We start from the raw sequence: 122,639 nt of genomic DNA, 5'->3' as shown, positions 1-122,639 counted from the left end.
TGGCTTTATTGGGTTCATTTTTTTTATTGCATTAGTAAGAAAGGAATAGCTTCCAGGAAGATTTGAACCTTTGCCAGCAGAGGCACAAAAGTTCATCCAGAATAATTGGATGTTTTGCTTCTGGCTGAGCAATTGCCAGACATTGAAGGAATCATTATATAGTTACACTACTTACACAAGTTATTTACTGTAATGTAAAGTGACTTTTCCAAAGATATCTCACTTATCAGGTTGAAAACTTTACAGTACTCAGGTATAGACATATAGGTATATACACATATAAGTATATACACATGGCACTTGTTTGCATCTGAATAAAATTATATGATAGCTCTATGAATGTATATTTAAGGTAGCATGTTCATAGTCTCTGCACCACCTCAATATAGGCATCTTTATTTTACTTTGAATGAAAAAACGATTTGTATCCATTTGCTTCTGTGTTTTTGCATGTGTCTAAATGAATGGCACGAGGTCACGTGAAACATAACCTCAAGCTGAGAATGTTCCTTTCCCGTTAATCATAATGATTGTGATAACATTGACCCTGAAATACGACAGTAATATGCTACATAGATTCTGATAGCTGAAAATGTACTTTTTCCCTGATACTTCAACTAGATATGGCCTTGTTTTTGCAATATAGAAATGATTGAACTCCTTCATATGTGCCTATTCATTCTACCATCATTTTACAAAATTTCACAAAATTGCTAGCACATTGATAAAAGCTTTCTCCTTAGCATGATTAAACATCAAATGATAAATATTTAATTGAATCTCATCAGAAGTTATATCTTATGAGGTCAAATGACCCGGAGGAGATAAGATAAGATGAAGTGAATAATCCCTGGGGTGAAATTGGGTCACTGCAACAACAAAGAGTAGGACAGTAGATAAGAAGAACACAACCAATAGAACTGAAGATTAAAGATGCAGTGTCTGTCATACTAACACTGAGCTCCTATTGGCTTGGAAGAATTCTCACTACGTTGACTGTTGTCGCTGAACTTCCAGGTTAACAGATGTTTGAAGTTAAACAATTACAGTCCAGTGCAAGAGCATATGTGCAGATATGTATCATGGCTATCCACATTATTACAATCAGAATCAGAATCAGTTTTATTGGCCAGTTAAATTGCTCCTGTGCTCACATTAGACAAAGACATCACAAACCTTTAAGTTGAAACAAATAGTATAAAAAAGTTACATAAGTAGTATAAGTATAGAAAACTAAAAATTACTAAACATTATGCACATGGTTCTGTGTAGGAACCTGACTAATTGCACTGGTGGGATGCTATTGAAGTCGGTGGTAGAGAATAATAATAATAATAATAATAATAGTAAGCAGGAGTGGTCTAGGGAATATTGGGATATACTTATACCTATATATAACTATACAGCCAGAGCAGAGCTGAGTAGTAGAGTGCTATTTTCCCTTTGGTGTTGTTGGTCCATTTCGGTGCCATTGTGGCTGTGGAGTGCAGTTCAGTTGTTGATGAGGGCCACAGAGCAGATGTGCAAATGTTCATCATTAGCTATTCATAATACCAGATTTGATTACTAGATGGTAGTAACATATGTACAGAAATGTGTCCAGAATATCCGCCAGCTCATGTACAATGATCAGATTGTGCCCAGCATGGCAGATGTACAGTGCTGTCCAGAGATTAAGAACAGAGCAGTAGCCAACAACAATGCATAGGGACATAGAGACAGTGCAGGCAACAAGGCTTCAGCACCCGCCTCATTGGCTGAGCCTGCAGCCATTGTAGCATGAAGCATTGTGTAGCCGGACGGCAGTCGCCACAACTGGACACTGAGGGCTCATTGGTACACCTCGAGGGGATGAGCCGGATCCTAAAGGTGTTTTTTAGCTGTATGGTAGTGCAGCAAATTCATCAACAGGAGGAAGCACATTATATACCAAAGCAATTTCTCAAGCTAAGCAGGGAGAAAGGATTACCCAGGAAAGCAAAGAGGAAGAAGTTTAGTTGGAATGTACTTTGGAATATGTTGTCACCAAACTCCACCTACTCCCCCACAGCTATGGTGACGGCAGGTACCTGGATCTGTCAACCACATGCACATGCACAGATGGTTGCATAAACAGTCCCAACTTTATCAGTTGTCTTTGTCTACTCAGGCCACCCAACTAGGTCTGTGTTTCTTCCCGCAAAAGACTATTACTGCTCCTGACGCTATGCCCAACAGGAAGTACAATTTACTGTTATAAAAGTGCTTGAACAACCCCATAAAATAGCAATACAAATAATCCTTGTTCACTCCAAGCTGGTTCATATAATGCAATAATTCAGATACACACACCAGTCTGAAACCTGATTTAGACTTTTGAATTACTGGAATTACTTTGTTACTTCTGAATTAAAATCAGCTTATTCTGTGATATTTTCAAGTCAAGGATCAAGTCTCAATGATACAAATGCATTTAAGGTTTCCATTAATATGGGTAAAATTTTAGTAATATTGCAAATATGGTAAAATGCAAATGTTTTTGTAATGTCCTTGATGATCAAATGTAACGCCAAGATTTTTGATAGCAGCACTCAAAATCACACAATTATTCAAATTTAGAGTTGTGTCCTCAAACAGATATTTTTGTCTAGCTGTTCCAGTAACCATCATCTCTGTTTTGTTGGCATTTAGGAGCAGGAAGTTCAGGGAAATTCAGCTAATGTTTGACTCGGATAAGTGCTACTTTAGGTTTAGGAACTGGGAGCAATCATTTGGTTTACAGAGTTGAGAGTAGCAAGGAAAGTTAATGCCAAATTTATGGATAATTTTGTGTGTGGTTTCAGTAAAATGATAAGATCTAAAACCTTGGTTCAGTGAAATTGTTGTTAGACAGGTAATTAATGAGTTGGTTGACTACAATCCTTTTGAATATTTTGGAAAAAACAAGAGGTTTGAAATCCGTCCATAGTTCTTAAGGATAAGCATCAGGTGCTGTCTAAGGTTCCCCAATGGACGTTTGCCAAGCAATATTCTTTGTTTTCTTGCATGCATACACACACACCTATCACACACATGCTCTCCCTCCCTCACACAGACACACACACACACACACACACACACACACACACACACACACACACACACACACACACACACTCCTCTCTCTCTCTCTCTCTCTCTCTCTCTCTCTCTCTCTCTCTCTCACTCACACACACGCTTTGATTCCATAATTAAAATACACTTCTGCACAGATTGTTGCTGATTGAAGAGTGCTTTGTTAGCTTTGTGCATTATATTGAGTTAATCTCTCTTCTTTCGAGGGGAGAGGCAACAGGGAAGGAGGTTTAGTTCCAGGCCTGGTGTGGTTTGGTAGGGGATCTACGCTACACATTAAGATGATCTCTGAGATTGGCACTTCAAGAGCCTGGCGACTTGTATGTTGTGACAGATGATCAGCACGAACACACTGTCTTGACTTACAAATTAAATGAAACAAAGAATTCCACCAGTTTTCAAAATAATGTAAAATTGTGTGAGGTTCCACCTCCTGCAAAATCCTTCAACAGCCCCTCCCTGGCATTTTTCATCCCAGGACTCACTCATTTTATTGAGTTTGTCAATAGTGTGCTGTGTTGAGATGCAGATTCTGAGCCTGGAAAGGTGATTAAAAAAAAACACGTTATTTTTGCTCTACAGTGATACATAATGAATGCATTGCGGACCAATGGTGCACATATCCTAATTGATCATGCTATGAACAGGATAACACCTGCCATTGCCACTGAGCATTTTGTGATGATGTTGGAGGGTCTATTCCCTATTTACATGGAAGAGTATGTGCTGACATGTTCCAACAATTTAAGTAATATAGGAGCCCTCTTCTTCCAGTTCTTTTAACACCTGGTTAACTAACAGCTGCTTCAATCATGGCACTTTCATGAGTAACTTTGGCAAGAGGTGTGCCCTGCCGTCCTGTAGGCAAAGTCCAATTTTTTCAAAAGGTCCCTTCAGTATCTTGGTCCTTACATATATTGGAGTGCTGACACTACCCTAAAGGCAAATGAAATATAGTATACGCCTGTTTGAACAGTGTCTTTGAATTCACACAACAATACTTAGCTACAGATATGAACTTGAATTCTATCATTCACCTACTGTTCAAGTTGTCCTAATCATCATCTGTGCTACACCAGTGCCTTATATTGGTCACTAGGCCAAAGAAAGCATGATGTGTGACTTGTGAACAACATGCCTACATTATTAAGGAGTTTACATATTATAATAATACCTTGACCAACCTTGACCACCTTGGAAATTGGTTAAGGGATTGTTGATTTTATGCTGTCCTGCTGTTGAGAGACAAGACTTGTGGAACTGGCCACCCTGTCTGCCGCTTTAGATGTATACAATTGCAAAAGGTATTTTTGCAAAGAAAATACGTCTTCATCTTGGGGTCTCACTTCTGATTTCCTTTTTGTCTGCTTTTAAGTAGTTGACAAGGTACATCAAAGATGGGACTTGCCTAATAAGATGCCTTTTTGAACATCCTCTGCACTCGTTTTATATCGCAACAGCAGATACTGATAGCTACCACCCATTCCTTGGGTAAGCCGTCGTCATAAGAGACAGGTCCTGTCAGCTAAGGCATAGTCTGGCCTCAAACATGCCCTACCAATAAGGTCATGTTTATTTTTCTTAGAAGAGTGTCGCTCCTGGCAGCATCGACAAATCTCCAGCTGAACTCCCTCATTCAGGTCCATGCTTCCTCCCGCTCACTATGCTCTGCCAAGGAGCGGCGCCTGGTGCTGCCACCACAACAAGGCCCTAAGTCTCTAGCCAGACTCTTCTCTTCTGTGGTTCCTCGGTGGTGGAACGAGTTACCAAACTCCATTTGATCCGCAGAGTCCCTCTCAATCTTTAAGAAAAGGCTCTTTAGCGATCACCTTCTCACCTGATGGACTGTGTAATTGCTAAAAAAAAATTTATAAAATCTTTATCTGCCTCTATGCACTGCCTCTATGCACTGCCTCGTGGCACCTATGTCCTGTCGGACTAGAACTTAGCTTTATGGCACTTACTATCGTTGTTCTCTCCTGACTAGATCCTTGCTTGTGTACGTCGCTTTGGATAAAAGTGTCTGCCAAATGGGAAATTGTAATTGTAACTTTAGAGGGAGTTTTTTGAGTTGTGAGAGTCGCCATTTTGGCTAACTCATTGCACTATACTCCGGACAATGTTGAGATGCGCATCACCAATGCCCCTCCAACCAAATACCCTACATTGACATGATCCATGCTAGCTGGTGAGAAGTCTCTGCCCCTCTGTAACTGGCAGACGAAACAGAGTGAAAGAAAGACTGGGACGGGGCCTAGGATAGAACAGACAGGCGATTTGCGTTCCAATGGACTGTTTTCTCACATAACATAACCAACTAGGGCAGACTCATTCCACAAAACACAACAATTCCACAAATAAAAAAAAGTATAAACGAGGCAGCTGTGTTTCTGTGTGTGTCTGTTTCCATCAAAAGCACAGACTGGTTGGCTCTGTTCACTGCTTTCCTCCCCATTCAAGTGAATGAGGGAAAAAATTTGCAATAAAACTTAAATATCTCAAAACAATGCTACGGACCACTTAGAAGAGAAATGGCAACCTGCTCCACCATGAGCTGGATTTTTTGACGTATAATATGTCTATGTAGAGTCAAAACTGTAGGGTTAAAATATGTGTGGAATAAATATGAGTAACAATAGTAGTGTTAGTAGTGTCCCTTCTGTACCCCCACTCTCTGTCGGCAGCCGGTGTTCTACCGTATTTGGTGACCCATCAGATTCTGTGACCTGCAGTGTTGGTTAGGTTGGTTAGGTTTAGGCATGAGGAGTGAGATGGTTGGGGTTAGGGTAAGAATATCAGGGCAGGTCACAGAATCTGATGGGTCACCAAATTCAGTGTAACACCGGTCGAGCCGCGGGGCTACCGGGAGCTCTGGGTCTCGCCCTGCCCTCCCTCTCCCTCTTAGCTCTTTTAGCCTCTTCTGTTATAGGCTTCTTGTTTTGTTTTGTTGCAGAGGGTCCAGCAGTTACCCTCCTGTCTTCCATGTTACCACTATCTGCCATATTGATTAGCTTCATGCTGTTCAATCTAAACAACTAGTCTGCATTCAAACTGCATCCGTTTTCTTCCTGGTTTGGTTTGACTTTCTGCCGTAAGTCAGTGCGGCACTTCGTGCCAGTTCGTACCCCCGGACACAGACTGAAAGCAACACATAAACCAATTTTCTCTGCGATGGTCTAATTTTTCTACTGACAAACTTTTATGGTATCAAAATGAATTGGAGGATGATATAATCAGATACAAATTCTACACATAGGGGCTTTAACCATGACCAAAGCCTTTCCCCAACCTTAACCAGGTTGTTTTAGTTGCCTAACCTTAACCTCAATCCAAACCTTAACCAAAGTTGTTTTAGTTGCCTAAACGTAACTATAACCTTAACCACAGTTGTTTTAGTTGCCTAAACTGTCTGATTACCATTCAGTGGTGCATCAGAAGCTCTGGCAGGGAACTCTAAGGTCTAATTTATTAAGGTTCTTTTCTAGACCGGACCTCGCGGACCCGGAATCGCGACCCGCCCACTCTTCAGATTTAGTCCAGCGATTCAGAGTCTGGTAATGCTCTATTCAAAGGCGATTTCTCGATTGGAAAAACGATCGGGCCAATCAGTGCCTTTGTGCTGACTCGCTGATTAGGTGTAGGCCTCTAGACTGCCCGGAGTTTTGGTTATATAGTCTTGGCAACCACACAATGGTCACTCTCCTGATAATTTGGACTTTCTATATTGCCTCTCATGAATGGACCTCCTCTGCCTCACGAGACTAGTAGTACGTTTGATGCCTTGATCACCATGGTCATCATCAAGGTTTTTAAGGACTGTCCTCTAGACACTGGATTTGGTGACACCGTCCTAGGACTGTCCTCTAGACACTGGATTTGGTGACACCGTCCTTTAGTCTAATCTTGGCCCACTGCTGCACCACCTTCTTTAATCCTTTACACTCATTTGCTGCCATTTCATGTTTAGATGGAGGTTTTACTCTCCATTGGTGCACTGATAATCAGGTTTCCAGCGCGTAAAGCCTTCAGATCGCCTTTATGCCATAATAGCATTGTGGGCTAGTGGGCATGTGTTTCCTGTTTGCTCATGAATTTTTTTAGAAGGGAATTTCCTCGCAGTTCCTGTTCATATGAAAGATTAGGTCAAGATTGACTGGAAATATATATGGGAGTGTCACTGCATGCTATCACCTCTTGTATCTGATGGTGCTGAAGGCAGTGGTGCTATAACATACAGTTCACTTAGGCTTCAGCCACACATCGTCAGAGCCTACATTTGCCACAGGGATTTCAACAATACTCTGGTGAACAGAAAGCAGAGCCTTAGACACAAAAACACCTACGGGAAGAGGACTCCCAGTTGTACGGGGTTCAAGTAGTACTGAGGGGAGGGTGGCTCTGGCGGTGCAGGGACAGGAAGTGCGAATCCGCTTCAAGGAACCGGCACGGACACTGAGCTGATTCATGGAGGAGGCCGACCTCTCCAGACCGGGTGTGGATGGCGTACAAGGGAATGAGTAATTAGTGATTTCTGGTGATGAGTCTATATGAGCCTATATGATTTGAAATAAAACTGATCATTGAAATAGTCTGTCTAGTTATCTTTGAGCACAAGGTACTAAAATAGGCTGCAAAAAGGGGCTTGGAAGGCAAAATGTGATTGTTCAGCATTTAGCTTACACAGAATTCATTAGTAGCTTTTAGTAATTGGTTTTAGAATTTTTTTTTTAATATCACAAAAGAGGTGAAATTTCCCCCTCTGGCTAACAAATCTTATTTTAGATGTTTTATGCAGGCTACATCTCAGGTTCAATCACAAGTTCAATGAAACAGTTGTTGATCCTCCAATGCACGTCTTTATTTTTGCATACGTAATTAGCCTATACTCATCATTTTCAGTGATTCAGTGATTGTTGAGGGACCAGGACACAGGACAGAGATGTGAGATGTCCCATACCCTGCATCAGAGCATGGTTAGCCTCCCTCTGTGATTCAACAAGAGCAGAAAAGGACCTAGTCATGGTGGCAAGGTCTCCTGCAAGTTGCTACCTTTACAGTCCTTGCTTTTGGAGGTGAAGACATAGGTCTGTTTGGAGATGAAGGTGATGATCTCTGTTGTTGAGGACTGGAATCTTGAGCTGACTCAAGAATCACTGTAAAGATAACAAAGACCAAGATAGAGAGTGTATGCTGAGACCATGCCCAAAATTAGGTTAGGTAATGACGTGCTGCTAAGACTGAAACAAAAATTCAGCCTTTAATGGCTACATGTTACAGACTGGCAGTGAGGTGAGCACAGACCTTTCAAAATGCATGAAGAGGCATTGAGAAGACACTGAGAAGCGATGTGTGTGTTCATGTATACACAATGCATTAGGCCAAATTGAAAAGAGAGTGGCGTTGAGGCTGGTCTATTAGCTGAAAACACACACACACATACACACACACACACACACACACACACACACACACACAGACACACGCACACACACCATTGTTGATTGTGAATGACCAGTGTTAAGTGACAGACAATTGATAGTTATGTGGGCTTAAATGGTGTTGACTACCCAGGCTAGGTCTCTGACTTTTGGGATTACTATCTGAACACATTGCTGGGAGTTAATTAGCCGTAGAGGGTTGCTCTACCTCCATTTGGTAATAATTGACTTGATCGGCATCTGTTGAGAGAAGGAACAGATAAGCCTGTCAAGAGCAGCCTGATGTTGTAACACACAATCTAAACCACCTGAAGCTCATACCTTTAGAAGACTCATCCAAAATGTTAAGTCTGTTGATCTCCTACACTGCGTCTGGGGAGCCACCACCAGGAATTGGTGATAGCTTGTTATTAAAAGCCACTTTGTGTTTTCCTTGGCTTTTTTAAATCTTGCCATCTGTTTTACCTCATCCACTATGCTTTTGTTGCCTTTCATTGCATTTATTTTTGGTGTTTTTGTCAGACCACATCCCTTTATGAAATGGAGACATTGCGAGCTTGTAGAAACTTGTCAACCTTTTTTGCCTCATCCACAAGCACTTCTAATTAATTTTGTGAGAACTTTCTTCCTCACAGGTGATGCCATTTTTCTGAAAGTGGCTAGGCGCAATCCCAAGATTTAAAGTCACTCAACTGCATTTTGAGAGCATCTTGCTTCCTTGATGTATTTCCTGTTGAGCGAGGATACTGGGGCAGGACATAACACGGGGAGGGATCATGGTGAAATCTGTGATGGTTTTGCTGGTTGAAATGTTTATGTATGCCTCCCGGTACACCATTAAGTAACCACTAAAGATTTTCTGTTTTCCAGTAAGTAAAAGTAATAAGATTTTGATATAAAAATTTTGTCATCCAGTTGATAGTAAATCACTTGCTACACTGGAAACTGTTGCGCTGGTTATTTTTTTTCCAGGCACTACTGATTTGCATGTGTCTGTAAATTTAAGTGTTAGTGTTAATTTATGCGTTTTGCAAAATGTGCAGCATTAGCGGCATCAACAGCAATATGATGCAATTGCAGCCTCTGCGACCATGTGTGTGGGGTCCATTCAGTGTCTGAGCAGAGTCACACACCTCCAAAATCACATTGTGATGATTGGCTGGCTAGCACTATCTGGAATTGCATAGTTGTTCATCGCTATGGTTACAGTATACACACTGAGTTCTTTGAGACGATTGGATTGCATTAATTGCCTTAAATAAAGTATGATCCAGCTATATAGTGCACTAGCTGGAATAGCATCCGCTGAATGCTACACTCTGTTGGCTATGTTTACATTTTGGTGGAGCCTAAGATAAGATAAGATAAGATAACATTTTATTAATCCCCGTGGGGAAATTCAGGTGCCACAGCAGAAACTGGCAGAACAGTGCCTGTTGACAGAAGAAATAACTGGTCAACAGGATTTGTCTCCAATTCCCATGACTTCTTCCTCATTGCTTTATAGTGACATCGCCAAACTACAGAAACAGACAGAGAAACAGGAATGTCATCAAGACAAGTTAACTTTGCTATTTTTTCATTCTCAAATGTCAAAATAGCTATCTTATTAAAATTAGAAACATGTTGCTAGCACTGAAAATGAATGTTGCATGGAACAAAGCAAAATCATTACAAAAGAGGAAGCTAGTGCTGCACCAAAGACGTCACCAGGAAGAGGCAGCAAGACATGCCAAAGCAGTCTCTCAAGCTGGGCAGGGACAATGAACCAAATGGTAGATGAGTCATATGAGAGGAAGAAGCTTAGATACACTGAGCTGGGGCTGGAAAGTCAGAGTTTGCTCTGTGGAAGTTTGGTGCCACAAATTTTCAGCCACATCCACTACTGGTTTACTCAGGGAGGTAGGGATTCATGATCAGGAAATACCAGGCACAACTCAAAAATGTTCAAATGTCAAATGAATATATACAGTATATATAGCAATATACAGTAATAATAATAATATATCTAGTCAAATATGATTGCAAGGTCCAACAGATACTGAAAGCATCCTAACCATAATTCTTCATTTAAACCCTATAGGGTGTTCAGTTTGCAGGTTGTGTATCCGGAAGGCCTCTTTGCAGAAGCACTCTATCTCGACCACCTCCCTGTTTCAAAGGCTTCATCAATTCTGTACCTTGAAACCTTAAGGAACAAATCTCATGTCCTCCAGATTTAAAATGTCTTGCCGCTGATTTCACATATTTACTTTTATCATAGCATTACAATTCATACAGTTATTGTATGGGAGACTAGACAAGAAATATTGATGATCCACTTGACAATCTGTTCTTACCAAACTGTCCCTCAGATTTCGGGCACATTTACATTTACATTACTGGAGGATTTGAGATTTTTAGAGAAAAGGGATCAAAGTCATCAATCATCTCTTAAACAGGAAAAAGGCTTCCTCAGCTGTTCCTTTCCAATTTGTTGATGAAGGTAGAATGTACACAGATCCATTTTATATCTCTTGCGCTTTTAATAGATATTTTGTTAATATTGGTTCAGTCCTGTCAGAGATCAATCATGTTGATGGCTCTCCATCTCACTGTCTGAAAGATGGCTATCCTGATCAGAGTTTGATTCTCCAACAGAGAAGGAAGTCACATCACATCTAAATTGAGGAATTCAGCAGCACCAGGTCATGATGAGGTCAGATCATCTTTGGTAATAGAAATCAGTTCCTCAATTGTCAGGCCCCTAACCCTCAAATTTGTCAGGTCTCTTGAAACAGGAATAATCCGTACTGACCTTAAAATTTCTAAAGTAGTTCCCCTTTAAATCTGGGGATCCAAGATCATTCAATAATTATCGCCCCATCTCTGTCCTTCCATGTCAAGATCTTTGAAAGATTAGTGAACAATAGAATGCTGAAGGATCTGCAGGAGCAAAACCAAATCCTGTATGAACATCAGTATGGATTCAGAAAAAAATCATTCCCACAGATATGACCTTATGTCCTTGAACTGGTTGATAATGAATGAATATGCTTCAGGAATATTTCTAGATTTATAAAAAGCTTTATATACTGTTGATTGTAATATTTTACACTTTAAAAGATCTCATTATGGATTCAATGGACCCATTTACAAATCCCTGTGCAATTATATTCATGATCGTCAAAAACGTATGAACATAAATGGATGGACTTCAGATAGGGCACAGTAACATGTGGTGTCCTGCATGGGTCTGTTGTAGGGCCCCTTCTATTCCTCATATAATTTATATCAATGACCTGGCTGCTGCATCCTCATTCATGTTCCCTGTACTTTTCGCCGACAATACCAACTTGTTTCTTTCAAATAAAAATTTCTCTACACTCATAGCTGACGCAAACAGTGGTGTAAAATAAATTTCCAAATGGTTCAAAATGGTTCTAAGTAAGCTAATATTCACAACAAAAAACAAAAGATATTGTAAATTCAGTCTTTTCATTGGAAATAATTCAATCACCCAGGTTTCATCTATAGGATTCCTCGGGGTCTTCATTGACGAAACCATGAGCTGGAACAACCATATTCACCTTGCAATAAAATTACAAAATCTCTTGGTATTATCAGCAAAAGAAGTGGTTTGGTTTACTAACTCTGTTACAGCGTGGTTAACCCATATTGCACATATTGTAATATTGCTTGGGCTTCCACTTATTCTACTAACCTTATTAAGATCCGTACCTTGCAAAAAAATTACTTGCCACCTTCAGCAACCAGACTGAACACACAGCCCCTCTTTTCAGTAAATGAAATATCCTTTCCATCTTTGACTTAAATCTAATGCGTATTTTTTATCTACAATTGTATGTATCAGCCTGCTTCCCATGCCTACAAAATGTTCTTCTGTGAAATTCTATGGGACGTAATTACAACACAAGATGGTCATCATTTGCACATTCCACATTTTTGAACTACTTGCTATCAATTCTCTATTAGGTACAGGAGATGTTGATTGTGGAACACATGCTACAATATTGTTTTAATTAATTAATTCACTCTACTTCCCTCAACAACTTCAAATATAGGCTTAGGATCTGTCTGATGAACCATACTGTTACTTGAATTGTGCACTTTTGTCTACTATCTCGCTCTCTCTCTCTCTCTCTCTCTCTCTGTTGTTTCACACTCCTTGCTGATATACGCGCGCGCACACACACACACACACACACACACACACACACACACACACACACACACACACACACACACACACATCACTAATGAGTTATTATGTAGTCAACACACTGATTAATTTAATTTATTTAATTCATTTTATAATTTGATTTTGTTTTACTTTGTTTATTTTATTGATGTGAAGTGCTTTATTATTGCTTTCTTTTGTCTGTCTTGTTTAGGTGAGACGCCCTCACAAGCCACTAGTGTTTTTTTGTTTTATCTCTTATTTTTTCACTTGTGTGTTCTGTTTTGTAGAACGAACATTTTTTTTTTGTTGTTGAATAAAGTTAAAAAATATAACACAAAGCCTCTAATCCCTCATGATGAGGCATGGTAGTGTACAAGCTTGCAGCATCCAGAGTATATAAGAAGTCTTTATCCTGAATATCTTTGATAGCACTGATTTTAATTAAGGAATCAATGATGTCTCTTAAATAAGAAGGCAACCCAAACTTTTTAATATGGCTATCAATCTACCGGGAAATTGGCTTCGTAACACACTGAATACCAGCCACTAGCCTATTTTGCGCCTGGGGACAGGTTCAATGTGTCACTTAGGAATTTTTGGCAATGTATGAAAAAATCAGACATACAAGATGTTCTTGGACCATGTACCTAGATTGCTTTGTGTGACCTACCAACTTTGTGCTTTTGTATCTGTGTATTCCGATTGGAGGTTTAGGTGGACCTGTGAATATTGTATGGCAAATATATATTCTCGGGTTCATATATTGTGTGGTAACTGAGAAGGTTGGATATTCAATGCAAGACAGACAATATGTAGATCTGGGTAAATTGCCATATTCACATTGCAGAGATGTCATATGTCTATAGGCTGAGGGCTGAAATGCTTTCTTCTGTTGCTACTGCTGTGTTTTATAAGCCTCTGTGTAGGTGTAGGGCAGTGTAGGTGAGAATAGTTTTAAATAGTGTTGAGAGAGGGTGTGGAGGCGTGTGGTTTCTTCTGGAGGAAACACCAACTCAGTGTCCTGGGATATAATCCAGTGGATGCTGTTGGTGGAGAGGGTGATATTGTACAGAAAAAAATACTACAGGTATGGATTGAGTTGGGAAGGGAATGAGTCCTTAATGTGGACATCCTGGGCAACCAAGGCTCTCAGCGGACAATCCCTGCCATATAAAAAGAACCTCAAAATATGACTCATTGTTTTGCAGATGTAAACAGACAAACTTCAAAGCCCCCAAAGCTTTTTGCGAAGTGTGTAAAACTATATTTTGTTGACATGAACCATAATATAGGAAAGTGTATGTGCAGGATATACACTTATTGCATTTTATAATATTGAACTACATCTCAACACACAACTGAGTCTAGCAAATACCCAAAAAGGAATGTGTATTCTTTACACTTTGGAGGAATGAGGAACTAAACACGAAACCTGATAAATGACTAATATTAGCATCCATTTGATAAAAGAAATGGTTCTGCTATGCTGAAAACAAATAGCTTATCATACTAGCCTGTGGTTTTCTCTTAAAATCTGATTGGTGTGGGCTATAGGAGGCAGGTGGTCCCTGTCAAATACATGCTGTACTCTTTGCTTGTCCCACAGTCCTGAGCAGAGAAGTAAAAGGTCTGATGAGAAAACAGCTGATGATGGACCCACTCAAGTTTGCATTGCTTCTCTTCATTGGTCTCCAGAGCTCAGGTAAGACATGGAAATTGTTTAATGACACATCTTTATGTTGCTCGTTTAGTTGCTATTATTCACTTTGCTGTAATGAGAGGATGAAACTTACTGTGCAGCTATTTTCTCTTGTGCACAGTGACATAATCATATAATGGGATAAGTTACAATGATGATTATCCATATTAATTTTCCTCCGCAGCTTCGACAACGGTTTTTAATGTTGAGGGTTTGCAAAAGGTTCCGGATGCTCTGAGTGCAGTAAGTGATTCATTTTTTTTAATTTTTTTTTTGAAACCAAACTGTGTTTTCCCTACAAAACATAAACAGAAAAAAGGATTACAATGGATATTTACACTGCAACATACTGTATGTTGTATACCCATCAAGAACTCAAGAAGAGAGGTATACAGTAAGACAGAAACGATAGTGTTACAGTTATTATCATGATTATTATCAAGATAGCCATCATGACAAACCATAACAACAAATGTTATTACAAGAAACAAATTCATATAAAGCAACTATAGAAACTGTAAACAATATTAGCACCTGAAAGCAAACTAAAGATTAAGTCTAAGCTATCTGACAAATGTAAAGAAAAAGGTGTAAAAAAGTGTTAACATATTAATTACAGAGGGAACTGAGGGCTGATTTGAATTTCTTCAAAATCAGGAAGAAACCTCACCACGCGTGACACCCTAATAAAGTTTAAAATAAAAACTACCCCAAGATTTCACTTCTGTTTTTCTGATGTTTCAGTTTTGACTCTAGTAGAACTGATACAGTCATAAATAAGAGTTTATTCATTATGAAATAAACTCTGGATGTACATTAAACAAATTTTTTTCCCACACAAATGATTCAGGTGACCTACATACATGCACATCATGCGTGTATAACATCAGCTTAGAGTAGACATCTGGTATATGTATGTGTTAATTTTTTATCTTAAATCAGTTTAAGCCAATATATTAATTTTAATTTCAGCATGTTGCTTGAACCTTATTCTCTCTTCTATCCAGACTGGGGATATCTGCCAGGACTGCACCAAAATATTTGAACTCCTCGCTGACCTGCTTTCCAATGCAGACCTCCAGGTGAGCACAACAGTCAACTGAGCAGCAAACAAAACATTAATTACTGTTTGCCTCTTGATATTATTTGTGCATGACCACATTTGCTCTTCAAGATTACCATTCACACTGCTTTATATGAAGATCTTGTTAAGATCTGTGCTTCACTTTCAATTCCTGAAAATATTCTCAGCTGCACTTCTGTCAGTTGAAACACATGCTTATAGAGATGCAGATGCATGGGTGTAATCACAGACTTGCACACACACACCCACACACACCCACACACACACACACACACACACACGAGGGTTATGTCTGTTTTTGGTTGTGTGCTAAACCACTTCCTACTTTCTCTCTTGTACAAAAGCTGAAATGAAATTTCACAGGCTGTTTCTGGCCTCAAAGATCCTCTTTCCTCTGAGCCTGAGTTAACACCTGAGATATTAAAAAAATACTTGAATTTCTCCATTTCTATAACCTTAATTGGTTACTTTCAAAAATACATCATTCATTTCACCACTCAGCTGGAGGACTGTTTCGGTGAAGACTGGGTAACTGGGACCAGCGATGTAGCGTATAATAACAAAAGCGGGAAAACTATGACCTCCAGTTGGTGATTATCATAAGGAGAATATCCAACAGCACAAACAAATATCAATTAAACTTTCACAAAAGCATTAATTTATGCTTTTTTTCCCCATGAAAAGACAATGTGTACTATGAATTTAGGTAATGAAGATTTATATCAGCCTAAATAAACTCTATTCTGCAAATAAAAAGATAAGTAATTTGTATCTGGTTGGAACTCCCTGGAATAATTGTTGTGCCTGCAGCATGACAAGAAAACTAGTCTGCTTTAATGAGCCTCGGTCTGAGGTTAACGCTAAATATCTAAAATTGATCCCCAAGCTGAAAAGGTTTAAGAACCCCTGCTCTAGATGACAAAACCCAAAACCTGCACCCCTCTATTCCAGAGAAAGATGATGGATGGCCTTGAGAGTCTGTGCAGCCACCTGCCTGGGCCGACCGCCAAAATGTGCAAAGACGAGGTGGAGAAGATGTTTCCGCTGGCCATCACCTTCCTGACTTCAGCTCTTGTAAGTTGGAGTGATTTTCTTCTGGGCTGGGATTCCCAAAACAATATAAGGAGTAAAATAATCTGTGTTCCTTGTTCTCTGCACTTCCTGTGTGTTTACAACCCTTCTGAGAAGTCTGTCATAAAAAAAAGATAAATGGCCCTGTTGGTTCAATCTCCTTCTCTATAGAAACCAGGCCAGGTCTGCACCATCCTCGGGCTTTGTGGCTCCCACTCATTTGACAAGCAGGAGGAACAGATGATCCGATACGTCCAGGAGCAACTTAAGGCCGCTATGGTAGTTCAAGAGGTCAGTTAAGTAGCAGCTGTAAAGAAGAAATAAAACAGAAAAGGACAATATCATATGTGGCATGGCCCCAACTTTCTCCTGCTTTTTTATCTATGTTTTGAATTCAGATAAAATCTTCTGCTGTTGTCTGTCTCTGATCTGTATTTTGTTTCACAATACGTCTATCTCTTCGCCTCTGCCCCCGACTCCCACTGCTGCTCGTCCCTGTCAAGCAGGTGCAACCCACATCACAATGTACCTTCTGCATATTTCTCATCAAGACACTGGAGAGCATGCTCCCAAAAGAGAGGACAGAAGTGAGTCATACTTGTACAATGAAGACACACGCAAACAAACAGTGTCTCTTTGTCCCTTTGCACACCCACACAGACACAAACACATAATTGCCACCAGACGGTATTGCCTGTTTGTCACAGACTTGCACGCTCACTGTCACTTTACATCCTGCTGTTTTGCAGAGTGCTGTGATTGGGCTGCTGGAGGAGATCTGTGCCATTTTGCCCTCCTCCTACCGACAGGAGTGTGAGACCCTGATTGACAAGTTTGGTAAGACGCTGCTGGACCAGCTCCTGAGCTACGCCACCCCCAAGACCATCTGTACCCTCATCCACATGTGTAAGGGGCAGGAAGCGGCAATCATGGGTGAGTCAGCTCGGCTGCTTCCCCCCGCTTTCAGATTCTATCAGTCAAAAGTTTAAACACACCACATTTTACGTTATTTTTACTATTTTCCACATTTTAGAATAATAGTGCAGACATCAAAACTATGAAATACCACAAATGGAATTATGCAGTGGCCAAAAAAGTGTTAAACAAATCAAAACTATCTTGTATTTTAGATTCTTTAAAGTAGCTGCCTTGATGGAAAGGCAAAGGCTTTGGAAAGAAATTCATATATCAACTTTACTATTTATATTATATTATGTCTTAAAAAAAACTAATTTCAAGCATTTAAGCATAAGCCTTTAGATCAAAATGGCTTTAAGAAAATGAAAAACAAAGTACATTCAATCAGGTGCATTTAAGAGTCTGTTACAAATAAGCATGAAAGGAACCCCACACATAGTATTGGCACTGTTTCATTCAAACAGCTTTCTCTTTATTTCTTTCTCAGACAAAGCTCTGCAGGACCCTTGCACTTTGACAAACTACAGGTGCAGAGACTTCAAGACGGCCCTCAGGTGCAGGGTAAGCAACAGCAATTTGGTTGTGAAATTGCGTTAAGCTTTAAGAAGTAGCTCAGTAGCAATGGAATTTTTTTACCTATGCTGACTATGTTCTATGCAGACTGTGTCCTACTGTCAGAGATTTGCCTGGAAGGCGCTGCCTGCTTTGAAACTTTAAGGTAGGTGGAATTTGTATGATAGGATTGTGACAAATTAAATCACTGAAATAAATAAAAATGTATATAAAATCATTTGTTTCCTGAAACTCCTCTTTTTAAGGTGGGAATGGAAAGCCTCAGTGCCCCCGGGGATGACCCAGGACTTTCAACATCCGACTGCAAATATTATTCGAGCTGCTCAACATCAGCGGCATTCTGTCCGATAGCATTTCTTTCACGCTTGAGTTGGTGCTGATTTGATATCAACCTGTCTTTTGTGATTTTGCTTTTGTATACACAGTCTGCCAAGACTGAAGAAAACCAAGAGTTACCTTGAATATATATAATGGGCAAGCATATAATCTTAAATTCAGCTGCAAAAGGAATGCTAAAAAATATATATATATATATGAAATCTTTGCCTGTAGGCCTAAAACAATGTCTTGGTGAACATATCTCTGACAAAACAAGTTGTGTTTAAATGATTCTTTTGTACTCTTGGTCAGATGTAAATGTTTTACTTATTGTGATTATGTAACCTAATTTCATTTCCTTGCTTAAATGTGTAGCCATTGCAGAATTATTAAATTGCATCACAATAAGGTTTATATTTCATGTAGAAATAGTTTCCTGACATCATCAGATTTAAGGACATCAGCTGTAACATAACCCTTCATGCGTGCACACCCACCTTGAGTATTTTGACGCCAAAATCTCATAACTATTGAAGAGGTCATATGACAAGTACATCTCTAGTAGGAGACAGTATCAAATGACAGAAGCTTGTGTCTGGCAAATGTACTGAGTCAGTGGAGGACTTATCCTTTATTTGACCAGGAAAGTCAATTAAGAACAAATTCTTGTTTACAGTGTCAGCCTGGAAAGAGACAAAATGTCTCTTAGGTACGATGGGCCATACTTTATTTTAAAAGACCAAAATAAAGTAATAATAATAACTAGAAAATTGAGCCGTCCGAGCACACCTTGAAAAGAGAAAAATAATTCACAGAATACATTTTGTGAATATTTAAATAAAAATGTATCAAGTAGCCAAAGTCTAATAACATACAATCTGATTACAGATTCAGGAAATGATTTCCCATGACAACCTACTTTATTCCAAACAAGTTGCTGTTGGACAAACTGAATACATTTAACTTATGCATGAAATTGGGAGGAAAAACCATATTAACTGTGTTTTGAACCACTGACATTGTTATTGTTACGCAATGTGTCTAACCATTATAGGCTACTGGACAGAAAAAAATAAGGAAAGAGATTTTTGAAAGCGTGACTTTGGTGTGGAAATTCTGGCCTTTGAAAGAAGGGTGATGTAAATAATTTTCTAGTCATTCACAATGGATTAACCTTCTATTGTTCTTGGCATGGTTGACGTGGTTGACATGGTTAACATGGATGACTTCAGAAAAGACGGGCTGGGCTGATGCTTGAGAGGCAGATGCTTTCCTTGTTGAGTCAGACATGCTCGACAGCTTCCGCGAGAACAAAAAAATTAAAGGAAGAAACATTGTGATTCTGCAGCCTATGGGTGAAAGGTCTTAAAACTCTAATCGGGTTCCCCATCAATCAATTTCATCGTGGCTTTATAAACATCATCTTGAGAGTATTGACACAGTTATTGATTAGTTTAATGAAGACTGGTCAATCTATATTGAACATTTGACAGTGTGAAATCATCAGGTCAATTGCAGCTGTACATTTTGATCTACCATGCGCTCAATTTTTAAGATATAACAATTTTTTTGTCTGTTTAGTAATGAAGGTATGACGGTTTCAAAAATGGACTTCAGAATCAGCGTTGGTACCAGTGCTTTTAGATTTATTTTATCTCACTTCAGCTGACATGTCCTGAAAATTGCAGGTCTCTAAGCCGAAGTGTTGAGATTTTCTACTGTATTTTCCATTTTGAGTTTGAAAGGCAATTATAGCGCCACCTTTTGACCAATCACACTCATATTCAATTAATTTGTGTTGAGTTGCATCTGTTGGATGCATGATGATTTTCAGAGCACTAGCTTTAACAAGCTCAGAGGAAACTACTGTGGCGCCCCCTTTTGACCGTTTTTAATGAAACTTTATATGGGTTAAACCACTTAGGTTAACATGTCTACCGAGTTGCCATAGAGTTCTGGCCAATTTTGTTGTTGGTCACAAATATTTGCAAATTAATCTGTTAATAGCAGCCAAACGGTTCATGTGATTGGGCTGGTTTATAGTAGTTTGTGTATCTCAGTCCCCTGAAGCTGTCTACTGATTTTGGCACAAATAGGACAAAAACTGAAAAAGCTTTGTGGAAAAACTGTTTTACATAAAATACAAAATCATGGAAAATCAAGATGGCTGACATGGGTTGTCCCAATGGCAAAGTTTTAGATCAATTGGACATTGGGCATCAATTGAACTTGTGGTATGAGAGTTACAAACCAACAGACAAATATATGTGCGTTATAGTGCCAACATGGGCTACCTTGCCTGAGTAGTGGGAGGCCTTAGGAGCCCACCTGCTAAACAGAAACAGAGAGAGAGAGACTTCTTGAATTCTGCCTCTGTCTACAATGTATTGAGTTCTAGATTATAGATGAAATCAGCTACTTCTGGCTTCATGGTCATTTCTGCTATGCAATTCTTTTTCATCTGTGCATTGCCACATTGGTTGTTTCAAGAGCCCAAGTATAAAAATGATCACTTAAACAGTTGTACTAATTAGTTATTGAGGCCTATACCATGATGTGGGGGGAAAAAAACAGGTCAAATCCAGAATGTGACCTGAAAAATAGAATTACTTCGCTCTAACACTCCTTTATGCAGCTACAACCCTAACTCTGACATAAAGTACATGTATGGGCAAATAAAAACAAGAAATCCGAACTTGATGAGGCTTGAATACCAAGCACAAAGCATTGTTGAAGAGCTCTATGACAATTTAACTACTGTGTACGCTTCATCATGAAGGGTTTAAAAAGAAAAGACGAACAAATCTATAGACAACGCATGTGATGTAATTATTCAATAGGACACATTTAAAACTTTGGGGTAGAATCTTTATTCAAATACTGACCATGTAGGACAGTAATTCAACTTCTGAGTTGTGGCCGGGGGAGTTCAGGAGTTTGAAGGAAGTCATACAGCTACTGTAGTTCACAGGTGAGGTAAGTAGGGAAGGAGGCAGGTGAAGGCAGGGGATACGGGAAGGGCAGAAAATTAGAAAAGGCACTTTTACACTTTCAGTAACTGGACTGACAGACCCACTTGTCATGTTTTCTAAATTATTGAGCATAGAGAAAATAAATTGAACTACTCCTCAAAGGCCCACAAGAGAGCATGTAAACAGGCTGGTTTCTCTGTACAACACCAGCCAAACATTTGCCCCCATCTGTGGGCAAGCTGGAAGATTCAAACTTATTTTAAAAAATATCTTTTGGGAGGCCCAGTCATGTCACCAGATCATCACCCAAACATGAATACATCTAGGATGCTCTCAGCACCACTCTGTGGCTGCAACCTGAAGTTTTTCTGTATTACACTCTAAGAGCCACAAGGCAATGCCAAGAGAGGCAAACTATAAAAAGGAGGGTTATCACTGTTATCCGAGTAAAAAAAACATTTCTCTCCATTCAGTTAAATATTGTATGGGGATTTGGCGCCACCTGGCTACGTGATGTGGACAATTCGTTAAGACACACCAGCTGTGCACAGTCCATATAAGGGCCAAACTTGCGTAGAAAACCTTGACTGTAACGAGTCTCAGAGCAACCTCAAACTGGAGAGATAGTCTCTTCTGGCAGCAAGCAATGGCTACTTCGTAATCTTCTCCACCGCATCAAGACCATCTCTCCACCCAGTTACATAATCCATGTATGCAGGACTCTAAGGCACTGAGCAAAGAGACTGTGCAGGTCCAGAAGCAAGACAACCATGCATGCCGGTAAACTATAGACAATGACGGCAGGGCACTAGAGCCCATGGCAAATGAGCTGTATAAAATATGCACTGTTTACACACCCATTGGCTGACAGACACCGTGTCTCGTTTGCCCAAGCCTGGGGCCGGACGCTTCAGGCCCCGACGGCTCAGCCAGACACTCAGACAAGCTTGGAAGGAGTGGAAAGGTTGCTCAAATCAGCCCAAAGATGCTAGGCTGATAGGCAACATTGTCTAGATGTTCCAACTGAGGCTTCTGCGCGCACAGCTACAGACCCAGGAGAGGCCTCTAGGCTTCATGTACATGAGGGACAACAGATCTACATATATTGCTGCCACCATTAGGCTAAGGAGGCAGAAACACAGAGAACCTCCTCCTGAGTCCCTCAGATGGCAACGGGAGAGGGAAGACAGAAGGGATTTCTGACAAGAACTCATGTATGCTGGTGTATATTATTTACACTGCCACTAATGCTAGACTAAATGGTAAATGTCCTTTCTTTTGGTGAGCAGTTTGTCAGGCTTATTTCTCACCAAAGCAGCCACCACACACTGGTAGCACATCTCAGCATCACCCTACAGCAAAAAAAGATATATTCCTCTTCTTAAGCTACAAACCCAGCAGTCATAGGAAACTATCTATAGCACTGCAAGACTAAGAGTCTAACAGCCATCATCCATAGAAAACTACTAACTCCACTGAGAAGACAAATGCAACAATCCAGGGAAGCGCAAGCCATGATTTACACTCACTAAGTTGACTGTTCCCTGCCCATTCTCTCAATTTGTGTTGCTCCAATAGCTCTGCTCTTCATTCTCGGCAGGAACATAAAAATGATCGATAATTCCGTACAAGCCCGCCGCTTATATGGGGTGTATGTGAGTCGGTGCACAGCTGGTGTATCTTCTGCAAAAGCTATCCATGTCAAATACACAGGAGAGGTCAGGTCCCTATACATGTGCAACTTGAGTGGAAAGACAGATTTTCAGACACAAAAAGTGACTCATGACTCACATTTTCTCACAGTCGTCCTTCCTTGCTTGTCAAACTTTGTAAGGTCCCAAAAGACAGCTGAACATAACACATCAATTTCAAGTAAGGTGTTTTCGTGGGATAAAGGCAGCCCCTGCCCAGGGGCAACAGAGCCCGGGTTTCTCTGTAGCTACACCCAGTGTTACCGCCTGAGGAGGGGGAGTGCCTTGCCTTTATCTTGGTCAGTAGAACAAGACAAACTGAACATCATCTGGAACATTCACACGGTGTCTTATCCAACAAAATAAATACTACAGTAACGGAGGTGTCACTTCATTGTGCAGCCCAACATAACCACAAGGTCATTAGCAGCTTCTGACTTCTCTGTAACACGTCAGAAAACCGTGGTCTGGAGGGACGGCACAGATAAGAAAACGACTTAAATGTATCTTACTTGTCAAGTGTTTGCCTAGTTGGACAATTGGCGTATATCATACTCTGATATAAATCAAAAAGTTTTAAGGGGAATAGGTTTACATCCTGTTATGTGCAGCGACTTAAAGCAATCTTCAACCCTATTTGTGCCATTAAATTCTGAAAACAGAAAGATAGGGTGAGGTTTGTGGAGAGAATAGAGCTGACATTTCTGTGATGGTAAACCACCATTAACACAAGAAAGTCAGGTAGTGAAAGACTGCAGTTTATATTTAAAGGAGAGTGCAAGCCATCAAAGAGAAAGCAACAGAAAATACCAACCACTGAAGACTTCTAAAGCCAATTTCTGTATAGTGATTCTGAATTTTAAAGCTGGAAAGTATTGGAAATATATAGAAATGTTATAAAATGAAGATATAGTCATTTAACTCCAATGTCATTTTGGAAATCTGAGTAATAAATATGGTCTGCAAACATATTGCTTATTATCATGTAGTTACCAATGTTGTCAGGAATTTGGAATTACATTAATGAAAAATGAGACAAGCCGCCTGAATGAAGATCAGTAAAAGCTGGCACATTCTTTTTGGTTTATGATGCATTACATAAGAAAGGAACCATTCCTTCATCTCATTCGTTATCTTGGCATCTAAGTTTCTGTTGTTTTCTCTTTAAGGATGAGTACAGTACAGGTAGGGAAGGGGCAGGGGAGGACATCTTTCCATTTAGGAGAGGCTGTGGCGGTGTGGGGTGGTTGGAGGGGGGGGGGGGTTGGGCACGCAGGTTTCTCTGTAATACACCTATGGCCCACTGGGAGATTAGATGGGGGGTTCAGTATTTGAGCTTCTTGGGCGCCTCCCATGGAAAGACCTCACGGCCAAAGTGGCCATAAGCTGCGGTGCGCTGGTAGATGGGCTTCTTCAGGTCAAGCTCCCTGGGGGAGAGAAACAATGACTCAGTGGTAAAATTGGAAAATCGAAACACAAGTTTGTTACTAAAACTGTGAAATTTGATACCGCACGATACCTGACGATGACCCCTGGACGGAGGTCGAAGTTCTTCTTCACAATGTCCAGCAGCTCCCTCTCACTCCTCTGGGACGTCCCATAGTGGAAGATGGAGATAGAGAGGGGATGGGCAACTCCAATGGCATATGACACCTAAAACAATTTTCAAAGTTTATCCACAAACATAATAAAAAGGGAAAAATAAATAAAAATCAATACACCAACAATTATATCTCCCCGCCCCAAACAGAGGAAACATAACCAAGTTCCAAGCCAGCACAATTTGTGACATGATCTTTAATCCTCACCTGGACCAGAACCCGCTTGCAGAGCCCAGCTTTCACCAGAGACTTGGCCACCCAGCGGGCAGCATAGGCAGCGGAGCGGTCTACCTTTGTGTAGTCCTTCCCAGAAAACGCTCCCCCACCATGGGCCCCCCACCCCCCGTAAGTATCCACAATGATCTTACGACCCGTCAAACCGGCATCACCCTGTGGGAAGGGAGAGACATATTAAGCAAAGGAGCCAAATATATTTTGCAGAATTTTGTTCCTTTTTCATGGTTCAGTGTAAGCATTTTTCCACAGCTCCCTGAACTTTTTTCATGGGAATATAACTTGGTTACAAAAAACTCAAAACTCTCAAGTGCTAAGTCCAGTGATCTTTAGGTAAGGCCCTTAACGACATGTGTTCACTGGAATTCCAATCCAAATCCCCAAGACTTGTCCGTTATGAAATGTGACCTGTTGAAACTGTAAATCCTCTTGTTGCGACTGCATGGTGTGCAGGGCAACTAAAGTGGAACAGATCTTTTCCTTTTCAAGGGGCTCGGGTCTCACCTGCGGTCCTCCAATGACAAAGCGGCCGCTGGGCTGCAGGTGGTATATGGTGTCATCATCCAGGTAGGCACTGGGAACCACAGCTTTCACCACTTGTTCCTTCAGAGAGTCACGCATCTCGTCCAAACGAACAACCTCATCATGCTGCACAGAGACCACAATGGTGTGCACACGCAACGGGAGCATGGCGCCGCGATCCTGTCTGTACTGAACAGTCACCTGAAAAAATAAGAAGAAACAGGGAAGAGGAGATTTACTATAATGTCACATTAAGTAATGTAGACAGACTGGGGTGAGGTGCGGGTGCCATTTCACTGCCTAACCTGAGTTTTGGAGTCTGGTCGGAGCCATGGCAGCGTTCCATTACGCCGCAATTCGGCCATCTTGGCATTGAGCTTGTGAGCCAAGACAATTGTGAGTGGCATACACTCCTCAGTCTCATCAGTGGCATATCCAAACATCAGACCCTGTCGCAGAGATGCAAAATGGCCAGTCACAAACCATGTCATGAATAAAGCTCAAACGAAATCACAAACTACGTTACCACCACATTTCTGGCTCCATCACCCAGCGGTGGACCATACACAAATGCAAAATATTCACGACTAAGAACCCTCCGACCTGGTCACCAGCCCCCACGTCCTCCTCCTTGCGGTCCAGGTGAACGCCCTGAGCAATGTCAGGGGACTGCTGCTCCAAAGCCACCAGCACATTGCAAGTCTTATAGTCAAAGCCTGTGAATGAGAAGAATTGAGCCTCAGTTAATCTTTTTATAAATCCACACCTCGCCATGGCAATTTAGAGCCTTGCACAGGTAAAACCTGTAAGACTGCCGTGTTAAGTTTGCCAGCAGCACTATCTGTTCACACGATCTATAAAATTTCTGTGTAGAATGCGTTCACACATGACACGACAGTCGCGGATAGGTCAGGAGAGGCCAGATGTTGCATTTAAGGTGCACCAGAGAAAACATAACTTTTTGAAAAATGGCAAATGAGCAGCTCCTGTGGCCAGGTGCCAGGTTTCACCTAGTATTATTAATGTGCACAGTAATCTTGTCCTCCACTCAGATGGCTAGTAGTTTCCTTGTCTCTCAGAGCCTGTCCAATTTCCATACATTTTGGAGAAAAAAATAAATAATATAAAAATCGCTCACTTTACCAGTTTTGGTTCACTCGCTCTACCTGAAAGCGCATTATGTAAGACTGTGCTTGCTTAACCCACGCTTGCTTTTTTTCACAAGAATCCTGGGAATTTCCCTAGGTCTTGATGGGGGAAATTGCCAAATCAACATTTCTGCAACATTGCCTCGGGCTTCCGTTCACACATCGCCCTGAAACAGACACTTTCCGCAAGATTTCTGGGTGAAGCTGCATTTGTGAAAGGGGCTTTAGATGCACATACACAACCAGCTTTACTTGACACCGCCATTGCACAAAGCTTGCGCCCACTCACTGTCATTGCCATACCTTTGGAGGAGTCGTCATAGCCGATGTGCTTGATCGTCTCCCTCACAATCTTCTGGTAGTCGACGTTGGCCCTGGAGGTGACCTCCCCTGCCAGCAGGATCATCCCCGTCTTAGCAACAGTCTCTGAGGACACAGAGACATACAGTGTGACAGGAGTTACAGCTACATGAGAGTAAGGCTGGAGTAGAATTAAACTGAGAATTAAGCACAAGTAGGTGAAAGGGGATTGAGCACACTGGGTGGTACACTGAAAACAACACATTGTAGGTTTTATGTTTTGAATAATAGGATTGAAGACTTTTAAACATTGAAATCGATTAACTGAGCTTTTGATACAGAGGTTGACAGCATGTGAATTTAAATGTATTTTGAGCCTGTAAGAGATTGACATTGATAAAGTTTGCAAACATTTACAGCTACAATATGCAATTTTTCGCCTTGAGGCAGGAAGTGTATTAGTCCCACCTTCCTCCACCCCAACACCTGTCACTCATCTTGGTAAGCCATCTACTTTGAAACAGCATCTAGCCTGAGGCTGAGGTAACCATCTTCTGTAAAGCCCACAACAGGTGTTGAAGAAGCAAAAAGCAAACACAGGCAATCTGCAATTAAAAAGAATGTCCATGTTCACCCGTGTTTTCGAACAGGTCTTGTCTGCAGCAAGTTTAGCTTCGCTGTTCTTTAGTTTCTTACTGCTTTCCACCATCGTTGTTGCTATGATTTCCCTGTTCTTCTACTAACTAACACAACCCAGCTCACCGCTGCCCAGACTCATATGACACACACTCGCAGAAAATAGTATGGCCGAAAAAATCCTGAACATTGCTGAAATGCCAATTTCAGGCAAATGAAACTTGCCAGAAAAACAGGCAAATGAAATTTGCCTGAAAAAATCCTTAGGGTAGTTTCTCATCTTAAAAATCCACATACGTACCACATGCTACTTTGGCATCAGGGTCCTGCTTGAGGTGGGCATCCAGCACCGCATCACTGATCTGGTCACAAATCTTATCTGTGGAGTAAAAGAAAAGCAAGTTTAATATGTTTTATTTTTCAGAACTCCTACTGTGTTAAAGGCATCGTTTCCACATTTGTAATCCAAGTCAAGAGGGCTTGGAAGATAGTATGAGCATCAGCTGCAAAATACTCGACTGGCAAAATTCCATTTTCACTGTGACACTCACAGCCCCGGGAGTAGTGGTGCCAGTGGCCTTACTAGACGCCTCAAACCATGTTACCTTCTACTGTTGCTAATGGACAAACCACAGATTGTAGAATATAATGGATAAAGTGACCGCGACTTCACCCACTGACTTTCGAGTGAACTGTTTGACACCCAGGAAGTTTGGTTTCTGGGTGCCGTAATGTTTTATTTATGGAACCAGAGTTTGCGCAGTGGAGTAAAAGGGTCGAACAGGTGAAGCAGACAACTGCAGACAAGTCAGCCCAATTGGTCCCACAAGACAGGCCCATATAAGTGCCATTCCATCTTCTGTTGAGAGAACATCACACCAAACTTCATTCAAAAATCTGGCTATTTAATGTGTTGATTATCTGCAAAGGTACATAGCCCTTAGCATATGACAAGACCTTTTCTGACGCATAGGGCTTCACTCTTCAATTCGGCATATAGACACCATGCAGAACTTTATTTCAATCAAATCTCAACTTTTCTAACTGGTTCTCATTGCTTGCTAGTGCCCAAGCTATGATTTATTTTGATGGTTACCTAAGCAGAGTAGCACCAAAATCTGTATTTCTACCTTGATACTGAATTCACTCTAGTTTATGGCTCTTTATCACAGAGTTGGTTAGCGTTAACTTGCTCAATGCATTCAATGCCAACAATGCGGACATGCCGCCTTGCATGAACTGAAATTCACAATATCTTCCTAATGGCATAATTATTAAAATAAAAAAATAAAAAATCATGCAAAACAAAAAAACACACCATAAGCAGGGACATTAGAACAAAATGAAATAACCTATTCTGAGTATAACTTCTAGTAGAAAAGAAAAATACTGACTGTATTTCTACACAGAAAGTGGGCCTCGGCCCCACTGACTTGTGTTGAGGTGGGTGGAGTTTCAGTTTGTAGGCTACTGCAGCCAGACAGTAGGGGGAAAAGCGGGATTGTCTCTCCCTGGACGCATTGGCTTCAAAAAACATAAGAGGGCTTGTTTTGGACCCTTGAGATAAAAAATATTCTGAAGTGCCAAGTGTAAATGAACACTTTAAAGCATACCATTAATAGCCAACACTCAGTAACTGTACTGGTTTTTAATTTTAGGGCTTGAGGCTAACCAGGGACCGGAATGATTCAAGTGTCCTGAATGTGACTACCTACACTCACAGTTGAAACGCAGCCCCTGCTGTACCTATATTTAGGATGGTGGTAAGCCTATAATCTGTTGCATTGGAGCTGCCCCCACTCGCTACGATGAATAAGACTGAAAACTGCATTGTATTGTACTACAATGTTCCTCAATATTTTCTGTAATCAAATTTGATGCCGTTATTGACCTTTACATGGCGAGGTGCAATTTGTAAGCCCGATTTAACTTTTGTTAAATAGCTTATTTTGAATATGGCAGTTCTACTTTGGCTCAGTGTCGCTTATTAGGACAATCAATAAACTGGAATATTAATCGCAACTACATCAACTACCAACCAAGCTTACTGGTGGTTAGCACTTAAAATTCCCATAAGTTTTCCAAACCGGCAAAAGATTATTTTGAAATTCCATGCCATTTCCATTTTCACCACAACAATTTTGCTTCATTGTCAAACCACCGAGTAGGCTAATGTAATACAGACGACGTTACATTAGTTTGATGTCTTCCCGGGAAACTGGGTCATTCAATACATTACTGGAGATGATGTAACCGAGCGACCAGATAACAACAAACCTAGTGAGACGCTCCTGCAGCTGCCGAGCACATGTTACAGTAACGCAAACTGTAATGATGCAACGCCGCTAACGGTTTGCTAGCTCACCAACTTGTCTGTGTAGGCAACAAAAACAGAACGAAAACAATCAATGCGTTAGCCGTGTTTGTGACTATCTTGTTAGCTACCTAGATATGTAATGTTGATCAGCTTTACATGGACGAAACATTCCTCTGTTTTAAAATATAAAAGTGAACAGCTTTCCGTTGGGCTACATTATGTGACTGACAGGCACAACCATGCGTGGCCTGACTCGTTTAGCAAGCCCGTAATACCATACGGCCGCTCAGACTAGTTTGACCACAAAACCGATTTGAAGGGTCTGTTGATGTTAGCATATAAATTAGTTATGAATCACAAAGGGAAGTGAAGCAGCTAACGTTAAGTTATTCTTTAAGCGGAGTTAACAGAGGAACAGGAGGGGAGTGAGGAGGACGGAGACCAGCTGACAGACAGCAACACGCCGATGCTCTGGTACTAGCTAGCTAGTGAGCTAACCTCGCAGAGTAACAAGCCATGACCTTGTATTCGAGGCTAACGTGTGCTGTAAAGCTAATTGTTATGATCGGGGAAAACAATCTGGCCAAACAGGCACAAAGTAAACTCACCTGGATGTCCCTCTCCGACAGATTCAGAAGTAAAGAGGAAACAGTCTTCATCAATGAGCGAGTTATGGAACCCGTTCAACTGGCCGTTCATCTTAACGAATAAAACCGCTGGAGAAGACACTAGCTAGCAAACTAGCAGTTTAGTTATGCGATCTTGGTGTGTCCGGTTGATCTAGTTGCCTAACCAGATGTGTTGCTGTGTGTTTCTAAGGCTCCTCTGGATCATAACCAAAGCCACTACGCCGGGGTTGGTTTTTAAGTCGCCAGGTAAAATGCGGACTGAGTGGGACGGCCGATGTTTGGCCAAGTGTTTTCTCTGCAACCAATGGTCTTGCTGAAGAGAGACCATATGGCGCAGAGGGGAGGGATCTGAAGACACAAGTCTCTGGACCAACTGCGTTGTAAATATGCGAGCAATGCTTATCATAACGTCAGACTTCATTGATACAAAGAGAGGTGTGGATTGTTTTTCTTTGCACTGGGTTTCACTGCAACTTATTTGGCGAACACAAGCACACCAGAAGTAATCTTGATGTCTTATTTTCTCCTTATATCAGTCTGATTTTCGAAAACTTTGAGCACACCCAGTTCCAGCTTTGTAATATCATCTCAGAGTATCGCCTAAGTAATGTCATGTTGTTGTAGAGAAGAGCCAAACAGCAGGGAAAGGTAATTAGTGAAATTGCAAAGCCTAATAACACTTGGTTAAATTGGTATGGAGATTGCCTTGTTTGGTTGTTTGGTGAAGGACCATGATCTTTAAAGTGATATTTCACTTTGGTAGAACATCTACCTTTGATTTGTTAGTAGACATACATCAGCTAACATATTGCTCCACACTTGGCACCACTTTTTTTGTACCTTCATTTGAAAACCTCATTATAAAATCATACCTCTAACATATTTACAAACCAGGAAAAGCAGGCAGACCCAGGTAATATAAGTGTGTCAGACTTTCTATGAGGTAATTAGGCCTGTTTCCAATTAACATTGTTATGAGGAGTAAACAAAATTGTGCATGCCAGTTATTGCAGTGGATCTGTAATGAAGGAACTGTTGGAGGTCTGCACATGTGCTTTCTGAACAGTGAAGTGGTCTATAAAGCTCTTTAAGGAGAGGCTGTTTGGGCAGCCAGGGTAACAGAGGCCCAGTACAACTGTTAACTGTTTACAACTGTTTTAGGACCACTATCAGCACTCCTGAATTAAATCAACCAACACAAGACACGTTTACAGTGGTAGATTTGACATTTGATGCCTTATATCAGACTGACAAACTATTACTCTGGTGCTTATTCTACAAGAATATCCTTTCTGTTTGTGCAGCTTCTTACGCCTCGTCTCGCTTGTGTCTAGCTTTGGCTTTAGATCAGCTTGCTAATCCAAAGAGTAATTATCTTTATTACAACATCAGGACAACTCCCTATAAGCTGTGTGCACTGATCTGGGCCAAGGTAGAAACCTCAACATCTACTTTGTCAACACACCCACACAAAAATTTATGGGTGTGACATGTAGACTGACTGTTTTTTTTTAATTTATTTATTTATTTATTTTTATTTGGACTATTGGCAGATTATATCATGGTATTTGTCTGTATGCAGCACCTCAGCATATCAAGGATTTCCTTGCTGGATAAGCTGCTTTCTATCAGCTCCTGTCCTGTCTCAAATCCACTGCTTATAAAGACTTTTTTTTTTTCTCTCTGACAACACTTTCACCCCAGCATGTAGACCACACACACACACACACACACACACACACAAAATATACACTTCTCCCTGCCAGTGTGAAGTGGTGTTCATCCAGTAAGCAGGAAATGTTTTTCTGATACTTTGAGGGTTGTTTGTTTTTATTTTGTTCTCACACTCTCACACAATTAAAATAGCAATGACTGCTTTGAGACCAAAGCAAAAAACCCGAAACAACCACAATAGTCTAGACATCAACTCACTGAGCTCTATAGACCAGGGGCTGTATTCAAAAAGCTGCTAAGAATAAGAGCACTGATCTAGGATTACTGGTCGTGTCACATGGCCATACATAAACTTTAGGATGACTGCAGTGGTAAAATGGCCTATCACTATTCTTAGATATATTGTTTATTTTATGAATACAGGCCGAGAACTATAGAGTGTAAATTTAAAACTCTCACCTGGTCCAAAATGTATGTTTCACACATTTCATTTCAAACATGTTTTTCACACATAGGGCTACACACACACACACACACACACACACACACACACACACACACACACACACACAAAACAATAGGTGAACTATGATACCATCAATACTTCTGAGGTGTTACACAACATCGCAGTCCAGGGTCCTGATTTTGACACAAGATTATTTACATGGATCCACTTCTGTCAATAATAACGATAATGTCCATCACAGATTTACTCTGACTTTGGTTTCACATTCAGTATGTTTGTTTACATATGATATAGATTATGAGTCTATAAAAGCACTTGTTGGGAGTCTGGACAAATCTCTGTCTCCAAAGTACACATAGTGTATGAGATGGAGTCACTGATGGTAGTTAAGTTCAGAAATAGAGAACCAGCGGGCTACAATGCGGAATGTTGCGGAACTACATTACAAGTCATAAAATGTGCTGCTTCTATGAGCACAGTGACAGTGTGGGGTCAGAATCATCATGCCTGAATCATCACCGCCATTGCTGGGAGGGCTCTCATAAACTTGTCTCCCCTGCTCTTCCTGACTGTCTGCTCCCTGTGGGGCTAACCTGAGCTGGTCTGTGTTCACCCAGGATTGCAGCAATCAGGGCCTCGGGGGCCGTCACCCCGCTACCTGGAGACACGGGGCTGCGGGGACTGAGGGGGCTGATGGAGGGCGACGGAATGGTGTCCGGGGAGACCAGCCGCTCCTTCTTAGCGGCGGAACAGGGTGAGCGGCTACACGTCTGGCCTTCTTTGGGGCGAGGACAGAGGCTGAGGCCCTGCAGGGAGGGAAGGGGGTTAGAGGAGAGAGCAGGAACGGCGGGGCTGCGGCTGCGCCGGTGGCGGTGGTGGTGTTTTCCGGTTTTAGGGCTCGGGCTGCGGGAGCACGGAGCCAGCAGGACCAGGGTGCTGTCATCTTCTGAGCTGACATCAGAGCTGTCGGAGCGACACACCGTGGGGCTGTGGACTGGAATCTGGATCTGTGGAGGATTTGAGAGGACATGGGCATATGAGAGAGGGCAGTGAAGAGGTATATTCATTCATCAAGACTTAAAAAGTGAGATTCCTATTTTTTATCCCCTTGACAGCTGGCAGTTTTTACCTGGATGGGTAATGACACTCCAACAATAGTGTTCATGTTATTACTGTAGTAACCCAGGATGTATTCCCCATCATCCCTTGGCAAGTCCTCTTCTGTAAATGTCACCTGAGAGGAGAGAGGAAGAGAAAGAAATGAACTGTGAGTTGTGGCACAAAATAGAGAAAGACCTTCTGAATTTGTGAAAGAGTATCTGGCACACCTGTGTCACATGCTCTCCCTTGGCCCACACATATGCTACATAATCCTTGTGATGTCTGAATCCAACCTGTGTAGACAGATGACAGATGGCAATAATGATGAATATTGATACTGGCCACCAAATGATAAGAATTCATCAGGAGGGTGTTGAGCTAATCTAAAGCAAATCACCCTGCAGATGTAAATTCTGTCTAAAACAAAATCAGAATTACCTTGTATATTGCTACCCAGTCCCATGAGCTGCGCTGATAGGTTGATGCCACAGTGAATCTGACTGTAGCGTCGGACACTTTAGTCCATTCCTTGGTTACCTGCAGTTCCACCAGGGGCATATCCACCTTGAATGGGAACTAGAGGAAAGAACGGAAAAGATAAGTAAAACCTAAGAAAACAAACCAAGCAAACAGAGAGGTGTCAACATATAAGACACTGGGTTACAGTGTGATAGACACTGTAAATGAAAATTAATTGATATTAAACTCACATGCAGTGAAAACAGGGCAGAGACAGGCTTATGGTCACTGATAGTGTAGCCCATGTGACTGCGGTATGCATGCTGTGTCACTTTAGTTGCCCCACCCAACCATGAGGTCAGACCACGCTGCAGCGCTGCATTGTGGGTAGGAACCGGGGAGCCGGTGCGACGATGGCGCCAGAGAATGCGATCTGTCCAGGCAGGCTTCCTCTTCTTAGTGCTAACCGGAAAAGTAGTGAACGGGACAAACAAAAGTCGTGGTAAGTAAAAAGCCTCCTAGAAAGAAAATCTCTTAAAATAGCGTTGTCATGGAGATAACTGAACAAACCTGGTGTCATATGTGTGAGTGCCCACATCAAACTTATAAGTAGGTGGGAATTTGAGCGGGCCTTCTATGAAGCCATCCAGGATGGACTCTGTGCTTTTAGCCATGTTGAGCTGTCGAGTAGACAAATGATGGGGGGGGAAAAGAGGACACATGCCTGGATGAGTTTCATACAACATGACAGAAGGAAGGGTTCATTTTGTGTTAAAGCGCCCTCTGTTGGCACTGATGGTGATCAAGAGGCGAGCAGGTAAAAGACTTCCATTAGGCTAATGTGCATGGGTAAATGATGAGATGCAAAAGCTGCCTCACCTGGTCTCGCTCCCACAGCAGAGGCAGCTTATTGCTGTCGATGGCGCATTTCACCACATGGATGTCGTAGTCTTCGATACGGAAATTTAGATCCCCAAACCAAAACACTACACTGGGGGGACAGAGGAAAGACAGGTGTTTCATTTACTCTAGGATGACAAAAAGGAGTCAACAACTGCTAATCCAAGTGGATACGCTTACGACACTGAAAATCATGTCACCCACTCGTGGTCCAGCACGCCGGTGGCAGTCCCTCCCTCAAACTGCTGTTGCTGCAGAATGCTTTCAAAGTCCTCCATCCGCTGCTCCAGGTTCCTCATGTGAGCTGGCAGGTGACAGTTGAGAAAGCACACTGGGTGGCCGAACACTGTCATCCTCGCGCTGACACCCCCTTTATTCCCCTTGGAGCGAGTGGAAAAAGGAAAGGGCAAGGAGAGAACACAGTGTGAAATGGATTCCTTGCGCATAATGTTTGCGTGTGACGTTAAAAAAACCGGCACAGAGGCACGTATCGGCCGTAACGCCGCTCGGGACAAGAGGACAACGTCCTGAAGCCACTGAATCACAGAACCAGAAAGCCAGACAGCCCCGCTGCTGCACTGACCTCAAAGAGAAGGAGACTGCACCAGCAGCAGCCAGGGGTGATGCTGACATCAACATGCACGGGAAGGTCACACACTCACATATGCACACACACCCACGCACGCACGCGCCCGCTGGCAGGGAGCTCACACACACCACCCCTCACCACCCACACAGACACAAACACACCCCCGCTTCACAAGGTGTTTGGTCTCTGCGTCTGCACTCTACAATGCGTGGCACATACCCAGTAGCCGCCAAGTCCTGTGCGTGTGCTTTCTGTCTGCACACCTCTCAGAAATGGAAGGTGGCAGAATTTAGAGAACACCAGCAGTAGCACGCCCTGCATTCGCTGGGACGCCACCTATAGGGATGGGATGGAAGAAAAACAACATGTAGGTTATTGATTAAACTATATATCAGTTTCAGTTTATTTGCACATTCGTTATGATAAAAAAAAGGACAATACAACTATAAAATACATTTTGTCATATAAAACATTCACATAAAATATACATACTGTACATACCAATATTATCAATTATTAACTTCCCAACATCAGTCCTTAAATGTTATTATGACACAATAATAATAAAAGATAGCAGTACCATGCACTGAAAAATCAGCATGAGGGATAAAAGCCTCCACAAATAATTCACAAGAGTCTAACACGTATCAAGAGATTTTTAACTCCTTACTGACCAGTACATATCCAAACGGACTGAGCGTGTCCATGCAAAGCTCACTCCACTGGTCCGTGAACAGAGCATCTTTCAGCCGCTTGTTTATCATGGAGTTAACTTCCTGCAGACTGGAGGGTGCCAGAAAGTACAAAAATATAATTACCCAGAGAAAAGGGAACAATACGAATAATAGAATAATAAGGATTGTGTGGAGAGCGGTAGGTAGTAGGAGAGGACAGATCAAAATGGACACAGAGATATGACTCAGTGGATGCAGTGGGCTGTTTCTCTGGCACGGCTGAGTTTGGCGGAAAGACTTGCTTACCCAATGATAAACATGTCAATGCTGCCATCAGAGACATTTGGTCCAAACAGGGAGGTGATGTCATCTGGAGGAACAGCCGATCCCACGTTCCATGTGACTATGTACACCCTGTCAAAGGATAGCAGAGCCAGCAATAACACATTTCATCAAAATATATAGATATAATCCAAGGAGATGTGTGTGTGTGTGTGTGTGTGTGTGTGTGTGTGTGTGACAGGAGCACTGGAAAAAAACAAAAAAAGACAGAAAATTAAGTTCAAACCACGCTTTTGCCCCTGTTAGTCTGCCTGTCTGACTGCCAGCAGGATATCTATCTCATATCATATCATATCTCATGTAAACTTATGAATGGATTTCCCTGAGCCAAAGAACAATTGATTAGATTTTAGTGGTGGTGATCCAGATCTGTGATTTCAACCACTAGACGATTATCATTTTTTAGCCATAACTATGAAACTAACGGAGATAGAGACTTTATTCCAAATCCTAACGGTATGTCTGCAGGATCAAGAAATCGTTTTAACTCAAAATTGAAGTGATAGGAATGATGTCTTTGGGTGTAGCAGCAAGTTTGAGAATGGCTCAGCGTCGGAGGAGGTTGGAGGAGATCATTTGGCGTATTTTATCCATTATAAACACAGTTTTAGAAATTTAAACTGAGTTTTTACGAGCAGCCTTTGTTTATGGGAGAAGAACACAAAAGGAAATGTTTCTGGGAACTCTGCCAAGAGAATGTGCTTGTGTCTCTCTGTCAGGTTCGTAAAGCTCTCAGTGAAATACGCAGCTTTTGATTCATGTGACATGCTCTGGCACACGTCAGCTTTCTTACAGCCACTGACTGCAGTCACAGAGGTTCGTTTCTGCAGCTGTATTTAGACATAACAGGGAACAATATCCACCAAGGCAAGAACAGAATCTGAACCCCTGTAGAAAAGACAGAGGCCGACTAATCTGAACACAGTGTTCTTCAAAGGCATCATTATTATGTGTCTCACCTGTAGTCATTGGTCTCTCCCCCTGACTGCATCTGTGTTTGGCTCTCTGCTGTGCTCCCGGGTGAAGGGGTCCTCTGAGGCTGAGGACCCAGGCTGGATTTGGGGCTGAGGCTGGAAGGCAGGCTGGGGTTGGGCTGAGGTGGGTGCAGGTTGGGATGGGGGCTCAGGTAAGGCTGGCCGGTGTAAGGCTGAGGGCTGTGAGGAGACTGAGGGCTGTGAAGAGAGAAAGAGGACTCTGTGGGGGACTGCGGCAGGGTGTTGGCACTCTGGGGTCTTGGGATGCAAACTGGAATTGACTCCATATTCTTGGAGGGGTCCTCTGAGACTCTGGTCGGCTTCAGAGCAGGTTTGGTTCCCAGAGCGGTTGGCCTGGGCCGGCTAATGCTAGCTAGTGTTGCCGGACTGGACCCAGACCTGGCGTGGCCTGACTGCATCTGGTCTGTCAGTTTAGTGGGTGCACCAGCAGCCTGCACCGGGCTCAGTCCAGGCGATCTCTTGTGCGCTCCTGAGGGGCTGATGAGAGGGGATTCCTGCACCGCCAGCTGTGACGGTAATCCTGGACCGGTCTCTGTGAACGCATGGTGTCCGGGTTGCACTCTGGGCCGGGCCGGGTCGGTGCCGATTTGTTTCTGCTGCATCCGATCCATCAACCTGCAGGGTGCGGCATATGGATAATTATAACAAAAGGGATAATAAGAGGTTAAAAGAGGAGACGATGTTGTGGGATAAAAATAAGACAGCGTAGGTCGCAGGGAGACAACAGACGATCCCAGAGGAGAAGGACATGAGAGACCTTTGTGTTTTTTGCCCTTCACCACCTCTGCACTTGTCTTCTCTTGGGTCACAGATCCTCTACATCAATCAGAAAGTCCTTGATAGACGGGTGAAAGAGAAACAGATTGACCTGCAGTGAATGGAAGGAGGATGGATCAAGCTTAAACTGAATGCCTGTCCACCTCGTGGTCCCCAGGCATCACTGATGATGTCATCGTTGGAAGGATATTGGGCTGAGAAACTAACTCTGGACCCGCATCCCGGACTACATCCCTGTTGCTTAGCAACACTCATTAGCCCCTGACCCTCTTCCTATGCAAAAGACAGGAGGGGGGTGGTAGGGTAGGAGTTTAAAGTGCTTTGTGGTTCAAAGCCTTCCATACCACTGAGTTTCACTAATGTCAAGGGGCGCTAAGTCCCTCCACTCTTCATCTCTCTCTCTCTCTCTCTCTCTCTCTCCTCCCCACCTGTTAAGAAACCAGGAACCACAATCTCAGACACAGTGTCTGCATGAGATGGGACACACACCACAGTTGCAGATAATGGAGCACAGCACATCAAACAATGTCAACAGATAGGTCACAAGATAGATGATAGACAAGAGCTTGCCTCACTCCAGCCTCTAGGAGGACAGTATCAGGCACAGACAGGCCTCATACCATTTTGTTTATCTCCCCTCCCACGCAGAAATTATACACCGCCTTTACTTATTCATGAAATGCAAATTAGGATCTGTTGGTAACTGAAAATTGCATGTGACCACAGTAGTAACCTGCAAAAGACAGCTTTGTGCAATGGTGACCAGATAGGCTTGCATCAAATCCACTTTAAAAAGTAAAAAGGTAACTTTGAGTGCTGAAATGGCATAAGTCGGCCTTACTGATTGAGTCTATAAGCCTGTAAGTCCGAACGACCTGAGTGAAAGTATTACCAGCTCAATTATCAATATAGCATCTTCTATTCTATTCTTCTATTCTACTTAATTTTTTTTTGACAGGACTCATGAAAAATGTCTAGACCATAAAACACAATTTTGCATGCAACAACAACAACAACAACATAAACAACATACATCTGCAGAGATATCACAGAGAGGCTCTGTCTGTGTTACACGGACCTTGTGAAAACATCGTTCTGTTACCTTTCATGCGTTTTCCAAGGTGAACCGCAAAGTGAGCTCACAAATTCAGAGAGGGCAAGGCATCAGTTTCCTTGTCTCGCACGCCAGTCAAGGTACAGGCTACCATACGTGGAGAGCAAGGTCGATTAGTGTGTATACTGACTCAATCAGCCCGTAGGAGCGATGCGACCCGACGGTACCGCGGACAGCGAATGTAGCTATTCGTCACGTTCCAGCCCGCGCGCCGAGCTGTCACGAGAGGAAGTGGTCACGCTCGATGTGTCTGGATCCGTACGCTTGCATGTTGATGCTGGCTACAATATAGCGCGATTATTGATAACGTCATACCCTACTATCTATTGCGCAGCTCAGCTGACCGGAGCGGCTGTGCACTTCGGGCTCGCGGCACCTGCTCTGCCCCGGCCGAACCGACACATCACACACATGCAGCAGCACCTTGTTCTGCGCACCCGCCGCGAGAGGTGTGACAGCAGTAGAATCCAAACTAAATCTGCTGCCCGAGTGCAACTCTTTGCCCTAACCCTAATGTATAGTCTGCTATAAATAACTGAGCATCTGTCCTATCAATGACGCACTAATCCCAGAACTTAGCCGCACCGGCGTGTCGAGAATTAAATGTCAGGCTGGCAGGCTGTATACCTATCTGAGCGCACGAGCCCAATGACATCTTTATCACACGGCGCTGCGCAAGAGCACTCCAGCTGGACCAGCGAGGTTATGTTTGTAAGGCTGTTCCTATAGGTCACTCACCAAGGAGTACTACTGATTGACCCAGTATAACGACTGGAAAGATGTGAAGCAAAAGAATGGCCCTTTTCAAGATGATGTTTGATGATGATGATGATGATGATGATTACTATAAGGCTGACTTTACACGATGCAATTAGCTGCAGGTTTCCATGTCAACAAACGCATCCTGAACATTCCAAATGATGATACTAACCCAAATCATACGTTTTATTTTTATTGGATGGTTCTATACTAACTGTAACACAATGAAGTTGCACGGAGCTGAAGTTGTAATCAAGTTGCACCATGTAAAGCCAGCTTATATTACTTACACACAGTCACACAAATCATTCAGCAGCTGAACTGTGCATTGTATCAGTGGGCCTGAAAAAAGGGAATTGGTGCAGTTAAGCACACATTTAAACCACGGATACCAAAGTAGGCTACTGCTCAAATAGTTTTCAATAGAGTGGTTGAATATGGTCTCAGGCCTCTGCTGCTATGCAATTTTCTGTCACTGCTCTCTCCCCAGCATGGTGTGGCCTGTGATGTCCTGATTAGACTGAAGTATGAATTGTTAATATCAATAGCCTACTTTGACAGAAAATTATTTGATACCTGGCATTTTAGATGCGGCCAGTTACAGTTGTGATTTGCCAAGAATTCCCTTTATTTCTGAAAATGGCATAGAACCTGAACAATATCTGTTTATCATGCAATATCTGATATTCCAGTACCATTCCAGGCTTTCTAGTTCCTCAGGCCTCAGTCACTGCAACCACAGATATCTTTAAACACAAGCTCAAGACCTGTCTCTGCAGCCTTGATTTTTCATAGGAACTGATATTTTGTTTTTAATCTTTTATTTTTCCTTTTTATTCTAGCAATTCATTTTCTAGTTTATATTACCTTTTAGATTTTATTATTCCTTTATAATTTTATGGTCTCTCATTTTATTGTCAATTTCCATTTTATCTCTTTTTCATGCATTTCATTTTATTTCTTATGCAATTTATTTTTATTGCTAATGTGAAGCGCATTGCATTTAATTGTACAAAATGTGCCACATAACACTGATTGATTCATTGATTGATGGATTGATTTATTAAATGTGTCTTTAATACTTATACACTGGTTTTTAGCGAGGACAGGCCCCACACAGCATCACCATAAAAGCCATTCCCAGATTCTCTATGGCTTTGACTGAGATTAATGCAGATGTGTAATCTCAGTGGAATGTACTGATCCTAAGTGCCAGCTGTCCGCTGAGAACACATAGACACCGATAAACACACAAACCAATACAAATACTACACATAAGGCACTGTGTATTAAAATTCAAACGATGCTCTAACTACACACATCAAACTGTAAACTACTCAATCTTTTACTGCATGGGAGGCATATGATCAGAGACAAAACGTAAATATTATGTTGCAAAAAAGTGCATAATACTGTCTGACCTCAGCTTGTGCTAATGTGTGTTCTAGTCTGTGAAGTTTCCTTAGTTTTACTGTGACTTATCAAGTTTCAGTCTGTGAAACACTTTGTGTTACATTTGTTCGTATAAAAAGTGCTATACAAATCAAGTCTGATTGATTGATTGATTGATATCATTTGTTAGATTGATATGACAGACAATTACGGAAGCTCGTTTCTGACATGTCAGAGTCTAGGGTCGCTTTTTGGTTTTGACCAGGCCTTTTTCCACCAGGCATCGGTAGAACTCCTGGATGTATGTGTACACACACTTCCAGTCCGGCTCAGCCATCCGGAGTAAGTCATCAACGTCCAGCAGAGGGGGGCAATCTGCCAGCCTCCTGCAGTTGAGAGAGAGAGAGAGAGAGAGAGAGAGAGAGAGAGGGAGAGAGAGAGAGAGATCAACAGAGGGAGAGCCACGATAATGACTTGAGACACAGGACAACAAAGAAACTGTTTTGTCAGAGCCATTCAGCAGCTTTGCTCCTATCTGCAGTGCACCGTTTCACAGCCTGTTTCAGACACCATAAATCTGCACCTTCATATTAGGAATGAGAACTCACTCCGCAGTGCTGAAAGCCAGCTGGAAGTTGTCCCTGCGCTTGTTGGGGTTGAGGATGGAGTATTCAAAGGCGTCAGGGAAGAACCGGTGCACCAAGGCGCAGAAGGCTATGCCGTCACTCCAACTTGAGGAGAAGTTGTTGATTTCTACCCCCTGTATCACACCGAAAGAGAATCAGTTTTTAAAAGAGGGAAACAATGTGAGGAAGAATGTGGACCATGAATGAGACAGGGGGGTACAGCGCTATATATAGCTCCAGAGAGCAGTAATTCAGAGATGAAGAGAGTCAGTTCACATTTACCTCATATGGCTCTGTTTTGGCTCTGCACCAATCTAGTAGCATCTGTTTGACATTTTTAGTATTGGGTGCTGCAGCGGCAGGGCATTTCTGGGCCGGGGCTACAGTGGGAGTGGCGTTGCTGAAGAAAAGATACAAGGAGACATACTGATTGCATAGAAAGTAGACTTACTTCTGCTCTTTACTGGGTAAATGTTGTTCATAAGAAAATCTTTCTTTATGTTTTTAATGGACAAGTTCTATAAACATAAGAGACCTATAATGCAGAACACTGTCACATCTGGCTTCAAACAGCTTTAGAAGCAGAGGTGGAAAGTAACTAAGTACTCAAGTACTGTACATGAGTACAGTTTTGAGGTACTAACACTTGAGTATTTCCATTTTGTGAGACTTTATACTTTTACTTCACTACATTTCAGAGGGAATATTGTACTTTTTACTCCACTACATTTATCTGATGGCTGTAGTTAGTAGTTACTTTGCAGAATAAGGTTTTACACGCAAAACATACAATAAGCTCATAAAATATGATGCATAGAGTTTATACTACACAACAGTATATGTAGACCTACAACATTAAAATACTTCTTACAGGTTAATGCATCACTGATTTAACACCCTGAAAGGGATCGTTCTTCAGAAGGAGTACTTTTACTTTTGATACTTAAGGACATTTTACTGCTAATACTTCTATACTTTTACTTAAGTAAACTTTTGAATTGAGGACTTTTACTTTTAATGGATTATTTTTCCACTATGGTATTGCTTCTTTTACTTAAGTAAAGGATTTGAACACTTTTTCCACCACTGATTAGAAGTCAAGAGTCACCTGGCTGTTGTCTTGGAGGGTGATGGAGAGAACTGGCTGGTCGGCTCTAAGGAGAAGCAAATAATAAGAGACATATCAACAAAAGAGGTAAAAAAAAAATAGAAATAAAGCATTAAAACATTAAATACTATGTGTTTTCAAATGCCAGGCACACTCACTGTGTGATGACGGCTGGGTCATGGAGGCTCTGCCTATACTCGTGGTCCCGCCTGTTGTTCCTCCTTTGCTTAAGCCCTGCTGCCTCAAGTCCTGCTGCCTGGACCCTCGCTCCTTCTCCCGCTTATCTGACGAGAGACGATAGAAGGTTGGACAATAAGGATCAGAGAAAGAGAATGTGTAGATGTTGATGTGACAACAGATAGTGGTCTGATGGATGTGTGGTAACTTCATGTCAGGGCTAATTGTTGCATGTAAGCCAATGTTTTCCTCAGTGTTTACCTCTCTTTTTCTTGAGCAGTTCCCTTAATGCGGCTCGTAGCATTCGTCTCTCTTCAAAATCCACTGCCTTGTCCAGCTGGCAAAGGCAAACCCAAAAAAAGATTAAAAAAAGAAAAAAAGAGAAGAAAAGGTCACACTAATTTCACTCCATATTTTTAAGGGATGTTAGTTGAACATTTTCACTTTTTAGTTCACATATTGAAAGGCCAACCACCAATATTGTGCACTCTAGGGATCTGTAACCATCATCACTTATTTCCCTTCATTTGGAACACTTTGTTTATAAATAATACTTCCAACACATAAACAAGACAACGAAGCCAACGGATGTCACTTCATATCACTCTGCTTAAGGTCGCCTAATTTTTAAAAATGAGAACTGAGATAAAACTCGATGACAGCAAATCTTCAAGGCAGCAAATACTGGTTTTCCCATTAACGTTTATAAAGGTCGGCAAAAGTGCAAAAAAAAAAAAGAGACAATGCTCTTTTTGCACTGTGTCAAGCTCCCTTCCAAATGCTGTTTGTTTGTATGGTATATGATTATGTGATTTGATATGGGTTTTTTTTTTTTTAAAACAATCTCTGTAAACCAAATTTCCCTTACAGGACAATAATAGCCTTCTTCTCTCTGGCTCACCATCTTATTGAGAACCTCCTCATCCTCAATAGCAGCCAGTTCCTGGGTGGTCAGCGAGCCTGATGGACTGTCAGACACTGCTGGTCCACTGTCAGCCTTTGCCTCCATCTCCAGACCGCTGGATAGTACGGAAACACACCTCTAATGACACATACTTTAGATATATGTGACAAAAATCGACACAATTGCATGATTATATAGTGTATCTTACAGGCCAATGACAAGAACTGAAAAACATTGTAAGTAAACACACAGGCACACTGTCACTCTCTCTCACACAACAGACACACCTGAAACTGAGACATCTGAATAAAGTTGGAGTTATAGAAGCTGTCAGATGTTTGAAGAGGTGACCATATAACAACATGCGATCATAGTAATCAAAACTTTATCATTCACATAGGACTACAAATGTCTGAATTAGTTAGCATGAATAAACAGATCAGATACGGCTCTTACATTAAGCTAAAAATTTGCAAAAGTCATGAATAAAGGGAAGAGACTGTTCTATTTGCAGTCAGTTGAGTAATCTGAATATAAACAGAGTGTGTGAGCCTTAACAGACACAAACCATGCAGCCGTGCAGGAAAGGTATTTGTTTTTTTCTCAAGGACCCTTCTCTGTGTCTCGGCTACTGGCTCAGCGCAGCCCAGAAATGGCTAAAACGTGTACAAATATAGTAACGTGTACAAATATAGTAATGTAGTGGAGCAAGGCCATTACTGAAAGCATCTGATAACAGCCTAAAACTATGTGGTCGGGCTCGGGCAAAGAGGGGTTGTAGTTAAGCTCATACACACATAACGCAAGGTGCATAAAATCAAGTAGTTAATTCAGAAAAAATAAATTGAGAATGGGGATGGGTGCTGTTCAGGAGAGGAGTCACCTACCTGTTCTCAGGATGCAATCTCCTGTGTCTTGAGGAACAACAGCTGCTGGCAGTGTGTGAGCTTCTTACACGTGTTCAGTATCCTCCTTTCCCCTCCTCTTCCCTTCTTTAAACCTTGTAGAGAGAACTGCTTGAGCCCAGCCCCGGCATCACATCACACCCCCACACCACAGCGCTTCATAAGGATGCATGTTTGGGGAGTTAGTGGAGGTTGCTTACATGAACCACCCAAGATGGGAAGGAGGAGGGAGAACGCGCACTCGGTCTCGGCCTATCTGTCCTCCTCTCCCTCAACACCTTCCTTCAGCCCTCGACAACTAAAACCTCAGGATGATGTCATGTGAAACTTTATGGGACATTTCCTCAGGGCACACTCTGTCTTCTTAATGACCATTTGTACTTGCTGAGGATTCATTCAGCGCGGCAAACAAATCATTTGGTGGGAAAGCGAAGGGTTAAAAGAAGAAAAAAAAAGTGTGAGCAGCACTGCCTTATTGAGGCAAAAGGCTGATGGGTTGCCCAGCAACACCCTGTTTACAGGAAGTAGTGGAATCTCATCTGTAAGGGAGGACAGGACACATATTCCTGCGCACATGCACTCACACACACTCACACACACTCACACACACACATTAGGCAGAAGACAGAGCAAGCAAAACACACTCAACTCTGAATATGAAGTTTTCATGCTACAAAATTAAGACGGACTGACTGTGGGGTCCTAACTCCACCAAGTGGTCAACACAAGCACATGCTGTATGATCCCACACAATATAGGATAGCATAAGGCAGTGATTCTCAAACTAGGGGTCGGGACACCACAAGGGGTCGAGAATTTTGGGGGGGTCGCAAGATGATTTATAGGATAGGAAAAAAAACATATTTCTACTACACAAACGTATTATTGTGTGTTTTTTTTTAAATATTTTTTTCTAAAATTTTTGCTTTTTTTTTACTGAATAGTTTTCAGCTTCCAGGCCTCCTCTGATAATCAGATGAAATTACCTGAAAGGGAAAATTATTCTTTGGTTGAACTGTTCACCACTCTGCATATGCAGCCTGTGACTGGGGGCAGGTAGGCATCGCTTTGTTTTAAGGGGTCATGAGCCGGAAAGGTTGATAACCACTAGCATAAGGTTCAGTTCCTGATCTTAATCAAACTCCTGGTGGTGGGAAGCCACTTTAATTTATTTGACCGTCTAAATTTGTAGTATATTCACGTTACTGAAAAATGTCACTTGTAGGAAATACGTTTTTTTCTAAACTACTTACCCTTATGTCTACAAATTACAACCTTTTTCAGCTTTTACAGCCTTTACCGTGACTAAAGCGTGACATGATAAAATTAGACTTGGATAGTCTCAAACCAAATTTCCCTACAGGACAATTAAGATTTGAACTGAAGTGAATTGAATTGTGTGGGGGCGTCACACTGGATTTCCATGCTTTAATGTGGGTGACAACTCTGACTCAGTAATGAGGTGGTTGGGTTTGTTATGCTTTATTGGATAAGTCAATTTATTTTTAATCAAGCAGTTGCAGATCACGTTTATATGAATTGCCTATGTCATTGCCCCTAAACAGCAGCACCTATGGCCACCGTTGGCATTCAAATTATTTACCAAACAATTTGACAAAATGACAAATCAAATCACTCCTTGCTGGACCTTGCTGTTAAAGGCGCATTAAGCAAAACACACAAACTGCAAAAAATTCAGTATTTTTTCTAGAAATGTCACTATCATTTGTCTACAGTATGTCCAAATAAGGCATGAGGCAATCGTTTCATTCTTGAACCAGTATATTTTAACCAGCCGTTCATGACTGTAAAATACATAAATATAATAAAATAACTATTTACATCCAACTAACTTTGCAAACAATCAAAACCAGTATGTACACAGGAACCATAGGCTTTGAAGGCAGCATCTTCATACCTCGTCAGTGCAATATGCGCTTCGTCCCTCCATCACAACCTGCCAAACACAACACCATGAGATCAAGCAGCCATGCCAGTCAAACTGCCATAGACTGGGATAGTTGAACAACCAAACCAAGAGTCTAAAATTGGAGAAGACTACTGTGGCTAGTGATGTATCCTTAACATAGGCCTTCATATGCCTATGTATCAAAAGTCTTGTCAAATATGATACATCTTTGTGGTCCTTTTCCACTGATGGATTACTGTCTATCACACATGAGCATTTGACATATCTTGGAAGTTGAGAGGCTATCAGCTGCTTGATCTCACTCCAACATCTATTTACTTAATCAATTAATAACAGAGCATAACAAGCCCTATTTAACAATTGAGGTATTCAATAATGTAAAACCAATAACAGGATCCTCTGTACATGACCTTTAAACTTGTAACTGAGGATTGTTGACGATGCCAGTTGTTCGACGTGTTCTAATAACAAAAACCATTTCACCAACTGCAACATTGTTTTATTACTCCTCAGCACAGTCCATATCTTTCTTGTAGTGATTTCTACTGATTGAGGGCTCATGAAAGACATCGTAGGTTAATCCCGGCCATGTATTCACCCTTAGTGTGATATGATGCTCAGGTCACAATGCTGCCACTGTATCTAAACTATAGCTGGCAGCCTAAAAAGATCAAATAAGACAATTGGCATTTCCTCCGTTTCCTTCCCAATCAAAGACACATCAAGTGAAGTCTTTCAACATTCAATCCTGCCTACTGCTGTGCTTATGGCAAAATACAGAGAAAATGTGGCAGATGTTAGTAAATAAAATATCTCTAACTCTAACTATGGATGGCTTAGTTGTTTTTTGTCTTGTGAGAAGCTAAACTGAATCTCAGCAATGAGACTGAGACTAAGACTGATCACGTCCGGTCACTGACAGGACCAAACAGCATAACTAAAGATCAGGCTTTCAGAAGTCAACATTTGGCATACATCAGATGAAGGAGGGAATAACAGAGACATCCTGTATCATTTAAAATCCTTACAGGAGCGCTGGCATGCAATCCCATGCCTAAATAAAAGAGTTACACCAGACCTCTCTAAGAGAGAGCAGGCAGCTAAGAAAAGTGCAGGACAGACCGGTGGCTTCTACTGACCTCTGATAGATCAGTAATATTATATGTTCGCGTGCAAGGCCTTTTGATCCTCAACAGGACTGTTTTAAAACCTGAAAATGTAATTCTAATTCAAGGATCAAAATCTACAGCATTACAAAGCTTCTGATTGCTATGGCCATTCAAAAACAAATTAAATATTTTCTTCCTCACAAATATTAAAAGGGGCATAAAATATGTTTTGTGACTAAATAAAAAGGTCATTAAAATGCATTGTAAATACTGAGAGAAAACAAAATAACACTGCCCAGCAGAAGTCAGTTTTCAAGATGTGCTGGTTAACCAATTTTTAAAAAAGTGGCACCCACCGAAGGGATACATGAAACCTACCAGATGACATTGGTTAGACTCTCGGACGCAACCTGAAAGGAAAGCTCAGTCGTTTTTTTCTCAGCATTTCCACAGGGAAAAGACTGCTAAAGTTGGGTGACACTCCTTAGAGTGTGTGTGAAGCTAATAATAGAGGTATGCTGCAGTGAGCGCATTATTGTAAAAGATGGAAGTAATTGGACTAATTCTAGAGAGACCTTTTTTTTTAAGCTGGTATGGGAAAAAATCTAGGCCTTAAGTGGGAAGCCACGCTGAGGTTCATAGGGGAGGACAGAAGACGGGGCTCGGGCCTCCTCTTAGATAGACGTGTGCTTCGGTAGATAAAATACATATCTGACTAGAACTGAATTAGTGCCATGCCATTACACAGAAATGTTGGCTTGTAAAATCCATCTAGACAAAAGCTCTAGCACTACAACAAATGCAGCATCCTCATTTAATGAGCTTCCCCCTCGCACACAAACAAAAAGCTGCCAGAAAACCCAGTCCCCTCCCATGGCAGGACCAGGCGAAAGTCAGGTAACAGTACCATGAATATATATATTGTTTTTTTTTACAAATTGTGCCCATTCATTTGAGGTGGAGTGTCCTCTACCCCCCCCTCCACCCCCACGCCATAACATTAGGTTCTCTGCAGCCTACAATATCCACAACAGCCACCCAAAACCTCTATTAGAGCCCTCTACAAATGAGAACATTTTCACAGTGGAGTAGTATGAGTGACAGTGCAGATACCTCATGAGGTATCAAACTGTTTAGTGTGCTCATGCATGCATATACCACTATAGGCTATGTATGAGTGATGTACAGGTAAAAGGAGAGAATTTAACTGTCACTGTCATGAAGGCAACCGTTTTCTAAGCCAGTCCCCCTTTTGCAGACTCCTGTTCCATGAGACCACAGGAGGAATAAATAAATTGGCACAGTGAAGAAGTAAAAAAAACCAGACTGAACTGTAGAAGCTCAGTCGCGTCATCAGTGACAATGGCCTCGTGAGGTCACGCTCCCTCTGTTGCTTCTCACCCCTGCTCAACTTAAAACACAACTACGACCGGGGTTTCTATCACTTTAATCTTTCCACTTTCTTATTCTCTCCTTCAGCCTTTCATTTCAGTCTATCTTGTCTTCCTGTTTCCCATCGGTTCTCTGCTGATGGTGCGGTGGGGTCAGTTCAGATGCACTAGTGTTGTCCATGTCCTCCCCGCTCCCGTCGTGGAACGCCCCCTGTCCCGACCCCTTAGCTTTGGCTCTGCGTGCGTCCAGGTAGCCGGCGATAAACTCTGAGTTCTGATAGATGAGCATGCCGGACAGCGTGAGCACCACGCCGGCGCAGCTGAGGGCGGACAACTCGCTGCCGAAGAGCAGCTGAGAGAGCAGCAGGTTTCCCACCACGCTCAGGTTGCCGAGGATGTGCAGAGTGACAGCAGAGGTGAGCGTGATGACGCAGCAGCTGGCCAGGTTGTACATGACGGAGCCCAGGCAGCTGAGCAGGATGAAGACCCACAGGTGGCGGTCGTAGTGGAGCGGAGACTCCAGCATAGCCCAGTTCTCCAAGGCCAGAGCCGCCACGGCCAGGATGCAGAAACTAGGAATGGACATCAGGTAGAGCAGGAACACAGAGTTGATTTTCTCCTCCTGAAGCAAAATACCTGAGTAGAGAGAGAGAGAAATATAAGAGCTGGTGCAAACTTGAGTTTAACACAAAAGACAGACATCACAAAAGAAGCAAATTAGACCTGTACATTCCTACGATGTTGAAATGTCCTCCTCTCCAAGTACCTTATACATAATAACAGAGTGACCTGTTCGCTTAAATAAAAAGACATGTGCAACATTTAAGTGTGTCAGAGAAAAGTAAACATATGACGGTCACCATTACGAGAGAGAGAGGATGAAAATAGCTTGTTGCAACTTGAGACAACATCGTCCGGTGGGTTTGGCATTTCAGGATGGACTCGAACCTTCAGTCGTGATTAAAAATAAAATAGTTATGTGCTCCAACGTCTATCTGTTGAACCTAGCACCAGTGGTTTACAAGTAGCCAGTGGTTTACGTCTCCTGCTGTATATTTATTTACCCGTATTTAACAAGGCAAGTTGGCCATGAAGTTGAGCAGCAGCAGCCTAGGGGAAGAGAGGCAGACTGAGGGAAAATAACAAGTACAAACACTGTGGAGATTTTCAACACATCCACAGTCCTGTACTGTTGGTCACTGAGCGGCTACAGCGGAGCATTTGGGGATGAAATGCCTTGATCATGTGTGTGCTTCCATGCCTGTTGCTTTGTGTGTACCTACATGTCTGCTACTGTGTGTGTATTTGCTCACATATCTGCTGCTCATTCAGCATGTTTGTGTGTAGATTACCTCACATTTGTTGCTATGTGCAAGCTTACATGTTGGGGGTGTGCCAGCTTGTGTGTATGTAGACGGCCTCATATTTGTCCTGTCTGTCTATTTGTACTTTACCTGTAATCTGTACAGATGATTACATGTTGTATTTTTATATGCATTTTTAACTACAGTTTCTGGCTATTGACATCTGGCCACAGGGACTACAGTTGAAAATTAGCCAGTTGGCTGACACTGGCACATTTACACTCGGGTCGATTAATGTGCACTGTTTCTGTTTAAGAAATAAATAATTAAATGAAATGGGCACCTCAATGGCAGCTGTTGGAGACAAGGTGTCTTATTGACTTTCCCAACTCAGACATCATCAGTTGGCCCGGTGATTTGAACTGATGACTTTCCAGTCACAAGCCTGCCTCACTAACCACTGGGTTTACGGCTGCTCCTCCTCGTACAAAGCATGAAGCCTTAAGTCCCTCTGAGCAAAACACAGTATCTGCTTTTTTTGTTATGTAAGAAATTAAGACAAGGCCTTAAAGTATTTTTAGAAACTCTACTTTCTGAGGCTTCTTTCTTCCCTGACAATTACCATACTATGTAGACTAATGACGTTAGAAAGCCTAATCCACCACACAAAACACACTGATCCGTGGTGGATAGTTTTCAGAAACCACCATTACAGTAATTCCTAGCACAAATGCTTCCTGAGCCGAGAACATTAGCTAAATGACTGTAGTGAGGTTACTACTTAACATAACACAGCCCATCTGACATGAATTCAAGAGAGGAATCCGTCTATTTTCCAGGACATGTTTGATCAAACTGCACACCTGTATTCAGTCTTAAATGATACTGGCTGTTAAAAGTTAATTTACATGCATTGGCAGCATTTCACAGATCATTTGCATTGGCAAATTGCAAACGCTCCCCCATGAAGATATGTTTTTTAATAGGCCTACATGTCCTTTAAATGTTCATTTCTAAACAAACAGAGAGAAAGAATTGGAAAAGCTTGATTTTCTAGGATCCTCAAAAGGTTTCCACATTGTATTCACTTTCTCAAATTTGATGCTGCATTAGAGCGAAAATAATCTATTTTTCCAGGATGTGGAGAAGCCTGCCCACTCTACCCTATAGACACTTCTTGGTATTTATAGCACGTGGACTAAGAGTGAAGAAACCAGAAAATTCCACCTTAAGGTATGGGTGTGTTACTGTACTGAGGAGTGAGTCACTAAAAAGTTCCAGGACTGCAGACTGCTGCGGTGTAGGAGGGAAACACCAAAATACACTCCGCTGTCAGTGGCATGAGACACGATTTCCATTTTCACAAGGAGGCGAGGATTTCACATTCCTCCTCAGGAAGATTATCTACAAAGTTACGTCAGTTTAACGCATCAAAACAAAATGTTTACAGTCTGGGGTGACAACAAGCATGGATCATGATGAAAGACTGTTGTACTTACTCTGCTGAATGGTCTTGACACCCCTCAACATAGTCGCTGCGAATACAAAGAAGCAGCCGGTCTGATCAAACTGGACCTCGCCCATGATGCTGAAGGAGGCTCCCAAGCAGATGGGCATCATGGCTGTGTATTTGAGGATATGATGCTGCTTGCCCAGGATCAGCGTAGAGATGGCCAGGGTAAAGAGCGGGGTGGTGGTGTAGATCATTTGTGCAAACGACAGCTGGACATAGTTCAGACCCATGTTGCCGAAGGCGATACTGGCACAAAATGTCAAACTCAACAGGAACACCTTGCACTTAGCGCTGGGGGTCAGGTCCTGCTCCCCGGCTCTTTTGTGGCGGATCACTCTCAGCTTGATCAGCCCATAGTCCACAACAATAGCCGTCAGCATGTGCAGGGCCGATAACAGCAGAGGGTACCTGAAGTTGTACACAGCGAATATCCATTTGTTGAGACTGGAGATGGTCGTCCCCGTCACCAGCCACACGATGACAGCGGAGAGGAGATGGAGCATCTCTGCGGGTGGCCTTCTGCCCGTCTCTCGCCGAGTCGCCTCGCATTTTGAGAAGCCATCGGCGTTGATCATGTTCGGATCATCGTCGTCTCTGTAAGGAAAACACATACCGACTTGGCAACGCAGCCGCACGCTCATCTCCACATGCACACCGACTCTGCTCGGGGTGACAACATGATCACTAAGTTATAAAACCCGAAAATACTCTGCGATATGACTGTTTTTCTCCGCGGCGTGGCTGCCACAGTCTTGCTCTTTGTTGTCTAGTAAACCTGCATTTTCTGTACCGCCTATGGACACGTGCTTCTATTTTGCACCGAGGACTGGTTGTGTAACCCACCCCGTACAAGCAAAAAAAAAAAGAGAAAGAAATGACAGATGCTAGACCAGGAAGGCAGAGGGGGAGAGGAGAGCTACTCGGGGCGGGCTGGGGAGCAGTAGACGCGCCTTCTCCACGACGGGGACTGGTGTGATTGGTTATTATCTTGAAATGCAGCCATGAACTGATGATGACGACTCGGTTTGATGCAAAAAAAAAAAAAAAAAAAAAAAAAAAGGTTTGTGAGATGACAGCAGTGCGGTACACACACCACGGGAGAGCCCACTGATCCGCCTGTAACTCAATATTATTATTCGAAATGCCAGAAAGCGCGGTTCGACATGAGTATCCCACCCGCACCTCATGGGCGTTTTGTGAACATGCTTGTTTTAAAATAGACGCTTACTTCATGGCTGCCGAGATCTTGTGATTCCCTCTCGCCACCGGAGCAAAGGGAAATCCTGTGCTTCAGCCAGCTCGAGCTGAGAGAGAAACGGTGCTGTTCACAAATAATAACACACGAACGGTTACGCTTCACGATGATGCACAACTCTAATTTAACGTCGATTCGTGTCAAAATAAGATCGGTAGCTAGGTAAGCAAGCGGGCCAGCCTGGGCGATATCTGATAATATAAAGATACAAGGTGGGTTAGCTAACAATAACCGTTGCTGTCACTTGACACCGGGAGCTCGATGTGTCTGGCCTTGGCTTGTGTTATGCTAAAATCACTCCAGCTAGCTAAGTTAGCCAACCTGTCTAATAACTGTAAAGAGGTTCGGTTAGCTAACGTTAAAACACTCGGCTAGCTCGACGAGTCGCCCGGCAACTCGATGATGTTCGCTGTCGAAATCTGTTCGTAAAGTTACACGATGACAGCACATTTACTCATTTGTGTTTCATCTTTACCTTGTTCTCTGTGTACCTTTGGTTTGACAGCATCCCAGTATCCCCGTCGGTCGCCGTGCACGCTCATCCCAGCCGAGGGGGACGCGCTCTGGTGTCATGGGGTAGTTCATTTAAAGGGCAATGCCACCCATTTAAAGCTGGCTGGTGCAACCTGAATGCAACTTCTGTGCAGAGTGTTGGACTCACGGAAAAACGCAAAAAATATCATGGAAATGATGATTTACTTTTCCTTGAAACATCAGGAACTGTACATCACTGTAACACGCCAGTGTTATACAGAAGGAAAACATGTATTCTCCAATGGGCAATGAGTACAACTACTGAGTACAGTAGCAAAGTCAACCCACGGTAAAGTCAATTACAATGTATTGAAGAACCTGATATCAGATGTATTAACAAGTAGGCAGAAAAGGAAATGAATCAGGCACTTGCTTAGAACTTGACACAAAGTTTGAGCAGCGTATCTACATGCATTGTTTATCAGCATTAGGCCTACTCATCTTTTGTAAGTCTGTTATGGCCAATCAAAAAAGTTGTCAGTTCCGTCCGGTTACTTCTTATAGCTGCAAGCAGTAAACACATTTATATTACCTTGAGCTATATTTCTTAAGGTGCTCCTTAGAGGCACACCCCTCAAAAAATACAATGTAAACATTAAATCTGAACATGCATCAGTAAACAAATTTTTGCCAGTTAGGCAATTTAGCTCAGAAGAAACTAAGAAGATGGATACTATTCCTTTTGGATTACTTTTTTTGGTAAACTTTCAAATAATGATGTAATATGCTTTTCATATAAATCATCATGCATTATTGCCAACAGTTCAACAGAACTCATAACATAATGTACATGAACATAAAGGAAAAGGTCTTGTACAAATTAAATGCTAATAACATGGCCGGTCTGTCTCTCCTTAAATTGGTTGCCTGTCAGTTTTAGAATTGATTTCAAGATTTTATCTATGACAAGAAGTTGTCTTGGCCCTGGCCTATGACTTGGACTCTGACCTTTTAACCCCTTATGCGCAGTCTGAGTCGTTTACATCACTTCTCAAAACCCATTTGTACAAAAAGGCCTTTTCATAATTTTTTTGTCCTGCATTTTTTCTTGTCACTGCTGGTTTATTTTTTGTTCCCTGTTTGTTAAGCAGTTTGTAACATCTGTTTTGAAAAGTATGATATAAATAAAGGTATTATTATTATTATTATTATTACTGTTGTTAATATTGTAAAGTTCTTGAGAAAAGGCAGCAGCCTAGTGTCCACAGAGGGTGTCCCTTGTACAACCCACCCAAACAGTTTTTTATTAATGGCTCTTTTAACTACTTATCAATATACAATATATACCACTGTGTCATGATGGAGTACAATTATGACTTCAAATGCTTTGGTAGCCTAGACTACATATCCAATTTTGCTTTAGTACATTTTGAAACAGAGGCTTAAACCTGAGCCAGGAAACCTTTTATGTATTGCCGGATGATACATTTCTGAGTGTCCTTCTTCTGTTGCACAGCTGACATTCATCCTCCACCGGGCAGAGAAGCCGTCCCGAGGGAAATTTACTGTTCGCCTCGAGTCATCATCACAGGAGACACTGTTTTCTCTTGAGGTCCTCTATCGTTAATCCCTCATGGGTAAAAAAAAATGCACAACATTGGTGTGATTGTGAAGAAGTGCACAGTGACAGTTTTACGTTTTTATTTGAGCTCAAAAATGTAAAATTTCCGAGGTCATTGGGCACAAAAGGTGAGTTCACATCATGTTCAGTGAGAGTCTACAAACAATTATCTAGGTGAGGAGGCTTCTCTCTAGAGCAGTGCCTAAGCACTCTAAAACCATGCATAGCTACTGAATATGTGGCCATGAAAACTGAGTATGTAGCATGTTGCAGTGCCTGCAGGTAAACATAATGATGTGCATTGTTTGAACAACACCTTAATTGCATCATCAGCATTATATATGTTATAATTTCATATTCCTAATTTAATTTCCCAACATTTCATGAACTGGTATACAATCTTGAATCCATTTAAGATTATACAAATAGAATTTGAATACTGAATATGTATGTTCAAGTCATCTGAAAACAATACAGTATCTTTTTCCAGTGATCATAGATGAGGTAATTCTATTTCTATTATACTTTTGCTATATACAGGCCAAAACTAAAAGTGCCTTTTACAGAACCAGGCAGTCATAAATGTGCTTTATGCCCTGTAAAAATGCACAGTAAGCTCAAAACTATGAAGGAACAGGTAATTAATCTTTAATATGGGAATGTACAGTATATTACCACTAATGTACATCAGTGCTTGGTTGCATACAAAAACTTTAGCAAGTTGTATTGCAAAGCCTTTCACCAATGGTTATCTTGTCCTTGACTGAGGTGCGTAACTCTGCTTTCTTTACATCCCTACCTTGCAGCTAAGGGGATACTGTTATTAAAACATTATCCTTTTTGTGTTGCATAAAACACCTTAGGAGTATTTACTTTCCTTGTGCATAAAGCACCCTGGGTGTATTTCCTTATAATACCTCAAGTGATTGTGCAGTTGCGTTATTGCTGACACTTCCAAATAAATCAACACAATTTTTAAAAAGTGGAATGTTTTGTGTGCAGAAATCAACCAGCTAGCCTGCTGCTTTTCAAGATAGAAACACTATTCACAGAGCTAGCTGTCTTTGTTTTCTTTTGCAAACTAGGGGTCAAATGTTTGTTGCTACTAGCCAATAAGATAAACCTTAACATTGCTTTATGTCAAAAATTCCTAATTCAGTGCAGCTTGAAGTGTACATGTCAGCCCCAAAATTACTGCAATGTCTGCCAAGTGGCAGCGACAATCTGTAAGAATTACAGAGTGTGGTTGCAATGCTTACTAGGGACTTCACTGCAGTATTATAAACTCTTGGTTAAGGAAATCCCCAAGGAAAATTAAATACTTAAACGAGACTCTTATGGTGGAAACCCAAGATATTTTATGCAACCGGACATAACTTTAAGATCATGTAGAAAGCAGTGTTTATTCTCTATACAACAGCATGGTGTGCTCAGTCACTAATCCATCCAAAGGGATTGACATCTACCTTGGTTAGTATTGGCCTAGTGGCTGCTCTTAAGAGGCCAGTCAGAGTGGGCTATGTCTCCTAAAGATGCAGTTTGTGTTGATTTTAAGAAATAGAATACGAAAAATCCCCATGAATCAAGAGGGATCAATAAATGAGGCTCTACTGTGAAAAGCCTTTTAACATAGAAGGCTGCTTTGTCCTGCCACAGTCCTTCCAAAGTGTGGAGTCAGGAGGAACATTTTGTTCCGGCTTTGAGAAGAACAGGACGTCCCATACTCCAAACAACAGCATCGCCTGCGCTCCTCACCTCCCCAGGTATCACCATATACACTCTGTGAAACAAGTGTGTTTCAATGCAGAAATAGTTTATCTGTAAACCATATCATAATCTTACACACACACACACACACACACACACTCTCTCTCTCTCTCTCTCTCACACACACACACACACTATCTACTCTCATAAATAGTTCTCTCTTTAACGTTGGATGAGCGCACACACAGCAGACACAAACTAAGTGAGGCCATGCATTGTATAACAGAGCAAGTTTGATCAGAATAGAGAGTAGTTACTGGAAGCAAGAGCTTGTTTTCTATATAAGTCCTTGAAGTTGTGTAAGTAGGGGCTGCTTTCTACAGACGGCTCGCACACTTACACACACACTCATACACACAAAAAGAACTGTCCATAACTTGTGTTGTTTGCAGCATGAGGAACCTCTCTGCTTGCTCATCGGGCCTGTCCGCTGTCCGAGGGGAACGGCCCTAGAAGATTTCGGGGCATTGGCTCCAGTCCTGTCTGTCTTTGGCCTCCCAGTAGCCGCCCCTGTAGACGTAGGTGCTGTCCCCGGTTGCATCGTCCGTCCTCTTCTCAAACCACAGCGGCTGGTAGCCCTCGATGTCCTGGCCTACGGGGGCGACACACAAGCACAAGTTTCTAAACACATCGTTTAAACATACAATCACAGCCACTTTATTAGGTATCTAGTACCGGCTGCTCATCTGTTGCTACAGCCCATTTATCATAAGGGCCAACAACTTGTGTGCTCTGAGATGCCCTTCTGCACCCACTGTAGTCTGCCCATTTTCCTCTGACCTCTCTCATTAACAAGCTGTTTTCAGCCACAGAACTGACGCTCACTGGATTGTTTTTGTCTTTCGCACCATTCTCTGTAAACTCTAGAGACTGGAGTGTGTGAAAATCCCAGGAGGGCAGCTGTCTGGCACCAACAATGTGCACGTCTGGCAACAACAATGACACCACATTCAAAGTCGCTTAGATTACGCATCTTGTCCATTCAAAATACCCACACCATGGCTGATTATCAAATCCAGGAATGCCAAGTCGATACTTGTGTCCTTGTGGAAAAAGTTCTTCCTAAGTTGTCTTGGGAGAACGATCTTATGAAAGTAAGCACAGAGAAGCTTCCTTACAGTTTGAGATGGACTGTGTGCTTCATGTCGTAGACTATAGCGTTGCTCAGACGTGATGTCGCAATGAATCTTGGGGCTTTCAATTCGTTCTCATCCGTCAAGTCACCAGCCAATGCATCCATCATCCATCCTGTCGTTCTTTTGTTTGGAATCGTGCTTCGGTGGTTAGATATTATGTAAAACATGTCACGTCATGGAGGACACAAGAACGCAAATTGATAATCAGCCCATGTCTGCATGCTTTACATATTGAGTTGCTGCCACATGATTAGCTGTTTAGAGGAGCAGGTTATGTGTGTTAACGAGCGTACCTAATAAAGTGGCCGGTGTTTTTCCAAAATATCACAAGCTCTTTGCCCTTTGAGATATACCAGGCAGTATCTATCTCTATCATCTGTATTCCTCTTTCTTGCTCTTGTTCCTCTCCCTCTACTCACCTTCCTCCAGGGCCTGGTTGGCCTGCGCCTCCCTCCGTTTCCTCTCCAGCCTCTGTCGCTCCTCTAGACGCTGTTTCTGGGCATTCGCTTCATCCCACAGTCCCGCCTCCATCAGCCGCTGGTCCGGCCTCAGGCGGCTGTCAGTGGGCGCCACGCCTTCTTCTGGCTCATTCAGGGTCAGAGCGAGCGAGGAGAAAAAGTGCATGTTCTCCGCATTATCCCTGGAGAATGAAAGACAGAAGACACACAACTCATTAAGACAGAGGTCAGAGATATAGGAGGGGAAGGGGAAACATTAAAGAAGATGAACCCTGATCAAGGAGGGGGGGGGTAGTTTGAAATTCCCATACGCAATCTTTAAGATGAGGTGGAAACGAGGTGGACACGATGTACTTACGGGAGAGGATATTTCTTCCACAACAGTTTGGGCGGCAGAGTCTGATAAACAGTCTTTTGTTTGCCTTCGGACCCTCCGCACCCTTGGCTGCTGTCCACTATTTTGGCACTCTCCATCTTGTCGTCCCAGGTTCCCGACAGGATATAATGGGCTGTGCCCTCTCTGTCCTCTACCACACCTGTCACCTACAGAGAAGACAGCAGACAGGAGGAGATACGTTACCTGCATGCTCTGAAAGACACGCTCACAGCTGGATACTATTTTAGATCTTTTTTTTTGGACTGTTCCAATGAATGTTAATAGTTTATAGTATACTTTACAGAGAGGGAAATTAATAGTGTCATGTCATGTTTGGTGGTTATATTCAAAACTTGGTGAGAAAAGCTTTGTTTGATTTAAAATTATATTACAGAGTACACTGAATTAAAAATGACAAGATTACATTTTCGTGTAAAACCAATCTTTCTTTATTGTATCTAATTACCTGGGCAGCTTAAGACGAAATGCATTTGTTGCAATGTTATAGTGCAATAAACATTATTGTAGGTTATAGTTGATAACCATGTCTATTCAAAAAAGACTGCTCTGGTGAAGTTCTCATAGTTCTGAAAGTAGAAATTACCTTGCATTTGGAATTAAGTGAAAACTAGCTTATTGCTACTTGCATGCCTGGCAGCTGTGAACATCTTGGCAAATTAAAATATAAAAATATATAACATAAAATAAATAAAATCACCAATAATAGCTCACTACTACAACTTGACAACTAACGTTACTGCTATCATACAAGGATACTTGGCAAGGAATACTAACGTTATATTCTCAGCGAAGGATTAAGCCCACTAACAATGAAGTAGAGTCTCCACCTATATATTACTTATTTCATTCAAGGGTTAATGAAACATATTTAAATGACAGAGGATTTAATTTGAAAAAACAATGTTCTACATCCCATGTTTTTTCATGTATAGTTCAAAAATAATCAGAACTTGTAGATAGTGTTCAAAAAATTACATCTTAGCATATTCAAGTGAAATGATGGAATTAATTCCATTACTGCCTATAATCAAATGTGGTCCTTTTCATGTTACAGTTAAACTCCACAAATGCAGATATCTAGGAGTATCTTCTAAACTTTAATTGCAAGTTAATTTTCCTTCTGATAATCCAAAAATATGAAAAAAAACATCCAAAAATTCAGGAAAGTATACCCCTGTTTGAATGAACAAAAAACAAATGTCTTATAGCTTACATATTACTACATTATTAAGATAAGATTAAATAGATAAAATTATTTAGACCACTAAAGAAACCTATCCACAGCTGAATGCCAAAAACACATTGTAGATCTGGAATTTCCTGGGTTTTTTTTGCTTTAAATTGACATTTCCTGTTCTGGCAAAAGTAAAAATGGGGTAATTTATTAGGAATAAACACAGCCAGCAGAGATGCTAGTTGTTACTTTCCCTCCACTACAGAATGAAACAGTACAACAGACTTACTTTACGTGGGACTTCTCTGGAGAAGTAGCTGTAGGGAGAGAACTTGAGGTGGCAGGTGTCCTTGGTGGTGTTATTGACTACTTCAATGTCTCCAGACTACAGACAGCAAGAGAGAGACAAACAGAAGAAGAAATGCATATGTGACTTACAAGTGTCTGATGAACCAAACTGCTTTCCCTCATTAACACAACACACCCAAACATGCACATGTATTTGCACACGTACACACACACACAGACACACACACACACACACACATACATGCACAGGGACAGACACACACACACTCACTCACAGGGACTCTCTTTCACAGACACACACACACCCTCCTACTCAATATCATACACACTTTAATGAATTTGATTTCCTTTGTCATTTCTGATTCTTTTTTGTTGATGTAACATTTTTCCAAATTGTTGAGTCACTTAGTTTCTTTTATCTAATCCAGTCATATATTTACTTACTTTACTGATTTCATTGCTGTTTCTTTTGAGGTTAAATTTTTGAAAGGTGAAATGAAAAGCCCTGTATGTCAAATTTCTTTTTGTTTTCTTTCTTCTTATTGTGTTTTGTCATTTATGTGTGCAATAAACTAGTCTAAACACACACACACACACACACACACACACACACAGCAGGGGAAGACGAGGGGGAGCACATGTCCTCACACACACTGCACAGAGTATGAGAGAGTAACACACCTGATCAATCCACAGCTTCCCTACAATAATGTTGTGCACCGTCGAGGTGACTTTGCCCCACACATAGTGGTTTCCACTGGAGTGGAACTGCAGGTGAATGTATCCTACAGGGAAGGAAACGAAGACACAGTTTTCCAAAATGTGCAAAACACAATTCTGTTCTCACTTAAAAATGGGAAATGTTCTTCTTCATGTTCTAACAGATATTTTGTGTGGATTGCAAATATCATATCTGAATGGCTGTTTGGCAGGACCTTGTATCACTTGCCAAGCTTTGCATATTTCTTGTATGACGTATGTCAGTAAGTCCTGTGTTACTTGTTCCCGGAGGGGGAAATTAACACCAGCCACCAGCCAGATGCTCGTAAATTTTGCCTGTGGCTGGTAATATAATAATAATAAACTCTCTCTATATATACTGTACATATATATATATAGCACTTTTCAGAAAGTGCTTTACAAGTATGAACCAAAAAAACAACTGAATAAAAACAATTCAGCACTTAAATGAAATACAATAAATAAAATAAATAATACAATAAAATAAGCGGGAGGACTATAATAAACAGGGTTACAAAAGTGTGGTGGTAACCTAATCAACCCCCAACTTTGGCAAGTAGCCCATCATCATTTAATTTAAAAATATAGTTGGCTTGTGAAATAATTCAAATAGTCAGTGATTACCCTATTTTTAATTTGTATTTGTGATCTATTGATTGTCAGCATCAAGCTTCAAGGGTAATCTAGGGTATCAAGGGTAATTCCTGACTGATTGTGATTCTTACCCAGCGGCATGACAGAAATATATTTCCCACGGAACTTGCTATCAATAGTGATCTCCTGCCATAGGGTCCATCCTCGCTGTGACGTCACATGGTGGGCGGCAGCGGGGGGGTGATGACTGACCTGAGGGTGAACGGGATCAGCTGGCATCAGCAGAAGCATTTACCCGCAGCTGTCGTCTATTTTCATGCAAAGAATGATCCACCAAATCTACGTATGTGTTTGTTCTTCACTGTGTTTTTGTCTGTATATGAGTATGTGAGTCTATGTGTCTATAAGGGGGAACAGCAAGTGTCTGTGTGTGTGTGTGTGTGTGTGTGTGTGTGTGTGTGTGTGTGAAAGTAGGCTTGTCAGGATGTGTGTGTATGTGTGCGTCTGTGTACATACAGCATACAGGTGTGTACAGTACTGTGCAAAAAGTCTTAGGCACCCTACATTGTTTATATAAACTTTGTCTTAGATGTTTATTTATTTGTTTTCTGCATTAGTGTGTCAGTAGACTGCTCTTTATAGTAAATGTTTTGATATTTAGAAGCTTTTCATTTCATTATTTTTGAAAGCATCTTTGCTTTATGGATTTTTCATGTGCCTAAGTCTTTTGCACAATACTGTTTGTGTGTCTATCTTTGTGTCACCTGCTCAGAGATGGAGCGATAGCCATACTCCTCCAGGCGGTCCAGCTCGTAGGTCTCCCCCAGGAGAGGGTTGAAGGGCTTGGCCGTACGGTGGACCGTGGTGGAGTAGGAGGAGACAGAAAAGGCGGCCACCAGGCACATCTGCTCCAGGGAGGAGTCACAGCGAGCCGCCCGGTCCAGAAGCTCGCTATACTCTAGATCCTCAGTCAAACGCTGCAGCATTGACAAAGGCTCATTGAAGTTTACCTGCAATCAGGACAAACAACATCAATTCAACAATTATAATATCCATCCACTCACAACTCAAATGTCACAAAAACTACATTACAATTTACAATTTCCCATTTGGCAGACGCTTTTATCCAAAGCGACGTACATATGAGATTTTAATACAACACAAGCAAGGATCTAGTCGAGAGAGAACAACGAGAGTAAGTGCCATACATTAGAGCCGAGAGTAAGTGCAATACATACATTACAACCAGATTATAAGGTTTGCATTTACAGGCATGGGTATCTTGGACAGCTCTTTGCCAATACAGTTCTTCATGATGCTCCACAGGTTGAGGGAGTAATTGGGTTTGTCAGGAATACGGCTGCGCCTTGTTCTTTGTAGCTGCATGTGGTTTGTGTCTGAGGAGTCCTGAAAAAAGATCACAGCACAAAACACAGGTTAAAAAGGTCAGGTTTTTTTTAACCTTTTGAAAATTCAATAAAGAGATTTAAAAAAAAAAAAAAAAAAAAAAGGTCAGGTTTTTGTAAAAACTGGAATACACAAAGAGATACTAGTCTATTATTGTTAATATATAGGTAAGAAAAGCCTGATTAAATTTAAATTACATTTTTTTTTGTGTGTGGGTGCATATGGGTGTATGTGTGTGCGGCAACAGCAACATTATGTGCCTAATAGCTGGTTCTTGGCAGATAAAAGTGAGTAAAAGGCTACATTTACTTGATCAAGATCAGCATGCCGAGGACCTACATTCTCATTGTGGGTCCAGTCATTCGGCATTCCTCCACTCATCATACTCTGATTACTTCCTGAGCGCCTGAGAGAAAGCAACAGACTGTAATTACAGTTATCACAGGAATAGTGCTACAGGCTCAACCAAAATACAGAGATGAGGTCTCACTTGTGCTGTATGTGGTCACTCGCAGTCACAGTTATGAATGCAGGGGATTCCTCCATGGCATCGAAGAACTCTGCGTCCTCATTCTCATCACTGGCGTCGCCCTCCTGAGTCCTCTCCACACCTACTGCGACAGACACGCGACGACGAGACGGTTTCGTTTTTGTGTTCCAGTTACACATAAATCTATGCATAACACAGCTATAAATAAATGTACTACAAATCGAGACATTTTAAAGTCAAAATGAGCCAGACCACAGTGACATCAGTGCATCGCTACAACTGACCAGAAGAGGGCCATATTCCTATTCTCTGATATCATACCCACAACACCGCTCTGAGGAGCAGGGAAGAGAAAGAGAGTGGGAGAGAAGCGTCTCACCTGTATACGTGCTGGGATTCTCCCTCCAGGCTCTCTCTAAGCTGTTGTGCTGTTTGGCTAGCTGCTCAATGGTCTCCTCCAAATGATGACGCTGTTCCCTCTCATACTGCAGGCTCTTTTGCCACCTCCGGCTGTGTGTTTCTGCGATGTCCAGAAAGTCACGACACGCCTGAGGTGTGAACATCAAAAGATCCATGCGGAAAATTGACAACTGCAGTTATCAGTCTCCCCATTACAGTGATTATTGCCGTATCAACCAGAGCACTAGAGTTGCTCACATTTGTGTAAACTCACATTGATCATAGCATTGGAGGTGATGCGGAACAGAGTGGCACGCTCATTAACAGCTTTCAGTTTGTCTGTGCTGTCGGTGGATCCGCGCAGGTCCTCGAGTTCACTGAGGGAGCGCTGGAGGGCGGCGCCGTGCTTGCCTATCAGCTCATTACAGGTGCTCAGGTCATCCAGTTTACTGGCCAGAGTCTTGAGCACCCCTTGGGTCAGGGCACGGTCCTCCTGCGGCACGGGACCCTCATCTCCTGAGTCATCTTCTCACAAAATTGAAGGAGAAAGGTAGGTCATCCATCCAGTGCTCAAACACATTCAATTTTACATTCTATACAACCAACTCAGTCACGCGTACATAAATTACAAGTGACGTTATAATATCAGAGAGGTCATACCGCAAGTTATTTTTCAGGTACGTAACAGGCATACCATTATGGATGTTTATGGCGGTGAAATCACAAACAGATACAGTATAAGGGAAGTTAGGTTCTCATCAGATTCAGAAAGATGCAAAGACATTTGAAATAATCTCATTTTGGACTGAAACTAATTGAGAGTGTCAGTGGAGAATGGAGGGAGAAAGATAATAACTCTTCACACCCTGATCCCCCTACTCAACCCCCCTTATACTAGCAGAAAGCTGTGAATGAACACGGTTGCCCTGGAAACGTAGGCCTGTGCAATTGGGAGGCCAGGCTATTTTTAGCAGCAGAGAAAAAAGATGACGCACTACCCTTTTCCTCCTCTCCTCCTCTCGCTCTCCCATGTTGGCATGAGCTGAGCCATCAGTCTCAAGCATTGGAGAGGGAGGGCAGGCAGACTGGCCTAATAGCCAGGCACCAGAAAAGACATATTCAGTCAGAGAAATTACTACATTAACTTGAGGTGCCTTAACAGAAGGGATGCTGTAGCACACAGAATGGCTTTGAGACAGACTCTCTGGGAAAAGGGGACATTGGTGTGAAAGATCACCTTTTGGATTTAACCCACCTGGAATAGTGACAGTAATTTGAACATTATGAACTCTGTGTCAAAGATGTTAGTGCACACATAGGTCATGCCTGGTCCCTGACTCTGGGCAGCTGTAAATGTCAACATAAAGTACTTTAAAATGCTGCTGACTTCATCTTATGTAATCACACAGTTCTAGGTCAAAACCATGCATCCCTGTTTCTTGCCTGCTTCAAGAAACACTTAGTTGTGTTGATGTGTAAACTGAAATCTCCCAAGCAGGTTGGCTGAATCTAGGCCAGTGACGGCATTGCCTTTGAGCCCCAAAGCAAGGAGAGCGACTTCCATGCTGTATAAGAGGGAAATAGGGAAATAAAAACAATCAGGGCAAACTGGATTAGTAAAGTCTCAGGAGGAGAAGATTAAAATGAGAGTGAAAACTCCTTCAGGCATCTATAATGGTTTCATGACCCATATACAGGAGAGAGAGAGACCTTTCTTGACTTGTAGATAGTGTTCAAGGTATTATGGCACTAGGTTATGTATTTGAGATCTGGGTCCAGCTGCCATCATGGAAGTACACCAATTGCAAGGGAAATAAGTATGCTGCTACCAGACCCATAATACCCACTCATGGAATAATGTAGATACGGGAGAAAGGCATGTTGGTATTTGTGAGCTATATTGTAAACAGGACCAGGGAGAGTCAAACTGGTGACTCATCCTTGAATCACTAAAACACACCCACAGGAGAGAGAGAGAGCGAGAAAGGGAATATGGAAAGATAAATTGAAAGTCAAAATAATTAGGAGATGCAGAGTAAGCTTCTGCAATACAGATGTAGCAATCAAAGTCCCACTTTTACTGCAAGCTTGCTGCAGCACAGCCTCTGCTAGCAGATTTATTTGGATTCACCCTCACACACTCATTAGTTCACTTTTCAACTTCCAGTGGAATGGTCTGGTGACAAGTTGTTGGAGAGACTTGAGTTTTGCCTTACAATATGCCTATTCCCTATCATTACTCCAAAGCATTTGAAAGAAGATAACCTGTAGTGGCTGCTGAATTTACTATTGCAAGATAGACACCGGATAGATGGCTGATAACTTCTAAAATATCTACTTGATTACTGTTGTTCTGATCCAATTTAGCCAATCAATGTGCCCAGCTATCATTGCCAATAAACCCACAACCAAAGCCGCCTGCCATAATAATCTGTAATCTCATCACACATAACACTTCACCAAAACACGTATTTGTGTGTGTGCATGCACAGACAAGCCCAAATCAGTAAACCTGTGGAGACCTGTAGGGAGAAGACTGTAAAGTAACAATCTTTGTTACTAATTTGGAAACTAATATACACTTCCTTGGTCAGATTATAAATCTATGATTAAAGTCATTATACAGTCAAGCCAAAACATAACAGTCAAATAAGTAGGCTGCTCTAACAAAAACAATCAATACACCATCTACAACCACTGGGACTTCAGTACTGCAAACACTCTTTCTGAACCGTGGGAAACCTCAGCAAGAGAGGAAGGCTAAGTAAAACCTTCTAAATGGGCTCACCCATTTAAATCCTGTTTAGTGTCTTAGCTTTAATCACGACTAGTGTCTGGTAAGGCAAAGTCCAGTGCTATACAAAGAAACAAACAGATATTGACAAACATACACTTCACACAACACGCATGCTCCTCATTTGGCTTTAGCAACACGGACAGAATTACAGAGGTCTTTAAAATTGATTTGCATATTGCAGGTGCAAACCTTTTAGACAGCGTAAGAGACACTGAGCACTTAAAGACACATCCCTCTTATGGATGATACCTCCAGTAGCTGGGTCATATTCTCTTAATTATGATAAAAAAGTATGATTCAAATCATTCAGAGGCAAAAGAGAGAAATATGACACTTTCAATTAAAAGAGAGACTCACACAAAACAGTAAGGAACTGATAAGAGCTAGAGCTTCATTTTGTTCTGTTGTTCTGCAGTCACTTTGTGAATTATGGTCCCATGTTTTTAAAAATCTACTGCAATTCTGTCATAAGAGAAATCTAATCAGCATTACTACACAGACCTTTGCACAGAATACTGCAATAAGTCACTGCCAAACTTATTTAACTCAACACACACACACACTGCAACATTTACAAACACACGCACGTGCACACATACACACACACACACACACACACACACACACACACACACACTAATTTCTATTGAAGCTTACTTCTCACTTTGCTCTTAGTAAAAATTACAGGGAATAAATAGGTTACTTACAAGGTGAAACTCATTAAAGAGGCTGCTAATCTCTCCCTAATGTCCGTAGACTGTATGCAGAGATATATTTTCATAAGAATCTTTTCCCTCTTCACACCCTCTTGCTCTCTCTCTACCACTCCTGTTACCAGAATGGGAGGAGGAGTCTAAAGGAAGGTCATTTCATTCAGCTCTGACTGTCGTCATACTGAAAGAAAAAGGGAGGGAGAAGGGAAACAGTGGGTGGGAGGTGGGGGGGTTGTGTGTGTGTATTGGTATGCATGCACATGTTTGCAAGAGAGGGAGAGAGAGCGAGAGACAGAAACAACCCATTGCACACCTTGCATCATCTTTGCTCTTGGTTGTCTATTTTAAACATCCCTGAAGAGAAAATGAGGCTAGACAGTCACAAGCAGAAAATGTCTGCCAGATGAGACCATGGACAGCAGCCGCTCACAAGGACACTACAGTATCAAGAAATTATATATTATATGATATGATTGATATGATATATGTTATGTTATGATATATTATGTTACATTATTTTATGTTATGAAATGACATGATATATGATATGATATATGATATTATACATTATGTTATATGATATGATATACAGTACTGTGCAAAAGTCTTAGATATATTTGTTTTCTGCATTAGTGTGTCAGACTGCTCTTTCTAGTAAATTTTGGGATATTATTATTCAAATATTTTGATTGATTTTCACATATGTTGTACAATCACAATGGTGTTCAATACTCCAACATAAGATAAACATAGAAACATAAAAAAATAAAATAAAAAAAAGGCAGGGGGGCAGCTACATTGCATTTATGGAAGGGAACTCAATCTCAAAATAAGACAGAAATGGTTGCCAGACCTTATAATACTTCTGGGTGGAGCCTCGGGCAGTGTGTTTAAGCTGTTCAAGTTTAAGATGGGACATTACCTCCTCCACCCAGCGCTTGTGAGATGGTGGCATAACTTTCTTCCAACTAAGGAGTATCAGACGTCTAGCAAGTAAGGTAGAGAATGCTATAGCCTCAGCCTGGTGAGTTGTTATTGGTGTCTCCTGCGGGACTACCCCAAACAATGCAGTCAATGGGTTAGGATCAATAACCGTATTGCACATATATGAAAAGGTATTAAATACACCTGTCCAAAATGGGGTCAGTTTGGGGCATAGCCAAAACATATGACTGAGGTCAGCTGGGTCTCGACTGGCACCTGATGCAGGTTGGGTCTAAACCAGGGTGTAACTTGGCCAGCAGATAGATGTAGCCTATGCAGAACCTTACACTGCAACAACCCATGTCTAATGCATACTGATGATGAGTGTACCAATGTAATTGCGGTCTGCCAATTAAATTTTGGATATTTATAAACTTTTCATTTCGTTATTTTTGAAAGCATCGTCGCTTTATATATATTTTTTTTCATGTGCCTAAGACTTTTGCACAGTACTGTATGATATTATATATTATGCTATGCTATGTTATGTTATATTGTATTGTATTACATTGTATTCTATTCTATTCTATTCTATTATAGTATAGTATGAGGGGGAGGGGGACAAGGGAAGGTATGTTGTAAAAATTATGACTATGACTAACTGAATAAATTAATCAGTAGACCTAGAACTAAGTAGCATGATGATTAAATGCTAATTTGTCACACATCAGGCCCCAATGATCCATAATATCTTGAACACCACTACCCTCTTGTGGCCTGTTGTTTACATAACACTCATCGCTTTGGGGATGAAAAAGTGCAGACGTGCATTCAGGTAGTGGTTCTTGGTTGCATTAGCATGTATTGAGTACTTGGTATTGTATTCTTTCTTGAATTCAGAGCTGGCTTTATAATATGTTTTGAGTTGTTATTATATTTAGTCGACCTCAAACTTTATAGCCATCTATTCCCAAGTGAATTATGTTGTTCCTCTGGAGCACTGTGATTTAAACACTACTTATTCTGGGACTTGCTGCAAGTTGTCAAAATGATTGCCTGAAAGGAACAAGGACAAGGACAATCTATTACAAATAAAGATGACACTGATTAGTTTGCATGCACTAATTAGGGATTGGCTTTACAAGAATGTCTGTCAACACTGGCATATTTGTTAGAGTATCAAATTGATTAGGCTCACGTAAGCAGAGGAACTTAAAGTCGAGTGCCACCCATTTTAAGAATTCACGGGGCGTCCTGGTGGTTCAGTGGTGTAAGGTGCATACCAAATAACTGTGACGTCCTGGGATTAAATCTGACCCAAGACATTTGTTGCATGTCAACCCCCTCTCTCTCCCAATCTTTCCTGTCACTCTCTCTACTTTGAACTATCAAGGCGAAAATGCCAAAAATGAATTTAATTTGGGTTCAAGAACCCACACTATACATGTTATGGGTCAACAAAGGCACTGTCCTATTCATTGTCTATGGAGCAGTGCCAGATTTTACATCCCACTGAAATCACAAATTTAAGGGATCTCTCTCTATCTTTAGGAAAGAGCAGTGCAATTTCACAAACACTGACTGAAATGTCCTGGGGCACAGGAATAACATCTGTGAATTCTCAAAATGGTTGCCCCTTGAAAGCCATAACTGATCAAAAATCACCACAAGACAGACAACACAGAGACATGAGCGAATGTTATCAGTTCTCTGTCAAAATAAGGTAAAACCGATTGATCAGGTAAAACAAGATTTCTTCACAACTGAATTTAGATTTGAAAAAAACCCTTGATATCCCAACTGTCTACAACATGTGGGTCACATAGAAGTATCAACAAGCTATCTTCACCTGAGTGATGCATCGAGTGAGTGGCGTTGGCCTTGGCCTGCTGCAGGGCTGAGACCCAGCGCTGACACTCTCCATCCGAGGTGGCCTTCAGGTGGTAGCTCCGCCCCCCGCTGGTCAACACCAAGTGGCAGGTGTCACCCACCTCAATGTGTGCTGTTGCCATGGGAATGGTGCCACGGCAAGTGTGCGCCATCTCTGCCTGAGTCCTACAGGACACAAACATACAGAGAGGGAGAATAAGCTGACCTAAATAAAGACTAGCCCTTAATAGAAATATGTGGTAGCAGAAGATAAACACTTAAGCCACTCTGTTAAGTTCCATGCTGATGTGATCACTTGCTGTGTCATGGCTCCAAAGCTACTGGGTGTTAGGAAATGAGAATACAGCATTCTTTCCTTTTTAAAAAAAATAAAAATAAATTTGAACACACAGAATTCTGCCCCACCACACGTTTATTATACAAATAATGTTTCGACCTGAATTATCGATGTTCAATTTATCATAATATACCACTGACCCAAGAATCTCATGTGCAAAAACCATAACATCAATACAATATACAAAGGTACCATAGGCAAAAAATAAATAAATAAATACAAAAATAGGCCTACAAACTTGCAGTTTTTACAAACTAAAAACTGCCATTTTTCCATATTAGGGAGCCAAGGCATCAAGGCATATTAAAGCACATCAACACTGATTCAACCCAGGAGATAAAGTCAAAGACGTAAAAAAAATATATATATATATAAAAGGCCTGATGTCATATAGTCATCATTGAAAGGTTTGTGCTTGTGACAATAGGAATACTATTTAAGCGGCATTGTCATTAATGAATAATGCACCTGAGGAGAAACCAACCCAGGTCGAAACGTTGTTTGTATAATAAACTTTGGGTGGGGTAGAACTCTTGTCTGCGGATCTAACTTAGGCCTACTTTAAAATCATTTTGACTTTTCTTGTCCAGCAGCACCGGTTGAAAAAACTGGATGTGCGTATCACAAGCCATCCGAGTAAAAATACAGCACTCTGTCCAGTCTTGTCTCTCTTTCTGTTTGAATGATATAGCAAAAAAAAAAAACTAGGTAGGCCCAATGCACACGCACTCATCCTTATTCTCCAGCGATATGGAGGCGAGAAAAGCTTATTATCCGATGGCAAAATTATGATTAGCTAGGCTGCGGAGTCAGGTGAGAAAAAGCGCAAAAAGTAAACAACACTACTTGAATTAACAAACGTTGCCACTAAAACCGGCGATAACATAATAGTCGACACCAAAAAAAATATTATCACAAACTTTTCTGTCAATTTCTGTCATATTAACCGACTAAATGTAGCGTTAATGCTCGATCATCGAACAGTTAACGTTAGCCGTGACGACAAAAGGATAAACTACAGTAAAGTTAACCGTTACCTGTAATATGACAGGAGGCCGTTGCTAAGGACGAACCATCGCCGCTGGTAGCCCTTCAGGTAGTTGGTCCATTTAAAGAGCCAGCCTTTGCAGGTGTCCAAGCCAGGTAGACGGATCCCTGAGAGAGTCGGGGAGGGCAAACTCTTCACCAGCTCGTTCATTTGCTCCTCGTTATCAGCGGCGCTCCAACGGCGGATGGAGTCGGTGCAGTTGTTGAGTCGACAACAGCTGTACAGTTAGCTAGCTACGTGAGCCAGCTATCGCTACGTGCCATACACTGGACGACTGCTGGAGGAGGATTCCGCTAAGCTAGCTTGCGGTACTGAGTGAGTGGGGTATCTGTCAGTTCCGTAGCAATGTGTGGAAAAAGAAATGCAGCCAGCCCCTTCGTCTCTTATACTTCTGATAACAAGGGATGGTAAGAGTGAGGTACTTCGAAATCTAACGCTCCGGCGCAGTTAAAATGTTAGGATAACATAACCAGCCATATCATTAGGCCACATAAAGCATACGACGAATGAGCGTGGACTTTAACTGCGTTTAACAGAATGTGTCGATGTTGAGGAGGGGAGAGCATGATGACGTGCGTTACTGGAATAGGGCTGAGTCCCTCATCACACTGGCAGGATGGGTGCAGGTCTGGGTTGAGAGTTTGAGGTGGAGGGTGCGGTGGGGTGGTTGCCCCAGGGTATGGCATTTACTGCTTTATCTACATCATTTCACGTGACTGTTTTTAATATTTATTTATTTATTTTTAATTATGGCAAGGGTACAAACATCAATCATACAGTTACAGTTATTACAGTTTCTATTAATCCAAAAATCCCCAATTGAGCATCCCACCCACTCCCTCCCTCTCCATACCCCTGCACCCAAAAAAGAAAAAGACCCCTAGAGGAAGGAGCAATAGGTATATAAAATAATTGCAATAAAAAAAGAGACTATCATTTCACAGTTGGGTGAAGGCAGTAGGCTGATGTTACTGACACTGGGCAAAGTACCAGTATTGTTCAAAGGACAAGTTTCGTCAAGGGTTGCCAGGTAGAGTCCTAAGTTTGATCATATATGAAAGCACTATTTTTAATATTAGAGAATCCATGGCCGCAGATACTCGAGGAGATGCATAAGCAGTGCCAAAATGACCCTTATTGTTATTAAATAGGTGTTAATTCTTCAACTTTATCTTCAACTCTATGAATTAAATTATGCATTTGATGTTACAAAGCTGTTATAATGTTGAAAAATATATTTGTCTCATCAACTAAATTTATTTTAATGCAAGAACTCCCTACTTTGCTATTGAATGCATTATGTGCAGTATGCATTGTGCTTTTCTATTTGAATGCATTATTTTGTTATAATGGTGACCTCAGATTGGAGCTGAATAAAAACTCTGAAGGATTATATATGGTTGCAATGTGTGTTTTTGTATTGCATCAAATTCAGAGTCTTTGGCACTAGGCTACAATCTTGATTAAATGAATTAATCTTAAATTAATTGTTGTTTTTATGCTTTATGTTTCTTGCCTTGCGTATGTCTTCCTTGTTTTCAGTGGTTTTGCTGTTAAGTTTTTGTTTTTAAGTGTTATCTGAATAAACCTTAATTATTATTACAGTTGGCACTTGGACCTGAAGTGGTAACTACTCACCAACAGTTGGATCTATGAGCAAAGCCAGAGAGCATATCTGACAGATTTGCTACTGAGATTCCAAATTGTACCTCAGAAGATCATGTCAGTCTGCATAGAAAATGCTTCTCCACCATTTCCAAATTAAGAGAGGGAAGAAAAACCAATAGCAAACAACATTTGATTCCATCCCATGAAGATTGAGAACAAGGCCTTTCAAGTAAAGTTTGAGCCATCTAAGGCCGGCCGTCCCAGGTGAAGATGGCTTGCAGCAATAGAAGAAACGATTTGCACTCACTCCATAAGAAAAAATCAGAATATATAGAACATTTAATACATTTATCCAGATGCGTAATATTACAACAGATTTAACATTTGGCCAAGAGAAATGCAAAAATACATTAAAAGAATCAGAAAATAAACACTTTAATGAGACCAAGCAATTTGACTTATGTGTAAAATAAATGATATAGTAATTGAAACTTCCAAGAGAGTATTAGATGTTAAGCAAGAGAGCCTCACATGCCTCTTGATCACAGTTATGGTCTATGCAAGTAACACATGTAACAACATAATGGGCAACACGAGGCAATTCTTGCATCCTTGCGTAGCAAAATGTCGTGCTAATGCATATTGCAATGTCATACGTTTCAGGTAGAGGCGCTAAATGCATATACTGCTAAATAAACTACAAACAAATAAGTAGTAAAAACATACCAACAACTGTACTAGAGTCCTATAGGCCTACTTAACTAGCTGCCAATGCCTGTACCTCATCATGGTAATTGCACACCACACATGATTTCACAAGACAAACAGTTCACCTCTTTTCATCATCTATGAGAGGCAAGTAACCACTTGTGGCAAGGCATGATGGGACAGGTGGGGGCATGAACCAGGCCCGCTAAATATCCAGCTCTCAAATTCTCCCAGTCATTAAATTCTTATTAGTTCCACTTTGTCTTTGAATGGAAGATGGAAGATGGCTGTCAGATTCCTGAATTATATTACCCATGTCTGTCAGCTTATAAAGATCTTGACAAGCAACATAGTGTATGAAGGAAAGTGTATGAAGGAAAGTGACAGAGATAGATGTTCTTCCTGGTGTGTAACATTATGTTACCTGAAGTAGCGTCAAATATTTTGGCTGCTAAGTGAGAAAATGTCATGACAAATGGAGTCATGTGAACCTGTCCCTGCAAAAGAAACTAATTTTGGCCATAAGAAATGGTCATTTGAGAACTGCCACCACAGAAACAAAATCAGGAGGTCCTGTATGACATTACTGATGGAGGGGATCATCAGTGTCACAAAGCTGTTGAAGGTCTTGAGGGCAGTTATGAAAAACCTGACAGGCAATATAACAAAAAGCCTGCCAAGCAAGTCCCCCAGCAGGAAGGGAATATGAAGTACATATTTGAAGTAAATTGTATGGACATAAGGAGAACATGGTTTGGGTAAATGAGAATTAATTAATAACAGTAAGAGATACAATTCAGTTTCAAACTCTCCTACTCTTGCTGCAGATTCAAGTTTGGGATGTAGAACTTCAGTAGTTATTTCTCCCTCTTAATCTCCATTGAAAAATGAGTTAAATAGTAGAATAGTTATCTATGCTGATATTGATATTGTGCTGATGTTGAAACGTGGCAGAGTACCTCCAGCCTGTATTGCGTATGCAGTGCTTAATTTGTAAATGATGAGGTCCCGAAACACCAAGGGGTCGGTGTTCCCGCGAGTCGGTCTGGAGGGAAAAGGTTCCGGATCATATCAAGACAACATTGGAGGCACGGTGGTGCTCAGTGCAGCCGTATAGCTTACTGTAGACCTAACAGCCTAAACGTTACTAAATAACTATATGACCTTAGAGCTCCGACTACTGGGGCTCTATCCGGCACAAATTAAGCACTGTGCGTATGCAAGGACAATAAATAGATTAGTAAATGTGTTGCCTCGATCTATGTTTCCTCTCCTTTTTCCTGAGTCTTTCAATAGACCAGTGGCAGCAGCTGTGGAGATGGCAACATTTGCATGCTGGATGCATGATGAGGAAGGAGGTTATCTGCACTGCAGCAGCATTATTCATATGGTAAGGTTCAGCAGCAGCAGGGGCACTGGGCACATGGAAGCCTGGGAAGTACTGCTCAAAGGAAAAGCGTCTCATGGCCAAAGGATTAATATCACTTTCTGGAATGGCCTCACCCCGTACTTTCACAATGTTACATCTGTTTTATACAGTTGGCCAGCTGAAAATGACCTGTGAAATCTAAAACGTTCAGGCACAGCTCCAGCAGTCCAGTCCTCAGGGATCCTCCTGGGCTCTTGGCTGGGCTTTGGCAATGCCTCATCAATAGCCTAATGCCAAGTTGACTCTGTTCATTGACTAAAAAAAACAACAGGAACAAATTAAACTCAAGCATGACATAGATTTAATTAATTTTGCAAAGTCAGTGGACAGTTGCATTTCACTTAGCTAGCCACATTATAAGAATTTTGCAAAAACAACAATTTATACATAGGCCAACAAATTGTTAACAGCACAGCACCAGTATGTTGTGCAGTGTGTGCCATAGCATATGCCTCAGTTTTGGCCCACTCTCTCTGCCACTACCTGTCTCATCAACATCAACATTATTGTTGCATTGGTGTCGCTGGCTGCAAGCTTGTTTGCACATGAAACACTTTGGTTTGTTTAGAACATTTTACTGCATCTTTTTGCAGTGTCTTTATTTTTAATAGTAATGCCATATTGTGATGTCAAGTGTAACTGTCTTAGCGACATGTTTCCTTGAGATGTTTATTTTATGTTTGTCATAAATTCATGATTATTTAAGTTCATACAGTCTTTAAAAATGTATTATAAATATGATGTTAAAAGGGTAACATTGATAAAAAATGTAGTGTGTTTTATGTAAGGTTTATTTAATGTAGAGTGTAACGGGTCACGTGACCAGAGTTTAGTTAAGGGCAAGACCAGGGCATTATGGGTCAGAACCAGCATGACTGCAGAGGAAAGACATGCGGCCCAGATAACCCTATTCTGCACGTGGTCCAAGAGGCGCACACGGTAATAGTCTTTCATTTGTTTCATTTGTGTATTATGTTTGTTGATGTGCCTTTACATGGACAATGTGATATGTTTTCAGTAATTTTATTTGATATCAGCACATTTCTGTTGTGCTACCGTGTTTGAGCTTGTATATCAATGGACACTAACTTGAGAGACTTTAAAATGACAGAGATGTATATTTTGAACCTTTTATATCTTTTATTTTCTTGTAGTTTTCACGGTGTCTGCTGACGAAAGAGAGAGAGAGACAAAATAAAACTTCAAAAGACATCTGTATGATGCGTGGCCATTATTTCATTGGACCAGTGTAGCTACATCAAGTGTTCATTGTGATGTGCTGTCATGCATTATGGTACTGTCATCTAGAGGCCTGTGCTTCCATGCTGTACTGTGTGATCTTCCCTATGCTTTGAATGTTGGATTGCTGGGTGTCGGGCTCCTTGTGCTATGTGCTCCCATGCGCTTATGGCTGCTTGTAATGCTTCTTGTTAGTGCTTGCATAGTTTTTGGCTGGACTGCAACAGCAGGGCCAGCCCTATAAACACGAATGTCTGTCACCAATTATGTTTGGTTATTGTTTTTCCCAAGCTGTATGGCATGCCAAACGTACAAACATTTTACCTTAAAAAGCAAAATGTAGCACACCTATCTGAGAAGTACTGGTCTACTTACCTTGGGAGGCAGCTGGATTCGCAAGATCACGATCACGCGAGATTCCATCTTGCCAGGCTTCAAGTTATGCGTTTGTGGCTGAACCACAGTGGTGCGGACCAATCAGCGTCCTATGAGGGCAGCTACGGGCGTGGTTTAGGTGTGGCGACAGCGAGAAGCGACTGTTTGTTCACAACAATGGTGGTTCCTAAAGAGGCTAGCGTAGATGCTGCTATAACATCAGTTATTTCTGAACTGGAGAGTATTTCTTCATGACTCGTTGATCTGATTGGTTGAAGTTAGCCCGTGATAGACGGTAATAGACGGTGGTTCATCCAATCACCTGTCAAGTATTTTTTGAAAGTGCCTGCCCTTTTCCAAACAGTTTCCAAGGAGGACTTCCCAGATGGTTCTGTGTAACAAACAATCTGGTGCGTCGGGTTACTACTACTATAGCTGTTAAACAGCTATAGCTACTGCTACTGCTATAGCTGTTAAACAGCTTTTATGTCCAATTTGCTTTCCAAGTAGGTATAATATCTCATGATTTCTATTCATTAATAGCGACTGCTCATGAGACAGAGGGTTTTTCATTCTTAGCCTATTTCAGAGGTTCCCAAACTGGGGGGGGGGGGCAGAGGAACTACAGTTCCCCCCCACACTGCGTTCACATTGCAGAGCGGTTTCCGCTCAAAACGCCATTAGTTCCGATGGAAGGGATCCGCCGACTCCACTGTTTGGGCTGACCTCACCACCCGCCGCATGCAGAGGAGACAAGCACATCTATGCACCATGATGGTGCTACTGGAGCAGGTGAGTGCTCAGATGTCACCCACTGACTATATCTATGTGGGGGAATTTACCTGATGAAAAGCAAATACCATAAGGAAAAAGGCAACCACTCTCATGTTCTTTTCAATGTGTTGTTTTCTTAGGTGGACCACCCCCTGATTTACGCACAAATTAATCCGGAGGTGCCACTGCTCCATTTTTATTTTGATCAGCAGCAGGACCTCAGAGCTGACTACCATCTGTCCTGCACCTCTGTCAACACCCTCTTGCAACTCCTCAGCGGGGGAATGGCAAGAGGCTGGGCTCAGCACCTGGAGGTCCTTATCACACTGTACTGGTTGGCTCTTGGTCTTTCGGACATTGTAGTGTGCAGGGCTTTCCAGGTGCCAAAGACCACTGTCCACAGAGTGGTCCACCGGGTTTGTGGGTCGCTGGTGGCCATTTGTGGGCAGCACATCCACTACCCTGCTGAGGAAGACGTTCCTGCTGTAGGTTCCACTTGTTCACTGGTTAGAGCATTTTCATCCTTGTTGCACTCACATATACTGTGTTTAGATGCATGCACATGCATGACAAAATGACACTACAGTCAGAATGCAATATTCTCACATATTTACAGATTTAAAAAATGATTAAACAAATAAATAGTCAGAAGAAAACCAACCAACATCACATACACCCTCCGTTAACATGCATCCTTGCATGTTGGTGATCGGATTGTGACTGCATAGTGCACATATCCAGGTGTAAATGAGACATTGAAGATAACTCAAACCACCTCTGTGGTGAAAGTGGTGAAAGAGCCATTCATGCAAATGCAATTTGTCTTCAATACACATTTCAGAGATGCGTACAGTAAATGGAAGTAAACTGTCAAATTTTGTTCACCAAGAAGTAGTCCGCGTTTTTGGATAAATGTGGTTCTACTGTAGTGATAGCACTAAGGCTATAATGAATATTAGAAAAACTTGACATTTTTTCTTCAAAAATCAATTTACATTTCCAAAAGTTATAAAAAAATTATTAAATATTAATTTCTAAAAATATAAGATTTTAAAAAGTTAAATATTTATAGATATCAGGAGGTAATGCTGTGTTATAAAGGAGGTGAGAGTTCTGAAGTGAGTAGATGATAGGCCATCTTTTGGTTGTTTTTATGATGGTTGTTGTGGTAGTGGTGAATATTATTTTTTGGGTGTTAGGATTAACGATGATTTTAGCAAGCTGACTAGGGCCTTCTTCGTGGTCCTAAAAGCCCACCACAACCTTGCTAACCTGATCAGTGGGGGGGAGGGTGGCCCCTGGATTTGCAAGGATGCAGGGGTTCTTGTCAGTGGTCTGGCCACCGTAGCCTAATCAGACTAGGTTGAAGTGAAGCTTTGTGTGATGTAGCCCTATGAATCCTACTATAAAATGAGGAAAACTCTGTCCGTCTGTCTGTCTGTCTGCATCCATTTTGCTCCTCAATGGGTTGGCCAATCAATCTGAAACTGCACATGGGCATTGAGCATTGGCATAGGCAAGGACCGACGAAGCTGATTTTTCAATTTTCCCAAATTTACGCTGTTTATGTGCATTTTTGGCGAGTCTGCGTGGAGTTGTGGTGTGTGTGAAGTGTTTTTCGGATGTTTTCCGACTGTAGTGAAGATTTGCTCTAAATAATGGCACCAATATTAGTCTATTCCACTGTGCGATCGTTGGCTATATGGAGTCATTTTATGGATATTTTCTGTTCTTTTTCTGCTCTTTTTGGAACTCTAAAGATCGGCCCCTAACGACTTCAGTTGTTTTGGAGAAGGCTGCTACGAAGTCGTACCGGAAAGCTCCGTGATTGTTTTATGTACTAACAAACTTCACAGGAGTTTCAACTCGCATGGGGGTGAGTAGATAATGACTGAATTTTCATTTTTGGGTGAACTATTCCTTTAAAAAGAAAAAGAGGAAAAGACAAGATTGGATGCAGGGGAAAAGAGGCTGGATCTTAAGGGGCTCTTAAGCCTGATTCATTCACCCTAAAATGTGATGAGAATGGGGCAAAGTTTTCACAATGATATTTAATGAAGAAACAAAACAATCACAAAGAGAGAGACTAATAGTGACATTGCTTAAAGACCCTATAGACAACGTTTTTGCTTTAACTTATCATTATGAAGTAAGTGTTGATTGCACAGTGCAATGGCTATAGAATAATGACACCATCAGCGTTTAGATTGGTTCCCTATAAGCCTCGCTTTCATTATGCAATTCTGTCTGCCACCCGGGAAAATGAAGGCTCGATTTACGGCACAAAGGAAGTGCGTCATCCATTGCGCAACCAAAAGAGGAATAGGATAGGTAGCTATCGGTTGCTAACGCTACCGCTAGCAGCCAGAAAACAAACCAGGAGCTACAAGGAAGCCAGGACCAGCCAGAGACAAACATCTATGTTTGTTTCTGGAACAAAAGAAATAAACATCTAACTATGTTTGTTTCTGGCTGCTAGCGTTACACGTTACAACGTTAGCCATGTTGCTAACACTAGCTACGCTAGCTAACGCTAACGCAAGCAGCCAGACACAAACGATCCATTGTCTGTTTGATAATCTAAACAAAGAACACATTTTCTTGCAGTGGCCTTTCTAAAATGAGCAGTGGTGAAAGTTTATATTGTGTTATGATCAAGGAGTTGATAAGCAGACAGATGGTTTGTTCTATTGCACGGATCTAAGCTCTAACGGAAAGCGATCCGGTTGTCTTTGCGATAGCGGCGCAAAGAACAATACCACTTGGAAACGCTAGGGGGGGACAACGGGGGGGGGGGGGGGGAGTTGAAAAAGTTGTCTGTATCCACTTTAACCACTGCATCCCTACTCTCGCACCAGTGCCCCTGAATTCAACCTCTCATTCGCATTGTAAAAGTTTATTTTATTAAAAATTAGGGTTCTACAGTGCAAGCAAAAAGCAAAAAAAAGCATTTTGCTTGCACTGTAGAACCCTCATTTTTTTTTTTACCACTGACCTATTGTGTCTGGTAGTGTTACATGAAACAATTTGTACAACCTCGGCAAGCAACAAGATATTAATAAGTGAGGAAGCTAACGTTAGCTCATTACCTCAGAATTCCCTGGCTAACTTTAGCTCGAGGTAATGTTATCTAACTAGCTAGTTATATAGCTAGCTAACTCTGCATAATTTTCCCTGGTTTTCAGTCTTAAGTTGAAAAAAACAAACCAAAAAAACATCTAAACAGCAAATTGTTGATAAAATTTGTGACCGTATAATTACATAAATATATTTTACCATAAAGGGCATCAGCAAGTTGGGACTGCATCTCTGAGAGTTTCTCCCGCAGCTCCGTCACCATTGGCCCTTCATAACTACAATATCAACACAAAACATTTTATTGTCCCACAGCAGTAACCACAGCTAAATAAATATTGTACTTGATCACAGAAAACGACCTTTCGTGGTCGCTTCCTTGCATTTTTTAAAGGAACACTGCAGCAGGGTCATATCGGTTGGGCTGCAAGAGCAAATCCTTACAGACTGGCAGCACTCTGTGGCCGCGTGTACGTGGTTTGTGTGTATACAATACAATATAATAGCCAATAGTCCTCAGGTGCACGATTCTTCTGAATGGCTGATTTTTGGTTGATCACTCTGAGGCGATTTGGATGGAGGTGATGGGGTCTTCAGAAGAAAATACGAAGATAAAAATGATCAGCCTAATAACCGTACAGAATTTACCGGGGGAAGGGATGGTCAAACTCTCGGTATCTGAAAAAAATAACCCACCCTCCCTATTTTAACTTGACCCTCCCTTAGTATTGGCAAAAAGTTGCAATGCAATGGAGTATGGGCGCAGTGCAGAGGCTGAGGACTGGCGTCCTGGCACCAGGGAGATGCTGAGCACACTGGAAGAGGAAGAGCGGCTCTCCTGCTCAGTGCTCTTCCAGGAGGCCATGGCCAGCTGCTCCACCAAGCTGCAAGCAGTACTGGCACCCCAGCATGGACCTCTTCAAAGTGCTCCCAGTTTTTGACCCAACTAAGGTTGCTGGTAGCAGGAACAATATCAAGGACTATGTGGAGGTCATCCCTGTTCTCAGCCAGATATCAGCGGAGGAATGGCATCGCTACAAATCGGATGCAGATGAAGTCAGCGCTGCTGAGTGGTGGGCTGCAAGGGAGGACAGGATGCCAACTTTGGCCCCACTCGCTGCAATTTTCTTTCTGCAATTACTTCCCTACTACCTAAGTGGATGTTGAGAGGCTGTTCTCACATTATACCAAGCTTCTCACTCAATACAGAAGGAGCCTGACAGAAAATAATGTCAAGATGCTGCTCTTTGCCAAATTCAACAGCACCCAATAGCACTGAGATCCACCCATCTCCCCCCCATTCTCCTCTCTCTTTCTCTTCCCCCACACATAACTGTGCACACATACACACTCACACCATGACATGCAGCTTTAACTTGGTTTAATGGATGGTTATGGTAAACATTTCTTTGTTACTGTCTTTCATATATATCCTTGTTGCACTTTGTAAACTACTTTTTCATGTATTCGTATGTGTTTTTAAATTCATTGTTTTTTAAATTCAGTGTTCATTTTACACTCCAAGATTTCCCATCCATCTCTCTCTCTGTATCACACACACAATTGTATTTCTTAAACCGCTTAAATGTTTGCTTGTTAATATTCCTGTTTGTACATGAGATTATTTATTTATTGATGCAACTTTTGCTGTATTTAAAGTATGTATAGTATATTTATAATATATTTATTGTATTTACACTTTAAAGAGAGTTTCTTAAATAATATTGATAATACAAATTGTAAACTTCATGGCTATTGTGCCATCTCTGTGCCAATTTTCACAAATACTCTAGTATTCCCATCTTGATTCAACACATTTTAAGTGGACAGAATTTCTAAAACACATTTTTTATGTTACGATATGGCTGTTGTACACCTAAGCAACAAAAAATTCCACTCCGCAGAATTCCACAGATTTTAAAAAAGAAAATGCAAAAAAAAGCCGCAGATTCGGTTTGGGTCTAGTCATTACCAGCGACCAATACTTTGACCTGCTGGTGCGGAAAGAAGCTGAGGAGAACAAGACAAGAAAAGAAACGAAAGCGCAAGGAGGAGATGGCAAAGGAGGAGGAGGAAAAAAAGACAAGTGCAGGAGGCAAAAAGACAAAGGAAACAGGCACCTCCTCCGGCTGAAGAAGATGGGGAACACTGCGTTGTCTGCAATAGAGTGGTCCCACCTGGCTCAGGAGATGATTCCATATGATGCCATAGATGAATGGGTCCAGTGTGACCTCTGCAATTTATGGTTTCATGTGGAGTGCGCAGGGGTGGAGGAAGTGCCAGACTCTTAAGTGCTGTCTGTCTGCATAAACACACACACACACACACACAATTTAAATAGTTGTAAATAGTGCACACACACACACAGAATTAACATGTCATACTGCTCATGAATTAATTTCTAGTTTTTGTCATTTTTAGTCAGTTTAGTGGTAAATGTAAATAGTTGTAAATAGTACACACACACCAGCAGTATCCTGTTCATTAACGTTTTTTATTAACGTTTGCGCATTGGTTGCTTTTAACTGTGTTTACAATTTCAATCCTTAAATTTTCGTATGAGTATATTTTTAGTATGCAAAGAAGCATAGGCGGCGCCAGGGAGGGGCTTGGGGGTGCTGTAGCTACTCCTAGGACAGCCATAGCACCCCCCTAGCACCCCCAAGAAATTTCTGTGGTTTATTTAGAAATTTAAATTTTTAATGTGTGAATACTATAATTTATAGTTTGAAAAATGAATAAATACATTAATAAAACAAACCGATTATTTTTAGACTAAAAAACATAAAGCCAACACAGGTGATCTGATTCGGCCAATGGGCGCAGCACACATTGAACTTTTAACCTTCCACTTCCTGTTAGCCAGAGGCCAGAGCGCAATATTAGCTAAGTTACCATGGATCGTTTTTTACTCCATAAACATCCACATATGGAGACTCAATCAAAACCTGGAATCGAGAGTGATTGTGAACCTAATACAGGTGATAATAGGTCTCATGAAGGTGTAGACACAACGCTAGTAGTCACTGACCAGGACCAAGAAAAGCCGGAGGATGGAGATGAGGAAGGGGACCTGCACCTGCCCGCGATATTTTGGTTTACCAGGAAATTTAAGACTCTTAGTTGCACTGTAAAGTTAGTTAGTTACACCTTATGTGTCCCTTAGTCCATCATATGTTTTTTTTCTTTGAATAATAATGAAACAAGAATTGTTGAGTAGAACATGTGTTCATTATTTAGAACCATCACATTTCTGCACCCAATTTACCCAAAATGGTAAATAACAGAAATTTGCACCAAAAAAACATATGTATGCTGTTAATCCTTTTCATCTCTGCAAATTAACATAAAAACATGCAAAGCATTTAACATACTTATGTTATTTAAAAAAAAAAAATTGACTAACAGGGTGGAAAGGACCGTAACAGGGTGGAATTACCAACAATGACTCAGTGAGTTTCAACAGTAATTTTATTATTAACTCACAGAACATTTAACTTTTATTGAAAATACAGAACATTAAACACTTTTTAAACATACAGAACATTAAACACATTAACAAATATAAACCAGTGCCTCTCCCTACAAACAAAAGTGCTCCTGCCCCAACCGTTCCAACTGAGAGACACACACACTTTCTTTATGGGCCAGTATTTACTGTAATTTAAGTTCATTTCATTGTGTGTGTCCAGGAAGTGTTTTTGTGAGCCTTGGTGAATCTCTTACTGTCAAAGGGAAAGATTGGTACTGCAGTGGTTGAAACATATGGCATGCTGGGACCATGTTGAGACACACTCAAAGTAGCCCAAAAGTGTGTGTGTGTGTGTGTGTGCGTGTGTGTCTCTAATGTTCTCTAGGCCTACTGTCTTAATATAATTCTAAGACTGTTGTGTCACCTTTGGGAAGACTCCTCTGTTCCGCAGCCAACTTTGAACATGTTTACATAGCAGAACATGTTAGCAGAATTCTCAATTTATACTTACAAGTATGTAGTTTCTGTGACATATGAGGTAACCTGCCTACACCCAGATCTGTTCTTCAACGTATCTCCATGTTGCCATGTCAATTGCACCAACCTTTTGTTTAGTGCTTGAGGCTCTTCCATCAGGCACAGTACCTGACTGGCATCATACCAGCTGACATCTTTGCGAGGGCCAGGCCAGAAGAATTTGTTGACACCATTTCGATGCATGCAGTTCACCTGGATGTTGTTTTCTTCAGCGGCCATTAGATGCCTGGGTAGGGGTCATCATCGTACCTCACCACACGCCACCTCCTAACATGGTCGCTGGTAATAACCTCTGGATGCCACAGGGGTTCAGTGGTAGGGACATCTGGAGCAACATCATCTTGCACAGTTGCTTCTTTGAGCTCGAAGCATGGGCAATCCATAACCCCCTTCTCCTTTTGACAGAGACAGGTTATGTCTCTGTACTTTATTTTGCCTGGTGAGGTGCTCATGATCTGATGAATCTTCATCACTGTAGCATGTGAGCATGTCAAATCAAAGAGTCAATTAGGGGAACAAAACCGTTGTCTCCTCTTATACTATTCATAGAGAAATTGCCGAACTGACATAACATCTAAAAAAAAGCTGAACTGAAAACATCTTCTGTACTGCAGGGTCTCCAGGCTCAAATCATGGGCTGCAATGATTCACTTACCACTTCATCTTTCTATGGGGCACGGATTTCAGCGCCAGTGCAATGGCGTCCTCCACCTCTGCCGCTGTAATGTTCTTCAATAAATTTTGACATGCTCCTAAAACAAAATACAGATTTAAATTTTTGTCAAGTAAAATTACAACTTTAATTTGTCTAAAGATTTTACCATCAAACTACATTAACATGAAAACTAAATTTAAGTAGCCTAATCAAGACTGAAATAAAGTGTAGTTAGTATCTATTAAAGTATAGCCTTACCGATCATTACTCCACAGAGCCTTAGTTTTTGGAAGGGGCGCTTTCCAGCCCTCCCCCTGAGGCTGAATTTGGCCCACAAATCATGAGTGCCCACTCGGCGGAGCATTTTTCATGTGGCAGCTGCTAGATTTGATCCGCCAAGTGAGCGCAGATAGTTTATCTGTAAGGAATACAATAATGAAAAAACAGTAGTTACTAATCATACATTACATTGATTGGATACAGTGTGAAATCGTGAAAGGGTGGCCTGAGTATAGTGGCAACCAGGATGCAGAATCAAGAGTTTCTTTAAAGAATTAAGGAGGAAATGGTCATAAAGGAAGGAACAAATAATGTATTAACTTTCACAGTGTGCAAAAGCTATTGAAATTTGAAGTAAAGTTGCCAACAAGGCCCTTTCTTTTTTCTTAAGTAGTTAACAAGAACCGTTCTTTCAATTAGACAGAAAGAGGCAGCATGTAAAAATGATTAAAAGAAATAGGCGTACACGTCCCAACCAATCAAATGTATGAAACTTTAAACTACTGTATATTTAAGGTATTTAGTTGAGATATTTTGTTAGAAAGATAGATAAATAGATATGTATTGTTGGTGGAATTAAATTAAACATAATAGTTTCATTTGTTCCTCTATCTAAAGACTTCTTTGGTGTAATGACTTTTATTTGGAGTCACTAGCAGTGACTTTGAAATGAAACCTTTATCATCATTGAAATAATATGATGATAAAATGCGGGGTACAAACTGTCAGGACACCACATTTTATGCCGCGTAATGGTAAAACAGCGTAAAAAGCGGCGTGGAAGTGCGAAAACAACGTTGCAGTTTTCATCAGTTTACAAACGGTGAAAAAGGCGGCGCTCTATAGGCTCTTGGGACTACGTAATTTACGCCGCCTAGTGTCACCAAGGATGGTGTAAAAAGTGCCGTTGTCTTAAATGATAATGAATGTCATACAAGTAAATAAGCACTCTGGTATTAACCGATGGGTATGAGCAAGGGTAGGACAATGATAAATATAATTAAAACTTATTGGTCTGTTATGCCATAGAGTGAGGTGGTGTAATGGTTAAAGCACAGAGCTAGTGATCCGAGGTCACAGGTTCAGGTCCCTGCTTAGCACCTATTTGTTGGGGAAAGTTTTGCTGCAGGAAACTCATTTAACCCTTTCATGCATGAATAATTAAATCACAAAGTAATAGGGAGTGATCTGCTCATCCACAGACTGGAACTCCTCTGGCTCCAGGGCTGCTGAGAAATTTGCCTGCAGCTCATCTAGTAATGGGGGAATTTTGAAGAATTTGTCATGATGGCCATCCAATGCGTTGTCAACAAAGTGGAGGTACCTCATGATGTCCTCGAATCTGTTGATAGGCATTGTATCTGCTATTGCATTTTGACGAAGCCCTGGATTGGATGACCAGTACATGCGGTTTCTTGGGTATTTTATGTATGACATCATCAGGTTGATTCCCAGAAAGACTTTCAACTCTGATATTGTAAGGCCATGGTTGTCTTTTCCATTCTTACATGCATACAGGTTTGTTAGGAAGACAATTTCATCTATAAGTTTGTCAGGAAAGAGATTTGAGAAGATCAACAGGCTCCTCACCCTGCACATGAAGCTCGTACCTTCCCTGAAAAAATAAGTTATAGCAGTGAGTGTAATTACACTGTAATGTACTGTAATCGGTGGTGGGGGGGGGGGGGGGGCACAAATACACACACACACAGGTGAGCACAAATACACACACCCTCCCACCACACGCTTGAACGCAATCATGCACACATCCCTGTCCTCGTGCAAAGGCCTACACTTTTATATGGCCTAATAAATATAGTCTGTAAGCATTGAAATAAATTACAAAATTGGAGGACTATTTAATTATGCTGTTTAATAAAACTGGTCAAGTGTAAATTATATCAATTTTAAATAAAACATACAAAATAAGGCGGAATCTAAATACAGGCCCAGTAGGCAGAATATACCCAAGGCGGGTTTTTAGGTAAGCTTTACAGGATGCAGTGTGTGGAAGCGTGACTTCATGGCATGTTGGTGCTTTTTTTCCTAAGTAGTGTTATCTTTTGTGCAACGACTTTGTTGTTTCACGTTTCTGCTCCGGAAATGTGAAACTAGCGTTAGCTCGGCTAACCTAATGTAGCTGGTAGTTAATTTGATTAACAGTCGTAACAAACTATGCAAGAATTAAAATTTAAAAATAATTGTACAGTTTGTCCGTTAACTGATAATTGATGTTTTGGTTGTGCGTAAGTTAATGCGCCTGTAACTGCAGCTGTGAATTGGGGCCCTAACGTTATTTCCTTTCAAGTCAACGCGCAACGTTAACGATAATAGTTTATTGTGAGACCCAGTTGAGAATAACGTTTTAGGGACGCGTCATGGATTGCTAACGTTATGTTAACTTAAATGTAACGTTATATTACCGGACTGCCGGCGTCTGTCAGTAAACTTAGCCGGTATTTAACGTTAGCTTAAGCATTCACGTTAATTAACTATATCTTTCTGACATTGTTCTTGCTGAGAAGTAATGTAATGTTGGCTAATGGATTGCTCTGTTCACCAAAGAAAACTCATTGTTCATAAATCGATCTACATTAAGCTAGCTAGCCTAACTTAGCTAGCTAAATTACTTACCGGACAATATGAACAATTAATATGAAAAAGTAACGTTACTGAGAACGGTGAAGTCCTGTCTGTCAGCAGGTATTTACAAGATCAAAATGGCCTTATTTACACAATCAAATTAATTATTTACAGTTATATTTACAGTTATATTCAATTAACAAACAGAATAAATTAGATTAAATCAAGTGATGAGCAGTTTAAACGATTGTCGAGGCTTTGAAAAGGCACGCACTGGCAGTTTTACCGCCACTGAAGCAAATTACATCATTCTGTTCTAAAAATAGGCTTAGTGTTGTTAGGCAAGTGTTATTCAATCTGATAGAGATATTTGAAATGACTTGTCATGTCAGTTTAAATACATTGATGAAATTATCCCAAACGATGGTTGAACAACAGCACAGTTCTGGTATAAAAATAGGCTTATATATACATGGGTTACAGTAAGTGTTGTTTGATCTGTAGGATATTTTATGACTGAGGTATGTGTATGGTATTGTTCTTGTTTTACTTAAACAATTAAGTCAGTTTAAATACATTAATGGAATTATCTTTTTTTTTATTTTATTTTTTTATTGCAAGACAGAAGAGAGAACATTGACAGGACAACACAGGAAAAACAAAACAATAAATATAGGACAGAACAATTAAAAGTCTAGCCAGAAAACGAGAGCAAAGTAACATTAGTTGTCGGGTATTGTGTTGATCTGGTGTGTGTGTGTGTGTGTGTGTGCCTGCCTGCCTGTGTCCCACATTGTCAGACTAGGAAGAGGTCTATAAGGTGGATGGGAGATAGATTAATAATAAGTAATAATACAAAAATAAATAAATAAATACAAAATTTAAAAAAAGAAATGCTAATACTACCTTTGACACCCCCTGACAAAAGTAATACTACTGCTGTTATTACCACCACCACCCCTAATAACTATAATAATACTAAAGTCAGGGAGGGTGCGAGCAGCACGTCCGCCCCAGCCACTGGCAGAGCTCCAGAACCGGCTGGCAGGGTCGGGCATGCTGGGTCAACAGTATTTTTACTTTTAGGATTATTGCTATGAATGTCATTTCTGTGCCGTTGTTACTATGTTTCCAATGTTGTTATTTTATCTGTGGAGATTTTTATTTATTGCGTCTGATGTTGGTCCCGCTTTGGGTCGTTCCCAGACCCTTATAGGAGGGGGCTGGCCCATTGTAGGCTTGATCCCTTCCTAAACCGCTCACAGACCCTGAGGAGGGAGCCTGTTTTTTAGGGATTGGCAGTCGCATTTAGATGTGGACTTTGTTGAGGGGAGGAATATGGTGACCCAGCCTTGCCCCCCCTGCTGCCCGGCCTAGAGAGATCCGTCAGGGCACCCCAAATCAGCCCACCCCAGCTGCCCGGGACAAGGCGGAGCACCGCCCCGACCGTTCCCATGTACTCTAAAGATGGTAGGGTGGTGGTGGTGGTGGTGATGGAAAAGAAGAAAAAAAATCAATAAAAAATGAAAAAAAAAAAAAAAAAAAAAATATATATATATATATATATATATATATACATACACATACATACACTACAATTATCATTTAAAAAAAAAACAACTTTTATCTTTGATTAGAGATGGGGAAACCTGCGGTGCATTTCTCGGCTACCCAAGAAACACTGGATGAAAATACAGACGTGCTGAGGTCTGAGATGTGCAGGAATAACCTGGCTTAAGTACTGCACTATAAGTCCCAATACATTTCTTGCATGCATGTGCCTTACTGTAAAATGCTGCTGCTTAAAGAATTCTTAATTACTTAACTTATGCAGACTCTTTTAGTATTACTGAGCTTCAGATTACATTGTGAGTACCTATAGCTCAATGCATGGCACCAGATGCTTATGTCTCACAGCAGCTAAAACACACACACACACAAACATACACAAATAAATTAGTAAAATCATTCAGTACAGTGCATCAGTGATACACTCGATAACTGGGCTTTTAAACCTAAGAAGCTTTTGATTTTAGCTAAAAACAATCATTTGAACCACTTAGAGGAAACCCTTTTCAAAAATCTGTTGCTCATTTACATAACCCTATTGCACATGTCTACAAACAATCCAATGAGGTTCTGAAGTGGATAACATGTAACAACTGGGGGAGGGACTTCCTTTCAGGAAGAGCAACAGGAGCTCATGGTCTGGTGAAAAGGTATGTTAAATTTAAGTATTTTAGCTAGTTTAGATAAAGATCATTTGTGCATGAAGCTTTAAAGATGAATAATATAGTTTTGTTTTGTTTTTTTACATTTTGTGCTTTGCTTTTTTGCTTGTTATTTTGTGGTGCTGATACTTCCTTGTTTTTGAAATAAAAAGACATGAACAGAGAGAAAAAGTGAAAAGCTATATTTCTGTTTTGCAAAGTGCAAAAGGCACATTGCAGATTTTTTTTCCCAAGAGAGAGCTGTGCCTTGTGGGTCGGTCCAGGAGGGGACAAGATGTTGAGTCACGGTTCCAATACGTCAGTAGAGGTCGCCATATACTTCAGCAACTGTCCAGGGAGTGGAGTCACCTAGATTGAATTGCTGTGGTGCTTAATGTGGAAGCAGCAGTCTTTATTTTGGTCAATATTACAAGAGTAGTAATCTTAACTAAACATAATTACAAATTACAGAGGTTATTACGGATCTAGAAGCTATATATCTAACTTTTTTATTTTTGTGGGAGGAGATTTAGTTTTACTCATGATGCATGGCTCTACTCCACTGACTGTGTATGGATGTATGGAGAGATCTGCATCCAGAAGTAAGACAATTCTCATGGATGAAAACAAATGTAAATTGTAAATCCAGAACAGATTCTTGGCTAATAAATCAAGAATTTCTTAGATGTGTGACAGATCCTACGACAGATCATTGTCTCACTTCATTATGTTTAAAACTTGACTGGAACTAGGACTACACTGTCTGAGGAGAGTAAAAGGAGTCAATTTCAATTTCAATTTCAATTTACTACGTTACATAATGGAATTAGCAGTTCAGTATCACTTCTGCATGGTACTAAAAACATTCGAGGTAAATCACAGCATACGCCAGGGAAATCCCGCTAACCCACATCTGTTCATCATGGCTGTGGAATAGCTTGCTATTTATACCAAGCAGAAAGAGGACATCCAGCAACTTAATGTGTGTGTTTTTTCTGGGTTGCATTTAAATTTGGAAGAGTGAGTTGACGGCCATTCATGATCACATTTGGGTGTCTTTACATGACATTACACTTCAGAATGTCAACAGGAGATTTCTGTTTTTGGAATGGTCAAGTGTTTGAGATTAAACATAATGTCTGACTCTGCCCCATTCTGCAGCAAGATATACAGTATAAGGATTGAGGATCCCTCCCCATTTTAGTCTTAACATGGAACAGCACCACCTGCTAAACTAAATTGCGTTTTACAAATTTAAAGACATGTCTGGATCTAACATCAAGACCTTAAACTTTATGCTGTTTTGCCTAAATCAAACAAATGCAGAAAGATATTTGTCTCAATGTTAGACTCTCTCATTGACTTCCAGTTACAGTTGGGAGGACTATCTTGATATTCCTATCCCATGAAGCAGGGTTTTTACCTCAACATCTTATGATACATTCCAGTTTGCATTTCAAAATTCCTCTCCAAAATTTTGCCTTCAAAAATGCTGTAATATGTAACCAATCCAAACCACCAAGATCAACCAACACCAAACCATCTCATTGAGCATTAATGCTTTATTTGCTCACATTTCTTGCAACCTTATTCAACACATTAAAATGGTAAAATAAGATTAGATTCTCATACAGACAATAATTTAAATAAATACCATAATCAATTATCATCAACAAATGCAATAAGCAGTATCATTGAACAAAGGCCTAAGGCTTCTTGACTTTTTCTGGAGCATTTGACTTTTTTCTATCCATTACAGGGGAGGCTATGTTTAAATATGCATCAATAAGTAAATAAGTAAACAGTTAACAGCTCATTATTTTCTTTTGGCATCATCACAGTCATTCGTGAAAACTCAATTTTTATTGTACAATCATTTCTGCAAAGTGCTTTGTGACAATATGCCTCACAAAAAGGTTGTAATGTCTTTTTATAGTCTTTCTTTCTTCAATAAAAGAAAAACACGATTTACCTTTGAGATGTTTGCCCACAGCTCTACCTTCATCACATGGATGAGCTTTTTGAAAAACTGCACAGCCCCAAAGGCATCCCCCTCATCGTCATCAGAAACAAATCTGTATGGCACTACATCAGGATGCTTGATATGATCTTCGGTACGTGTTGTTGTAACATTTTTGCACTTTACATTGCACTGGATAACTGTTCATCTTAAATACCATGTAGTAAATAATACAAAACTATTTTACACAGCACAATGCGAATAAAATATTTAAATTCACCCAATTGGCGTGACAAGTAGTGTTTAGCAATATCTCACCTACAAAATTAAATCGGTAACAGATTAAGAATTTTGAACCCCTGCGTATTCAGAGGTTTGCTGGATATGGTGGTAAGGCAGTCAGTGCAGCCGATATTATTTTAAAAATTGTCATGGTGAAAAACGTTGCTACAACAGTGAGTTTCAATCCGTTGTCTTGAAGGTTTGTTGTCGTTATCACAGTGTGAATTGTTCCAACTTCCAGCATCCTTCCCAGACATAAAGTCTGCTCAGCACTCCCACATCCGATATATCAGAGTCCCTCTTGTTACAGCAAGCCATCTTGTTCAAAAATGGAGGGCAGAAGTGAGAAATCGAAGGGGACAAACTTGACCCCTGTCCCATGGTAGAATTTGTTCTGGAACTCGACCCTGAAATGGAGTGTTCATGTAAGCAACGGCACTCTAATGATGGCAGAAAAAACGATTAACAAGGTGAGTTCATAGGTGCAGCTGTGACTCACCAGTGGAGGCGGAGAGCATGGAGGAAGGCGGACAGGCCCTCCATGACCAGCAGGATGGACACGGTGAGCACGGCGAAGAGCCCGAACACAGGAACCAGAACCAGCACTCCTAGTCTGGTGGTGATCCTCAGACCGAGGCGCATCACCATGCCCCACAACACCTCTGACAGCTCTAAAAAGAATAAAAACACAGTACGTGTTGGCACACATAAAATGCATGCATGCGCATAATCACACACACACTCACACATAAATGAAATACAAAGTAGAAGGTAGTAGAAACGGACTGTACTTACGGGCATGAGCCAAGCTGAGAGCCCAGAGACGCAGGTAGGAGGCAGTATTGGAAATGCAGCCCAAGCAGTACTCTATGGTATGGATGGCCTGGTGCAGGAGCACATCCGCAAAGTCAAACTGCAAGACAAAATAATACATAACATACCCTGCTAAAATGATATTGATCGGTGATTAAAAATCAGAATGGCTTTTCTGTTTTAATACAGCATTAAGTTTAGGTGGTGATCACACTTAAAGCTACAATATGCAACTTTCCACCTTGAGGTTTGCTAGTCCCGCCCTCCTCCTCCTTACACTCCAACACTTCTCACTCATCTTCAAAAGCCGTCTACTTTAAAATGGCATCTAGCCCAAGGCTGAAGGAACCGGCATCAGAAGAAGCGGATGGGAAACACATGAAATTTGCACTTATGTTTTTAACTTTTGACATTGGTCTTGTCCGCTGCACGATTAGCGTCACTATACATTATTTTCTGCTTCTTTTCTACTGCTTTGTGCCATTGTTGCTGTAGCTATGATTTTGCTGTGCCTGCTAACCTCACCTTGACCGCCACAACCCAGCTCACCACTGGCCGTGCCTACACCCACAGCAAAGGGTATACACCCCCAAAACATCCCAAATTTAAAAGCCTATTTCAGTTAAATGGTGGGATTTAGGCATGTATACACTGGGTCACAGACAGAGGTAATGTAACATATATTCTAATTATTTCTTGTTATTTTAAGGTGAAAATAGTTACATATTGCAGCTTTGAATGCAATATCTGACATCTAGAGAGAGGACACCTCTTTGGGAATTGAGTCTCTGCTGGTCATTTCATCAAGTCCCTCTTCTTCATCGTCTTCATACGGCGGTGCTGTGGAGTTGTCGTCCTCACTTACACGCCTCACCCTCTCATAACCCTGAGGTGAGACGACAGCGTTAATTATCATAAGTACTGAAAAATATATCAATGACTGCTCAAGCAGAAAACATGCTCAGATATTACATCACACTCACTCTGCGTCTGCGCAGGCCTTTGCCTCCGCGGTACAGCCAATAGAGGTAAAGAGGTTTTCCTAACAGCAGCACAGGAACTGACAGCATGGCTACCACGACTAGGAAGATCTGCAGCCCAGTCTGCGGAATATAACACACACACACACACACACACAAAGGTCAAACACATACAGAGCTGATAAATAGATAATATTTCACATGATGTCATCAAGACATACCTGTCCTGGGTAGAGAGGAGTGACATCGGCTCCCTGCATGAGGAACATGTTGATGAAGTGAATGAGGATGCTGGGGGCGAGGCAAGAGTCGCGCGCACTGAACGCCACCCACTTGTAGAGAATCATGCAGACCAGGTAGCCAAAGAGACAGAGCAGGAAGAGCAGCTCAGGGAGAAATAGCAGATAGACATTAAATTTCTGTCGGAAGTGCCTGAAGGGAGAGAACAAGGTGTGGGAAGAAAGAAGGTGGTGATTATAATGACTGGAGCCTCTCAACACTAACCTAAACAACTGGGGAGAGAGTGTACTACAGAATAAATAAACACCACAGTGTTATTTTAAAATCATAGTAATACTGATTCAAGTACCATTAAAAACTTTCAACTTCAATTTTGGTTGGCTACTCGTGTTGATGTCCAAATATACCAAACAGATTGACACTGAAAGTAAAGATGCTGTTTCATGGGGTCTTTAACAAGGGTGACATAATGAAACTGCCAGGGACTTCCAGCTCTAGTCACTCACAAGTGGTTGAAGACACTGAGCACCACTCCAAAGCTCATGTGTATGACACCAATAATGACAGACATCTTCATCTTGTAAGAGTTCAGGAAGGACAGGCGATTCACTGCCATGTTCCATATCTGCCAGAAGGTTAGAAAGCATCTCAGTGAAAATTATATCCAACAAGAAAGACTCAGTAAGACTGTATTGTGAGGTGCAGTATCATCTGAGTTACTTACAGGATCGATGCCAAATGGATAGGGTCCACTGAATACGCCACTGATATTAGGGTCTAATGTGAGCAAAGCGTTTGTTTGGAGGGTTTCATTTCTGCAACATAACATGTACGTATCAATTAGAAAAAAACAGAAACACATAAAGCCCATTAAGACTCAGTGTTTGTATTGATGACTCACGTCCACTGCTGATTTATGAACATAGCCCGGACACTCCAGCCAGAGCCAAATATGTTGATGGACTTGGAGAAACAGTCATTGTAGATCAGCCCAGTGTACACAGAGAAAAGCCCCATCATTAGGATGATGTAGCGCCCCTCGAAGAACATCATCCAGATCTGAGGGCAACAGAAACACGATAGCTGTCAGTGAGAAAGAAATTAAAAACAACAAAACACCACATTACAGATGAGAGGGGAAAGCAGTTCCTGCCTCGTTACTGGATCGTTTCTTCCTCTGCTTCTTCTCTGTCAGCACCATCCACAGGGCGAAGAACGTCATTACCGCCCCGTGCCCAAGGTCACCGAACATCACGGCGAACAGAAAGGGGAATGTGATGATGGTGTAGGGAGCTGTCAAAGAGAAACATGTTGAACACACTTGCTTCTGAACTGCTCCAAACCTGCGCTCAACAAAGTTTCAAGTTTCTTTATCTATACAGCCCTTTATCACATCAGTCTCAAAGGACTTTACAGAGAATGGGCCGAACTAGATCTAACTGATCAACAATCAACCATAGAACAGAATGATACAGGACAAGCATCAGGAAAAGCACAGGACACACAAGAGCAGATTTTATCAAGACAGAACAGCCTACCTATTCTACATAGCCTAATCTACCCAGTGTTAGACCCTTGAAGCATGCAAGGAAAAACCTCCAAGAAAACCTTGTTAGGGAAAAAAAAAATGGAAGAAACCTTGGGCGGGCCAAATCAAAGAGGGAACCCCCAAAAACAAAAGGGCCTCTTGACAAGATATAGAGCAAGTAGCCTCATCAGATCATACACAGAATATCTGTTCTCACCTGGACTCGCCTCCTGGTAGTCTCCGACCCCGTAGGCCTCCACAATGCTTTGAAACCCAGACGTGAACTTGTTGGTTCTTAACAGGGTGGGCGGAGTGTCGTTACTTGGGATGCGGTTTACGAAGGACGGTACGGTGGCGTCACCTTTTCTCTGATAAATCAGAAACAAAAACATAAAGGGTGATTATAAAACTGGTACTAACTTTACACACCTGGTTCATATTCTACAGACTTCTCACTCACCGAGCCTTCTTCTAGTGCCCCCCGCAGGTTGGCCAGGTCACTGACAGGACACCACACCTCCGCAATTAGACACTTGTTGGTGACATCGAAGCTGCAGAGGTTCAGGATATGGTAGATAGCCTTCATCTTTTTCACCTGCACAACCCAGGTGAAGGCCGACTCGGAGGCCTTCTGCAGAACTTGCCTCAGGTAGTCCTCAGTGCGGTGCAGCACCTGGAGGGGAGACACTTCATTATAAACTATGCAAGTGTTTGAATGTTACAGTTACATGTTATTCCTGTCTGGACCAACTGTATTTAGGCCCTGGCAAGAGATTTATCAGTCCTACGTTGTTAAGGTCTTGGATGCGTGTCCTTAGGCTGTCCATCACATCTGCTCTCTCCTCATCATTCTCAGGGTGCGGATAAAGATGGCAGTGATAACTGAGAGACACCAAAGCAGACGAATATGATGACAGAGTTACATCAGGCAGGTTAAGATGTGATAACAATAAGTTATAATAAGTCGGCGTGTGATGATGGAAAACTTACCAATCACAGATCTTTTGAACTTTCTGTCCAATCTGGTCACCCCAGAATGAGATGAGAAACACAACACTTTTGTTGATCTCACCCTGAAATAACACAGATTAGGCATGTTATTATTATATCTTACCTCGCTATCATGCAAAGACAAAGAGCAGAAACTGCATGAGTACATGAGTAAAAAATTACATTAAAATGTATCCCCTGTCCCAGTAATCATCTTTTGTTGGCACAAAAGGGGACAGACTATATATCATTTAATAGCATTTAGGGAAATCATTTTTACTGATATGGTAGGAACTACTTTTTTGTGTCTTCTAAAACACAAAAAAGTAATTCCTGCTGTTTGACTTTACAAGGCAGAATGGATACCACACAGATTTCTCTCATCTCCATCATAAAGAATATAAATTCAACTCACAGTGTCCAGATCGGCCAGGCTCTCATCCACTTCTGCGTAGCTGAGGATGGTGTAGCCCTTACACACTCTCCACAGCATGCGCTCAAAGGCCTCTACCTTCACCCGCTGGATAAGACCTGACACAAACCTGCGGCCCGGGACAGAGTTCAGCTTTAGGATCTAAACCTTAATCATGTTGACGACATCTTGTTGTGTGACTGAATGATACATATTAAAGCTCACCCCAGCTTGGCTCCGAGTCTTTGCATACTGGTGCATCCTGTCACAGAGTCTGTCTCCATAGTGGGGAATTCTTCATACTGGGGGCCAAGAGCCTCGTGCTAAATATATAAAGGAACACGTTTTATTCATGAGAGCTTGCATTAACCGTTTCTGCTTTGCTTTGCTGTGCTGTTAATATCCGCAAACCCACTGTGCCGTTTACACTTTGGAATGCGATGTTTATTTTCTCTAACGCCTGTCTGGAATAAACATCATTGTTGCCTTCCCTGTATCCCTTTTTTAAAACGGCAGTCTGTATGAGTCAGGTGCTGCTTGTAATTCCTGCATTGTGGCTGTGCCATTAATTATAGTCAGCAGTACTTCTACCCCTGTCACCCTAGGAAACAAATCACAGAGTCACAGGAAAACAGGATGTTTCTTAGTGAAGAGTGGGGACTGGGAAACGGAGCGTACGACAGACGGTTGGTGTGTAGGATACATGAGTCACACAGTGGCTGAATAAACACACTCACTCTTGAGCGGCTGTGTACGAAGGTCCGTGTGATCTTCAACATGTGTGTGTACTCTGTGAGCTCCAACAGGTTCCTCTGCAGCTTCTCTTTGTTCCTGGCCACCTCGCTGAGCTCCATCTCCAGCCTCTGCAGCTGCTCCTGAACATCACACAGATTCACCACCAGCTTAACTCTTCATTCTCCAGCTGGATAACCTGCTCAGGTTCAATTGAGCTGCTAAAATTCAACACTGCACATTGTTAACCGATAACACAGCGTTGATTGACACCATTGATGCTAGACAGTGCTTAAAACGTATTCATAGATAAATTACATGAGAAATCATCAATCACAATTAAGCAATATCACATGAGAGGGAGTGCTGTTATACTAAATATCACCAAGGATTTGATTCGGTCGTAGGCATGAGGCCACAAGACGAGTGCCAAAGATAATTACAGCCGATACACAGTGTAACAGCACAACCTCGAGTGTGACATTGCTTTTATACAACAGTTCCATTAAACAAAGCTAATTATCAAGTAATTTGAGACAACAGATTATGATTTTTGTCTTTTATTTGTCTCCGCCAACAAAAGCAGTTCCCTTAGGATTCCACTACCAAGCGTTGCCAAGCAACACTTAAACTGTTTTGTAAAGCAGAGTGATACATACTGTATAGTAAGACGTCCCAGTGCTGTTATACTATCTATCAGCACTCATGTAATGCCTCCTGTCCAATCAAATTACTCGACCAGAACTAACTAGTGTAAAACACAATGACACAACACGCAGTAAACTTACCATGATCTCAAGGACTTGTTTGGGGGGCGGGGCGACTGGACTTTCATCTTCTTCTGGAACGGCTATATTGGCCTTTTGGATCTCTCTCAAAAGGTATCCTGTCCACAGAAAAGGTAGCAAACCTATTGTGATAACTGAATAATAAAATGTCAGAGCAAGTTAAAGCTACAATGTTCGCACTAGTGATCTCAGTATCTCACAGATGCCAGTCTGTTTTACAACATCTAGTTCTCTGGCCTTTTTTGCAGAACTGAATCAGCCCATCAGCTGTTCGCGGTCCAGATGACATTTTGTCCAGGTGTACACCCACGTGATGTGTCCCCAGCTGCTGTGCTGTCTTACCCAGAATTCTCTCCATCTCCTCACATCTCTTGATTTCGCTGACGAAGCGCCGCTGGAATGAGCTGACACTCGGGTTGAGCTGAAACCAGAGGAGCATTACGGTCAGGTGGCTGCAGATAACGGCACCGGTCACTGCATATGCCCTAAGGTTATAAAATGTGATGTCATGCTTTAAATAAGACCAATAACACTGTTGCAAAAGTGAATGTTGTAGTCTTCTGGTATGAAAACAAGTAGGGAAATTTCTTCTGCTCTGCAAACTAGCTTCACTCAAGTGTTTTAGCTCTACATTTCACCCAATTCATCCCCAAATGGAGTGTATTGGAATATTTAGGCCGAATTCTTTGTTGTCTTCTCTATGTCTGTCTGTCTCTCTCACCCACTCATTCAATGACTCGCACCACAACCCCCCCCCCACACACACACACACACAGAAAGAGAGAGAGAGAGGGCGAGAGACAGAGAGAGGGTCAGAGTATGTAGGCTACACACATTTATTCTATCTATAGCTTGGAAAACACAAAACACAGAGACTTTAAAACGGGTCGTGAAGTAGGCCTAGAGAATAAATGGAAAATGTGTTTTGTGCATCATTTAATCATCGGTTATCATTCCGTAGGCTACTTACATCTCGGAACTCGACCAGTCCCATCTCTCCGAGCTCACTAATGCAGTCATATTCCGACCCGGACTGCAGAAACAATTGCGCCAAGCACATCTCCTCACTTCGGAACACCATCTTATCTGCCACCAAATCTCCTCCACTTTCCGGCCTTATAATTTGGCTTTACTCTGCCTGGACAACGAGCGGTTCACTGCAAATAACAACCTACGACATCACACTTTACCGAGTCTGTGGCTCTAAACCCCTTAACCAATTAACGTTCGCCGAGGATTAATTATTGTCCATTAATAATGACGATTTTCAGAGAGGAAATTATGCCATTGTTGGTCTAGATGTCGCGCCGTGTAAAGGTAGCGCGTGCTCCTTCAAAAGGCGTTTGATGTCTATCGCATAGATATGAAAACAAAGACCGAAACCTCCCTATTGCACCTATTGCATCTAGCGATCTCCACGAAAGGCGTCATCCTGTAGACCAGGCTACCTTGAACACCTGTCACTGTGTTGCAAAAAGACGGTAGCAACGCAACGCCGGTCGGTCCAAACTGAGCAGCAGTCAAACTAAACGATTTATCATCCACCCGCCATATAGGCTACAAGACAAACGGAGCTAAAGATACCCTCGTACGTTAAAAAAGCGATAGTCAGAAATAGGCTACGGCCTTTATTCGCATTACGTCGCCCGGCAATTGACACAGATTGCGTCTTTGGGTTGCCAGATATTCCCACAGCCTCTGAAATAAGCGGCGTCTTGGTTTGGAAAAGGAAAGGTGTTGCAATAAGCTCACTAGCTCATTTGACGGTAAGGAGTGGGCTATAATAGTGCGAGGAATTCATATTAATGTAGACTACCCATTAATATACATGGACATAGTTTAACAGAAACGGATTTGCTCTAGGCTATTTGTCGTCATTTGACCTGGGGATGTTTCACATCCATAGGCTATCAACATCAATAATTTGTTGTAATTTCTTCAATACACTGAATATTACACAGCACACAGTAATCTATGTATGTTAATGTTACACTAATATGACTCAGATCATTAGTACATCTTACACAAAAGGCCTATTTAGGCAGATATATTGAGAAAGCCTGGATGAGGGAAGAGATAGATGTAATACTAGACCAGAACATACACGAAATTACCAACAGTTATATTCCAGAATGCCATATAGGCTATCTATTTTGGAAGATCAGAAATTCATCATTCAATAGCCTATCTCTAAAATAAAGAGCACACAGTCTGTAAAAGTGTTGTCATTGTCATCGAAGGACTTCAGTTATCCTTTAAAAAGTAGCCTTCTATCATTTGTTTTGGCCATCAGTCATTTTCTCATATGGTGGATATCTAATTTTGGAATGAAACCCTCAATATATTTACCTTTGGGTTGTATACAATAGCCCAATAGCCTGTTCTAATGTGCTTTTCAAATTATGATCTTGAGAAAGAATGCGAAACCTGAAAAGGGGGTGAATGTCAAAACTGGCAACCAGCGCATCCTCTTATTTGTTCTGTTCCATCATTGAAACCGGGTCGACCATCTGCCCTTTCTTTGTGTGTGAAAGCCTGGATTTGGGGAGGTGACTGATTTACAATTCAGCAGTTTTCAAATCAAATATTCACAAGCAATAAATACTTACTGTATTTTTTAAAAGACCTGGACAATCTTATGGGCATCTTCCGGGAGTCTAACATGTGCAAAGAATCCATGTAAGCACTAGAATCATCAGTGCACTCAGTCAGATCCAAATTCAGATGGAGATGATGTTGTTCACTGGGTTTTTTTTTTTAATTGAGCAATTTACAAACACGAAAGCATATTTGTATTTCTTTGTAGGCCTATAGTCTGGATCAAAAGACCGAGCACAATAAAGTAACGCTCACACAATAAAATAATGTTATGGGTTTAATTAAAAGAGACGAAGTAAAAATAAATAATAAAACGATGAAGATAGTGTAATATAGTGTAATATTTAGAGATCTTCAAGAACTAAGAGTCTCTTTGTAATTTTGCTTTTATAGGCCTGGGTTAGGGTTGTTCACTGGGATTAATTAATAGTGGATTAAAAGTGGATAATACCATCACACGCAAAAATAATAACAACAACAATAGGCCTACTACTACTAATAATGATAATAATAATAAAGGACAATCTCTTACTCACGATTTTACCAGTCTGTCAATTGTTCGGTTTTTTTTTGTTTTTTTGTTTTGTTTTTTTCCATTACAGAATTAATTTTGTCAATGATCTGTCAAAATCTAAACGAAAAACCAGCAGAAACCCCAACTTCCAATAAAGACATTACTGAACTGAAAAAGTAGCCCTACACAGAAAAGTTCTGGTTCAGTGGTTCTCTGACGTGGATAGTGGTGCTACCACAGAACTTTAGTGTAGGACTAGGACTAGGAGGACTAGGACTCTTCCTAGTGTATCATGGTAATCTCATTCGGCACATCTAACATGGCTTCCATACAAAATAGTAAAGCTTTTTTTTATTTGCTTAGGCTACATGAGACTCAGAAAGTTAGAACGTTCATCACAACTGCCACTGGAATCTTCATCCAAATGATGCTGTTGCCATGGTAACACATCACTCAGCTTTCAGTCTCATGCACAAGGAGGTTTTACATTAACAATTCATGCGCCTAACCAACACTGATTTTGATGGCTGTTGTACGTATAACAGTTTGATCCCTTGTCAATAATCGGGGAAAATCACACTAACATCGTTCAGTGGTCAGCATTAACAACTCCGCCTTTTCCCCCTGTCGCCTTCATATTAAAAGTCTCTAGTGTCACCGCCTCAAAAGACATGCTGTATCATGCAGCCAGAATCGAAGATTTCATCTTTGGTCAGTAGATTCAATGGCTATTAACTATCCCATTGCTCGTACATAACAGTGGAAAATCATTTGCTGATGACATTGTTCAGTGGTTAGCATTAGCAACTTATTCTGCTTTGTCTTCCTGCAAGATTCAAAATAAGTCTCTCATTTCATTCCCTCAGAATAGTTCATGAAATATATTATTAAATAATCATAATGATAATTGTGATAATATAGGTGAATTTGGTTTAATTTATATGGCAAAAGGAAAAACCTTAAAAATCATGACAATATGCAAACATGAACAAACTGCATCAGCAGAGAGATCGCTTTTATTTATGAATTTAAAATTCACCATAAAACAACTCAATTCTCATGAGTGGAGCTGATTGTATTACTGTGAATAGCCTATGGTATTTTTTATCTTAAACTGCTGACATTGGTGGATTCGCTGCAGTGTTTGTCACCTGTGTTGACACACTTCTGCAATGTGTGACTCCAAGTGGGAGATATCAAAGCCCACATATCCTACCTGTAAGTACCACTACAAGGCTGTCGTGAAAGTTTTTTCCCAGTTGGCAGCTCATATTTACTGTAAATCTGACATGAATTGAATGCGGCAACAGAGATCAAAGCAGATTTCCACCTCCTTCATCCTTCAAAGGCCTGGAGGCTTTCCTTCTTTAAGAAGAGTCTGATGTCCCACTACACAGAGTTCAGGACTTGTATAACAGCAATGCAAGGAGAACAAAGCTGTTCCGCCTACTCCTTATTGGGTATTTAATCATCATATATTTGGTGTTTTTTTTCTCCATTCGGCCACCCCCTGTACATTTATTCTTTGCTTCCATGAACATCTTACGTCTTCCGTGACACAACAACTAAGAAATAAATAAACCCACTCACAGTAGAGAAAACTACCATAAATAGTTTTAGTAATAATGGAAATATGTTACTGTCAAAGTACAAGAATGGGAAATGTACAAATTTTGTTTCATTTACAAATTCTGTGGTAAATGTGTACATTACCAGTGGGCTAGAAGCCTACAAATTTCACAAGGTAGATGTAGTATCTTGTATAGTAGCTGTAGTACCCCGCCCACCCATAATGGCACTGCTTTAGTTCTGCAACTGATCATCTTTTCATGAGAACTTGAATCTAGGATGCCTAGTGTTCAATGATGTAGCAGATTTGTCTTGGAAAATGCAAACATTTCCTGCCTTCCAGAGGAACGTGTGTAAAAATTGAACTGAATATGTACACATTTACCACAGTTTTTAAATGTACACTTTTACAGATAGTTGTGTACATTCACAATTCTCCCATATTTACTTATTTTCATATGTCCATCAGCCTTCCACTGCCTGTATGTCTCTGTCACACATCGTTTTGAGTGTTATGTCCTGAGACTCTGAGCCAGTCTGTTGAGCTCCTGTGAGAGAGCAGTGACAGTATCCAGAATCCTCTGCCTGTCCTTCTCCTCCAGCCGGGCCTCACATCGCTGGGCAAACTTATCTGGGTGCCACAGCGCTTGCTGCTGCCGGACCACTTTCCGAAACACTGGCACGTCCTTCCGGTCAACACCGTGCAGCATCACATCCACCATTTCCTGCACCGTGCCCCGTGGGGCCGGCCAAGGAATGTCACCGTAACTCAGCTTTGTGGCGGCTGCTGACGAGCCGCTTTGGAACGTAGCTGCACATCTCTCATCATAGTGACGCTTCTTGCCCTTACGAGTCTCCTCCTCTTTACGCGCCGCACGAGCCAGATACTCTGCGTGTTCCCTCTGCAGCCTCTCGTGCAGCTCCTTGCGGCTTTGCTCTTCCTGTTCTCTCTCTTTCTTACTCCTCCTCCTCTTCCATCCAGAAGACGATGCTGCCAGTCTTTGACTTTCAGCGTTCTTCTTATCAAAATATTCTTTTCTGATACGGTCAGCCCAGTCCCCGAAGTCTTCGTCGTCGTCATCAACCGGAAGGAAATCATCAGCTGTAAGACAGAAACGGCAATATTACCAATGGATTCGGTCAAAGTAAAACTCAGTATTAAAAAGTGAGTTTGAACTTTACCATCATATACTCCAAAGGTTTCACAGAACTCGTCCTCACATTCCCCAAAGAGTTTCTCCATCCACTCTTTCTCTGGGTCGGCTGCAGGTGGGTTGCTCATGTTCGCTGCAGGCTTTAAAGGACACAAAGAAATGACATGTAAATGTGAATCTGACACCAATAGCACTTCCGACAAACCACCATAATAGAAACTTTGTTCAGCTTTTTTCTGTTTATAACTATCAATATCACATGGAATAGTGTATGAAACTATGTATGTGTGTTTCCTCAGACCTATTCTGAAAAGAAAATTTTAGCTCAGTCTAGCTTGCTTTATTGTATTTGCACACTGATAAAACGTGGAAGCAAAGTGATGACAATGCCATGATAGAGAGCAATGACTCAGAGAAACATAGGAGTGATGATTAAGGCACACAACATGATAAATCTCATACACATTATCATCCAAATTCATACAGGCTACCTCCGTATCTCTCATCCACTTCAGCAGGTCCTCAGGTGTAACTCCAGCTTTGTTGTGTGCATTCATAGCTTCTGGGCAGCTCCTTCTGAGAGGCACAACCAGGTCATCATATGCTGATGTGTAAACAAAACAAAACACAAGGTAAAATGGAATAAATTGGAGGCCATTAATTACCTAGTAATGACTGGAAATAACTAAGTCATATCCAAGTAAAATGTGTGATGTAATAATTAGATATAGCATGAGTGATTACTGAGTAATACACAAGTAAAAAAACAAGGTGCTTTTTACCGGGCTAGACCCGTTCTGGGGTTTTTCTTGTTCTCTGTTATTTGTATACCTATGTGAATATTACATAGTCAGTACTGGTATGTCGTCTAATGCTCTAACTAGTAAAGGGTTAATGGTAAAACAAAAGCAGACTGAGATTCATTTAACAACACCCTGTTTCCCTTCCCTAGCATCCCTGACAGTCTCCTCACTTCTTATGCCGTGTTTCAGCGCCCTGTTGGCCGCGATGTGTAGCGGTGTGTCCCCTTTACGGTCCTGCTGAAGAGTGTCGGCTCCGTGTTTGAGCAGCAGCCGCAGAACAGCGTCGTCGCCCAGGGAGCAGGCCAGGTGCAGCGGGCTCCTCTGCTTCCTGCCCTGGGAGAAGTTGACGTCCAGGTCCGAGTGTTTCCGCAAATACGACTTCAGCTTCAACAAACTGCCCTCCTCCACGTACTTCCACACGCGCTTCTGTTTGCGAGACACCATGCTGTCTGTCGGCTACAAATACACCTGACTATGAGGCTAACGAGCTTTGTTTTGGTTGTTTTTTTGTACGCTAACCGTGACATAACAAGAAATTCGGCGAGCACCCGTATCCTGTCCTGTTGGTTTATAGTTCCGCCAGTAACTGCTCACAAACGTTCCGGGCACGGATTGTTCCAGTCTTGTCGCTAGGTGTCAGTATCGGCATTATCTTGGTAAAACAGGCATTGGAAAAGTAAAGTTGTGTTTTATGTGTATTGACACTATGCAATACGTTTCAACAACGCACAGCAGATAGACAGGAGGCTGTGATGCGTAGCTTTTATTCCCTCCTTTTCTGAATGTAACGGCAAACAAACAGTCCTACTTTTCATCCGATACAATTCCTGCTTACATGAACTGGGAGAGTGAACAGTCACAGTGGTGTTTTTCATACTTTTAGACTTCCAGTGCCATCTTTTACGTGGCTAATTGCTCAGTATTCATAATGCCTTCCTCTTCTCTGTGGGTTTCTTTGCCCTGGAAGTCTTTTCAACATGCCACCTGTCAGGAAGAGGTAATGTAAAGGGATCATCTGTGTGTGTGTGTGTGTGTGTGTGTGTGTGTGTGTGTGTGTGTGGACGTGCAGACAGTTTGAGTTTTAGCAAGCCTCTACTGTGCCATTAAAAAGGTGTGGTTACAATTTTCAATTGGTCCATGCTGACACTTTTGCACCGCTATCCATAAAACAAAACCCACTCACATAAATAAATAAAATAAATTACAGCAAAGCATCTGTAAAGATAAGATCCCTTATAAGCACAGAACCTCGCAAAATCATCCAAGTCCCTTTGTGCCAAATAATATTCAAAGTCCAGTTTGAGTCTTGCTCTTACCAGATGCTTAAAGCAGACAGAGAGAGAGAGAGATTTTTCTATTGTTCTGTTCTTATTGCTGCTTTTATTGAATGTCTCTGTTTTGCTTTGGCAACAGATACTGAAGTATTTAATGCCAATAAAGCTCATTTGAATTTCAATGAGAGGGAGAGAGAGACAGAGAGGGAGAGAGAGAGAGAGAGATGTGTGGCAGCAGATTGTTGTTACAGGGACCTGCAATATTTGTGACTGCAATAACAAAGCACAGTTGCAAAGCAATTTGGTATTTGGTCTGTGTGTGTGTGTGTGTGTGTGTGTGTGTGTGTGTGTGTGTGTGTGTGTGTGTGTGTGTGTGTGTGTGTGTGTGTCACTAACAAAATTCCCCAAAATCTGCTAAGCCTTAAATTACCCACTGCAGTTTAATCTGTTGTTAGCCTGTGGCTACAGTTCAGGCCTTCAAAATTAAATTTGTGATCCTCAGTTATTAATTGAATGAATGAAAGATCTGCCTCTGCAGCCCTGGATCTTGTGCTCACTTGATCGCTCGCTTGCATGTCTGCTCGTGTGTGCAGCTATCTTTACCTGTGATGCTCAAACAAGTGCAGCTGAGCCTCTGAACTGGCTCAGTCCTGGGGCTGATGACAGGGTGTCCATTTAGGCCTGTGATGAGCCCGAGGGAGGGAAGGGTGTCCTGTTTAGGGCGCACAATGGAGAGGATAGAGCAGGGAATGAAGGGACACTTTGTGATCCGCTCTGAGACTCGCATAACCGAAGATCCGGAGTCACCCAGAGCATGGGCACTTCCACTCCTTCTGCTGTCGGAAACGACGTGTCCCCACTAACGATACCCCTCTTGTGTGAATGCCTTTGAAATGTCTGCCATTTCAAAAGAGAGAGAGAGAGACAGAGAGAGAGAGAGGTCAGATTCGTCACCTCAGGTGTCACATGTCCACTGCTAACTCTTGAGTTTCCATAGGTTTTGAGTTTTATTCTCTTACTCATCATAGTATAACTCTTCTTTGTCACACACTCTCAGAAAGCATTATGTTTCACGTCATATGGGAAAGTATTTTGCTGCACACCCAACACAAGAGAGCGACTCAAACGAGCACCCTCCTCTCCCAAGGGGTCAGGTGGAGCATGCAGCTCTTGCAGGCGGGGGGGCCGAAGCAGAAAGATGCTTCTGAAAGACAGGATATCCCCGGACAGGAACCCCTACCTCACTCGCCTGCCCCTTGCCTTTCCTGCCTGGCCTGCTGACTCTATCCTGTCTATGAGGTCCGCCGTACTCCCGGGACACCGCGGGGAGGAGGAGAGTTCGAGACTGGCAGCAGGAAGCCGAGGGTCCTCCAAGACATTCCAGGGGTCATTGGGCCATCCTACCGCGGTGCGCTCAGGCCGGGCTCCGGGTCCGGTCTGCCGGCCGCGCTGCACCACCCCCATTGTTCAGCCAGAGGTGAAACGTGAACACACTTCCTCTGTCTATTTTCTGCATGACCTGGTTTATTGGGTTCTGATTTATGACAGCTGGACATGCGCTTCTCACATCGGCCTTGCCACAGGCCTTTTTTTAAAACAAAACAATGGCAAGTGCTATTCGTCACTCATTGATATGCTGATGAAAGAGTCAAAGTGGGCTCCACACCTACCGAAACCTCTGTCAACGCCTATTCGCCTTTGCCTTTTATTCCTATTGATAGGCATCGTCCTGTGAACAAACATCCAATCTAGCAAACAAAGTAACCTTTACGCAGTCCACATTGTGCTGTGTTTACAAAACGCTTGAGGAGGATCAGAGAGCCAGAGAGGCTTTTTTGACTTTGGTATCAGTCTTTGTCCAGTCTAAACAGGTTTCTTCATATAGGACAGCTAAGTAAGGATTTCTTAGAAGGTGACTTTGACCACTAAGCATGCTATTTCTCTTGTGCTGAATTTTCTTCAAAGTGAAACAGATTTCTGTTGTTTGAAGTCATTTGTAAAAAACCTCTATCAGCTAATGACCTTTTTGCAGTTTGTGTATTGCATTATGTGTTTATAGCTTATATAGCTGTTCTGTTGCAGTGTCAACAAGATACTGCTGATGATTAATTAGTATAATTAGTTAAATTAATTAAACAATTAGTTATTGTTTTATGAAACTGACCTTTTTCCCATCAGTGTTTTCAGGCAATGTTGATGCTTCTCTTTGCCCAGATGAAACTACTATTGCCTTCTTGTAGTGGAGGTGGTTAAATGTAGTGGAGATGGAAATTACCAACACAGTATAAGAACATGTGCATCTCATGATCAAAATAATCAACACACAACACAATGTTCCTTTTAGAGTCTGACTGCAGCAGTGATCTGTCTGGATAACTGTTTTGTTTGTCATTTCTTAGACAAGAAAAATGAGACAGTTTCTACCCTGGGGATTCCCCTTGGCCAGGCTGCTTCTGACTATAGACACACTTAATTTTCACACTCTGTTATTACAGAGGAATGAAAACATTTGTGTAATCATTTTTGAACCGTCATCTCAGACAAACAAGCAGCCCAGTGGGTCAAAGGGGGTAAATCACATTTCTCTCATAAACACTGACGCTTTCTTTCTTAGCTTTAGAGAAATAATTCTCCTTGGCACACGCAAGGTTCATACCATGAAATCCCTGTAACATGATCATATTACCTTCATAAAACTTGAAAACCCATGAACATAATCTATCCAGATTATCTTTCACAATGTTCTTTGACTTTGGCACTGACAGGTGGAGGTGAAGGTGAGAAGTCCACAAGTCGTTTTGTGAGAATAGTTGGGTTAGTTGAAGTAAGACTGCACAGTATATTCAAATGTACTGTATGCTATTTCACCAATGAAACCATTTTGTTGTGTATAATACTTTGTATGAAAGTGCATCAGTTGTGCCACACTGTTTGTTTCATGTACTGTTGTTGTCTACAGCTTTAAAGTTTTAAATCTACTTTCAGAAAGACTATGATTTTAGGTGAAATCACCTACAGATACAGAAAGGAATTGGATTTGGTGAAATTCCCAGTCTGTTAAATAAATGAACTAATATTACATTTTCAGACTGAATTCAGAGATCTATTCAATTCAATTAAATTCAAAGGGGCTTTATTGGCATGGAAAACATACGTTTACATTGCCAAAGCAAGTGTGAAAAAAAAAAAAATACACACAATACAATAATAATACAACGTACAATAAGTAAAGAGATACTAGCATAAAGAAATGTGTAAACAGAGCTGTGTATCGGCAAAATTAACTTAAGAATATAAACCGAAAAATTTCGATTTTTCTGTTAGAAATCTATTTCACAAAGATTTTGTTTACATGTCTGTGTTTGTGTCTTGACCATGATGAGATTATGGGGCTGACACTCGGTGATGAAGGAGGCAGAGTGAATGTGCCTGCAGCTGTTGGATTCCTTAACGCTCCATGACAAGGAGTTTCAACTGTAAAGGACATCACCTGTCCAAGATTAGAGACAGGGACGAGGCTTTCCACCTCGGAGGTGTTCAGCTTTGTTGACTTTTTCAGAACACTGAAATAATGAGACAGAAAGGTCACAGTTATCCCTAAAGTCACATGCAGCGTAGTGTAATTGTAACTGATTTAGACTAAGCCATCATCTCCCATTATTCCATGGTGATAACAGGAACAAATAGTCTACTCCCATGAGAAATGAGTAACCCAGGATTAGGAGTCCACTCCTTCTGTCTCCCTGCTGTTGCTGATTATGTCCCGTAAAAAGCTCATTACAGCCAAATTAGTTAATCATTGGAGTCTAACTTAAAGGTCAACAACCTGCTCTACGTATGGTGTTTGTTTGCAAAAGACTTTTGACAATACTTAGTGGCTTAAACTGGCCACAGCACACAACAGTACGCCTTTAGAGATCATGATAGACTATCTGTGGTGATAACTTGGGAATTAAAAAGACATACATTTTAGATGCATTTGGAAAATTGGTCTTCATTTAACACAAAAGTTTAGGGTGAGTCTAGAAGGACAATTATGTGGTAATTTGTGGAGAAACACTTGATCACTAGGGCAAGACAAACGTCCAATTTAGAAACCTTTGTACTTACTGAACATGCATGTGAGGGAACTGTAAGAGACCAAGAAACAAACGCGCTGGAGGAGGGAAATAGAAGTCGAACATGCATTTCCTGCAGACATGTGCTTTGATTTTGGCCCCGTGAAACACAATGGGAGGGAGATTGCCTCCCCTCAGCAGGGTACTAACAGGAAGAAGCACATTCACTGAATAGGAGAAAATACATTCCAACAAGACTGTACAACAAGACAACAAGAAAGCAATCGTAAGTCACAGAGTGAGACAGAGTGAGAATCCGTTTGGTTCAAAGCACCTTTTTATTACAAATCATAGACATGAACTCAAAATAATGCGTATTCACAATATGTTTACACACATTTGTCAGTAACAAATTCATTGTCATTCTTACACTCTCAGAAACACACACATACTCATTCCTTCACACACACACACATACATGCAAACACAGACACACACACACACACACATACTGGCAGACTGTCAAAGCAGTCACCTTTTAATTGGGCCCTCTACCCGCCTGAAAACATTTGTCAGCTGCCATCTGTCTGTCTGTCTGGGACTCCCACCCCCTTCCACCATGTCCCCGTCTCTGCTTACAACACTCTTATCAGACTCCAACACCTCTTGCTGACTGACACCCCCTCCCTACGCACGCAGACACACACACACACACACACACACACACACACACACACACACACACACACACACACACACACACACACACACACACACACACACACACATAACACTGTTGGCTGTGGTGCAGATAATACAGATTGAGTTGGAGAACGGGTAGTCTATTAGATATCGCACCTCAAGTGCTTACGAATGAAAACAAGAACAGCATGGGGCAAATGCATGAGCAATACACTTCACCATGATTGGATGACAGGGCTTCAGAGTTCAAAGCTCCAGACTTTACATAAAGTCTACAGGAGACCAAGAGAAACACATGGGCACGTGGTCCATTTAACATACATTCCACTCCTTCCAAAAATGTCTGCTTTACATTTTCCTGCAGCTTGGTCCCTTGTGTTAAGTTCAGTTCAGTTTTGCTCCAAACGTCCCAGTCACTGAAAGTGAGGTTGGCTGTGGTCAGACATAAACACCACCAGCCTGACTGGTTTCTTCAGTCGCACAGAGCAGACGGGACTCGCTGTGCTTACACACCTAGTCCACAGAGTCAGAGGGAAGCAGAGGTGACCCCCCTGAAGACTGACCTGTGATCATCCACTGCTAAATGCTTTGATTTACCTGCATTGTTCAGGTGAAGACAAAACAGGGTCACTGATCACCTGTCCCCCAGCATGCCTCTGTCACACCTTTGTGGCCAGAGACTGCGCCTCTGTCTTCTGAGAGGACAGGGAGCTGGCCGGACTGGCATGCAAGGACTTCTTCAGGTTGAGCAGGCACAGGCACTGGGATCGAAAGCGCAGGTCAAAGAAGGCGTAAAGGAACGGGTTGAGGCAGCTGTTGACGTAGGCCAGGCAGGTGGCATAGGGGTGAGCCAGCAGCAGGAACCGCAGGAAGGCGCAGGTGGCAGGAGCCAGGTTCAGGTACGAGAGGGCGTCAGCGCTCTTCAGCACATGGAAGGGCATCCAACAGGCAGCGAACACCACCACCAGAGTGGTGATGATCTTCAGCAGCCTCCGCTTACGTTGGTCCTCCTTGCGCAGACTGTTGAAGTGGCGGGTGACCGTGCAGCCGATGAAACCGTAACACACCATCATGGCCAGGAAGGGCAGAAGAAAGCCCAGGGCCGAGGAGGAAATGCTGAGACCGGCGACCCACAGGTTCTCCTGCTCTTTATCCGTCACCAGACTGAAGTCCATGGCACAGGAGGTGCGGTTGCTGGTTAAGTCATGTTTGGTGGTGCGGAAGATGAGAGTGGGGGCGGCCAGCAGACCAGACAGCAGCCAGATAGCTGTCAGCGAGGCTCGCATGTGGCCGCGGGTGCGCAGCTGGTTGCTGGACAAAGAGTGGACAATGGCCAGGTAGCGGTCGAAGCTCATGCAGGTGAGGCAGAAGACGCTGGCGTACATGTTGAGCAGGACCACGTAGCTGCTGATCTTGCACAGGGCGACTCCAAAGGGCCAGTGGTAGCCCAATGCCGTGTACACCGCCCACAGAGGCAGAGTGACCACAAACGTCAGGTCAGCTAACGCCAGGTTGCCTATGTAGACATCAGCAGCCCGCCGCTTGCCCTGGGCTCGCCACACAGTGAAGATGACCACCCCGTTTCCAGAGAGGCCAAGGATGAAAATAAGCATGTAGAGCACTGGAATGACGGAGTACGAAGGCTCCCACTCAGAATAGTCACACATGGTGGAGTTTTCTGTCTCCTCGTAGTCGTAGTAGTCATACGGGCTTTCACTCGGCAGCTCCATCTCCATTCTCTTCTCTCTGAGTATCCCTTGTGTGAAGAAGCAAAAAGTTTGGTACAGATAGCTCCACAGTAGATGAGAGCACTCTGAAGTCTGTTGCTACATGTGAAAACTGTCGCCCTTTATATACCACCCAGCCCCTTGTGCCCTCCCAGCCCCCCCCCCCTCTCTCCCCTCCTCCTCTCTGCACTGCACACGCCCACCACTCTCCCCATTCATTCATCCATGTGCCAGATTGTCTTTTGCAGGGTCAAGAACATTTTATAACAGGCCTAGGTGACAAGTTCAAATGAGTTGAAATACCAACAGTAATGTGTACATGTAAAGCTGCAAAATTATTTGGCTACAACAAGTCATGTTGCAAATGATTACTTCAGGCAAAATGAAACTCAGTGTCCATAGTAACAATACTTTTAGTAACAATGCTTTTATTTTTTTCTCCCCTGCCATACAGAAAACTGCAACAAATGATTATTTCAAAGAATACAAGTTAATTAAACTTGTTTGGACAGCAGCCCATGAGTCAAGTCTGGGCATGTCATGCTTCATGAAGTAGACAATTATAATGTCAATTCAGAGTCGTTCTGGCACTGGAGCACTCTGCTGAAATTTGAATAGGCAACACTAATTCCATTTCAATGTCGGTTTCTTCTTGGCTGTACATGCTCAAACATGTATAAAGCCACAAAATAAAAAGACGTCTTGAGCTCTAATGAACTGCAGGGTAGATATACAAAGCCTAAACCCTTACTAGAAAATATAGGAAATAGAGTGATATCAAACCTTGCAACACTGCCTAGAGAAATGTCTTGCAGCCTTGGCTTAAGATATTAAATTGGAATTTGCATTCCATCACAATTTTTGAAAGACAGTTTTATAAGGTAAAATTCCAGTAAAGGTCAGTCGAGATTTTGTGTTAATAATGACGTAATAATAATACCTTTATTTGTTTCACACTTTTATAAAACTTTTACAAAGTGCTTTACATACAATAAAACTCAAAGAGACAGTGATGTAAATATAGATAAAAAATAAAGAAATACTCTGTATTAATAATGTGTCAATGCAACAACAATACTAATACTAATACTAATAATAACACTACTAATACTAATACTACTACTATCATAATCATCATCATACGCTTGGGTATCAGTGCATATACAACACCTTTCAAAACAGTTTTACAGTGCTTAATACACAATAAAATGGTAATAAATACAAACCAGTTCGACAATAAAAATGCCAGACATTAATTAAAAACATGGTGGCATAAGAATTAAACAAATACAGCAATAAAATAAAAGATCTGACATGAAGCTGTTGAAGAGACCAGTCTCAAAAGAAATCATGTAAATCTTAAAATCAGATTTAAAAATCAAAAGGCATCCACAGGGCAGAGAAACTAAAATAGGGCCAATATAATGTCATGATGTGTGTTTTAGATTTTGTCATTAAACTGGCATTTATGCATATTCAAGAGTCATGCCATGACTTGTCGATTGACATACGGGTATTACAGTCGTGAAGGAGTGATATTCAATGGTAGAAAAGGTGCTCAAATCCCTTTCTTAAGTATCAATACTACAATGGAAAAAAAACAAAACCAAACTTCATTAAAAGTAAAAGTTCTGCATTCATACTTAAGTAAACGTATAGAAGTATTAACAGTTACGGAAGAGGATTAGGGCCACATGTGAAAAATGTATTTGAGTTCTGAGTTTAAAGTCAGAATTCTGAGAATAAAGTGAGAATTCTGACTTTAATCTCAGAATTCTGACTTTAAGCTCAGAACTCAAATAATGTTTTCACATGTGGCCCTAATCCTCTTCAGTAAACAGTAAAATGTACTTAAGTATCAAAAGTAAAAGTACTCATTCTGAAGAATGCTCCCTTTCATAGTGTTAAATTATTGATGCATTAACCTGTAAGAAGTATTCTAATGTTGAAGATCTAACTACTCCATATACTGTTGGATAGTTTACACTCTAACATTGCATCATATTTAATGATTATTCTGTAAAGTAACTAGTAACTACAGCTGTCAGGTAAATGTAGTGGAGTAAAAAGTGCAATATTTCCCTCTGAAATGTAGTGGAGGAAAAGTATAAAGTCTCACAAAATGGAAATACTCAAGTAAAGTGGCAGAACCTCAAAACTGTACTCAAGTACAGTACTTGAGTAAATGTACTAAGTTATTTTCCACCTCTGGTGATGTTGTAAAGTCTCTCAGTATAAGTCTCTCAGTATCTTTAAAAGACAACACCAATCTAATGCTTGCATTCCATTGCCGATTAAGTGTATAAGACACCTCAGCAGCTTAGCTTATCAAACAAACAAGCAGCCTGTCTCTCTCTCTATCTCTCTCTCTCTCTCTCTCCCTCTCTCTCTCTCTCTCTCGTGTGCCGTCTCTCTCTGCAGGGACATGTCTGTCTGCAGCGGCCCAGGTGGGAGCGCTCACTCCGCAGCCTGCTCCGTCTCTCAGCAGAGTGGCAGCGGTGGCGCCAGTGCACCGACTGTCTCAGACACAACTACTGTATCACTCAACAATCTTTTCCTCCACTGATCCCGTTCCTCCACTCTCCCATCTCAGCCTCCTCGATCCCTCTCCTTTGCTCTCCACTCATCTTACTATTCCTCTGAATATGAGTCGGGGGGGAGAGGGGGGATTATTCCCGTCTGCTCAGATTTTTCACCAACGTCATTTACTCTCAGAGACCTGTTTGTTTTTGCCAGTTACTGTGATGCAAGGTTATGGTATTTGGTAATGATTGTGTTTGTGTGTGTCCACCCAACCGCTGTCCTCTCCTGCTCCCCTCCTAATTGTCTGTCCAGCTCTTTGTCCTCCCGGCTTCTTTGTCCGTCCGCCCCTCTCTTGCAGGACGTTTGGCAGAACAGGAAAAGAGCACAGCGAACTGAATCAAAGCAAGCTTCCTATCTGTGTTCTGGTGGTGTTCTTTGTTTTTAACAGCGCTGGTTGACAGGACTGTGTATCAACAGCTAAATTAAACATCAGGCCTTCAGTGATTAAAGTGAATCCACCCACTCACTTTTCCAACATCCCCTCAATCATCCTTTAAAGAGCAGGTCGGGAAATTCTGCAAAGATATAAGAAGCATATGGTTCTTCTACACATACAGTATAAGAAATGGTGAAATTAAACCTACCACAGATGCCATGGAAAAAGAGATTTTTGTGAATCTGGGTGGATGGTTGCATCTTATAACACATTGCAGCATAACAGCAGTACTGATAGTTAAAATCACTCCAAGTTCTTCCCATTTTATGTCTTTAAAAAGAGTGACAAGTTCCAATAGGACAGATGCACTCCAGCTTGAACCTTGCTTTTTATTTCTGGAAGATACACCATCTCTTCACTCAGCACACCAGCAACCCTGTTTCCACAACATTCAGTTCATGTTTTTTCTCTTAATTGCCCACCTGTGTTTCGAATTGATTGTTTTTGTTGGTACCGTGTGCTGTTTACCCTGCGTCTCTTGTGTGGCCTTGTGCTGTAAACCACACACCCTGAAGACACCGAGATGCATCTTATGTTGTGCGCTCTAACCACAACCAAGGCGTTCGACTCTTCATCTACGGCCTTCGTTCGACTGCCATCCATCATCGATGAGTCAGTAACAGAAGATATATCCGGGGGACATAGAAGGGGATGAACACTGGGACCACAGATATAAACAAAGAGACAGACACACACACACACATGCTACAGTGAGAGACAGAGGAACGCTGTCTGTCTGCAGGGCAGCAGAAGCTCCCTTTGATCCTTTAATGTGACCTTGTGTGTTAGTTTATGAGCCTGTTTTTTGTGGTATCTGAAGTGCCAAAAGAGTATGAGGTGTGTGTTCTTGTTGTATAGGCGTATGTGTGTGTGTGTGTGTGTGTGTGTGAGAGAGAGAGAGAGAGATAGGGGGGGTCTGACAGTTGTTTGATGTGTGTGTTAAGCTGTCAGAGACCACATGCATTGGCCCCCTGTCCTGTGACAGCTGGTTCTGCAAGGCCTGATTTGCGAACTGACCAACGCTGAACCAGAGCCAGTCATCGCGGATCTTCATATCACACGTCTGACACCGACGCTCGATAACAACGTGACAGCCCACATAACCTCTGGCAAATATTGAGCCATCAGCACCAGTATCACCAATTACAGCAACAGTCTGATCTGCTGTTTTAATTATCTGAGGGGCATCAAAGCTGACACCTCCAGCACCCTTGGCAAGCGCGAACATTTGGGTGTCGTTACCGCCTATTCCACTCCGCTATCCTCCCCCTCCTCCTTTCAGCAAAGACGATCAGATGATTGACACCAGCTTGTTAAGCACCAAGGCCAACAAGATGGATGAGGTTTACACCTCTCAGGAGGCCAGTGTTGCAGTATAATAGACTAACGTGGAGTTTACAGCATTTTACATGACTCACAATGTAAAAAGAAAATCTGAAGTTATAAACTAGTCTTTTAAATGTGACTAATGTGTTTTTTGTACTGACGTGCTGAAAATGTCAGAACAATATTATGACTGCTTGGGGCCAGTTGGCTGTCTCACATGTCTGGGAATCATGAAAGGGAACACGCAAATTCTGAAAACACAGTGCGTCACGAATATTAACCCTTTTTCATCTTCTGAAATGACAGATTCACACGTTACCCTTCTCCACTGAGCCTTTCCTTTGTCAATGACACACAATGCTGGGAGGGAAAGCATGTTACAAGTTACAAGCACACAGTTACAAAGATTATCTTTTTTTTTTTTTTTTTAAGATTATTTTTTGGGCTTTTTGCCTTTATTGTTTTACAGACAGCAAAGGCTAGTAGAGAGAGGGGGGCGACATGGGCCGGATCTGAACCTAGGATGTCATGTTTACATGGTACAGACCCCAGACCAGCGAGCCACCTACAAAGATTATCTTAATATCAGTTCATTTTACAGTATGTCTACCTATTTTATATTGTGCAACAAGTCTGCAAGCCATTTGGCCTGTAGGTTTGCACCCCGACTTGCCCCCCGCCCCCCCGCCCCCCCAACTCCCTTCCTATGGACCGCTTTGAACAATCAGGAAGCTTCCATTGTATAATCCCCTTGCTGAGTTTGTATCTATCCCTCTTGATCCCGTTCAGCACATGAAGAGGGGGTCACAAGGTGTTTTCACGACCTCACGGCCGTCATGACCCCACTGCAGTCCCTCAGTCAACCAGAGTAGCAGCAGCTATCCCGGACCGGGTGCTGACCTGCGACAGACACACGGCTGTCCGGCTTCTGTTTGTGGGTCAGTCCTGCCGGGCCGATGTGTTGACATGAACCTTCCCCCTCTCACCCTGTTGTTGTCTTCTGAACCAGGAGCTGCTCAACAGAAATATTTATCGGTTATAAGTGTAACAACAGGAGAGGGAAATCCCAAACAATTTTTACAGAAAGGTATAAATAGCTCAGAGCTGCAGTCAGGGTCACCAGTGAAAATATAACCATCATCCAGGGGCGGGGCGCCTCCTTGTCTCTTACGCAGGACAGCAAAGAGTTTATATCAGAGGGAACAAAGGCAGAGGCTCAGCTCAGTGTTTATAGAAACAATGAAGTGCCGCTGCTGCAACTCATTTCAGTTGCCCATCTGTGGTTTGTTTGCATTGACAAAGAGTTGTATCAGTGTTTCTGGTCAGTGTTCACGTCCTGTCTGACACAGGATAGGGACCAATAAGTTCCAGGAGGTGTGTGTGAGTGTGTGTGTGTGTGTTGGGAATGGGGTTGCTTTCTATTGTGGGAAATGAGGATTACCATACATTAAGACAATATGCTTGACCAAAGCTTAGACATGAAAGGAGACGATGTTGACAAGCACCACGCCACTTTCTTTTGAAAGATGCCAAACTATCAGACTATGAGCTTTGATCTTGAGCTTGCTTCATCTCATGGCCTTAATGATTATGAGTCTGCTCAGTCCACTGTGCAGTATTTATTACTATCAAGCACTGTTTATGGAGCTAACTCTAATCTGACTTGACAACTGTTGCTGTCAGGTCAGTGTTATTTATTATTATTATTTAGTGGTGTTTGCACAATCTTCAGTACTTATTTTAATGCAATTCTCATGATTTGTTTTTCCAATGCACTGCTGGACTTTAACCTACTGCATGGCACACTCTGTGAAAGTCCCTAGTTATAGTATGCTTTATTGTGTATATATATGCTGTATGTAGAGTGAAATATATAATTCACTCTCTGTTGAATGCACTGCATTTTCTCCTTCAGGGGGCTGAAAAAGAGGATGCATTCTCAGAAAACTTCCCCAGGAAAGATAAAGGTTAAAAATAATGTTAGAGATGTTGATGCAAACCAATTGTGAAGAACAGAGATAAGGTCTAGAGCCTTGCCACCCTGCTGTCTAAACACCAGGGAGCTGCCATAAAACCAGTACCCACGTTTTCCTCTTCCTGCAGAGAATGTTCAGCAGACCAGGACCTTCCTCCCGCTGCACTCCTCTCCTCTCCTCTCCTGGACGTGAGACCGGTCTTATTCACAAACACCATGTGAGAGAGCGACAGGGCCGGAGTGCAATACTCTAAATGCATGGTGGGATTTAGTCACTTTTGTGGCTTTTATCCTTCACATGTAACATGAACCATTTTATAGATTTTTACGGCTGTCCAAACTTCACAGCGTTTTTGAAACACAAGTCTTCAATTTAGTTCAAGGTCTAGAGATTCTCACACATATACACACACACACAGTACACACACACATACACATGTGAACATGCACTCACATGCATACAAACACACTCACACACACACACACACACACACACACACACACTATGTAACACCCATGACTACACTGGTTGCAATACAATAAGCTATTGTAACCTCAAACCAAAGGTCTTGACGCCCATATGGTTTTGTCATTAGTCTCAATTATAACAGGCTATGAGGTCACTTTCTGCTCTATGTATTAACACATTCATCTCTCACAAAGTCTCTCTCTCTCTCTCTCTCTCTCTCTTACCTCCCTCCACACACACACACACACACACACACACAAAATGTGTGCAAGCCTGCAGAGTATGACGATGTGACCAAGTAAATATTGGTAAACTTGTACTGTTGACCTGACAACATGTGTGACTCGTGACATGTATGTGAGGGCCTTAGTAGAGAACCTCCCACTCAGCTCTCTGTTGGTCTGTCTATCTGCCAGACTCTTCTGTCGCTCTGTTATCACGGCCTGCTTGTGTTTCTTCTGCTCCCTCTCAGTATCAGCACAAGTCTGGCCCAAGTTTATCAGGGCCAGGGCAGGGTCCCCCCCCCCTCTCTCTCTCTTTCTCATGCACACACACACAGACACACAGACACACACACACACACACAATGTACACACGCCCCCCCCCCCCCCCTTTGTGTATCCTCTTTGAGCCCCCGGTTTCCTTGCCGGGGAAAGAGAGGACTAGATGGACGGGAAGAGAGAAGACAGTGGGGATGTGACACAACAATGGCAGGAAGTGACTTCAGATCAATACAGATTACTGCAAAACACACCAACAGATAAACACCTAGCTAACAAACTTCCCCGCTGAACAGATAAACAAGAAACACACTCATTGCCAGATAAATGTTCCAAGGTCCTGAACACCTCACGCAAAGCTCCTGAACTACATGCACAGAGGTAGCTTCGGCCATAATGTGTCCTATAGGACAACATTAACAAGCGTCTCACTCACAGTGAAGGCTGTCTGTGATCATGTGAACTGCTGATCACTTACACATGGACCTTAAACACACTCAAATCACTCTCCTTTATTATGTGAGCATATAACATCCTGTTACAGTAAATATATAATTGCATGTTATATATTACATTGTAAGTAGTCCATGTGATATGTCTTCTTTTCAATCTGTGCAAACATGTTAAAACCAAAATGGTTAAACCTAACACAAACAACACACACACAGCATAAATAGGTACAGATAGAGACCTGCAGCTGTTTAATTTCTCTGCA

At 41.7% G+C, this 122,639-nt stretch overlaps 9 protein-coding genes across 13 annotated transcripts; 1 reads left to right on the top strand and 8 right to left on the bottom strand.

Moving 5' to 3' along the window:
- Window positions 1-14,195: 14,195 nt before the first annotated feature.
- Window positions 14,196-19,654, top strand: LOC139653774 (prosaposin). Of its 2 annotated transcripts, none has more exons than XM_071530743.1 (10): window positions 14,196-14,416; window positions 14,598-14,656; window positions 15,421-15,495; window positions 16,449-16,571; window positions 16,740-16,859; window positions 17,072-17,155; window positions 17,318-17,501; window positions 17,974-18,047; window positions 18,147-18,204; window positions 18,305-19,654. In XM_071530743.1, exons 1-9 carry the CDS (start codon window positions 14,347-14,349, stop codon window positions 18,201-18,203), a joined length of 846 nt encoding a protein of 281 aa, XP_071386844.1. In that variant the 5' UTR covers window positions 14,196-14,346; the 3' UTR covers window position 18,204; window positions 18,305-19,654. The 2 variants fall into 2 exon arrangements, with proteins under 2 accessions (XP_071386844.1, XP_071386846.1); XM_071530745.1 differs by having other exon boundaries at window positions 14,197-14,416; window positions 17,075-17,155; window positions 18,305-19,652.
- Window positions 19,655-21,238: 1,584 nt separating this feature from the next.
- mat2aa (methionine adenosyltransferase 2Aa) lies at window positions 21,239-30,658 on the bottom strand. 2 transcript variants are annotated; one of them, XM_071530728.1, is made up of 9 exons: window positions 30,407-30,658; window positions 27,783-27,860; window positions 26,849-26,971; window positions 26,001-26,113; window positions 25,703-25,846; window positions 25,380-25,598; window positions 24,849-25,031; window positions 24,560-24,693; window positions 21,239-24,467 (listed from the first exon to the last, which is right to left on the bottom strand). In XM_071530728.1, exons 1-9 carry the CDS (start codon window positions 30,495-30,497, stop codon window positions 24,365-24,367), a joined length of 1,188 nt encoding a protein of 395 aa, XP_071386829.1. In that variant the 5' UTR covers window positions 30,498-30,658; the 3' UTR covers window positions 21,239-24,364. The 2 variants fall into 2 exon arrangements, with proteins under 2 accessions (XP_071386829.1, XP_071386830.1); XM_071530729.1 differs by lacking the exon at window positions 30,407-30,658 and having other exon boundaries at window positions 26,849-26,969.
- A 2,448-nt stretch (window positions 30,659-33,106) lies between these two features.
- LOC139653776 (inositol polyphosphate 5-phosphatase K) lies at window positions 33,107-38,238 on the bottom strand. The gene is made up of 12 exons (XM_071530747.1): window positions 37,592-38,238; window positions 36,597-36,704; window positions 36,291-36,399; window positions 35,836-35,952; window positions 35,232-35,407; window positions 35,007-35,118; window positions 34,698-34,807; window positions 34,379-34,589; window positions 34,107-34,244; window positions 33,896-33,961; window positions 33,697-33,801; window positions 33,107-33,574 (listed from the first exon to the last, which is right to left on the bottom strand). The coding sequence occupies exons 1-12, from the start codon at window positions 38,236-38,238 to the stop codon at window positions 33,107-33,109; spliced, it is 2,367 nt and encodes a 788-aa protein (XP_071386848.1).
- A 3,350-nt stretch (window positions 38,239-41,588) lies between these two features.
- On the bottom strand, window positions 41,589-44,589 carry smtna (smoothelin a). Its single transcript, XM_071530746.1, has 7 exons — window positions 44,482-44,589; window positions 43,842-43,917; window positions 43,562-43,687; window positions 43,404-43,449; window positions 42,578-42,695; window positions 42,278-42,429; window positions 41,589-42,055 (listed from the first exon to the last, which is right to left on the bottom strand). Exons 1-7 carry the CDS (start codon window positions 44,587-44,589, stop codon window positions 41,908-41,910), a joined length of 774 nt encoding a protein of 257 aa, XP_071386847.1. The 3' UTR covers window positions 41,589-41,907.
- Window positions 44,590-46,864: 2,275 nt separating this feature from the next.
- Window positions 46,865-54,430, bottom strand: slc35e4 (solute carrier family 35 member E4). 2 transcript variants are annotated; one of them, XM_071530737.1, is made up of 3 exons: window positions 54,367-54,430; window positions 52,623-53,230; window positions 46,865-50,455 (listed from the first exon to the last, which is right to left on the bottom strand). In XM_071530737.1, exons 2-3 carry the CDS (start codon window positions 53,209-53,211, stop codon window positions 49,917-49,919), a joined length of 1,128 nt encoding a protein of 375 aa, XP_071386838.1. In that variant the 5' UTR covers window positions 53,212-53,230; window positions 54,367-54,430; the 3' UTR covers window positions 46,865-49,916. The 2 variants fall into 2 exon arrangements, with proteins under 2 accessions (XP_071386838.1, XP_071386836.1); XM_071530735.1 differs by lacking the exon at window positions 54,367-54,430 and having other exon boundaries at window positions 52,623-53,521.
- A 1,667-nt stretch (window positions 54,431-56,097) lies between these two features.
- osbp2a (oxysterol binding protein 2a) lies at window positions 56,098-72,717 on the bottom strand. Of its 2 annotated transcripts, none has more exons than XM_071530723.1 (14): window positions 72,557-72,717; window positions 71,142-71,347; window positions 65,133-65,383; window positions 64,839-65,007; window positions 64,460-64,583; window positions 64,309-64,375; window positions 63,832-63,969; window positions 63,327-63,572; window positions 62,694-62,814; window positions 61,909-62,012; window positions 61,208-61,303; window positions 59,706-59,890; window positions 59,309-59,529; window positions 56,098-58,345 (listed from the first exon to the last, which is right to left on the bottom strand). In XM_071530723.1, exons 1-14 carry the CDS (start codon window positions 72,715-72,717, stop codon window positions 58,203-58,205), a joined length of 2,232 nt encoding a protein of 743 aa, XP_071386824.1. In that variant the 3' UTR covers window positions 56,098-58,202. The 2 variants fall into 2 exon arrangements, with proteins under 2 accessions (XP_071386824.1, XP_071386823.1); XM_071530722.1 differs by having other exon boundaries at window positions 64,460-64,580.
- A 20,703-nt stretch (window positions 72,718-93,420) lies between these two features.
- atp6v0a2a (ATPase H+ transporting V0 subunit a2a) lies at window positions 93,421-101,317 on the bottom strand. The gene is made up of 20 exons (XM_071530749.1): window positions 101,207-101,317; window positions 100,579-100,657; window positions 100,237-100,334; window positions 99,454-99,591; window positions 98,942-99,039; window positions 98,720-98,846; window positions 98,305-98,387; window positions 98,103-98,196; window positions 97,775-97,987; window positions 97,532-97,682; window positions 96,940-97,079; window positions 96,688-96,845; window positions 96,511-96,601; window positions 96,293-96,411; window positions 95,768-95,978; window positions 95,550-95,669; window positions 95,336-95,452; window positions 94,549-94,666; window positions 94,253-94,424; window positions 93,421-94,160 (listed from the first exon to the last, which is right to left on the bottom strand). Exons 1-20 carry the CDS (start codon window positions 101,315-101,317, stop codon window positions 94,058-94,060), a joined length of 2,541 nt encoding a protein of 846 aa, XP_071386850.1. The 3' UTR covers window positions 93,421-94,057.
- A 3,100-nt stretch (window positions 101,318-104,417) lies between these two features.
- Window positions 104,418-107,412, bottom strand: nfkbil1 (nuclear factor of kappa light polypeptide gene enhancer in B-cells inhibitor-like 1). Its single transcript, XM_071530741.1, has 4 exons — window positions 107,045-107,412; window positions 106,563-106,675; window positions 106,100-106,211; window positions 104,418-106,019 (listed from the first exon to the last, which is right to left on the bottom strand). The coding sequence occupies exons 1-4, from the start codon at window positions 107,316-107,318 to the stop codon at window positions 105,430-105,432; spliced, it is 1,089 nt and encodes a 362-aa protein (XP_071386842.1). The 5' UTR covers window positions 107,319-107,412; the 3' UTR covers window positions 104,418-105,429.
- Window positions 107,413-112,585: 5,173 nt separating this feature from the next.
- LOC139653769 (apelin receptor B-like) lies at window positions 112,586-114,704 on the bottom strand. Its single transcript, XM_071530738.1, has one exon. The coding sequence runs from the start codon at window positions 114,642-114,644 to the stop codon at window positions 113,568-113,570; it is 1,077 nt and encodes a 358-aa protein (XP_071386839.1). The 5' UTR covers window positions 114,645-114,704; the 3' UTR covers window positions 112,586-113,567.
- Between the last annotated feature and the right edge of the window lie 7,935 nt (window positions 114,705-122,639).

Source organism: Centroberyx affinis, unplaced genomic scaffold (assembly GCF_046629955.1).
Source record: "Centroberyx affinis isolate AG114_WGS23_722 - 3 ecotype Tasmania unplaced genomic scaffold, CSIRO-AGI_Caff_v1 ptg001966l_1, whole genome shotgun sequence".
Lineage (NCBI taxonomy): Eukaryota > Metazoa > Chordata > Actinopteri > Beryciformes > Berycidae > Centroberyx > Centroberyx affinis.
Note: the sequence above shows the minus strand (reverse complement) of the source record. Positions and strands in the feature narration are given on the sequence as shown.

Bases quoted from the DNA above. Each gene is read 5' to 3' on its own strand.
- LOC139653774 (XM_071530743.1), top strand. From the start codon at position 14,347: ATGAGAAAACAGCTGATGATGGACCCACTCAAGTTTGCATTGCTTCTC. The intron at 15,496-16,448 runs GTGAGCACAACA...CCTCTATTCCAG, and splicing joins TTTCCAATGCAGACCTCCAG to AGAAAGATGATGGATGGCCT. The intron at 17,502-17,973 runs GTGAGTCAGCTC...TTTCTTTCTCAG, and splicing joins GCAGGAAGCGGCAATCATGG to ACAAAGCTCTGCAGGACCCT.
- mat2aa (XM_071530728.1), bottom strand. From the start codon at position 30,497: ATGAACGGCCAGTTGAACGGGTTCCATAACTCGCTCATTGATGAAGAC. The intron at 25,847-26,000 runs GTCGGAGGGTTC...TCTCTGCGACAG, and splicing joins ACGTGGGGGCTGGTGACCAG to GGTCTGATGTTTGGATATGC. The intron at 25,032-25,379 runs GTGAGACCCGAG...CCCTTCCCACAG, and splicing joins TTGTCATTGGAGGACCGCAG to GGTGATGCCGGTTTGACGGG.
- LOC139653776 (XM_071530747.1), bottom strand. From the start codon at position 38,238: ATGGATCGGATGCAGCAGAAACAAATCGGCACCGACCCGGCCCGGCCC. The intron at 34,245-34,378 runs GTGAGTTTAATA...TCTTTCCTCTAG, and splicing joins CTGCCCTGTTTTCACTGCAT to TTCCCATTCAAGGTGGATAT. The intron at 33,575-33,696 runs GTAAAAACTGCC...AATCCTCCACAG, and splicing joins GAGTGTCATTACCCATCCAG to ATCCAGATTCCAGTCCACAG.
- smtna (XM_071530746.1), bottom strand. From the start codon at position 44,589: ATGGAGGCAAAGGCTGACAGTGGACCAGCAGTGTCTGACAGTCCATCA. The intron at 43,688-43,841 runs GTAAACACTGAG...GTCTCTCGTCAG, and splicing joins ACTGCTCAAGAAAAAGAGAG to ATAAGCGGGAGAAGGAGCGA. The intron at 43,450-43,561 runs GTGAGTGTGCCT...GCTTCTCCTTAG, and splicing joins GACCCAGCCGTCATCACACA to AGCCGACCAGCCAGTTCTCT.
- slc35e4 (XM_071530735.1), bottom strand. From the start codon at position 53,277: ATGAGCGTGCGGCTGCGTTGCCAAGTCGGTATGTGTTTTCCTTACAGA. The intron at 50,456-52,622 runs GTAAGTACAACA...CTCTCTACTCAG, and splicing joins TGTCAAGACCATTCAGCAGA to GTATTTTGCTTCAGGAGGAG.
- osbp2a (XM_071530723.1), bottom strand. From the start codon at position 72,717: ATGAACGAGCTGGTGAAGAGTTTGCCCTCCCCGACTCTCTCAGGGATC. The intron at 65,384-71,141 runs GTGAAGATAGCT...TTTTGTGAGAAG, and splicing joins TCACTCGATGCATCACTCAG to ATGACTCAGGAGATGAGGGT. The intron at 65,008-65,132 runs GTGAGTTTACAC...TTCACACCTCAG, and splicing joins CCTCCAATGCTATGATCAAT to GCGTGTCGTGACTTTCTGGA.
- atp6v0a2a (XM_071530749.1), bottom strand. From the start codon at position 101,317: ATGGTGTTCCGAAGTGAGGAGATGTGCTTGGCGCAATTGTTTCTGCAG. The intron at 100,335-100,578 runs GTAAGACAGCAC...TTCTGTGGACAG, and splicing joins GGAGATGGAGAGAATTCTGG to GATACCTTTTGAGAGAGATC. The intron at 97,080-97,531 runs GTGAGAACAGAT...TCTCTTTGACAG, and splicing joins CTACCAGGAGGCGAGTCCAG to CTCCCTACACCATCATCACA.
- nfkbil1 (XM_071530741.1), bottom strand. From the start codon at position 107,318: ATGGTGTCTCGCAAACAGAAGCGCGTGTGGAAGTACGTGGAGGAGGGC. The intron at 106,212-106,562 runs GTAGCCTGTATG...TGTCCTTTAAAG, and splicing joins AGTGGATGAGAGATACGGAG to CCTGCAGCGAACATGAGCAA. The intron at 106,020-106,099 runs GTAAAGTTCAAA...TCTGTCTTACAG, and splicing joins AACCTTTGGAGTATATGATG to CTGATGATTTCCTTCCGGTT.
- LOC139653769 (XM_071530738.1), bottom strand. From the start codon at position 114,644: ATGGAGATGGAGCTGCCGAGTGAAAGCCCGTATGACTACTACGACTAC.